At 39.4% G+C, this 144,179-nt stretch overlaps 6 protein-coding genes across 7 annotated transcripts in view; 3 read left to right on the forward strand and 3 right to left on the reverse strand.

The window, feature by feature from the left end:
* The window catches only part of LOC145766236 (uncharacterized), an 8,059-nt gene extending 3,325 nt beyond the window's left edge, over nt 1-4,734 (forward strand). The window contains exons 7-11 of the mRNA XM_082577905.1: nt 229-373; nt 882-981; nt 2,205-2,286; nt 2,856-3,042; nt 3,411-4,734. Coding sequence (XP_082434031.1) covers nt 229-373; nt 882-981; nt 2,205-2,286; nt 2,856-3,042; nt 3,411-3,539 — 643 coding nt within the window. The 3' untranslated portion in view covers nt 3,540-4,734. The remainder of the gene's footprint in view (nt 1-228; nt 374-881; nt 982-2,204; nt 2,287-2,855; nt 3,043-3,410) is intronic.
* Nucleotides 4,735-4,741: 7 nt separating this feature from the next.
* Nucleotides 4,742-14,616, reverse strand: LOC145766235 (dnaJ homolog subfamily C member 2-like). Its single transcript, XM_082577904.1, has 12 exons — nt 14,378-14,616; nt 13,625-13,758; nt 12,913-13,012; nt 12,003-12,192; nt 10,864-11,058; nt 9,923-10,075; nt 9,007-9,217; nt 8,358-8,513; nt 7,429-7,610; nt 6,577-6,782; nt 6,168-6,313; nt 4,742-5,813 (listed from the first exon to the last, which is right to left on the reverse strand). Exons 1-12 carry the CDS (start codon nt 14,430-14,432, stop codon nt 5,754-5,756), a joined length of 1,788 nt encoding a protein of 595 aa, XP_082434030.1. The 5' UTR covers nt 14,433-14,616; the 3' UTR covers nt 4,742-5,753.
* Nucleotides 14,617-41,285: 26,669 nt separating this feature from the next.
* LOC145767445 (ephrin type-A receptor 4-A-like) lies at nt 41,286-76,320 on the forward strand. The gene is made up of 20 exons (XM_082579264.1): nt 41,286-41,476; nt 48,029-48,093; nt 51,937-52,094; nt 52,407-52,530; nt 54,368-54,478; nt 55,283-55,441; nt 55,718-55,835; nt 65,952-66,107; nt 66,501-66,609; nt 67,215-67,359; nt 67,672-67,762; nt 67,942-68,156; nt 68,412-68,605; nt 69,184-69,398; nt 70,512-70,762; nt 72,430-72,639; nt 73,085-73,234; nt 73,619-73,806; nt 74,286-74,549; nt 75,118-76,320. The coding sequence occupies exons 1-20, from the start codon at nt 41,395-41,397 to the stop codon at nt 75,269-75,271; spliced, it is 3,159 nt and encodes a 1,052-aa protein (XP_082435390.1). The 5' UTR covers nt 41,286-41,394; the 3' UTR covers nt 75,272-76,320.
* A 2,487-nt stretch (nt 76,321-78,807) lies between these two features.
* LOC145767087 (PDZ and LIM domain protein 7-like) lies at nt 78,808-92,351 on the forward strand. 2 transcript variants are annotated; one of them, XM_082578835.1, is made up of 9 exons: nt 78,808-78,925; nt 81,124-81,278; nt 86,544-86,647; nt 87,853-88,009; nt 88,450-88,633; nt 90,075-90,195; nt 90,618-90,733; nt 91,498-91,586; nt 92,223-92,351. In XM_082578835.1, exons 1-8 carry the CDS (start codon nt 78,833-78,835, stop codon nt 91,570-91,572), a joined length of 1,005 nt encoding a protein of 334 aa, XP_082434961.1. In that variant the 5' UTR covers nt 78,808-78,832; the 3' UTR covers nt 91,573-91,586; nt 92,223-92,351. The 2 variants fall into 2 exon arrangements, with proteins under 2 accessions (XP_082434961.1, XP_082434962.1); XM_082578836.1 differs by lacking the exons at nt 90,618-90,733; nt 91,498-91,586; nt 92,223-92,351 and adding an exon at nt 90,424-90,553.
* On the reverse strand, nt 91,698-105,201 carry LOC145766017 (uncharacterized). Its single transcript, XM_082577669.1, has 11 exons — nt 105,079-105,201; nt 102,133-102,650; nt 101,456-101,602; nt 99,569-100,504; nt 98,704-98,795; nt 96,872-96,974; nt 95,960-96,119; nt 95,336-95,446; nt 94,456-94,566; nt 93,130-93,324; nt 91,698-92,581 (listed from the first exon to the last, which is right to left on the reverse strand). Exons 1-11 carry the CDS (start codon nt 105,199-105,201, stop codon nt 92,345-92,347), a joined length of 2,733 nt encoding a protein of 910 aa, XP_082433795.1. The 3' UTR covers nt 91,698-92,344.
* Nucleotides 105,202-117,478: 12,277 nt separating this feature from the next.
* LOC145766257 (receptor expression-enhancing protein 2-like) lies at nt 117,479-129,353 on the reverse strand. The gene is made up of 10 exons (XM_082577932.1): nt 129,171-129,353; nt 128,909-128,945; nt 128,497-128,569; nt 128,083-128,159; nt 125,564-125,684; nt 124,018-124,225; nt 123,351-123,521; nt 122,619-122,723; nt 121,999-122,087; nt 117,479-121,464 (listed from the first exon to the last, which is right to left on the reverse strand). Exons 2-10 carry the CDS (start codon nt 128,938-128,940, stop codon nt 121,378-121,380), a joined length of 963 nt encoding a protein of 320 aa, XP_082434058.1. The 5' UTR covers nt 128,941-128,945; nt 129,171-129,353; the 3' UTR covers nt 117,479-121,377.
* Nucleotides 129,354-144,179: the final 14,826 nt, after the last annotated feature.

The following is a 144,179-nucleotide window of genomic DNA, read 5'->3' on the forward strand; positions in this document are numbered from 1 at the left end:
TGGAATTGCCAATCAGTCACGCCCACTTCTCAGCAAAACCACGAGTGTTTTGATGATGGTGGGCATGTTAGAGTCTGTCTCGATAACTTTTGATCTCAAATCTTTTCAAATCTCGCGGTTAAATATTTATATTCGATTTCAAGAAAAAGTCGACTAATTCAATCTCAAATTATTATTCAAGATTTTGCAAATTGTTTTGAGATTAACTGATGTTTTGTCCTCTGGCAGGTATAAAGACTACAACAAAATAAACTACAGTTTGTTGACCGACATCAAACGTCAGAACGCGGAGCTTCAAACTTTCCTGAAGGAACAAAGCAGGGTCCATTCATTCACACAAGGCGCTACTACGCCTACCAAGCTCTTTACTGAGGTGTGTTCAACTGTTCATAGGTCCTTGGTTCGACTTCTACTGTCACCTTATAACAAGGAGACTGAACGAGGATTGAACAATACTCTGTAATGAGTATGGCCTGGTTTCATTATAATCGGAATTCCCCTGTTTCCAGGACGACTGAAATAGATATACACCTTTCCAGTGGCTATTAGGCCAATTTCGTCCACACCCCGCCCTGTACAAACATGATAGCAAGCCACTGTAGTGTACCCTCGCTGTGAGATTGTGCTGGCAGACTGCAGTGCCACAAGTTCACTCAGTGACATAGGTTTAATTTATATTGGTTTTTAATGTACCGTAATAGGCTTGTGGCATGACGTCAAAGTGAGGATCCGTAGGACACAAATTTGAATCCCCCTCACTGAGTCACTTTGTTTAAAACTTAAAGTCAAAACATTTGACATTATGGCCAAACAAAACTGTAATGGAATTTAGGTTGTGCAGTTATCACAACTGTTTTGACTTCACTTTTTGTTTCATGCAGAGCACGGCTGTGTGCGAGATGAACGGGAACGCTCTCCTCGGTCGTGATTCTCACGATGACACCAATACATCTGCCATCGTTGTGACGTCATATAATCCTGGTAAGCAACTGAGCGATAAAGTGTTGCAGATGCGCTTGCAAGAAGGACTGAGATAGTTTTCACTTCATAGATGTCCTTCTTTTGATTCAACGTTTACGGGCGTCGATCGATGAAAAAAAGAACTAATTTGCCCGCTGAGATGCACTCCAGCCGAGTCAAATGTGCTTCAGCTGTTTTTCGCGGGTTTCTTTGTTTCAAATAAACTAACAGATGCTGCAATTCACACAGTTTGGACAATAACTAATTAACTAATCTAATTCAATACCGTAATCAAGTGATGAATCAATTGTTTATTTATCAAAAAACAAAACACAAAAGTGACACAAAATACACAATACAATAAGAGCTATGTCCTTCTTGTTCATTCATTTCTGATTGATCACAATCTAGGGCAATTTTCTTTTGCATCGAGTTTTGCAATATTGTTCAGCGGAGTAACGAAGTGTTACATCTTTGCGCTTGCAAGATGCACGGCTGGACGGACTTATATTGTTTACACTTCACAAAGATAATGAGATTGTCAAGCACTGCTTGTCCTATCCTAACCAGCACAGACCTACTTCGTGATTTCGGCTCAACGTCTGCAGCTGTCGATTCGATGTAGAAAAGAACTAATTTGCTCGCTGAGATGCCTTTCAATAAAATCAACGTGCTAAGTTTGGCAACGTTTCCAGTTGTTCACCCGCGGGTTTCTTTGTTTCAAATACACTCACTGGCAGATGTTCTGATCCATCCAGTTTGTACTACTCCTATACCGTACTCAACTAAGAGCGTTGTCCTCCACATAATTGTTTGTTTCCTTGTTGATCACAAACTGGGGTAGTTTTCTTTTGCATAAAGTTTAAATCTAAAACTCCCCCAAGCTGCAAAACCTTTGGGTTAGGGATGATGTTGTCAATATTGTTACTGTGTGTATCTCGAATTACCGTCACCGACGCGATCACTTTGTGTGACCAACAATGGATGACATGAATCAAAAGACTTGATTTAGATAATGCTGACAATCGATGACACGAACCGCTAGACTCCACAGAATTGGTCATTATTACGTTCAATATAGTATGAGTAACAGTGTAAGAGACTGTTCACCAGTCTAAATATAAATTTATTGCGTTCTTGTGACTACACGAGCAATTTAGCACAAATGACAGCTTAGTCTACTCCTTAGCCACAAGAGGAAAGTTATAAGCATTTAACTTGAAGTGTTACAACTTTTTTTACAGCCTTGCCCACAGTGAATGATACGTCATCGGTTCAACCCTACGATTCTGATGATGACAAGACATTTGTTGCTGATGACGGCAGGTTGGTACGATGGGTCTCTTGGCCGGCTCAACACAAACGTTGTTTTTGCCCTCCGGAGTTACGGAAGCATTTGAAAGAACCGCAGTTGTATTTCCAATCAATTTCTTGATTTGAAAATGACTTTGCAGCCATGAGGCTCCCTTCGTAGTAGTCCAGTTTTGATCCGGTGACGTCCCCATTACTAAGGAAGACGGGAACCACCTCGACGTGTCGCAATCGTTTTCATACCCTGCCTCAACAACAGAAATAATAATAATTGTTGGGTCTTCATTGTTTCCCACGACCATCCACTCGCAACTCCAGCTCTTAAAACATCTTCATCCTGTATGATGTTAAAAGGCTCCAGGCTCATTCCGGAATGAATGGCAGAAAGTTTTCTTTCAGTTGCAGATGCCATGTTGTTGTAAAGCAACGTTTTGCTGAGCTAGTTTTTTTTATACAAACGTTCTTGTTGGTACGTTCTTTTTATGTTTTGTGACAGAAAATCGACATAACAGTGTGACCTCCAAGAATTGAATTTGATTGTAGTGTACAGTATATCCCTTGATATGTGGTCTACTGGTTTGTAGTTCAGAGTCGTCCTTCTCTAGCTACACGACCGGGGGAAGTGGACGTTCATCTGTTTCGAAAAGCTTTTCTACAAGGATTACGTCATTCAGAAGATCTTCCACGCCATCTAACGGTTCTCGACGATCAAGTATTTCTTCAACCTACTCCATTCTCGAAAAGCTGAACGAAAGCGTAATTGAAACTGAGGTAGTTATATCAGTCAATATTAGCTTTTGAATTGTTACGTAATTTATTATATATACGATATACTCACATTAAGTTTGGCTTAAACTTTAAAGTAGATTTAATCTATTGCGATGCAAATTTTATTTAATGGTTCATCCAAGGGCGAGCCGTCGATTGGGGGGTGACATCCCTTCGACTATATAGCCCTTAATTTCTCTCACGATTATATACAGTACGCTGCTTTAGACAGCAATGCCTACCGCCCTTCTTACGGCTATAGCTTGCTAAACTGAGTGCACAGGTTCCGCTTTAGTACTCCTCAATGCTCAGTAAAAAGAACTCAAGAGTAAACACTCAAATTTAAATTGACTTATTCCCGCCATTTTTAGGGCGTTGTGATTGGAGGGCATAATCTACGTCGACGTAAAAGCGTAAGTTACAAGATGACGTCGGTTGGAACGGAAAGTGTCGAAGAATTCATCGGGTCCGTTGGTAGAAGGAGCCGAGACAATCACTGACTTCAACAGCTTAAGGAATGTGTTTGTTCGCTGTCTTGATATCTCACCATCCCTTCTGATGAGTACCGTGTCTTTGGAGCAATCAGACTCCAAGAGGGTTTGTGTGCGCTGACGGAACATTCAAATTTGTTGTGTGATTTTTGAAATATTTTGATTTGACTTAACGATTTACTGCAACTTGAAATAGTCAAAGAAGCTTTTGTGCGTTGATATCAAGGATTCCCAGTGGCGTCGACAGGAGGTGCCTTTTCAGGGGGTGGATACTTGAAGACACCACAGCGTATTCTTTGGATATATAGTGCATTATTGGGCCCAAATTATCTTTCCAACGGTCTTACCGTACCAACTTTTTTTACCCATGCAGTGAAAGCTCATGATGAATTGAAAATAATCGAGTGTTTCTGCGTCATTTAAATAACTTACAACGTTGCAAAGCTATCTTTTGAAAAAGGATACAAGATATCTTTCGTATAAGCTTCAAACAAAGCTATTTATCACTCACGAATGTGGTCTGCTAATGTATGGCACTTACCTCTCTGAACTTCAAATATAAAATCATTAGAAATAGTTTGCACGGGTCTGTTAATATTTTTTACGCAGTTTGTAGTAATCGTGTAACAATTTTTATCCATGCTTGCATTGCGTGGTCAAGTCAAGCGAGTTGCAGTCGTCGTTTTTATACTTTTCAAATGTCATTTGTTGTTTTGTAACGTGCTAAGTTCATTGTACTCAATGTTGTTTGTAATGTTCATTGTACTTTAATGTGACACTTTGTCAAAGTTTGTTCTACCATGACTACCTAGTTTCAACGTCTGCAAACGTTGAATCAATATAAAAATGACGGATTTGCTATCTGATTTGTTATATCGTGCAGGCCTTTTTCGAACCTTCAGTTTTTTCGCGCATGATAATATAATCGTTTATGTTGCCTGGACAAGCAGTAAAGGTGCGAATAGCAAGAAGTGCCAAACGTCTCGCTGATTTCGTCAATTTTCCATCCTTCACTTCTGTTACGTCTAAATGATGATACGTTACACGTTGGGCCAGCGAAGAGATCTGTCTAACTATTGTATGGCGTAGCATATCTAATTATCTAACCTACTTGTTATGAATGCTGGCTTGTGCATTCTGATGTGATGGAACCATTTTTGTGGGGACAGCGCCTGCTTGTGGCATAACACAGTTTGTAAGATAATCCGTTTGTATTTACCGGTTTCAGCACTCTGTGTATTTCGTATTGTTAGTTTCCACATAACTGATGTTGCTACAATTGTTCTGTGGAGTTGGCTAGTTTCACTATCGTATATGAGCTTCATTTGTTATGTTCAAGAGCAAGGCCGCAGGCAAGGAAACGCATCTACCAACTTCTCCCCATGCAGCAATGCTCTCATCTGGCTCCAGCAACGGCGTAATGAGGTATAAATCATTACGTAGTTGCTGCCACTGCGAAGCCGTATTTCTTACAAAGTTTCCATATCAACATCTGGCAGCTTTTGCTAACTTCCAACCAACTCACTGCCATGCTGTACTGTGATTTTGTTTATGCAATTGCTTTATACCTTTTAGAATATTGACGTTTTAAAAGATCGTGTCTAAAGTTACACATCGCTAATCATACGTCATAGACAGGAAAAGCCAACAGAACGGCCAATAAGCAAAGAATCAGCGATTTGGGGCCCGAGAACCGGGCCTAAATTATCCTTTCAACGGCCCTGAGCCCGCCCACTTCAGAGATTGTTCACCAGCGGTTATAACAGCCTGGCAGCCCAATTTTTACATGGAGTATAGGGTATTTCCCACCAGATCATCAAAGTGGCAAAATTTATCGCATACTAGGCGATCGATGTACGACCGTTGTTAACAACATTTTTGACACGGTCGTTTGAATTCGCCGGGAGCAGGATATAACTTTCAACATACGTGTGCCAAGAAAGGGATAAAATCACACAGTTACTGCTTAGCATGAGATCCAAGGCTATTCTTACCCCAGAATTGAAGCCGCCAGCCAATTTGAGCTATTAATAATTTCCTAACCATCAAAGGGAAGATAAAGCCGCATTGAATGAAGCTTTACCAAATATTCGAACAGTAAACAGCCAGTGGTGAAGTCTCCAGAAATAAAGGTAAAAATTTGGCAACCTCAAACCCTGGCGTCGCCAAATATTAAAAAAAACTTTAATGTTTATTTCCTAATAATGTAATTTCTCAGTGGCGTCAAGACTTCTTGGCAGTTTGATTGACAGCTTTCTTTGCTTTCACCATTTCGACCAATTCCTGAAACATAAAAATTAAGAATGATAGCGGAATGAAGTTAAAATCGAAAAGCAAAACGACAAAGTCCATCTGAAGTGTTTGTTCCACTTAACGGCCCTGTCAACTTTACTTTCTTGACCACTTTCAAGGGTTTAAAACGCACATATCCTTTTTTTCGTCCATTAACGTGGTATACGCTTATTGTAACAAATGTTATCTTTTAGGTCCGAACACGTTTATTTCGAAACATAAAGTTGACGCTGAGGTCACAACTTCATTGCCTGAGTACAATATCAAACTCCTGAAGGTGGACGCAAAGATTGGATTCCTGCTCTTTCCACCTATTAAATATTCAATCTCTCGCTCCATCCCTACCTTGTAGCGGATCATGCATTCCTTCTTGGTCCGTCCAGAGACAGCAGAGGCGATCTTATCCCATCTTTGCTCGGTTGTGTTCGGAAAAGTTTTCAAGGCTTGTTCTAATTTCTTCTGTTCATCGCTAGACCAAGGTCGTGCGCCATCTAACGGAAACAAATAAAATCACTTCAATCTTTTGCTAAATAAGATTTTTTCAACAACCGCAGGCGCTGTATGACACATGCACGTTTCAATTCATCAGCATCGCTAAGAAATAACGTGGTGAAAGTATGAACTGTAAGTTAATATTTAAGTTGCTGATATATTACCGAGAACTCGAATTTATAGTCGCGAACCCCGCTAAAAGTAGGATATTCCGATTAAAAGTCGGTTTTGCTATAAATGTACAAAATTTTGAGCAGTTTACCGAATCGTGTTGAAATGTTTCCGTCGCTAGGTGTCGCCGTCTTGGTCTCTGCCACGTGCTTTTCCTTGAACTTTGCAAAGGCTTTTTGATTCGCCTCAGCTTTTAGGTCGGATTCCTTGAAGTTCTTCGCGCGGCTCAGGCAATCTTTGCTGGTCCTGGTCTTCACGCTTGAGTGCGTATTGATGTACGTAGCCACCACCTGCCATCTGTGCAAGTCAACAACGTGACGTCAACCTCTCTCCGTGACGTCACAGAGGCCAAATGAAGCCATAGGTCGTTCAATGGTCACTCTGAACGGGATGTACAGTGAGCTGCAGCCATAAGCTTAGGCACAATATACAGTATTTAACATTTATATTGAACGATCAAGCTAGAATCATAAAGATGTTTTCCAACGGTGCCACTGTATGACGTCACAACCAGGGGGCATCGATTTGATGACAGTGAAAGTTGTGAGGTGTGTAGTTTCGTGGACGGACGAGCGACCAAACCTTTTAGCTCTCGTGTGTCAATCAGTTGAGTGGCCGAAAGCGTCAATCAAGCGATCACAAGGTCATCGGTTCGACACCCATTGCTAGCACCAGCTGTGTCTTGACAAGACATGACATGTTTGTAGGTGGACACTGAGACAGTTATCCAGTTCCCTTGATCGGGCTTTTCACCGACCAGCCACAATAAACTTGACCGCGATAGCAAACGCAACAACCAGAGCTTCACCCCAGATAACAAATCAGTCGTTTTTTTTTTACATTGATTCAACGTCCGAACGTTTACCGACGTTGTAAATGTAAAATCAATGTAAAGAGGATCGATTTTCGGAGTAGAACAATTGTTGCGTCATAAACACGTCACCTGTCAGCCGTGCCAGCCGGGAATAAGTTGACCGCCTTAATCAACAGTTGCAGGTCATCGTAGGGCCAGTTCTTGCTGTCCTTCGAAGCCCCGTTGGTCATTGAGCCACCCTGCCCTTTTCGACTTCCTTTTCCCAAATGCTTCTGCTTCTCCTCGTGAACTTTATCTTGTAAATTCTTCAACTAGAAACATAAAAAAGAAATACTATCGCCAAATACTATCTACCGGGTGAACAAGAATATTACAGTGAGTTAAAATGAAATTTCAACTTAAAAAAGAATTTGTTTCAGAAAACATGTCGTCTACAAAATGTGATTGAAAAGTACATACAAACACAGAAGAACTTAAACTTCGCATACACATTACACAGTGGAACCAGCAGATAGCGGATCCACGTACAACAGATAACCGTACATATCGAATACAAATGCTAGTGTCCATAGTTTCCTATTCGTCTGTGTACTGAAGGTAAATTTTGCTGATAACAGACGAAGTGTATATCGAATGAAAATCACTGGTCCGGGTTTGTCCGTTGTACGAGAATTCTGCTGATAATATAATACAAGGTTGACGTTTTAACTTTCTGGTGACGTCTGACCTCCAACTTTCTTGTTAGTCACTCACTTAGTTTTAAAATAATTTCAATCAACATCAGTTGATGACTTGATCATTGCCAGTAGACAAGCCACAACACAAACAATACGACCACTAACACAACACCATAGTAATTACTCGAACAGCTCATACACCTTGTGTCAGTAGAGAAGATTGTGACTAGACCTAGTTACCCTCTGTACATCACTAGAATGGACCATGAACCCTCCATCAGCAAAGGAGGCGGTTTTACTGGGAGGCTAGACATGGTCGCTCTCTGTGACCAAGCCAGCAGCAACAACAATGATATGAAGAGGCTTTTGACAACATCTCACCTCTTCCCTGACTAACTTCTCTCCATCCTCTCTCGAGGTTTCGATTTTTTTGTTTAATTCCTGAAGCTGCAATGAGTCCAGGGCGACGTACAGATGACTGAGTTCCGCCATCAACTTTACTCGTTCGGAGTCGTCAGTGCAAAAGTAATTATTATCCTGAAGAGGGAATAAACAGGGTCAGAGGGGTCTTGACACCTAGGATTCCAAGCTAATGCGTTTAAAGAATAATTATTGAACTGAAAACAATTGAATTTACTTCTGGAGAACTCCATTTAATTTTTACACTAAGTTTACATACTGCTTGATAAAATGTTAATTTGTTTCTCATATCAAAGCTTTTCATGACAAAAAAACAACCGAATAAAAACATTTGAAAAACCTTTTTAGGTAAATATAACACCCAAGTACATGTTAATCTGCAATCGACTCCAGACTTCTGTTCTGAAGCCTTGTGCATGGTGTCTAGGCCGCTTATTTTCTTAAGCCATGCAATAATATGCTTCATAAGAGCAATAGAGCTTAGTTTGCTGTTTCAGCAGATCCTCATGACACCTTCTATCAGAGGCCAACAATATGTCACATTGTCACAACATACAATCACCAAACTTCCTGCTACTTTGTGGAAAGGTAATAACTTTCTGCATCTCACTTCGCAAAATGTCTTTAGCTTGGTGCGCTCTTTTTTTAATAACTTTTTCTCTCGTTCTTTCTCTCTCTTCGCTTCAGCTTGTTTCTTTTGTTTATCCGCCGCCTCCTTTTCCCTCTCCTTCTCTCTTTTTAATTCCTCTTCACGTTCCGCTGCAAGTCGTTCCTCGTTTGCCTTCCTCAGGGCTTCTGCTTTGGCGGCCTTTTCTTCCTCCCTGTCAACAGAAATGAGTATTCGATAACGCCAAGAAATCAATGTAAGTAGTTTTATGCAGTTAATAGAGTTTCGTGTTTAGCAGCATCATTGTTAATTATAGACAGATACAACGTAGCAACCACATAGCATTGAACATAATGTACAATAAAGTGAACATGAACTAGTTAAATGCCGTGTGGTTGCTAGGGTTGTATCTGCCTATGGTTCAAGAAAATCTTGAACGTTCTTTCTTAGCCTGATACTGTGGGCCCCTTGTGGTAGTAGCGGTGTTTCAAGAGCCTTCGAAACACAGTTCCTTGTTCAGGGGTTTCTCACACTGTGTGCCGCGAAAGTTTATTGATTTGAATGTTGCTGCCGTAGCGCAAAGTTAGGAAATATCAAATTTGTTTAGAAGGTAGAATGTGCTTGCTTGCTAAAGTAGACCGAAATTAACTGCCTCAATCACTTGATCATAAGACTGTTCCTACCTGACGTAAAGTCCGATCAAGACTGCTTGTGAGCAAAAGTAGGCACACTTTTACATTGCAGTAAAAGGAAATGATGTTAAGCCAATGTGCCGCGATAGATTCCGAAAGTCTTTGGCGTGCCGTGGTCCCAAAAAGTTTGAAATCCACTGCCCTAGTCATTCTTAAAGTAAATTGATGCTTAAAGAAAATAAATTAAAGACATAAAACTAACTGTACCACAGTCATGATATATTTACTTTTTCCTCTTCTGTTCATCTTTAAACCTCTTGACCCTAGGATCAGCAGCATAAGCGTTATCAACAAGTTGTCGGATCCTTTGGTTCTCCTCCTTCTTCCTGGTTGCTCTGGCAGCCCTGTTTTGCTTTTCCATCCATCGACGCTCGTATGCGCTGAACAAGGCAATTAACATTCACGCATCAAATAATGTTTCACAAATATATTATTACTTAAATACAATAAAGTATTCATTACATTATTAATAATTATGGTAATTATTTTTATACCAATATTTTAATTTATATTTTGATCAGAAATGGTCCAAATCCTATTTAAAAAATTGAGCCTCCAACAGTGCCGCATAGTGGCAAGAATGACCAAGTGATGTATACGTGGCGGGTTGTAATGTCGTCACAAAGGTTCATATCGGGACGGAATTGTTTGTAAAGATATAAATTTTAAAACATCATCCAACACATTTAAAATGAACACCATCAATCAATCTGCGCTTAAAATTAACTTTGACAAATAAGAAAACATTATTGTGGATTAAGAATCTTCGTTTACCATCCACAACATTGATTTCGATATTTTTCATTAAAAAACAAAAGTTAAAAAATAATCAAAAACTTGAATAAAACAAAAATCTGGATAAAAGAGAGAGATATGAAAATTGCAGATGAAAAGCAGTTCTTGCCGGTTTCATAATTCCATTGCTATTTCAAAATATTATTTCTTATTTTGTCCACGTGCTTAGAGCAGTAACATTTTTTGAACACCCAAAGGTCGACAAAACTATATCTCAAGTTGTTGGTATCTTTTGGCAAAGAAAAGTTGTTTTTAAAAATTTGAGCCCAAAATCGAAGTTTTAAGTTCGAAGTATCAAGTTGAGAAAGACATAAAGAAAAGAAAATGAACACATAACGTGATGATGACGTAACAAAACGTTTTCGCGACTCACTCTTCAGCTTTCTCTTTGTTTTCCTCATCAAGATAGGAATATTCCCTCCAGGAATTGAGATTGTACCAAAAGTCATAAAACTTGTCCACCTCTTCGATCGGGGACCAAATGTCGCCTAGCAACGGCACGTCAAGGTCCACTGACCACCGTGCGTTCCGTTCGAATACTTTTGCGTAGACTTGGAAAAAATCGCCTCTGGAAAAAACATCATAAATGAGAATAAACGAGAAAACTATCGGTCTGCTGTTGTTTCGTAATACGTTATAACTTCAAGCAGTTTTCATTTAGCCAGTCCATGAGGACGTTGTTGCATTGGTAGGTTATGAGGTAGTCCATGAGGACGTTGTTGCATTGGTAGGTTATGAGGTATCCTCCTTGTAATAATGATGTTGTTCCGTTCGTACACCGTTACACGCATTCATGGCCGAGTGGTTATCGCTTTTTGGGTTTTGGTGCATGTCTGTTTGGGTTTGATTGATTGAATGAATCTTTATCCTCGGACTGAGAAAGCTTCGATTGTTGAAGTGTTTGTGAATTAATCCATCCACTAGTAGCCGCTGAATGGAGTGCAGTTCTGAAATGCGTTGTTCAAGCGCACACCCCGAGAGTCGAACCAGCGCCGCTTGATCTCGCTGTTTTTTCAAGCAGAAAGTCAGACGCTTACCAACTGAGCTATCGATTGCAGGTCGGGTCATACCAAAGACTTTAAAAACGGCACAGATTGTGTTCTTCTGGCATAACGCAGTGAGGATAAGTTGGATAATAACGTGGCCGTTGTCGTTCGTATGAAGCAGAAAGTTTATATGGTCAGCCGAATGGAAGAACTTGGAGCCAACTTTTCGTCAAATCGTCAAGTGTGCGGAGGCCTGTTATTCCATTGGGAGAATAAATGGGACACCCAAAGATGATGCAGTTGGCTGTTTGCTCCGTCGCACTGCACCGACACGCAGCAGAGTCACTCATGCCCCAGCCTGTCAAGCAAGCATTTACGATATCACCAATAACGCGGTGATATTGTAAATCTCATACACAGATTAAACGGCCTTGTCATGAGCTGATTGGTTACAAAATTAAAACAAGTAAGGAAGAACAAACTAACTAACAAACTGCATATAACTGAACATCAAAGGCTTCCTTACTTCAGGTTCTTTGGTGGGATGTCGTCATCAAAGTGGGGGTCAATGCTGTCATACGAACGTCTTGAATCTACATTTCCCAGGATCTCATATGCTTTAGTGATGCAAGTAAAGTAATCATCGCTGTCATTTTCACATTTTTCGCCTTTTCTTCGCCGTTTATCTGGATGATGCTTCAAGACTGCTTTTCGATCTGATGATACATGGAAACAAAATGATCATATAGTTGAACCGGAATGGCCCGTTTCGGTGAGTCCGATCCCTTAACGGGGGATTTTTTCAAATTTTTTTTTTAAATTATCGGGTACCGTAACCTAATTATCATTGCCGTTTTAGGGTTAGAGGTTAGGAACTCACCGAATCGGACTCACCGAATAGTAGCAGACCCAGTTGAACAGATTTTTCTAATAAAAGTGCTTGGATATTAAATGAACAATTGAACATATATGAAAAACCACACACAACTCGGCAAATTGTATTCAACCTATCTGATACCAAAACAATTATTTCAGCAGCATCATGACATGCCTTCTCATAAAACAACCAGAAAAGCAAAAAAACTAAATATCCTATTTTTAGTAAGACTTAAACAAAGAAAAATCACCTAGTTTTAATTTTCAGTATCATCAATAAACTTTTTTTTCATTACGGTACTACAACTTTCAATAATCAATGATATCACTACAAAGAAAACACATTCACAAACGTTTTTCACAACTTATATGACCATTGTATATCAACCAGTGAATTGAGTAACTAATCCCAACAAGTTTTTCTTACTTTTTTCAAATGTAAGCACTATGTTTAGAATTATCACAAAGGTCAAATCAACCTCATCGTTTGTTAATCATCTGTTTACGATATAACAAACGTTTACTGAAATCTGTTACCGGTCTGTTCTATAGCTACATACATGCAAATTTGATTTGGTCTTGCGTTGCACGATGTCGCAACTTAGGCAGGCTAAGAACAGCGTAATGGTCTTGATCTTTCCAATGCTTTGGATCAAGACTCTGGAATTTAAATAGAGGCCAAGTCAACATCCGTCAACAAAGCTCTCAATTGTTTCACAATAACTTGTTAAGGGTGACTTTCTGGAAACCAATTCAACATCAGCATGGGGAGCAAGTGGTCCGGATACAACATGAACACAATAGAGGAAGATTGAAGATGTTAGAAGATTCATCAACATGAAATCCGTGCAGTAATATCTACCAAAGACCTTTTCATTGCAGACAGATTTACTGCATAAATTATTGTTTCCATGTATCAATCAGGATAACAGGATAAAGTTGAAAATTGCATTTTAAACTGAACACTTCAGGGAACAAAATGGGGTACAACATCATCTTTAACAAACATGAAAAATTTCACAAGGGCCAAAAACTAGGTTGGTGAATACAGACCTTACAAAATAGTTAAGCAAAGTTTATGTTGCTTTTAAAAAAAATATTGCAAGACAAAACATAACTTAACCAAAATAACATTAACAAACCAATGTCACACAGAAGATATATATACGGTATATATATTGCAACAAATGACATTTGAATAAATCTTGGCATATTAGCCAGCACAAACAAATTGTCTTTTCAAAACTGATTGATAACAAACTATGAAAGTACTTTTAATGCAGGATATTCTTCAAGAACTAATTCATCATCAGGTATTTCACCCAGTTGTCGCCGCTTTTCAATTGTTCTCACAACTCTTTTGAATATTCGTTGCTGATACTCCGATATAAACTGTCCCACAAAACCTAAAAGTATACCTCAATTATAATAAAGTGTTTTTAAAGCATCAATACCAGCGCACATTGCATACAAAACACAAAGTGAAAAAAATTCTTTCAATCTTGGGCAGTTTGCACATTTTTTAAAAAACTACTGACTTAAGTCTGGCCGCAAAGGTTGAGGAAATCAATGTATTTATTTCGGTGCCATTGAATGAAGATTGAAGAACCATCCTTTTATGTGTGGCTCAACTGCATCATACTCATAAAGTTATTTTAATGATGATGCTGGATCTTGTCATTTTTTAATTAATGTTAGTGATATTTCAAGGTAATGTAAACCTAGCAAAGATTAGCCTAGGGTTTAAGTTCAAATAATCTACAAGTAGTCATAGCACATGACTGGAGAAGTGCCTTCCGAAAGCTAGTGCAAACCAATATTATCACAGCAAACTTGCGGAATCAGGTTAAAACCGGTCGTTTGTATGTACATTTGTGAAGTAAAGCAACGATCATGCTGCTAAAAGTGAAACTCAATCTATTGCACTGTAATAAAAATCGGTAGCTTGGTGCGATTATACATGAAGTTTTAAAAATTAAAAATAAATCAACACATTTAACATTACAAGCAAAATGATATTTATACCTGGAAATGCATATGGAACTGCAACAACCCATCCTTTATTTCGATATCGAGACATTGTAAACCTACTTAGTTTTTGTATTGACAAGTAAAAGATGAATAAACTAGTTTCACTTCTTCATTTAAACAGCAACAAAAACCAGCTGTGCAGCATGCAGAACTTTTTCCCAATGCACTTACAAGCTTTTTGTCGTAACACATCAATATATTTTAAGACAGTTTTTTAGTCAGTCCTGTCCTTGTTATCTAGAAAATATACATATGGGAGCATATTGTTATAATATATAAAGAATAGTTTTCACATTTTGTTCTCCCTTGCATATGATGTGCCATTGTGCCTGTTTACACAAATACCATCAATACTCTCAATTTTATCTTCCAAAATTCTTTACACTCTCCACAAAATTTTTCAGATTTCCTTAAACTAGCCAATCTATCTTTGACATACACGCACAAAAAAGGCACACACTGAAAATTTTTTTAATGCAGCTGATAATTAGGGTAGCACGACAATTTAAAGCAGACAATTCCAAGCCGAAAATTCAAAGTCGTTTATTTAAAGCTGATGATTCAAAGACGAAAATTCAAAGCGGTTGATTCAAAAACGACGATTCAAAGACGAAAATTGAAAGCCGTCAATTGAAAGCCGATAATTCAAAGCTGAGATTAACGACAAAAAACAAAACAGAGAAAAGCCGACAATTCAAACCTAAAATAGTTTATAAGAAAACAGTTTCAATTTAATTACATACCAAAAGCCGACAATTCTAACAGAAAATAGTTCGCAAGAAAACTACATGCCAAAGTTGTGAGCAATTCCACGCAGATACTGAGCCGTTGTTCGAGCATCATACTGTTGCACAATGCGAAGGATCCATTCATTTAGTTGTTCATATTTCCTTTTTCGAGATGGAGGATTGTGGCCTGCCACAAGACGTTCCATTAGGACTTCGTTATGTTTTTGCTCTTAAGAGCGTTGATGCAGCGAAAGATGGACGTACGAAAGCAACCGACAGTTGATTGAAAACGTCTATGCCACCCTTCAATGCTATTGTTGGTACGATGCTCTCCACGCAAAGTGCGCTGATAAACATTCCAAAGTTCATTTGGGAACACAGCAGGTCTTCGATGCCCGTGGCGAGTTGGTCGACCAATCCAAGTGTCCTCAAAGTAATCAGCTACAGGTTGAATTCGGTGATCAAATTCTTCATCTATCACTAGGGCTTGTAATGCGTTCTCAACGTCTTGTTCTGGTACAAAAGCTAGTGCTGCCAGGCTCCGCGCACTCATTGCAAACTTTCCATCATCTTCTTTATAAGCTGCTACCAATCCAAATTGCTGTATTTTACGCCAAACACATTGCTGTAAATGGAAAAAGCAGCCCGTCAGTGAAGTTGCGGGAAAATTGTCTTGAATGGCATTGTTTGCAGCCTTCTCAAAGTCTGTCATCCAGGACATTGGATTTATTTGAGGTCGAAGGTTTTTTATAGCCTGCAAAAGTCGACAATAGGTTTGAGCAGCTTTGTTCGGAAGAAGAGCATAGACAAGAGGTACAATTGTGCCTAATTCAATAGCATGGATGGTATATAGCTGTTGAAAGAGATGGCTTGGAGCTGTGCTAAACGTTCCATCAAAGAAATAGCTTTGACTCTGAGAAGTTCAAGGTTACGCTGGGTACTGAAGATGCATATGCGATCATTTCCAGGCCCAGAATCATAAAGCAGAAACACAGTACCATCATCCAATTTCTTGAATTCTAATGGAATTACCAGTTCTTCAGCATTTGATGGCTCCACAGGAATATTTTGTACTTGCCTTCTGGCTCGCTGAATGCTGCGTTTCAAAACACGTTCCTCAGGAATTTGAGCTGCTGCATTTGGATGCAAATCTGCTGTTGCCGCCGTAATGATTTGCTGAGTTGTAGCGTAAGACGTTGCTGCTTGCAACTTAACCTGGGCACAAACGTCCAAAACCTGCTTACGCTGACCATTTGGAGCGTGGTTATGTTCTTCAACAAATTTCACTGCCTTTTTATTGCAGACATGCATTCTTGCTTTGCACTTATTTTCCTTCCAATACTCTTCACACAACCAGAAGCTTAACCCCTCACCAAGCTTACTATCCCTGTCGTGATTATAGCAGTAGCCGCCATGGCATGCTTTATTCCTTCCTCTTTCCGTTTTCGTGAAAGAAACATCCAAACTACTCCTTGTTCGACTTCTGACTAACTTCAGCATTGCAAAACGATGGACTTTTGAGTACAGTACGAGCTCGCACTCTTATCACATCACAATAAGATTAATTAATTTCAATTATTGACTTTTCCAATCAAGCGGATTAATTATCGTCAACTTTGAACTGCCGGCTTTCAATTGACCGCTTGGAATTGTCGTCTTTGAATTATCGGCTATCAATCGACCGCTTTGAATAATTGTTATCTTTGAATTATCGGCTTTGAACTTACCACTTTGAATTATCGGCTTTGAACTTACCACTTTGAATTATCGGCTTTGAATAGACGCATAACCGATAATTAGAACATATTTTACATTACAACATAATGTCTTGAGAGATTGGACTCATGGGCGCCGATCGTTCTCTAAAATTGGTGGGGACATTTAGCCTACTAGGCAGTGCCGGATTTAGCTGATGGGGGCCCCGTACAAAAAATTTTTTTGGCCTACGGCGCGAAAAGCCACCTCTACGTCTACAGTAGCATTAATCCAGCACTGCACAGAATTTTTCAGAAACTTCAATAGCTAAAAGAAAAAAAAATTACACTTTTTCCACGTCGGGGGCCCTTAAGGGGGGCACCTGCACTCTCTATGCCTCCTAAATCCGGGCCTGCTACTAGGAAAGGTAGGAAGGAGCAACGAGCGAAGCGAGCTAGAAAGATCGGGGGTCTGTTCTGACAAACAAACAGATACAGTAGGTAGGCTACAGTCTAATGTGATGTATGTTTTAATTGTCAGTGTCAGTATTGAACAGCAGACATCCAAACACTCGGCAACGAGTCTCCGGCGAATTAAAAACAAAGTCCTTGGAGAGGTCATGGAGGTTGTTCGAATTCAAAACTTTGTTGTGAACATGGCAGACCATTGCATGATTTAGCCGTTTCTGTTTCATGGTAGATCATAACCAAGTTTTGACACGTCGCAAAGTTGAAAATGACCGTTCAGCTGAACACGAGCTGGCTGGTGAAATGAGAAAAAGTTTAACAAAAAGTTCCACTTGCGGAAACATTTGTCAAACAGCAGATGGCATCTTCTTGAATATTATTCGAAAATCTTGAACCGACTTTCCATTGTAGGCTACTGCTTTCGAAAGAAACATAGTTCTTGTGCAAGGGACTCTGGGTCAGAGAACTCAGGATAATCGTCTACCACAGGTGATTGTAGCTTTCCACTAAAGAGTGATTCTTGTAGAATTTTGTAGTGCTCAAGATCGGTCGACTTGAAATAATCAGTAAGATTTTGTTGGGCGCTGTCAATGACTGCAAAATACTCCGACCGATATTTCGTCTCTGGTGTTTGAAGTTGAGGAGATTGAAAATGGCTATGTCCAATGTCCATGCTGAAGACGATTTGGGGTCTTTTTGGGACGGGACAGTTTCAATGACTCAAGGTTGCAATCCTCCATTAGCCTCTCAGCATTTACAAAGACACGATGAAATTCTTCTTCACTGCGTAGATGGCGGAGTTCAGCACTACAAAGTTCAGCACCTTCAAGCATGCCAGCCACATGCAGTCACCGTGCAACCTTGCAAGGTTTTGTTAAAACGTTGCAGACACTGAATGACAAACAATGCCGCTAATAACCCAAGCACACTTAACCCACGACAAAAATATTTCCTAACCTCAATGTAATAATAACTCAAAAAACACCTTTTTTCTTACACAAAAGTAACACAAGCTAAGCCTACTGCACTATATGCTTGTAGCCTACGACTCTTTCTAAGCAATTCTAACACTCCGCACTGTCTGGCCCGGGTACCTCTAAATACCCATTGTCAGGCATTGTCGGGCATTGTCAGGCATTGTCGGGCATTGTCGGGTATTGTCAGGCATTGTCAGGCATTGTCGGACATTGTCGGGCATTGTCAGGCATTGTCGGCTTTTCGGGGGGTTGTGGAGCATTTCTAGGGGTTGTCGAGCATGTTCAGGGGTTGTCAGGCATTGTAGAGTAGCTACCTTCAGGCATTGTTGGGAATTTCCAGGCATTGTCGAAGATTGCCAGGCATTGTCGATCATTATCAGTGGTTGACAGATTTTTTAGTCATTATCGAACATTTTCAGGCATTGTCGAACATTTTCAGGGGTTGTCAAGCATTTTCAGGGCCTGAAAGTAGCTACTCTACAATGCCTGACAACCCCTGCAAATGCTCGACAGCTCCTGAAAATGTACGACAATGCCTGAAAATGTCCTATAATGACTAAAAAATCTATCAACCACTGATATAATGATCGACAATGCATGAAAGTAGCTACTCTACAATGGCCGACAACCCCTGAAAATGCTCGACAACCCCTGAATATGTTCGAAAATCCCTGAAAATGTTCGACAATGCCTAACAAGCCTGTCAATCACTGATAATGATGGACAAGGCCTGGAAATTATCGACAATGCCTGAAAGTAGCTACTCTACAATGGCTGACAACACCTGAAAATGCTCGACAACCCCTGAAAATGTTATACAATGACTAACAAACCTGTCAACCACTGATAATGATCGACAATGCCTGGAAATCCTAGACAATGCCTTTAAATTATAGACAATGCCTGAAAGTAGCTACTCTACAATGCCTGACAACCCCTGAAAATGCTCGACAACCCCTGAAAATGTTCGACAATGCCTGAAAATGTTCTATAATGCCCAACAAACCCGTCAACCACTGATAATGATCGACAATGCCTGGTAATTCTAGACAATGCCTGGAAATCCCCAACAATGCCTGAAGGTAGCTACTCTACAATGCCTGAAAACCCCTGAAAATGCATGACAACCCCTAGAAATGCTCCACAACCCCACAAAATGCTCCACAACCCCCGAAAAAGCCGACAATGCCTGACAATGCCCGACAATGCCGACAATGCCTGACAATGGGTATTTAGAGGTACCGTCTGGCCCTGGCGTAGGCTAACCAAAACAAATAGAATTTGCTAGTTGCAACAGGGCTTCCCCGCATAATAAAATATTTCTACTACGGTGGGGGTTTTCTCGCATAAAACAAAAATGTTGTCCCTTCCTTTCAACAGATTTTAAACGTCGGACTAATGAAATTGTGAGGTTCGGTTAATATTTTCCCTAATAAAAATATTGTAAAAAGATGGTGGGGACATGTAAAAAGATAATGGGGACATGTCCCCGCTGTCCTATATAGCGATCGGCGCCCATGAGAGGACTGATATTGAGGATATAGAAAAGTACTTGTGTAGTCTTCGTCTGAGTAGACATCTTCACCAAATGGATGAGCACAATTTTACAAAGCAAGTTTGGAATAAGGTAGTAACAGGAAAAATGAAAAAAGGAAGGCCAAAAAAATGTGGAATAACATTGTGAAAGAACAAAAAATAAACTGAAAAATGAAGATGCCAACAATAGAGATGAAGGAGTTGCTGCAGACTGCAGACAACTGGTCAACCTTGATGTTTCGAGATAAAGACCAGGTTTCTTTGAAGCAAGATATATGATGATGATTACATTACAATCTGTGTTTGATTTTAGGTCCTATGTGTCCACATAGAGTCCATGTGCATATTTGAGACCAGCGAGGTAATTACGTCCACTTCACAAATTTGTAAATATTTTGCAATTGAAAATAGTTTGACAGAAAACAACTTAACACTTAGCAGTTCATTTATAAATTATATATGTTATTACAACATGTGTAAGTTATATGTTTTTAAGCTAACTTAGTTACTTGTTTTCAATATATATTTTCAGAAATACTCCTTTTTATAAAAAAAAATGACATCCTGCCTTTCAAGCGGCATAAAAATAAATATGTCAACAAAAAGTGCTTTCATCAGAGTCTGTGTGTTGTTGCTGTTGGTGTCGTTGCATTGATATTTACAGCGAATATTTTGCGGATTGTTATTACCGTAGTCAAATTGCGTGGAAATATTCTGTCAAAATGACAGTAGTGTTTGGATGCATTTTGGAATCAAAACAGTAATCACAAATTGCGCTATTGTAATTTTAATATACACAGCAATACTACCAAATTATTTCACGCTGAAGAGCATGAAAATATCTTTCTAATAAAAAAAGAGTGACCTAAGCTGGTAGACTCCCCTTCCGGGTGCATCGCCACCCCATAATCACGCCGCTCCCCACCTCCACGGGGCGTGGCAGGCCGGTTCTTTAAAGTCTCTGACTTGACTATGTTTATTGTGTTCTTCTCGCCGTGTCAATTACCTATTTTGTACTCGTGCGTTGTTGATCAAAATAAAACAGTTCATCACCGTTTAAGTTAATAAATACGATTTTTGTCGGCCTGACTTCCACAAAAAAAATATACACGCATAAGCTTAGTAGGTTCAAAAAACTTTCTCAGTTCGAGGATTCAGATTACTTTGATCAAATCATTTGGAGAAAACGAGATGTTTGTAGGAAGTAGACGATTTTCTCTGTTTTCCATGCTGGATTTACACCAGCGTTGCCAGACACCACCGATGAATTTCCACTACATTCATACTGATAAACTGCTTCAAAGTTTCTCAAGCGCCACATACGGCATATACCCGGTATTTTTCTGCGTTTATCTCACTTCAATGCGTTTTTGACAAAATCAAGTGATTTTTACGGTTTCAAAAGGATTTTTTCATAAAAGTAAGACAATCTCTTAAAAAAAGGTCTCCAACTTCTTTGCAGCCGGTCTTTTTTACCTTTCTAAGCGTAGTTTGTTTTATGTTTTTGCTTGAAAAGAATTTCCAATTTACTCAGATGGTAATTTTTTGTATCGGCCTTGAAAGTTATTGGAACTGGAAATGAAACTTCTCATCTGGCAATACAGTTTACAACTAAAAATAAAAAAATTTGCTTAAAAACTAGTGTTGCCAGCTAACAGTTGGTCAATTTAGCCAAAATGCCTGATGCTAGCAAATTTCTCCATTCTGATGAGAAAACTCCTTAGCTCGCAAACGAACTGGGTAATGCGGTAAAAAGCTTGCAAAATTATTTATGCTGTAATCCATCACTAATTGATATCTCAAAATAGTTGACTGCGGTTTTCAATTTAAACGGCAACTGAAGAACTTGCAGCCAGCGATACTTGAAAATTCAAAAGGAAGCCAATCTCACTTCACAAGCAATTTTGCAAATTTCGAAAAAATCAATGTTGAAAAATTGTCTAAAACGGTGATGAACTGTTTTATTTTGATCAGCAACGCACAAGTACAAAATGATTGACACGGTGAGAAGAACACAATAAACATAGCCAGGTCAGAGACTTTAAAGAACCGGCCTGCCACGCCCCGTGGAGGCGGGGAGCGGCGTGATTATGGGGTGGCAATGCACCCGGAAGGGGAGTCTACCAGCTTAGGTCGCGGAGGCCAGGCTGGAGAGTCTAGGTACCTGTGGAAGGAAAGTGTGGATCGAAAATTTTGTGCGACTTGTCTGCAAAATTTAGAATGGCGGAACGGGCCAGGGAGACGGGCTTAGCTTTCCGCAAACGCAAAAAGGTCAGCTCACGACAAGCCGGGCGGCCTGTCGTGTGGGGCGACTGGTACCGGAAGAAGTTTTAAAGCCGGGCAGCGCCCACGTCTCCATCACGTGACCGTAACACAAGTACGTTTGACTCCTGGTCACAGCGGTAAACCATAATTCTTCGTGGGAAAATTGTAACATAAAGTTCCCGGATCCGTTTGTCTGTACGTAATGACCGAAAAATAAACACACCTTCGAAACGTCTATTCAATGTGTATTCCAGTAAAATTAGCCGCGGCTATCGAAATGGGGTTGCAACTCCTTGCACCTCTAAAACTGTCACTACGATACAGATTACTTGGATAAAAGACGGAGAATTTGTCCAGCTAGCAAGCACCAAATAAACCAGTTAAATGTGCGACCGACTTCCAACAAACAACTTCGAGAATGAATCAGAAAAATTTGTGATAACTCAAAGGCACGCCAGCAGTAGCGCGACGCAGCATTTCATGTCTCTCAAACTGAAACAGGTTTAAACCGGTCTGAAACGAGTCTTACGGACGATGGTGCAATTTTGGCTCATGTTTTAGGAATTTCCATGACGTAATATTCAGTAGACTTGAACGGTTTCTACATGACGTTTGACCAGGCGAACAACCGTCTGTAACATAGCGGCCCCTAGTTATGACAGTCTGACATGGCATAACTAAAAAAGAATTGACGACAATTGTGAGCCAATGAATAAAAACACATGATACACAAATTGTTTGAATCACTCACGTTTAAGTTAATACGCAAATACAAAGGGCATGCAAAGAATGAACCGCAATAAGAATAAACACGACGATACATGAAATTGGTACCATAGGTAGTAGGTACACGCAAAAAATGACGCTATATACCATGGTTGCGATAATAACCGACTGTTCTGGGCTCAGACAAGTGTCGGCCACCGCAGACAAAACCAGGCTCAAACCCTAACACTTAGGTGTTCTTTACGGGGGCGAGGCACGAAATATCCCTCAACACATAGTCTACTTTCACTTTCCCCGTACTCTCATCATAGTTGCAGACGGCAACTTTAGCTCTACGAACTACAGGCTTCCCTTTCCTAATTTGTGGAACTACCTCATGCACCCTCCCAAGTTGATACTTCCCACGTTTACCAATGTCCTGGAGAGAACCTACCACTACAAGTTGACCAGGCTCCAAATTCTCGGCCATTTTTAGCCATTTTTTCCGGCCCTGAAGACCTGGCAAGTAAAAATCGATCCATTTACTCCAAAACTGCTGAGAAAGTGACAAATTGAACCGATAATCCCTTCTTAATTGGTCACGATCATGTGGTTGCCCAACAGCACAGTATGGGTCTAAGTATGGGGTCAAAAGTGAGGCAGGGGTGATGACAGTAAAATCCCTAAGGTCGTCACTCAAAGGTACCAAAGGGCGTTCGTTCACGATCCGAACGGCACTACCTGTGTACGTAAGCAGTTCAATAAAATTGGGCTTACGAATTGAAGAGTCCAAAATGTGAAAGAAGTATTTGGTCATATCGGCCACGAAACCAAATCTGCCAAGCCGAAATCTAGCCAAGACATCTGCCAGAGGGTTTAACAAGTCAGACAAGTCAGGGCAAGAAGACATTACATCATTTACACAAGTTCCTCGAAATTCAGATTGTTTTAAAGCCTTCTTCCTTAAAGCAGCAGCTCTATCTGACGCCAACACAAAATTGTTAGGTAGATCAATATCTTCCTGCAACGGAACAGGTATCTCAAATCGACCATCTTTCAACTCAATATTCGGTTCGACAAGTTCTCTAGCCAAAATATCATTGCGAGACAATTCACAGGTTTCATTTTGCAAAGTCAAATCCTGAATGACTTTATTCAGGTCTGCTATTTCCATATCACGAGACTCAATTTTACGCTGAAAGCCAGAGATGACATCCGACTCTGAAGACGTCTGCACTCTGCACACTTTAGCAACGCTTTCAACTAAGGGTGACTTACCACCACAAGCCAACCAACCGAGAGGAGTGAGTAAAGCATGCGGTTCACTGCGATTTTCACCAACACGTTCTTCTTTTGCCCACATCAAATAAGCGTTGTCGTTTCCAATCAGTACATCTACAGTACTACAATCATTCAAATGAAACATATTCACGTCATGAAAATGACGGAAACTACTTAAATCCTGCTTATGTGGTAAAGTCTTAACATCGTCAGCCCAAGCTGGGTTAACCACCGAAGTTATATCACAAAACAGTTCATTCGTCTCTAACGACTGAATGTTGAGTTTAACAAGTTCAGCACAAGTAGGTTTCTGACCAGCCAGAGTATCCATTTTAAACGACGCTTTATCATACGGTTTAAGACCAAGTTCGCACACCAAGTCACTCGAAACAAAGGTCAACTGCGAACCAGGATCATGCTGACAATACACCAACTTCGATTTGCCAGTCATTGGATTCAAAACACGAGCAGCAGTAACGCGGTTAAAGGCTGCTTTAACATTTCCAATCTTAACATTACGCACAGGAACTCTGGCACCAGCCTCATCTTTACCGACCGAATCCAGAGAATCACGGGACGTCACATAAAAATCATGCAGAAGAAAATAGTGTTTCCTATCGTTGGTAGGTCCACACTTACGACAGTTATTTGCATGATTACAGTCTCTAACCATATGCTGGCGCAAACAATTCAAGCATTTGCCAGCTTTCACAATGACATCTCTCCGATCTTTAGGTGTCAAGCGCAAAAATTCTTTACAATTAGACAAAAAATGATATTCAACTTGACCACGTGACGAACAACAAAAACACGCCGGTATGTCACTACGTCTGGCCACACCGCCGCGCGGTGTGCCAACAGCAGTCGAGTACTGCGAACTCCCTGAAATCACATTATCATGGGGTTTTACCGACGTCTGCCTAACCGGACATGAAGGCAATTTTCCTTTGCCAAACTTTTTAAAATGCTGCGACTCATCAGAATCTCCCATTAGCATAATGCTAAAATCAGTCGACTTGCGCGTTTCCTCCCGTACTACAAAATCAAACAAACTCTGAAAAGTAGGTTTCTCAGTGCTACCATACTGATCACCTAAAAAGTCAAGATAACGCTGCTTAGCGTCAAACGGGAGTCGTTTAGCCAAATCCAAAACAAAACGTCCTTCTAATTTATCACGCTGACCATAAGCTTTCGCGTAAAGCAAACACTGCGACAATTCATCTTTAAACTCTTTCAAATCACTGGAAGAGATAGAAGTCAATTTGCTACCATAGCGATACTTTCTAATTTCTGGTTCTGCGAAAAGACCTCCACGAACTCTAAAACGTTGGGACAAGCGAGATAACGACATTTCTATCCTGTCTTTCTCTGACAAGCCAGGAGTGTCGGAAACCAAATTAGCAATCGTTTGTGCAGCTGTTCTAACACAAGCTGCTTGCAACAAAGTCAAACGAGTTCCCTTAAAGGGCGAAGCTGCCATCAAGGCCATAACACGATTTTTAAAGAAGACAAATGGCATATTATTACCATCGTAACCAATCAAGGCCGCCTTATCGAAGAACGTCCTACTATTTTGGTATTCAAAAAAGCAATCCTGCTGTTGAGAACTCGATTTAGCGGGAGAAGACAAGCTATATCCCTTAAGGGGCTGAGTGGGCTCAGTCACATGCACAGCCTGATCACGATCCTCAAACACGTTAAAATCAGGAGACACGATACGCCTCTCACAACCACCTAAATTACGTGTAGCTGGGCGATCAAAAACTAGCGGCGCAGAAAACTTTGAAGGGGGCAAAGCATTACTGCTAATGGCGGCCCCGTGACCTGTACGCTCTGGGGGAGGAGTTCGGTTGTAATTCGCAGACCTTGGCTCTACAGCATTCGGAAGACCCTTAGCCGCGGCCCCGAGACCTCCTGAAACAGCTGGAAAACGTGTGGATTGCCCTGGTCCACTCACAGGTTGAACGGGCGTTTGGAAAAGGTTATGTAAATTAAACTGCGATTGATGTTCATTTCTGGAATGCCTAGAAGAGCCCTTCTTAGAGCTACGCTGAGAGCCCACCTCTGATCGATATTCAGCTAAAACTACCTCTTTACGTTGTTCAGCCCTCAACTGAGCGTCTTTGAGTGCGAACTCAGCAGCTCTCGCGGCGGCCTCAGCTGCTCTCGCTTCGGCCTCAGCTCTCGCGGCAGCCTCAGCTCGAATGGCCTCAGCTCTCGCGGCAGCCTCAGCAGCTCTCGCTTCGGCCTCAGCTTGTATCTGAAGCTCCTCTCGTCTTAGCTGCAAGTTAATTTGTGCCACTATCCGAGACGAAGTCCTAGACATCCTAGTGCTTACATTTGAGGCGCTATCCTCAGGATGTATGTCAGCATCCAACATATCTGAGAACTCACTTTCTTTTTGTTCAAAGTTATTTTTTAACGAGTTAAATTCGGGATCTACCCTATCACGAAGTTCTGCCAAGATTGCAGAGTTAAAGATTTTAGTCAAAAGAGCATGGAAATGCAGCAATTCCTCTTCTAAAATAGATAACTTAGATCGAAAAATTAACAGTTCCTGCTTATCACTCAAAGAACCTAGGGCTACAGAAAGTTCCCCAATTTGAGTCAAAATATCCCGTCTAAGATGCCGGGCCTCTCGAACTGACTTAGCCTCATCGTTATTGGGTCCCTCCCCAGAATGGCCTGCCCGACCGCAAAGAACATCATCAGGCTTAAACTCAGTCGAGTCTACGACGGTCGAGTCCTTGTCGCCACCGAGTGTAGACATATTAAATGTTGGGGCTAAATTTAACAATTAAAAAAAAATTAAGTTACACAAACACACAAATTATTAGGCTACAGTAGTTATAAAAAACTTAACTGCAAAGACCGTAAAAATACAAAAAAGAATTTAAATGCACGATACCGTAGCTGTACGAGTATGAAGTCCTAAAGTTCACAAAACTTGCTTGGATTCTTCCACTTGAATCTACAAGCACAGATGGATTGTCTTTTAATCTTCTTTCTTGCCAATGAATGTCAAAGTTATTTTTCTTCTGTACCAAACTGAGAAGAATTGTCTTTACTTTTCTTTGCTTCTGTAAGAGTGTAGACTACCAACCAACAAATCTTCTTTTATTATTTCTTGTACTTCTAAGTAGTTCTTCTGCACTAGCTGACAACAAACACGTCGTTTATTTTTATGCCTTCAAGTGCTTCTTGGCCTACCAGCTAACAAAAATCGTCGTTTATTTTTCTTGCTTTAATTTCTTCTTGACCTACCAACTGACAAGAACTCGTCTTTTATTTTTCTTGTTTTAATTTCTTCTTGACCTACCAACTGACAAGAACTCGTCTTTTATTTTTTATGGTCACAGCGGTAAACCATAATTCTTCGTGGGAAAATTGTAACATAAAGTTCCCGGATCCGTTTGTCTGTACGTAATGACCGAAAAATAAACACACCTTCGAAACGTCTATTCAATGTGTATTCCAGTAAAATTAGCCGCGGCTATCGAAATGGGGTTGCAACTCCTTGCACCTCTAAAACTGTCACTACGATACAGATTACTTGGATAAAAGACGGAGAATTTGTCCAGCTAGCAAGCACCAAATAAACCAGTTAAATGTGCGACCGACTTCCAACAAACAACTTCGAGAATGAATCAGAAAAATTTGTGATAACTCAAAGGCACGCCAGCAGTAGCGCGACGCAGCATTTTATGTCTCTCAAACTGAAACAGGTTTAAACCGGTCTGAAACGAGTCTTACGGACGATGGTGCAATTTTGGCTCATGTTTTAGGAATTTCCATGACGTAATATTCAGTAGACTTGAACGGTTTCTACATGACGTTTGACCAGGCGAACAACCGTCTGTAACAACTCCTATCCCTATACCCGGTCTGCCCGTAGGCAGAGCGGATAAACTTTGGGGTCTCCCACGAACAAGAGAGACTTAGTTACAAGGACAATTTAAATACTCGTGGGAGATGAAAATTATATAAAAATCTGGAGCAAAGGCTCAATTAATTGCAGAAGCAAATTAAATAAAAAACAGAGAGAGATACCAAAAGTTTCTGTACCGACAATCTAAATTTGGCACACAAAATAAACTACTTGTCCTGCTTTAGACGATTTATATTCACACTAAAAATAAAACAATGAAAACTATTAATAGCCCAGCTAGAAATTTCACGTGTATTACACGTAGATTCTACGTACCTTGGGTCGTGTATTATACGTTAATTTTCACGTATAATACACGCATATGTGTAGACACTATTTCACGTGCATTACACGTATATTTGGTGGTGGATTTTACGTGTTTTACGCCCGCGTTACACCTAAATTCCTCGTATCTGACACGTAGATTCTACGTACCTTGGGTCGTGTATTATACGTTAATTTTCACGTATAATACACGCATATGTGTAGACACTATTTCACGTGCATTACACGTATATTTGGTGGTGGATTTTACGTGTTTTACGCCCGCGTTACACCTAATTTCCTCGTATCTGACAACACTAATACACGTGTTTTCCACGTATATTTGGTGGTGGATTTTACGTGTTTTACACCCGCATTACACCTAATTTCCTCGTATCTGACACGTAGATTCTACGTACCTTGGGTCGTGTATTATACGTTAATTTTCACGTATAATACACGCATATGTGTAGACACTATTTCACGTGCATTACACGTATATTTGGTGGTGGATTTTACGTGTTTTACGCCCGCGTTACACCTAATTTCCTCGTATCTGACAACACTAATACACGTGTTTTCCACGTATATTTGGTGGTGGATTTTACGTGTTTTACACCCGCATTACACCTAATTTCCTCGTATCTGACACGTAGATTCTACGTACCTTGGGTCGTGTATTATACGTTAATTTTCACGTATAATACACGCATATGTGTAGACACTATTTCACGTGCATTACACGTATATTTGGTGGTGGATTTTACGTGTTTTACGCCCGCATTACACCTAATTTCCTCGTATCTGACACGTAGATTCTAAGTTCCTTGGGTCGTGTATTATACGTTAATTTTCACGTATAAGTGTCGACACTATTTCACGTGTATTACACGTATATTTGGTGGTGGATTTTACGTGTTTTTACACCCACATTCTACCTAATTTCCGCGTACCGTATCTGAAATCAACAATTTAACACATTTGTATTTATTTAACACATTTGTATAACACATATTGTTATAAGAGGCTACTGTCCAATTGTGACCCTTCTAGCACTCATTCGGAGAGTTAACGCTTGTTTTGAACTTTATTTGGAATTAGAGAAGAAAAAGAGCAATAGCAGTGGTGGGAATCGAACCCGCGTCAATGAAAGCCAACCAGCTGACAAAACCCCTAAGCCAACCAGCTGACAAAAAACCCATCACTTAATTTGCTTTCTATCAACTTCTTTTCGCCATTTTTACGTCACTTAAACCGGAGCTTATGATTGGTTGGCGGTTTCATTCTAGTCATTTTTAGTGGCAGAATTTCGACTTGTTAAAGTGGCTACCGTACCAAACCTTAGTAAGTAATTGTTTAATATCAGTAAGCGAGACCACTTAAATTTACACTAAGAACTATCGTTAAAAGATCACATTAATTTGCGACTAAAAAATGTCATGAAGTTTCCTTTTTACATAACGTAATAAAAACGTGTAAAGACACCTACAAAAACACATAATCTAACTTATATCCTAAAAAATGCGGAGGAGTGTGGTTGACACCAATCCACTTGAGTGGAGAATTCTTTCTGTTTATACCGTCCTTGGGAGGTAGTTTTACCTAACACAGATTAAAAATTGCCCAAATGAACGAAAGAACTTCAACACGTTTAATATACGTGGAAAACACGTGTTACTTTTCAACAGATGGAAACGTGCAATACACGTGGAAACAACATATAATCAAAATATAAAAAATTCCGATAAAACATCCTTCTGCTCGGGTAAACATTTTTTCTCTTTTGTATGCCCTCTTCTGGGTGTGATTTTACCTTATATACCTTAAAAATTAGTCAAATAATCATAGGATTTTGAACACGTGTAATATACGTGGAAAACACGTGCTATTTTTGCAAGAGTTATATTCAAAAAATAATCCCTGATAAAACTTCTAGAATCATATTTACACACTAGTCATACTAAATGATAGCTAAAATATGTCTCTAAAAAAATGTTTTTTAAACTAGTGAATTTGTGTTGGTGTACACAAACTCCTTAATAACACCTGAATTCTACCTAAGATACCATACTACCTAAAATCAACCAAAAATCAACGTGTAATATACGTAGCTTTCTAGCTGGGAGGCTACTACAAAATGTGCTCAATACTAAGCAAAAAAGCAGAGCAGAGCGAATTAAATCAAATACAGTTATTACTGTCTGAATCCCTAACAGCCTGTTTCACCTACACGGATCATCAGAAGGTTCTTATTCAAATAGAAAAAAAATTTTTTTTTCAAAAACTGCTTTCAACTCTTTTTGCAAAAAAATACTCAGACCAGTGAAAACAATTTAAAATTTCTTAGATGATGAACTGTTTTATTTTGATCAACGACGCACGAGTACAAAATAATTAACACGGCGAGAAGAACACAATAAACATAGCCAGGTCAGAGACTTTAAAGAACCGGCCTGCCACGCCCCGTGGAGGCGGGGAGCGGCGTGATTATGGGGTGGCGATGCACCCGGAAGGGGAGTCTACCAGCTTAGGTCGCGGAGGCCAGGCTGGAGAGTCTATAGGTACCTGTGGAAGGAAAGTGTGGATCGAAAATTTTGTGCGACTTGTCTGCAAAATTTAGAATGGCGGAACGGGCCAGGGAGACGGGCTTAGCTTTCCGCAAACGCAAAAAGGTCAGCTCACGACGGGCCGGGCGGCCTGTCGTGTGGGGCGACTGGTACCGGAAGAAGTTTTAAAGCCGGGCAGCGCCCACGTCTCCATCACGTGACCGTAACACAAGTACGTTTGACTCCTATCCCTATACCCGGTCTGCCCGTAGGCAGAGCGGATAAACTTTGGGGTCTCCCACGAACAAGAGAGACTTAGTTACAAGGACAATTTAAATACTCGTGGGAGATGAAAATTATATAAAAATCTGGAGCAAAGGCTCAATTAATTGCAGAAGCAAATTAAATAAAAAACAGAGAGAGATACCAAAAGTTTCTGTACCGACAATCTAAATTTGGCACACAAAATAAACTGCTTGTCCTGCTTTAGACGATTTATATTCACACTAAAAATAAAACAATGAAAACTATTAATAGGCTAGTAAGGCTACTACAAAAAGTGCTCAATACTAATCAAAAAAGCAAAGCAGAGCGAATTAAATCAAATACAGTTATTACTGTCTGAATCCCTAACAGCCTGTTTCACCTACACGGATCATCAGAAGGTTCTTATTCAAATAGAAAAAAAAAATTTTTTTCAAAAACTGTTTTCAACTCTTTTTGCAAAAAAATACTCAGACCAGTGAAAACAATTTAAAATTTCTTAGATGATGAACTGTTTTATTTTGATCAACGACGCACGAGTACAAAATAATTGACACGGTGAGAAGAATACAATAAACATAGCCAGGTCAGAGACTTTAAAGAACCGGCCTGCCACGCCCCGTGGAGGCGGGGAGCGGCGTGATTATGGGGTGGCGATGCACCCGGAAGGAAGTCCACCAGCTTAGGTCGCGTGGGCCAGGCTGGGGAGTCTAGGTACCTGTGGAAGGAAAGTGTGGATCGAGAATTTTGTGCGACTCATCCGCAAAAGTTAGAATGGCGGAACGGGCCAGGGAGACGGGCTTAGCTTTCCGCAAACGCAAAAAGGTCAGCTCACGACGGGCCGGGCGACAGAAATTTTATAAAGCCAGGCAGCGCCCACGTCTCCATCACGTGACCGTAACACAGGTACGTTTGACTCCTATACCCAGTCTGCCCGTAGGCAGAGCGGATAAACTTTGGGATCTCCCACGAGGAATAGAAGCATAGCTACAAGGACGATTTGAATACTCGTGGGAGACGAAAATTATATAAAATCTGGAGCAAAGGCTCAATTAATTGGTGTAAAAAAAAAGAAGGTATGTGGGAATATATTGTATGCTTTACTTACTGGAAAAGTGTTGACGTTGAACCAACGAGCACTGATGTGCACTGGCCAGACGTTGAGGCAGGTTCGCCCAGATGGGTCGGGGGGACTAGCGATCGAAGCGTAGATATGACTAGGCTACATTACCAGGAAAAATATAGAATAGTGGGATGAAACTTTGGAGGTTGCATCGAGTTGATCGGGAAATCATGTTTATCGATGTGTTAAAAGCAACGCGAGGTTGATCCGAGCGGGAAAGAGCAGCATATCGGGAGAAGGTAGTGTGTGATATTCTAAAATATTGAAAATATGAAAATACAGATCCAGTGTTGTTAATGATATTACGTCATTGATAGATGATATGACTCATATGAGTCCATTCACAATATGCAATATATACTTAATTCATATATTGCTATTTTATTTTATTGATGATGATTGTATTCTTCATTGAGCTGCAGCATGCTGATGAAATGACAATTGTTTACAGGTAAATTGATAATGAAACAATGGATTTAACATAGCCTACTATGACGTCACACAACTACTGGCGGGTTTTGAGGTGTCCTGTCTTGCGCGCTCGGATGCTTACTGCAGAGCTTCTGCTGTTGGGGAATTGAGCTTCTGATCGCTGGAATCGTCTTTTCTATGACGTAGCCCCTCCACGAGTGAGCCCGGCGTTCCAAGCTTTCCAGACACGGAGGGAACCTTCGATTGAGAGGGAGGCCACTTTTCTAGCCACCTCTGCTACCCCACGAGCAGGAACACCCAAGGCCGCCAAAGCCCGAGAGCTCAACGGAGCATAGCTCCCGAGGGAGCCTACGACGAACGGAAGTGACAGGACGTCCCTGCAAGGGCGCTTCCTGTCTTCCAATATGTTTACACATAACTCGCCGTACTTGTCGTGTTTCCTGTCGGCGGCTTTTCGAAGGGAATCCGCGCCGTAGTCGAACGGGCAAGTGACGTCACATACAACCGTGATACCGTCAGGGCATTGCAGGACAATGTCAGGGCGCAGATCAGCACCGCCCGCTTCCACGTGTTGTGGAACCGTACTATCTATGGTAAGCAAGGGTGCCATTCGGCAGGTACATGCTTCACGATCTCCCACAATACTGAATTGTGTCGTTCCGTGACAACAGGCATCACGGTAGGGCAGTGGTTCAATATATGAGGAAGATTCTCTTCCGCTTTCCCGCACGCGCGACATATGGCAGGTTTATATGGGCGGCCATGGCTTGGTTTTGATTTCAAGGGAAGTAGGTTTAGGCGGGCTTTATAAGCAAATGCACGGTTCGCGTGATCCAGGAGTTCCGGTCGCCGAGTCCAAGAATTCGAAAATCCGGACAGACAGTGGGCACTGACCGTCTTGCCTTGGTCAGGTTTGGATTCCCACTGTCTCCTCCACCACAAGTCATTGTGTTGGTGGAGGGTCGGAACCACTTTTTTTCTTAGGGGAGGGGTGATTTTGGAGATCTCCGCGGCCAACTCGAGACCGCCATCTGGGCGTGCGGACCAACGTACATTTAGACGACGGGTAGCCGCCGGGACGCGGCCCCACAAACTTTCGCCTGTTGGGCACGGTCGAGAACGGGCACTTTCAGAGGGGGTCCTTATTCAAGTAACTGGCTAGCTGGCACGGGGTAGGATCTGGAGTGGCGAACCTCAGACTGGCACAACGCCTAAGCTGCCCAAAAGCGATGGCAGAGACATGGTCGTCAGGAGACGTCAGCATCTTGAAGGCATGGGCTATCGAAAGCGTGTCGCTTTCGCGACACAGATTCAACACACCAAAGCCCCCCAATGCAGGCTTACAGTAAAAGAAAGCGCTGCACGCCCACCTGGGAAGACGCCACGCCACCTTCAAACACTACAATACCAGTCGATCGAGCTTCAAAAGCTCATACTGTCTGAAGCGCCGCACTCGCAGATGGTATGACGCGGACGGAAGAATGATAGAAGTAAGTGCCAGAGGTTTCTGGCTTGGAGTGAAGAAAGATTTCATTAAAGAGGAAATGTGTTTCTCCAGGGTGGAGATGAAAGGTTGGGTAAGGGATGCATCCGAGGCGTAACCGGTTCGAGCGCCAAGATATTTATACGTTTCGCCTTTGGGGATGACTCGGATTTCCTCCCCGGCTAGGGAGAAAGGTTCCGGGTCGACCCGCAGACGGGACGCCGACGCTTTCCTATAGGATAAGGTGCCACACTTGCGTGAGTTGAACCGTAGCCCGGACCAGGAAGAGAAGGGATCAGTAGTAGATAAGAGGGAGATCATCTGCTCGCGATCGGAAGAAACGAGACAGATGTCGTCCGCATTTGCCATACAACGTACTTTGATGTCTTCTTTAGCAGGAAGGTTGTAGCCGCAATCCGTTTTGTCACGGACGCCCCTGAGGAGCACCTCGATGACCAAATTGAATAGCAGCCCAGACAACGGGCAGCCCTGACGGACTTCCCGCCCCACAGGGATACGGTCGGTTTCACCATTGCCACAGCGGACGGTGCAGGTGTTGGCGATGTATATGTCGGAGATGCACTCAATAAGGTCTGTGGGGGCGTCGAAATGACGCAGGACCTCGGCTATGCATTCGTGCCGGACACTGCCAAAGGCGTTTCGAATGTCCAGAAACGCAACCGACACAGGCCTTTTGCGTGACTGTGCATCCGAGAGGATGGTGTCGAGCATGAACACATGCTCGTAGACGCCCTCCGTGGGCATGAATCCCTTTTGCTCTCGGCTGATAACATTCCCTTCCACCGCCCATCGCTGCAGGCGTCGGGCCAATACGGCGGCGTAAATCTTATATATGTTTTGGCAGATGGAGATGGGCCACCAGTTGCTGACGTCGTGCAGATTACCCTCAGGGTCTTTGCATACGAGTGTGATCCTGCTGGTTCTCCACTGGTCCGGTACACGACAGTTGATCCGGCAGGTCTCGAAAAGGCTGGCCAAGAGTCCCCCTTTTGGGTCCAGGATCTTCCAGAAACCGTAGGATAATCAGTCAGAACCAGGGGCGGAACCGACATCAAGCGACTGGAGGACTGCCTCCACCTCCCGGGCCGTAATGGGACCTTCACCGTCATCGATGAGGGAGAGGTTTACATTGCCATACTCGTAACGGTGAGCGTTCATCCACTCAGGCATCCGCGAGCAACTCCCAGCTTGAGGAGCGGTCATGTCACGTCGAAATCTCTCCTCAATTTCTTGAGGGGGAATTTCGCAGTAAAAGTCACAGTTTTTTTCCTTCAACGATCCGACGGACCGTTCCCTTCGCGTCCCGCGAGAAGGCGGCTCGCAACTCCACTCCCCTACGATATCGGGCTCCGTTCCCACGCGAACCCCTGCCGTCCGACCGAGGAGAACCCCCGTTCGAACGACGGCGAGCCGCGCGAGCCCGGGCGCCACGATTGAAGCGTGGTTTGCGAGGACGTGTCCTCTTGGGCGGCGAAGTGCCAGCGGTCCACTCTTCCAATTCAATGCAGAACTGGTCGAAATTTATGCCACCTGCTAAAGTAAGGTTCACTAAACTGCAAAGAGCCCGCCTGGAGCTCTTCGTCTTACTTTCCCTGACCGGTTCAACAGGGTCTTGGATGGATCGTTGAATGTTGGGTGTGATGGACATCCCTGGGGTAGTCTGTGGGAGTCCGGGGTCATGCGTGGCTTGGTTGTATGCCATGGTGTCGCTTCGGGGTCGAGTCAAGGTTTGGGAAGAGATAGTTGAATGGAATTCATTGTGGGTGGTTTGGGTAGGTGGGGCAAAGGATTGGGCTTCGGCAGACAGCGTCGAGGTACAAGATTGTATAGGAAAGATGGAAACAGGATTAAAAGATAAGGAGGAGTGAGATGGGTAGTGTTGAAGAGACTTGGAAGAAGAGGTCTGCATGGGCGGCTTGGAAGAGCTGATTGAGTCCCCAGCTTCAGCTTCGGTGGTAGCCGTCCGAGGCAGAGAAGATGGGCGCGAAGCCGGCTTGGATGAACCGAGCGAGTCCACTGCCACGGCTCCGGTGAAGGTCGGCTTGCGCAGAGGTGCATAAAGAAAGGGATTCGCACTGACAGTAGGGCCGTAACAGTCCGTGGTTGGGCTATCAGGCGAGGAAGTGGAGTAAGAGGAAAAAGATTTGCTGTTCGACGAGTCGGACGAGTCCCCACTTTCAGACCCAGGTCCGGCCGAAGACAGGCGAGGAAGAAACAGCACATCAAGATCAGGCAAGCTGTCAGCATCAGCTGGGCAGAGCGAAGTCTTGCCTGGATGAGATAGAACAGTACGGAAAAGTTCAGGCATAAAGTCAGGTGGGGGGGGGGGGCAAAATGGCTGTTGTTTTAAACATTTTATGTTCATCATGGCCACAAAGAGATTTTAATGATTGATTTGTTGAAGGTTTGTATAGTGCTGTGTTGGCTTTCAATATAATTATGAAAGTTTGCTAGTGTGGTCCAAACTTTCCTTAGTGTAGGCACATTTCACCTCATACATTGAAATAGGCCAAATTAATTGTCAACTAGTTGAGTGAGCAATGTGTTTGTAGATTACTACTATACCGTTCCTATTATACAACCTAGTTTACATTAGTTTGTTTTAAGATGGACCCTCGGCCCCAGAACCTCATACGAGGATGATCTTATTCCTTTAATGCATATCTTGATCATATATACTGCATAAAAACAAAGTGTGCCTGATGCAATTGCCATCACCGAACACTGTTTTGGCTTGTCCATTGTACTTTGTAGACAAAATAAAGTAATATTCCTTTTCAGAGGTTTATAGGCTATGTCTCTCAGTCACATTTTGCTATGAGCATAAAAAATGCATTTATGTGTGTCGTCGTTGATTGCAATTTGATTTGTTTTGCAGATATGTTTGTGGTCTTATCGGACTCGTGATGATTCTTCTGCTATTGAAATTTGAAGTCTTGCACTTTCTACTTCATCAATTCAAAGTCTATGATAAAGAATTTGAACTACATAGTCATTGTACTATCCTGGGCATACACTATATCAGAATTAATGCACTATAAACTATATACACATATACTCTAGTATGATACAATACGATATTCCAAAAGTATACATGTAAACTTTTGCTTATAGCCTATTTCATTGGTATATTAAAAGATATTATATAATACCCTTCAATTGTTCTGAAGTTATGGGTTTTTATGGTTACTTTGACTATGCATTTTATTATAATCACTCTTAAAATGAATTATTCTGAAGTCAGGAGTTTTTATGATTACTTTGGCTGTGCAGTTCATTACAATCACCCTTAAAGGAATTTGGTGGTAAGAACACACATGTAGCATATCATGTTATAAGATGTGTTCTTAGGCATTAAGAATTGTTTTGACAAAAGTGTAATATTAACTGACACTATTCCATACGTGTGTCACACAAACATGTTAATATAGAAAATTGTAATTTCCATCATTAGACAGATTAATGGAAGAGCATTTGTTGGTTGCAAATGATTTGTTGTTGTGAATAACTTAACTACCAATTACCATTGCACTTGCAGGCCTATAGATTTGTTGATAACAGCCATAGATCGTCAACTATAATGGTAGTTTATCCTTGTCAACATTGTCATTACAAAAAATTAATTGTCCATGTTTTTCATTGTTATGACTTTGCAACCTTTTTAATTCTGTTAGTGCTATTTTATTTGCTTCTACCAAATTTGTAGCATCTGTTTTTTTCATTATCTGTGCATAACCTATAAGCAATTATACAGAAAACTGCCAACATGCAAAAATTCTATCTTTTTGATTCGCTGGTAACAAATAAGATTGAATTGCATTCAGTTTTTTTGTATTAGCCTAATAATATTTTATAAAAGCAGAAAATAAACAGCTATTAAACTATAGCCTATCAATCAGAGAATTTAGTCCATCACAAGTGATAGTGATCTTTGAGGTCTCATACCTACTGTATATTTATCACAAATATGCATTGCTCAGTGGTTTACAATGCAGGCATTTTCAGTGCTCTTTATGCTGAGTGCAAAGTAGGAAAGCACTTTTTCTAAGGTTTTTGATGACCCCAAGGGGTAGGCTATTTGCTATTTTCACTGACTTAGATGTAGGCTCTACAGTATATGAACAAGGCCACATTTATAGTAGTGGACTTGTGGTCTAGTTTTAACGTATAAAAAAAACAATCTATTAAAAAGCGAACAAAGAATTCAAAGTTACTTTACAAAGGTCATGAAACAAGGAAGGTTGTTGAACAAAGATACCAAGGTCAGGAGCAAAATGGCTGAAATGCGAGGTTAATCTAATCAAAAAATATATAGCCCAGAAATAGACAGTTTGGTGTTCGAAATGTTTGCTAAACATGAGTTTAGAATCCAAAGTTATTAAAAAATCACATCTAAAAGCATAGCCTGTCCAAAAATTACAATGGTGCAGTCTTGGTCCACAGGCAACAAAGTTTATATTACCGTAACATAACAACCCACTCGGTGCAATTAAAGGTTTCTGGCATTGCTTTAAAAGTCTGGATGCCACTCTGCACTTCATAGTGTTAAGTAATTTTTTTTGGTTTCTCCATTTGCAATATACTATGACCCTCAAAAGTGTTCTACTTTGATATCATAGTGTGCTGATAGATAGTGTAGGCTAGAGTTTCATTACTGTACTTGTGTTATAAGTTTGTTTCTTTCTGTGAAAGTCATTTGTGCAGAGGAAGTAAAACTCAAAATGTATTGCAATGATCGCATTGACAGAAGATGTCAACTAGATCAGCTGATTGACATCAATGTAGGGGAATACCCTATATTTTCCAAATGACGTAACACAATACGCAAGAAAACCGCAAGTAGTGTAAAAGCGAGCTGTTTGAGACAAGACGCACGAAAATCGCAACGCAACAAAGACGTACGGAAAACGCACGTAGTCTAAACCCACTTTTAATCGGCAAAATCAGTGGTGCCGAAGTTAGTTTAGTATTGGGGGGGATAATTCAACAATTTATCAAATTTTAGACGATTTTTGAACATTGGGGAGGATGCAAATTTTTGTACACAATTTTAGTGGTACAGGTATTAAGTTTATTAAACAATCACCGGACCTGGGTAAATTAGCTGCTAACACCATAATATACGGTACAGATAAGAAATCATGGAGATAAAAGTGCTACCAGTGCGCTTGTGAATGCTTGTTTCTTATTCTTGCAGCAGTCAAAGAAAAATTGGTAACTCCAGCAGGATTCGAACTTATGACCTTCCAATGAATACTTAGTTTTAAAAAAAAACCACAGAAGTTATAACTTACTTTTCTTCTTGTCCTCTCCTTCACTAGAATCACTACACTTAGTGCATTATAAGACAAAGTCACTAGTCAGGATACTGAAAACAATCGAAACTACAGAAGAACATCTGCAAATTTATGACAAAAATAATAACTTTCAAACACTTAACAAGAACTTGTTACAACCGAACATGTTGTGTCTTACGGTAGTGCACATTGAAAACTCATTAGCAATGTCATTTATGCTGATGTCATTAAAAATATTTTGGTGAATGTTGCAAATAATACTAGCATTCAACCTCTTCTGTCTCAAAGTATTTCTCAGAAAGGTTTTCAATCTATGAAGATTGGAAAATGACCTCTTACAAGCAGCAGAGCTTACCGGGCAAACTAAGAGGATCTTAATCAGCTGAAGTATTTGAGAATAGAGAGGTTTTTCCAACTCGGACAATACCTGCTAAGCTCTTTTAGATTAGAACAGCAGACACTATAATTAGGAACTGCGATTAAACGCAGGAGATTAATCCATTGCATACCAGAGACACAAGGCCTGCACAGGATATTAAAACAATGAGTCTCCTCATAAGCATTACTGCAGTGCCGTGGCCGGTGGCCTGGTCCAACTCGTCCTTAATACCTTCAATAAAGGTCCTTCATTGGCTAGCGTCAAATCCAAGACAATTTAGAACTGTGATCAAACATCAATAAAAGAAAAACAACAGCAATGCAAGATGCTTGCACACAACTAAATCGAAGTAGGATACAACTTCATAGCAAATATTTTTTTCTAAATTATTGGGGGGGATGCTGCCAAAATATTGGGGGGGATATATCCCCCCCATCCCCCCCTACTTCGGCACCACTGGGCAAAATAGTTGACGGCGCTATCACTTCCGTCAATTAAAAACAAAAATGACGGCGCTCAGCGTCAACGTACAACACTACGTAACGAAGTAAAGCAAATCCCGAAAACGGATTTAGCTGCTTCGTGCCACATAACACCCCACCAGTGTCTGAGGGCTGGGTTTGTCCGAGACACGCAGGTAGAGTGCCCTGCGTTGTTCTGAACGTAGGAGGTCACCAGTGCGGCAGAAGGTCGCTAATCCTCACACCCGTCGGTCGACGTTGCCTTACATGCGAGAGTGGGAGCTCCCGATGTTGGGTTCCTCAGCGAAGGCAAGCCGACCTTGTGTTCTATCAGAAACAACTTAGGTTTGTGTTACGTAACGAAGTGAAAAGTGTTTTTTTTTTAAAACCCTGGCCTCTCATTGGTACCTGCCTCAAATTATCCTCTCAACGAACTTTGTTTTAATACCATAGGCTACGAACTGGACTTCTGCTGTTCAGGCGAGATTTTTTGGGAACAACTTACAATTAGGCTACTTTTATGTTAAATCATCATCCATTCGGAAATATCCGGACACCATCATCATAGTTTTTCCAAACATCTCTGCACACTCTGCCAACTATCAAATTCGACAGTTCATGCTTCTGCACTCCAGTCTATTCTCGCAACAGACGAAATAAAAGCTTTTTCATTCTCCTGTTCGTGGTTCAAGTAGTCGTGGTTCAAATTATTCAGCTTAACAGTCCAAATCTTCCCCTACCTCACTTTCGATTTTGTAAAATACAACTGCTTTTAAAACATTGAAAAATTTAAGTTACAAATTTGTAGGTCAAACTGTAAGTCAATTTGTAAGCTTAAAGTCAAACTCTGTTGGATCACCATAATTCAGTAATAAATGGCACTTTCCTTTGCCGTGTGGTGTCGCTGTGGTGTTAGAGTTGCGTAATCGAAGTGGGAGGTCTTCGCTTTTCTGCGTCGCCAGAAAAAAAAGAAAAAGTGCGGCGTGAAAGCGAAGCAAATTTAGTTCAGTTTCCCATCACTCCTCAAACCGAGATAAGATAGGAAGTGGTGATACGCATGGGTGTTGAAGTTACTTTGAAGTTATCAGTGACAAGATCGTCAAAGTAGCTTTTTTGTTTGCTGAAAAGCTGTTTTCAGAAGTCGTGATTAGTCGACGACATGGAGATTAAGCAAATCGAAAGCATTTTTCTAACTTGGATATTTACACTTGGAAGTTTTTGGAATGCTCAAGCACTCGAAGGTAAGTGTTTTAAATGTGCGTGTTTAAAGTATAATTGTTTTTTTGGAGACTTTTAATTGATGCTTTTTTGCACCCAGCTGGTGTGAAATAAATTGTTATTAGCCTAATTACCACCCAAAAAAAAAAAAAACAATTCGCCTTCAGAGATGCTTCCGATCTGATCAGCAGGTGAAACTTTACAAAACTTTTCTATATAACCTAATTTTACTAGAAAACTTTCGCAGGTTTTACATAAGAAACTCCGTGCTCTTGCTTGTGGTAGGCCTATAAAATGACAAGGTAGCATCAACAAACATCTTCCGTTTTTTTGCATACATTAATGCTGACTGACTTGGTCATTTGATGCGCATTTCATGCCAAATTGCACGGTGTCATTTTTTGTTTGTTTTTTTACCACACCCCAGTTTCATTTTGTGTTTATGGTGGTCCAAATCTAAAGCAGGCCAAGAAGTAGTTTACGCTGCGTCTGTGTGCCATATTTTCTGCGTTGAAACAGCAACTTTTGGTATCGCAACTTATTCATAGCGGTTAGAACGAAAGTTTGTTATTATTCCAAATACAACGATCAGTCTTAAGCTTCGAAGCTGAGCTTCGTCGCGAAGAAGCCATCCTGTCTCTCTCTCGTCGCGCTACGAACCCCAACCACTTGCTCTACTCAAGTCTCTACGAGTTTGTGAACGAGAAACCTCTGCGACTGAAATCGAGACACCCATTTGTACGTGCCGCACAACTCCTGATGAAAAGTGCTGAAGACCAATCCATCAGTGCGGCTACGTGGGCGGACCACCAATGGAGCTCGGAGTGGAAGAAGAACTCCTCAAGACTCCAAAGTTTCATCTCCGATACCAGCCACCATCCAACCGGAATGCATTTGCCAAGGAAGGCCTGGGTGCGGCTCAACCGCCTGCGTACTGGCGTCGGACTATTTCGCTTCAATATGCACAAATGGGGGATGGCTCCATCCGCGATCTGTGAGTGTGGCATGGAGGAACAAACCGTAGACCACACCATCTGTAACTGCGCCATCTACCATGCGCCAAATGGTGTGCGTGGTCTGCGTGAATTGGATGACGAATCAATTCAATGGCTGCTCGACACCTGCCCAAACATCTAGACCGCGTCGCCGCCACTGCCCAAGGGTGGTAAAAGGCAGAGCCCCTCGACCCTTGAAGTGGCGAAGAACAAGGTTCAAACGAAGAAGAAGAAGTCTTGATAAGACTAAGGAGTTCGTTTCGATAAGTTCCGCTTTTCAGAATTGTAGATAGCCTACATTGACATTTGACAACGTTCTGGTTTATATTTGATTTGCAATATGGAGATTTCAGATAATCTTTCAACGTTAATTTGTTCAAAATTTGCAAAATTGCTGATAAAGTGAGGTTGGCTTGCTAATTATAGTTTTGTGGCTCTGGCACCACTGCAGTTTTATATTCCTTTTAAATTTTCAAACCATCGTTTGCTGCAAGTTCTTCAGTCGCCGTTTAGATTAAAAACCGCTGTCAACTATTTTGAGATGTCAATTAGTAATGGATTACAACAGTCAACAGAAATGATTTTGCAAGCTTTTCACCACATTACCCAGTTCGCTTTCTTCAACTTTGCCCAACATTGTTTAACTACCATGCTCCATTATGCCGTCACAACGGATTGCGTAGCAATTTCAATGACGTTTCAATCGATTTTGTCTTCGTAAGTTATCTTCTGTTTCCGAAAAGCCAGGTCAAGTAGCTTCCATGCCGCCAGTGCCAGGTTGTCCGGCTGCGAGCTAAACGTAGCCAAAGCACTTTGTATGAAGTCATATAGGTTCATGAATAAGAAACCTCTTTTATTTTGCTCTAAATGCATTTCTAAATTAAGTTATTTGAACCCCCTTCTGCCAAATTCTACCCTAGCACATGCGTCCAGTTACGTTGTTGTAGCTCCAAAACTAACTTTAAAACGTTAAAACATTTCTTGATGAGCAGTTGTAAGAAAAAAATTATAACGTATTGTGTTTTCTGTTTTTCTAAAGACAGTTTTGGCTAGCTTCTTAAAAGCTCGTGTGATATTTGTTTGGAGACAATGCCCTCTTGTCATTTCTGCTGCCTGTAATAGCTGTGTGGTGTGGCTGTGAATAGAGATGTAGATGTGTGGGAAGACGGCTTTTCAAATAAACGTGCGGCGTTTGATTTTCGTGGTGGATGACTTTGAAAAGGAATTCTTTTTTCAACAGACATTCACATAACTTCCACACAGTTTTGCTTTGCATCACAAATGTTGCACTTTTCGAAATGAGAATTTTTTTGGTTTTTGCCTGTTTTAAACTAAATAAATTTGTTTTGGATAGATCTAATTCCTAATCATCTAGTTGTTTTATGTATAAAGCACAATTACTGACAAAACGTTTGCAACTAAAATAAAATCTCAGTCCTCTGATGTTTTTTGGTTAAAACCTGATTTTCGAAATAAAGCTATTATTCAATGAGAAAAGCTTTTGTATAATCATCCTGTCATAAACCTACACATTAAATGCAACAACTGACATGATGGATAACATAATTAGAAACTCATGTACTAACGTATTAATGCAGACAGATGAACAAGAAACGATTGATTTAAAGGAAACACATTTACATTTGGGACTTTGCAATCGTCGGGTGTATCTTGCCCTGTTGGCGACACAAACGCTGCGAGACTTGCTTCTGTCGTGTCTGTCGCGATTATGTATCAACTGATGACGACATAATTACTGTGCTGTTGTGGTGGCTCGTTAGAACGCCAGCCGTGGTTTGAGAAATATGAAAAATATCGCAGCCATGTCGATTTAGATTTTGAGCTGTAATAAATGATGCCAAATGGGCGCTGCGTTGTCGCTATGACGTATCTGGCAGCTCTGCTCCTCAAAAAGCGTCACAGGAAATATCCCTTGTCCATTGTCGTTACCAAGGACCCATCGCATAGGAATGCTAAGTGCACTCGTGTTGTAATATCACGCATCTTCTACTTGCCTTGAAAAGATCAGAGGTTCTTGCTTTGTTGACAATGGGAAACATATAAAGCTTCTGAAGCTTTGGTAACCAGACATTAAAATCCGTCATTTTTACATTGATTCGACGTCTGCAGACGTTAAATCAATGTAAACATGATGGATTTTGTTGTCTAGGTTTGGGTTGGCTTGTATGACTATGTGATGTAAAGCATTTGATGGACTTGTGAATCCTTCGCTTTGAGTGCCTCTTATATTCGTCTTCATGACAAGAATGTTGAGGTGTTGTTTGAAAATGTACAACTGCTGAGCAATGAAAACTTCTTTCGAAAAACATCGAATCTTATGTTTTGGCACTAAACGCATGTTTGTTTTAAACAGGTAGATTGTAACATTCGCTCTTGTGCCTGACTAGCCAGCAAGGCTCTGACGCGCATTTGGGTTTTATTTCGATTTCACAACGAAACAAAATTGCTTTTCTTTAGCAACACAAGAACGAAAACGAATTACTTCAAAATTTTGAAATGTTTTTATTTCAAGCAGTCCCGATCTATAGCTTTGAAAAATGATTAGGCAGAAAACATATACCACACTGTGTTAACAATTTTTGTACAGGTAGCAATATTTTAGCAGCAATTAGCAACTATTTTGTAACGCTACAAAGCAAAACTTCCTATCAATGGGGAAAGTACCGCAAGATTTTTCACCCATATGATTTCTGTGTTGTAGTGTGTTGGTTTTGCACTTCAACAGGAGCCAAAATGAGAAACCAAGTATCAGCTCCTTGCTAATTTCAGCAAATATTAGTATTGCGCCATATCCAAGCAAGCTCAGCACATGAGCAAGAAGTCTGTGTGATGAAATGAAAGTTGGGGTTTTAAATGCTTTATATCAGGCCATTTATCACCTCCCAGGCAACAAAATTCGTCATTTTCTATGTAAAAATAACGGATTTTGCTACCTGGGCTGGGACCTATTCGCTTTTTTATCAAATCTTGGTTGATGTAGAAAATCTAAAATTCTGAAATTGCTGCAATTTAGACCCTGAGTGCTTTTAGTTCTTGCGTGAGTAGTTTTAACTTTACTGTGCGATTTATAACAACTATGTGTTACTGTTGTATCTTATAAAGCCAAGAAATTAGTATTTTTTACTTTGATTCAACGTCTGCAGACGTATAATCAACATCAAAAGGATTAATTTGCTGGCTATGTAGACACGTTATCAGCTAATTATTCTGCAAAGACATATTCATTTCAGCGAAGAATTGAACCATATTATCAACACTTCGTTCCTACAAACATACCAGATTGGTGCTGGTTACAAAATCCGAATAAATATTTTTTAGCGACTCACACAAGATATGCCATGTCTTTGTAATCTGTAAAAGTACAGAGCCATAGTATCTCAAAGTAATATCAGGGTCGCTGAGAGGATATTTTGTGTGTCCAACATTAATCAGATCCAAAAATAACATAAAAAGACACTTTTGAAAAAACAAGGCACGTGTCCGGGTGTCAGGCAGAGCAAACACTTCATCATATCATTTCAGAATGGGTAATTTTTCACCAAAAAAGAGAATGCGTAGCAACGTACAATAACAAAGCAATAGGCTACTCATTGTTTTCTTTAAGTTCCCAGCCCCAAAATTACCCAGGATAAGGTCGAAAAGTAGCCCCTTGACTTCCCTACCAACACGGCTGAATAACATTGTTTATAACTTGAAAATTGAGTGAGAGATTCAGTGAGCAGATGCTTTGAGAAGAAAATGTTTTCCAGACAGCCAATCAACCGTTTTTACATTGATTCAACGTCTGTAAACGTAAAACCAAGGTAAAGAACGGTTGAATTGCTGTCTGGGTTAATGTCACATTGCGTCATGCCAGAAAAAGATAAAATTTATGTGGCAAAATAAACTTCAGATTTGTGGTAACCGAAAGTGTTTACGGACGTCTCTTCATTGATGGCGCAATTTATGTTGTGTTGCTATGAACACATTATTTACATTGCTTCTTGTGATTGCTTGTATGTTCTTTTTATGTTTATACAACATCTTCAAATGTTTTAATTATCCAACGATTTTTGCGTGCTGCTCAACCACTCGTGATATTTATTCAACACTTGTGGGAAAACGAAAAAGAATTACTCAAGCCCACCTGCAGTCTGCAATAATAAGTTCTCGCTTCTAGGTAACACTTCATAGTAACGTAGTGTGTTTATTTATGTAACGGCTTTACGTTTGCCTCCCCCAACATAAATAACGTTTGAAGAAAACGTACCTTTCGAACCGGGCAACCCTTAATTTGGAAATTAGCCGTTTCCTTTCATAACATTTCGCAGGTGGGTTTCCTTGTGAATGAAAAGAGCTTAAAGTTAAGTAGAGTTTAGGTGTTTATGATGCTGGATTGCTGCTCACAAAACGACAGGTTCATTGGGCTTAATGGAGCTATAAGCTGACACACATGAAACTGAAGAATGCTGATGAAATAAACTATTTGAAATAGTTTTTACCGAATCGTAAAGTAGAACTAAATGTTTTGAAGTTTGACGCTTGAGGTTAAAAGGTCACGTATTATAGTTTTTTTATTATTCTTTTTTTTGTTTACTTTTTGTGAGTTTATTTGGTTTTTAAACAAAAACTGCTTTTTTGACCCAGTTGTGAATTTTGTTAATTTTACTTAGAACTTCTGCAAAATTATTAAACTTTCTGTTGGATTCTCGCACAAGAAAATGCATCACTAGAAAGTTTTTTCTGAAAAACGGCTGCTAATTCTACTCGTCCCTTGCAGACTACTGCTAGTTTTTACTCCGCATGTTGTGCGGCGTTTCATGGATCATTTGCTAAGCAATGTGGGTTAATGAGTCGGTGACGGGCCAGATAGACAATTTCAGGAATATGGAAAGTTGTGGGTGGGTAAACATGACCGAAGAAAAGGGGGTTGCGTCCCTGTTTATTTTTAAGTTCAAATCGTCGGTTTTGTAATAAACACACAGCAAACTGTCTACTGTCACCGAGTGGCTCTTCTCTACCAAACCAAAAAATATAATCAAGACAAGAGTTTCAGATGCTGCTTTTCTGTTGAAAATTTCGTTTTGAATACATCGAGTTTTATATTTTGTTAGTAAACGCATGTTTGACCTGTTAATACCAGTCATAATAATGGTATTTATTGTCTCTCTACAATAGCTAAGACCTTTTAGCGCCAGTAACCTTTTTCAATTTTGCTCCATATTCACAAATTCTCCGTTTGTCGTCATGAGCGACCCGAGTAGTGGAAGCACCTTCTCGTCACTAGACCGCGGTTCGACACTAACCGATGGCACATAGTTGCGTTGTGACATCACAACTGAGCCTTCCAATTTCTTGATTTTGTGTCCACAAATTAGATCTTTAGTCGTTTTGTCGCTTTCACCCTTTTGCATACCTCTGTTATGTTATGGCAAGTGATTTTTTTTCCTTAGATGGTCGGAATTAAACATGAAACGAAAAACTTAGTCTGCAGACGTTTGAATGTAAAAATGATAAATTTTGTGTATGACTGGCCACCGTGAAAATCTTCTATATCAAATAAATTCTTTTTCTTTCCAGCAATTCTCATGGACACCAGAACCGCAACTTCTGACGTAGGCTGGACGATGCCACAAGGTTCTGAGGTAAGTGACATCACAAACCGCGAAAATGTTTTGTGATGTAAAACTTTATATTTCTAGCCACTTGACGCTAGACATTTGTCATTGTGAAAAATGCTTTGCTGCTTCGCAGATCTTTTTGTTTGCGAAAACTTGAGCGTTTGGATTTTGTTGCACGTGCTGTATGATACACGTTTGGGTGTCTGCTCCGTAGTTTTGTGCCAGCCTCATACCTTAACTATAGGAACACCGAACTGCGTACATGGCGTATTTGCTTAGATCTTCCTAGCTTCTATTTGAATAAGCTAACGATGTTATCACTATAGTAAAATCAATTCCTAATCAATAAATTTGTTTACGATTAACTTGTTGCGCAAACGTAAACTATTGTGATGAATGCAAAATTAGCTGCTGATGATTAGATAATTGACTTTATTCAAACATTAACCTTTCACGCTTCAATAAAGTTTCCCCATTGGGGCCTAAAATATCGGACCTCACATCTCTGCTATGTACTTTCTATCATATTTGTTTGTTGACCCCTGCTGTGAAAGCCAAATTTGTTTTGTGTCTCATTTGAAAGCACAGTACGTAATCGCTTACGTGCTTTTATAAGACCCACAGAAAATGCTTTTGCACATTGTACAACGAAAAGGCTGGAAGTTTATTTCAAAAATTTGGATATAAGTTAAATTTTCATTTTTTGGATCGAAACTCATCATATTGCGCAAGTGTCATTATTCCTAAAATAAAATAAAAACTTTTGTACTTTGGCAGACATCTATGACCTAGAGGGGCAGATTAATTTTAGGAGGAGATATAATTTAAAAATTCAAACGTTTTTATGGCCGAAAACAAAGTTTTAAAAGTTTGTTTTTAATGTTTAAAACTTCGGTTTACAGAGAAATAACATCGTAACTACGTCCTTGTCAGATACAGCTATTTTCGGACGGTAACTTTTTGAGAAGATAGACAAGGCTGTTCAGGTTATCTGATTGCAGTCAAGTCTACTTCGAATCACGTTCGTCCTTGTTTATTGCAAACTTTTCCATAATTAATGAGAATTGGAGTTTTCCAACTTCATCAAGAATAGGGCGTCACCATTGTAGAATAGAATGCCATTTTCATAGAGCTATTCGTTCAATTTCTTTGGCCAGCCAGGTATAAAATACAAAGTCGTTTTCGTTTATTTAAAAACGTGACACATAAAAAATTTAATGCTTGGTTCGTGATCTGCAATGGTTTGAATTTGGAAAATTTACTGCAAATTATATTTTACGACTGAAGCGAATCTTTCTGTCATGAGAACCAGATTTTTGTCCAGTGTGATCACTAAATGAGAGGACATCTAGAGAAGAAACAGACTTTTACTATTTCAATGTGCGACCCAGGTTACAATTTGATAACATTTATTTGTTTACAATGGTTGAAAGTGCGAAAACACCACTTGAATGTTGTTGCAGTAGTAAGTAATTTGCAGCCACACCGCAAGCAAAGTTCACAAGGGAAACCAACCTTTGACGGCGTAGTTTCCGTGATTATACGAATTGTTTACGTCAATGCCCTAGAATTCTTCATACATAGAGTTGGCTCCCAGTGTTTCCATTTTCAAACCACAAAAACCGCCTTAATTATTACGTATGAGATTACATAAGTCATGTTAGCCCATTCCCCATCCAGTAGAGTTTGTTTTACGTTGTTTTAACGCTGTTAGGCATTGAAACGATGTAAAAAGGGTTAATCTTGTTAGTTGGGTCAGGCTCTGTAAGCATCGGGCTGTGTTGGCATCACCACTGTGACTCAACTGCAACTGCAGCCAGGAAGCCAACTCAAAGAAAATGCAACATAGACGAATCTCCATACTGCTGAGGGTTCAGTCTAAAATGTGTTGCCTACACCAGTGCAATATTTTAGCAGCAATTAGCAACTACTTTGTAACGCCACAAAGCAAAACTTTCCTATCAATGGGGAAAGTACCGCAAGATTTTTCACCCATATGATTTCTGTGTTGTAGTGTGTTGGTTTTGCACTTCAACAGGAGCCAAAATGAGAAACCAAGTATCAGCTCCTTGCTGATTTCAGCAAATATTAGTATTACGCCATATCCAAGCAAGCTCAGCCTCAGCACATGAGCAATAAGTCTGTGTGATGAAATGAAAATTGGGGTTTTAAATGCTTTATATCAGGCCATTTATCACCTTCCAGGCAACAAAATCCGTCATTTTCGATGTAAAAATAACGGATTTTGCTATCTGGGCTGGGACCTATGCGCTTTTTTTTATCAAATCTTGGTTGGTGTAGAAAATATATAATTCTGAAATTGCTGCAATTTGGATCCTGACTGCTTTTCGTTCTTGTCTGAGTAGTTTTAACTTTAGTATGCGATTTATAGCAACTATGTGTTGCTGGTGTATTTTATGAAGCCAGGAAATTGGTATTTTTATTTATTATTTTACAGCAACAAATGAACTGATTTGCCTCGAAAGGTTGCTTGACATTATTGTCCTTTTCATCATTATATTCTATGTTTGATGATAACTCGATACAACTTCGATTCAAAACGGATAAAGATAATTTCAGCTTATTGTTAAACTCGAGTTTTAAAATAACAGGTTAGCTGCGTTTCAAAAGTAACTTCATGGATTTTGAAAAGATCTTTTTTTGCGCAAAGTATTGTTTGAGAATTGTGCGTACATCTATGGATGACGCAAACCGCACGCAACAGATGTCTTTCATTGTTCCTAAGTTATCTTATCCATTGTGACGGCACACACGAGCATGGATGTTTCACGCACGCTACGTTATTTGTTGTATGATGTTTGGTTCCAATTTGTTGTCTTTATGTGGAGTGTACGTTTCAAAATCAACTTTTTGTGCCACCTTGGCTACCAACCAACGTCTGCAGACGTTAAAGCAATGTAGAAAAACGGTTGATTTGTTGTGTTGGTTATTGTCCATAGCGAAAAAAAACATTCTGTTCATTGACATATTGTAGGTTGTGTGGGTGCATTGTGTTTGTGGTTCACTGCTTTGGTTCTTTCAGGGTTTTTCTTTGCCTACCTTGCTTTTCGTGATGAGCTAACGTATCAAGAGTGTTCCCCTCAGCCTCAGGACCATCAACACTTTTGATAACCCACCAAGGTCGATCAGCGTAGCAACTGTCTTTTTGTGTTTTTTTTTTACTTCTTATCTAAATTACTAAAACAAAAACAAAAAACAGTACTAGCCTTTTTTCTCTCTTTTTCTTTTAATTTTTTTTGCCACATTTTAAACTGATTGTTCTGCTTTGGTATCATGCACGTGATAACGTCCGCGTTTTGTCGCTTCTACCTTTTTCTAGACCTCTGGTATGTTTGGCATATATTGTTTTTTTCGTTGTGATGATCAGAAATAAAAACAAACTGAACTGAACTGTTTGTTGGTCTAAACTGCGCGCTTTGAGCGACAAACGTAAAGCGTTCAATCTGTTCCAATTGATAAATTATGTTTTGAACGAAAAGTTTGGGATTTCCATTAGAATTTTTTTCTAGTATAAGTTGAACGTTTATTTGATGAATACGAAACCAGAAACATACATATTCACTGAGGTAAAGCAATAAAATCACTTGACTGCTTCTGCTTTAACTTTCGCATTTAGCGTATGAACGTTGCAATTATTGCTAGAAAATAAATTGTGTTCTGTCATAAAAAATGCAAAATTGAATTAATCAGCTGTAAACCCACCAAAAAAGGAAAGAATAATTTCACATATTTAACAAATTGCATTAATCTATCGAGTTACGCGATGACTCCAGTTTCATTTAAGCTTTTAACTGCAAGTTAACAAATTGAACAACAAACCGATATTAAATGATTTGTTTTGATCAGTGGCAGGAAGCCAGCAGCAACCACGCTGACGGGAGTGAAAGGCGCATGCTCATGGTGTGTAAGATCCACAAAGCCAAGCAGAACAACTGGGTTCGAAGCCCGTACATTCCAGTCGAAAGCGCAGAACGGGTTTACGTAGAATTTGAATTCACAATCAGGTGGTTTATCTTTCATCCTTTGGTTTGAGTAAAAAATTCAGAATCAAAAGTAAAATGATTTGAATGCTCGGTCACTCCAATTGTGTTCTTTCTTGTATGCAGTGATAACGATAAGTCGTAGAAATAATGTAGTTACGACGTAAATATGATGCAAAGCTTTAACAAATATTATCACTAAAAAACTGCACTTGTTGTAAAGAGTCACTTACCAACAGTGGGAAGATCTAGCTTTAGCAACGACTCCTTAAGTTCTAGGATAGATATTGAAATAATCAATAATCCTCCAAGTTACCCTTTCCGAACTGCTTCTAGGTCTTGTGAAGATGTGGAACACGTGGCCACGTGCAAGGAGACATTCAATTTGTATTATTACGAAACAGACAGAGACGAGGCGACGTCTACGTTCCCGCCATGGAGAGAAGGCGCTTATGTCAAGGTAAGAATGCTGTACAATACAACAATAAGCTACAATTTTGAAAGTACCTAACTACCCAAATGTGGTTCCTTATGTACCACAAATGGAAAAATCACCACGCTGCGTTACTTATATAGCCTAGTAATAAAGCGCTCAGTTCAGCGTTCGATTTACTGCACTGAGAAGACATTGAGGTCGAAACAGCGGCCTCCTGTCTCATGAGATTAATAATTTTTCTTTTGTCCCCTGCATTTCAATTACAATACGCTGTATAAAATTATTTTATTTTCCTATTTCAATTTTGATGTGTCAATGTTTCCAGCCTCTGAGTTGTAATCTCAGATGGGTCGCATCTTTTCGCGTAATTCCTGTAGGTCGTCTTGTTTTTGTTAACTTTTGTTAGAATTTGCAAATCCTTGATGACCGCTATGCCTATATCGCTTAATTTCGTTTCGTGAAATCTCCCTATTCAGTTGCTGGAATGGCAACTGTCATTGTGTCACAATGTTACATGTGGTAGTTTGAGGCTGGAAGGTCGGTGTAATAACAATTTTGCTCTCTGATTTATGACAATCAACTCTTCTTACCCTGTAAAAAATATTCATCTATCTGACTTTAACTTTCCACAAAATTTTTCTCATTATTTAACAACGTTATTCTTCATCTACAAAGACTCGTTCGCTTTACCAGTTATTTCATTTTTGTCCCAGACTTCTGATTTGTTGTCCCACAATTCACTGTTTCAGTGTTATGTGACGTAATAGCGGCGCTTTTGTGGCGGGATGCATTGTTGTTGTGGTGTTGATGCCACATCTGAGGAATATGTTGAGTTGGCTGAAAACAGACATTGTTTTGAGATAACTTCTGCAGACCATAATCTCTTGGCCGACATCCAGGCAAATAAAGATAAAACAAAGCTCGAATAACGCAACTAAGACATGGATAATAATGGGTTTAGACCCACCCGACCAACGCACTGTTTAGTCATTTGTATACAGACTACAGCAGTTACTTTTAGTGATATTAATGCGGTGGCATGGCTTGTCAGCATGATCATTGAGCATATGTTGAGTTATATGCGCTCGATCAGTATTTCGTTGTGATATGGGATATTTAAGTGTAACGTTTCAAATTTTATGCAAAACCATCGAAAGCTCATATCCCCGATCTTGATTCCACTCGTATAAGGTTCATTAAATATTTATGCAAACGAACTTGCACCGGGCTGCAGTCTGAAGCTCATTTTCACCGTAAACTTAGTTGGGAGGCACGCCACACCTAAGTGCCATATTCCTCACATATACGCAACATAAATGACAGATGGGTGTTCAATTATTAAGACGTTTTTTATCAAACCTTTGCTAATGGTGTTTTATATGTCTGCGTTTATTTGAAACTTTTTGGTTTGTATCTAAGTCTAAAGTAGTTTTTCAAATATCATTTGATGCAATGTAAATGTAAATTTATTTAGAAGTAAATTTAAATGTCGAAATTGTCTTTTAATGTCTAACTTTAGAATTAAATTAAATTAGGCCGTGTTCTACCAACCAGCTCTGACCAGTAATTTTGCATTGTTTGGTAAAAATCTTAAAAATATAGTTTCAATTAGTCAATTCGTATTGATACACTCACGGCAGTGTAATAATAATAATGATAATACCTCAGCGTTGGCGAAGCGAGAACTACTGTTGTTTGAAGGAAAGTCGCTGTAGTGATGTTATCATGGGAGATCAAAACATGATGTTTCAAACAATTACATTTTCTTGGGAGGGTGCTAAATCACTTGTGAGGGGGATTTACCTTTCGTGTTCAGCTTTTCGTCGCCCTCTTGATGAAAGCTCAATATTTTAATTTCCAGGTCGACACTATTGCCGCTGACAAAAGATTTAAACCTGGATCAGTCGAAACAAACTTTGAAACAAGGGACATTGGTCCTCTTACAAAGCGAGGAATATATGTAGCACTTCAGGTATTTCACATTTTTTGACATTTCATTTCATCTGTTTTCGATCGACAGTATTTCTATACAAATTGAATTAATTGGTCAGATTTTTCTAGTGGGTCTTCAGAGACTTATGCTTTTACCATAGTTATCAATCATGACTAATTGAGTTACATTACTGGATCAACCAAAGGAAACCACTACTTTTGCAAAACACTATTTCTGACACCGTCTGCTTTGCTTCACATTATAACTATTCCCCGGAGAGATATTGAATTTGCATTTGCTTTCGCAAGAGAAAGATCAAACACATCTTGTAACAACTGGGTGTAATTACTTAATGTAATCAATGCCTCCATTTGTTGCGAAACGAATCCAGCAACTTGTTTGTCTGCCGCAATTCTCTACAATTATTTTGTATCATTAAACGTTTAGTTTGTTTATCTTTGGGCTCCTGGAAACATTTTCCAAATGATGCTTATCAAGAAAATCTCAACAAATAGGAGAAGTGGGGGCATTACACAGCGTATTTGATTTTGTTGTCGAATAACAACTCATACTCGTGGAAGTATCTGTGACTATTGTTATCCGGTTACGCAAGATTGTAGATTGATCAAATGCATTTTAGTACAAAATAACGAAAAGGAAAGTCTGGCAATCTTATGTACGACCTTACTGCTGCTAATGCTTAGCTAAAATTTTAACCACATTGGAAAGCAACCGCTTCATCTTCGCAGTAGCTCTCATGGAAACTCGAGGAAAAATTACAAATTAATGGTGTTTCTTGCTCGTCTAAGTCAGCATTTATTTTAAATTGTGTATACTTTCCAGGATACTGGGGCCTGTATGGCCCTGCTGCATGTCAGAGTCTACTACAAATACTGCAGTCCTACGGCCCAAAACCTGGCCCAGTTTAGAAGAACAAACTCTGGACCGGAAAGAACATCCCTCGTAGAGGCCCAGGGGATATGTGTGGCGCATGCTTTCATAGTAAGTGAACTTGAATAATACCTGAATGATTGGCCTATAGAGCTCGAGTAAAAAATAACAATTAGTTCTTGCAAAATTGTTGTACAACCAACACAGAACATTTACAAGCACAAAACGTGATGGTAAATGCTGATTTGCAACATTAGCTATAAAGAGTTAGCTATGAAGCTTTTTTGCATTATTTAGTTCATTAATATTCGTCCCATTTCGTCGCTGTAGGTTAAGCCGAAAACGTCCGACTGTTAAAATTATTTGTAATACATTTGGGGATTGCAGGAACATGACACTGTGACAACTCTCCATTGCAACAGTGAGGGAGAATGGGATGTGCCGAAGGGCCAGTGTGTCTGTGGAGCCGGGTTCAGTCCCAATACCAAGCGGACGTCTTGTGGAGGTTTGTATCACTCCAACGTACGTTTACATTTTTCCAAAAGATCTTCTAAAAGAAGTCTCGACAGCAACCAACAAAATAGTGGCAACTTTCTTCTGTATGCCATTATGACGTAGCAGAACCAACCAGAACAACCGAGCAGCAAAAGAAAGAAAGTTACAAGCAGCCAAACTTCGCAAGAAGGTGGCAAGTTAGGGGATGATCATTTGGGGCGTTTCAAAATAAAAGGAAATTCTTCACTAAACATTATTTTAAAGAAAGGAAGTTTGTGTTAAAATAAAGCCAAATGCTTCAACAATGCAAAATGTTTTCGAAATACTGTTGTAAACAGCTCCAGCATAAATTCTATTGAATCTAAACCTCATGTTGAGGTAAACCCAGCTCAGCATGGTCGCTTGCTAAGTGGTTTGCCTGCTTAGCATTGCTTTGGTACGGTAGCAGCACAACAGCTAAGTAAACTTTTTATTTGCTGTGTGCATCAAAAATTGGTTTAGAAGCTAAATAATTGGAGCGCTGAAGTAACAGATTTGTATCGTATCCGATAACTTATCTGTCCTTATATCGACCAAACCCAGTTATTCGATGGGCCGTGTTGCGATAACCCACTACGCCGTGACATTACTTTTAAAAACAACGTACTTGAGTTGTTGAGTAAATGGTTTGAATTCCAACCTAAACGGTGTTGACAGTTTTGTTTAAATTTTTTTTCTCTTTGTCACCGAAATCGCCATTTGCGAAGTAATTGGCCGCCCGCGTGCGTAGTTGCGGAAAGCTCCAGAAGCCGAAGATTACAGCTTCGAGCCAACAACAAATGTCCTTACTTGGTAGCAAAGATAACTTGGTGTACAAGATAACAACCTGAACCATCCAATTTTTGATAAAGTTGCCATGCATAATGGTGTGCAGGACTTTGCTTGGTCATGAATGCCTAATACACCACAGCACTTCAACCTTCCTTGTGGTTCCGTTATGTCTAAACCCATGCACAAGTCGCATCATACTAAAGTCACAGGAATTAATTTTAGACCTATCCCTAACCCTAATTAAACTTTGGGGGACCAAAAAGGCTCATGAACCAAATAGGCTGGAGAGTCAAAAAAACGTCATTAAAATTTTATTTAAGTTGATGCACTATGCGCCTAAATGTTAAGTTTTGGAGTTCTATAAAAGCATCTGCTTTTACTTTCACATTCACCAGATGAACGTTGCAACTATTGCTACAGAGGTAAATATTCCTGATTAGCATCCAAACTTTTCAGTGCTTAACAAGTTAACATTGGGAAGATTTAAGAGTACCCTACGTAATATTTTTCTGACAACATCTTTTAATCAGCGAAAAATATTTTGTTTTACGCTTAACTGTATCGAGTACGTTTGCTTAGGGCGGATTTTGTTGACTTTTCACTGAGCTGTTACCTCACAAGATACAGTTTCGCATTGGAGAGATGGTGCTATGTTTATCCGAGCTGCTTCAAACATCCCAACTCAACACATCAGTGATATTACGTTACTAATCCGCTTTGTCGGCTCTCCATACGACAGATGATTGGCCGAGATGTACAATTATCCAAACCCTTAGAGCGACCACATTGTGTACACGCTGAAGCCGAGAACCTTTTTCGCTTGTAAATTTTACTTAAAAATGCTTGCAGCACTTTCATGGCCTTAGGTTTTTATGTCTATGGTTAGGGTTATTCAATTAGGTATAGGTGCCTTGATTGGCGAGCTGGCTTTTAAGAAGGGAAAGCATTTGTTTACTTTTGTGTTATTCCCGGATGAGCGTTGCAACTAGGGCTAAAACGATATCTATCCTGATGGACACCCAAACTTCTCAGTATTCATCCGGAACATATTTTTTGTGATATTATTTTATCAATTTATTCATTTTAGTTGTGCGTGTTTTTGAACTGGTGATAGTTTCTACCGTAGCATAAAGAGGAAAATTTTCCATTCCATTTCTGGCTTTGGGTGAACAAATTCACAACCGTCTTGCAATATTTATGTGAAATTTCAGCAAGCAATTATTTGTGTTTATACGAGGGAGACAGTTCATTAAACACGGACACGTTAGAAGCCGCATATACAGTGAAGCCAAATTGCTTCAAACCGCATTCTTCTGCTAACAATTGAATGGCAAACGTGTTTCTTCATCGGGACAACTCCGGTCAGTTAGTCAGTCCTTTTTCATTGATTCTACGTCTGCAGATGTTGCGCGAATGTAAAAACGATGCTTTCCTCGTTAGCATTTTGGTTATTTTGGCTTCTTGCAAGTTATAAAATACTTTTCTGGTTCATTTGCTTCGTTTCCTAATAAGGTACTTGGCAAACAGAACATTTCTATTTTTTGGAAGCGCCATTACCTTCGGATTACATGAACTCAAACAATCAAGATGCAAACTGGTCTTCAGTCACAATAGTGATGTCACAATCAGTCAATTGTGACAAATTCATAACTAGATCACGTGATCGAGCTATGACGGCTCCGGTCCAGTCGTGTTGCTTGAAGATACAAACGATTAGTCAGAACTCCGACACTGCATTAAAAAGTACGACGTGTTATTTTCAGGTTCTCGAACCTCTTGGAAAGGTATCGGACCCCTAAAATCATACCCGGTCCAAAATTACCCCCTGGACCCCCCTTGTTAACGTTGCTGTGTGTGTTGTTAGTATGATTTTGAATTGCCCCCTGCTTGTATTTCACATCACATACAGGCAGAACTTCCTCAAACAACTCCAGCTTAGTGAAATTGTCCCACAGAGAAGGGAAATAGACTTATCCACCATCACGCTTATCATGCCGTAAAAATTCATACATCGTATCAAGGTATTGAACCCAGCCTGCTGCACTATGTATCGCCACCACAGGAGTCAGGGAAGCTCGAGTTCGTTTCTCAATCGAGGTGTTGTTTATGATCATGGATCAATAAAATGGCTTTCGGAATGTTAAAAATTGTTTCCAATAAAGCTGAAAATTTTGGCTAGTGCAATAGTGATTCGCAATGATGTTGATAGCTGTGATGCTACCTGGTTGTGCAGGCTGCAGCACAGCTACCGCACAATGTTATACATCCAGACGCTAACTATTCATATCGCTGTGTGTGTTAAACACCATGATTCGTAGCAGTTTCTGTTTCAACCCATAACACTGAAACACCACCTGCACGATTTGGTGGTATTGCCAAAACACCATTCTATTGAACGGTTGAGTACGAAAAGTTTAATGTATGGGAAAACAAGACGAAATTCAACGGGTAAAAGTAAACACGGTTTTTGACCCCGCCCAGATTTCCCAGTCAATGTCGCGCCACGGAAAAGAGTCCATAAAGGCTTTTATCTATTTTATTTGTGACTAAAATATGGACGCATCGAGTCCTATTTGCTTTGTATTGTTGTTTACCTAAGCTTCAACTCTAAAACGGATAAAAGAAAAAAACGCCATCTTTCTTTAGTAAAATGGATCGAATCTAATTTCTATTCTTTTTAAATGTTTTTTAATGTTATTTCAACGCAAACACTTCGTGACTGATGTGGTGAAATCGTACAAGGTTTCAGTGGCTGAAAGTTAAATTGATAAAGAAGGAAACTCGATTCTTGGGGAGGGGCAAAACAACATTCAAACCTGGTTGCCTCAAAGAAAATGGATTGAACACTGAAAAGTTTTATTGTTGATCAAAATTATTCACTTTTCAAGCAGCGGCTCTGGTGTTTCTTCAGTGAATTAGAAATGTGCGCAAAACGCCCGTTCAAGCAAAAACAATTCACCGTATATATTTTTGCCGTTTTCAATTCACTGAATGAACTTTGCTTGAAATCAAGATAAAACCCAGTTAGAAAAAAATCACCCTTTTACATTGAATTAACATATGCAAACGTCAATTCTATTCAAAGACGGGTCAATTTCACTGGCTGAAAATGTTTTAACCCTTTGCTTTTCAACGTTTTTTTGGAAGTTAACTGCTCAAGGGGGGGCCGTTTTTGGATCAAATTCAATCAGCTGTTACGAGTTATCCGCTGATGCTATTTCAACAGAAGTTGCACTGGTGTGAAAACAAATCATTTGTCTATAAGTTTGAAAACTCATTATTTTAAAATTTTATATGTTAAACTTGATATTTCAATTTTTGCAAAGGTACCCAAAAACGACAATTTTGATTTAACTCGCCGCTATTTAATTACCGTGCTAATCCGATTTCATGCAAACTTCTAAATAACAAAGAGCTCGATCGAACGCACGAAGTGTGTGTGCGGTGTGCCGAATCATTGCATTGATTAGAATTTACGACTTGCGAGCAAATCTTATTGTAAGCTACTCACTGATTCTAAAATAGTTACAATCAGAGTAATATTGTTACACGAATTTGAAAAAACAAAACTGCGTTTGTTGTCTTACATTTTTATCCTAAACTAATGCATTCCGAAACTCATGGCTAGCTTCTAGTTTTATGGAACCAAATTTCTCATAAGTAACACCTTAGCCTGCTTGAATAGCTGTTTACATCTTCGTTTGTGTATTTTAGGTCTACAATTGAGTTTGTAGAATGAATATTTTTAGTAGAAAGAAGACAATTGAACAAGTTGTTGAAATAATCTGAAATTTCTAAGTTCAAATTAGGTGCTTTTGAAATTGTGGATTTGTGTCAAGTCGCAACACAAATATCATGCAGGCCACATCATAAGTCATTTCGCTTACGGGTGTTTATAAACATGACTCATAAATTACATCCACAAAAAATACAGCATTTACATCAACAAAGCTAAGTTCGAAGCTCACTTTTTATTGAAGATTGTGTCAATCAATTTGAAAATACATTTTTAGTCAGCCAGCGTCGAAATAATGCAACAGCGAATTGAGGAACATGCGTAAACAAAGGAAATGTGAAATAACCCACAGTCAGCAAATCTACATAAATTTAACGTTTACAAATGTTGAATCAATGTAAAAGAACTGGATTGCTGACTGGGTCCTTATTGTTTGAAGCACTAAAAATACGCGTAAAAGTGACAACGTCAGCAAGGCAGTGATTATGTTTCTGGCCAAAAAAAAACATTTTACTGAGATACAATAAACATAATCATTTTGTGCCAGATTGTGAGAAGACTTCCTAGATTCTTTCCAACCATTTGCATGATTGCAAATTATTTTCTATAACTTTACATTGCTAAAAAATGTCTTCTTTGTTGAAACAACGTGGCTACAATTCTATAAAAAATTCTTAGGCCTACTACATTGAAGTAATGAAATTTTTTTTGTGATTTTGCTGATGACGTTTTACAATATCCGAGAAGTAAAAAATAATAATGATGAATTATTTTACAAAACCGTGGTTTGCAAGTGCTTCACAAAAAATTGTTGGGGGAAAATTTACTATTAGACGTAAAACGTTTGTAAAAGAAAATTGTCGGTTTACGTATTTATAATGTTTATTGCGCTGTTATCGAATTATAAACTGCCTGTAGGCTATTGTCTACCTTTGTGGTTGCCGGCCAGCTTAGAGCAGCATGCAAACTAAGCGTTTATGGTATTTGCATCGTGTTATGATTCTCGAAAATTTCCCACAAGGTCTTTATTTTTATCGTGATATTTTGTGCCTCTTCTGTCCTAAACTTGAAGTTATTGTGCAGCACTATCCACATCGGTTTTTAGACTCAGTCTTCATTGAAAATCTTTTGTGTGGTGCATCATTTCAAGTAGTGTCTTCCCCTAAACTGTTACACAAATCGCCTTGAACCAGGTTGATTATTATGTATCATGTGTGGAATTATTACTGTAGATGTCTGACTAAATTCATGCCAAAGTCGAGCAAATTCTGCTTTCGGGATCCTTGCCGTTATTTACTGTATTTTTTGTTGATAAGTTTAGGCAGCATTTTTCCAAGATAAATGAAGACATCGGTATTGTTCGTCACTTAGATTTAGTTTTCTCAGCATTATTTATTCATTCTTTGATCCACTAGTTTGTCCCACTTTTGGTATAATCGGATCGTTTATAAATGGCGGGTCTTCACAATAGCCGGCCTCTTATACATTGGCGCAACGTATTCAGATGTTGAATCAATGATGAAGAAAGCTGATTTGTTGTTTGTCTTATGTGACGCCTAAATTTATGCCTCGTCTACAGTACAAAATATTTTGTAATGTACATTGTGTACATTGTACATTTTGTTTGTAGGCCTACATTACAAAATATTTTGTAATGTAGATGAGGCATTATCATCTTTATTTTGCGCTCTTTGGAACAAAACACAGTGCACTGTGAAACAAAAATACAGGACATAACAACAAGTAGGCGACATAAAGCAGTGAAGGGACGCCATCGAGTTAGCTGCTACGTGTAAAGGGAGCCTATCTCATAATTTTGAGTGTATCTCACAATTACTGTTTGCAAAAACGCTATTTCTCCGGCTTCTCCCAAAAGCATTTGCAGTGATACATTTCCTCAATTGCAAGTTTTGTCAATGAGAGCATTTCCATAGAACGTTTATTTCGAAACCAGGTTTTCGTGTCTTTATCCAAGAGAAGATTTCTTATTGTAACGTTTTTTATTCGTCAATGAATATTATCTGCTTGAAACAACTGTTTTGAATAGTTTGTGGCCTCCATAGCCTACTATTTTGATCGTGGATTGCTATTCTTCTTTGTAGAGCTGATAACGCAAAAAAGCTTGCTATTATTGTTTCTAATTAACAGCTTTGCGATCACTGGCTTTTCTTTGTAGCATAAGAAATAACGCGCTTTGTATTATTGAGGTCAAACCAAACAAAAGAAAGCAAGAGGATGCTTCTCTCTGCTCGCGCATATCGATACACGAAGCAATTATGAGCTTATGGCTTGTCATCGCAATGTAATCCATTTCACGCTTTGCTGGAAGTTAGCTAGAAATAGTAAAAATTCACCAAAATCTTGAATTTACAAGAAAACTACACAACTTTTAGCATCAAATTTAATATCATCAGATCCGCCTGGCAATTTTAGGAAAAGTCAAGAAAAACCAAGTGCATGGCGTTACTGTGCTTCAAATAATTAAAGGAAATATGAGGGGGGGGCCAAATCTGGCCTCCCTTTGAGGAGCAAAGTGTTAAATCGTGTGGTTGGTATATGACCTGCTGATATATCTCGATGTATCGTTTTACTGAGGAACCCTATGAGCTCACATCTGAAACGAGATGAAATATCTCAGCAAGCAAATCAGTTTTTTTACATTGATTCAACATTTGCAGACGTTTGAATCAATGTAAAAAGGACTGTTTTGCTGGCAGAGATTTCCTTGATGATATCTTTTCTAAACACAATATTTGTAAAAGATCTTCTTGCAGTCATAGCTTACACGCAGAAAGTGCCCCGTTTTTTGTCTGTTCTATGCTGGTTTATCTTTTCTTTTTTAACTGTAAAAATTTATCTTTTTACCTCCTTCCAACATTGTTGCGCAGAAAACTGCTGCTTTTGCTCACCGGAATTTACCTCTTTCACTCCTTGGCAGTTTTCGTTTCGTTTATTTAACCTTTGGCAACTTTTGTCAACGTAAACATGTTCGTAGTCGAATTATTCCAAACTTTTGTCTTGTGCAGACAATAAAATGATAATTTTCAATGTTAAAATAACGTATTTGTGTTGACTTGTTTCATTCTTTGGGTGATGGCTTCAAAACCGTTGACCCGTGACCGTATAGGTTCATCATACTTTACGCTTGAGTGATCTCTGTTGCAAACTTGTTGAAGATCATTAAAGTCCAGATATGCCAGATATCAAATCATTCGTTTTTTACAATTGATTTAACGTTTGCAGACGTTAAATCAATGTAAAAACGACTTACTGTCTTGAGAAGGGATCCAGCGTTGAGTCAACCGAGTAATGAGAAAGGAATGTTTTGCTCAATTATTGATCCAAACATGTTGGTCTAACCTCAACACCCGCATCAGTTGCTCTCGATTATTATTGCATTGATGAGTTAACATGTTGATGATGACGCCATTAGTGTTGCCAAAAACTAAACCGAACGTAAAATGTTATTTCACGTACGTTATTATTAAGTAATAAAAGAAATATGAATTAGTAAATTATTTTTTATTATTTCCTGGTTACGTTGCCGCGCAAGGGCAGCAATTCATCTGTGACAATGCCAAAGTCATCCAAAGTGAGAAAAATATTAAATCAAAATATTTTACTCGCGGTTGTTAAAACAATTAAAGTTTTCCACATCTTTTTAATAAAATGCACAGCTAAGCTTAACTCAAGCAAACTTTTATAGAAAAACTGCACCTTTTTGAAGCATTGATAATTGAGAAGCTAATGATTAGGGAAACGTAGCCTACTTGTGTCTTGTTACAGCGAAACATCTTTCAAGTAGCCCGGGAAGTGTTTTTTTTTCTATTTGAACTAAGGTTTGTTGTTTAGAGACGAGTCAACATAAAAAATATGACAAGACGTTATGACGCAACAAACCACAAAAGAAACTTTCCACATCACGTGCTTGAAAGCTCTTGTCGGAGGCAGAGCCCAATTTTTTCTCGACTTTTATGATATCTTTGTTACCAACTGCATGATTTTATGCTACGAAACAGCAATATGCACTGTAAAAATAAATACACACTTTGGAAGCACCAATATTTGATCATTAATCTAAGTCTTCGTTTAATCCAAAACGTCAGGATATGACTGCACTGAGGAAAAGTTGCTGAATTACTTAATTGGCATTCTTGATTTAATTTATAGATTTTTACCCAGCACTTGATATATATTCATTTAAATACGTCATAAGTTGGAGCGTACGATAAAATCGATTTTTGTTTTTGACTGAAAGCACTTAGTGCATAATTGAATGGCTGACTACTCGATTATTCATATCGCATTTGTCGCGTCCCTAGCTAATCCCAAAATCTCGCTGTTTATCACGAAAGGATTTTTCCAACCAACCTTGAGCTCACAGGATTCCTGGGACAAAAGGGGTGAATCAAAGCTCCAGATACATTGCCTCTCTCATTTGTCTGCTATGCGATTGAACATTTAATTTGTGGACTTGACGTACTTCACTCATCGACTACGTAATGTTAGAACTTGTTTACCACTCAGGGATTATAGAGCTTTTGTAGAGAGCTCACATTGTTGTGTGACAGACATATAAAATATTTTTCGCGTAAAAAAAAAAAGGGCAAGCTAGTTGAGAGATTACAAATCATCACTTTTCTTTCAGAGAAGAAGAAAAATTTGTTTGTCTCGAGTGTTTTTAAACTTGTAGCGGTACGTAGCTACGTAGCAAAAGAAAGATCTGTAGAAAAATCTTGGCTACTAAAAACAATTCCTCCTCTCTTTACTGTTTATTATCCCTATATTGTCCCCCTGTCTATATTACTGGATTGAGTTAGGGTCCTGTTGCACTGCTTGTTATTCCTGGTTCGTTGAATTTGCTGCTAACATGAATCGATGAATTTTACAGACGTTGAATCAATGTAATAAGACCCACTTTTGCCAGAAGAGACAGTATTGTTAGATTGGTTATTAGATAGTTATAGGATAGGACCTATTTACACTCTTCAAAATGGACCCTGAGAGCGCATGCCGCCTACTCCTAATCCTTGTTGAGCAAACACCACTTATAATTTTTATTACATCACCATATATGTATAGATGACCTCATGTTTTAATGCTGACTCGTCATTTGATTCATGAATGAAATCATAACCTCAAATTCATGTAATTTCACGGTGCAATGAATCTCTTGGCTTTTTATTGTGTTTGATGTCATACAGTTTAATGTTGTGGTATTATATCAATAAGTGTTTTGCATATTAGGAGTTAATGATCAAGATTTTCACTTTGACTTTGAAACTTCGCTTAAATAATTGCATTGGCAAAGACAGTTACAATAATAATTGGCAAAGCTTCCAATAAAGTCTTGAAATTTTGCAATACGGCAGCAAACTACTATAACTTGGGCTCCCTACCACGCAACTTATGTTGTGATTGGTGTTGACAGGGCTGTTGATGTGATAATTTGGTCCCGATACCAATGAGATTCTCTGGCCCCAAATGAATACACTTTCAAGAAATACCCATTGAATCCAAAGAATACGCGATAATTTCATCAAACTCTCGGCCCTTGTTAAGTCGTTTAACATTTTTCAGGCTGTGGACGTGGCTTCTACAAAGCTTCGGCAGGAAACAGAGGATGCCAAAGATGTCCCGCCTACAGCCACTCACGTGATTATGGGGCGACAGTGTGCGACTGCATGTTCGGATATTTTCGGTCACCTTCGGACGACCCGAGCTCTCCATGCACAAGTACGTCATTTCTCCCTTTAAAGGGAATTGCCTTTTTAAATATTGTTTTTCGGACAAAGTATTTGTAAAATCTCTCCCTGAAATTTTTCTGCTTTTCAAACATTTTATTATGAATTTTGCTTCAAAAGAATTGGTCTAGCTTGAAAATTATTTGTTTGTAAGATGAGCACCTCAAGGGAATCTTTTCTATAACCCTGTGGTTGTTTGCTTTCTTATGAAATATATTAGTTAAAAACTTGGTATTTTTCACAGAAAATTTATGTTTAGAAGGAATGCACATTCTCGAGGAAAAAGAGAAACCGATTTAAAGTCATCAATGCGCAAAAATTATATTCACATATTTTGAATTTTGTCAATTTTTGTCTTGGTGACGTAATTCTTAAATTTTTATAGAACCACCAAGCGCACCAACCCGCCTTCAAGCAGGTGTCAACGCATCCATGGTAACATTAACCTGGAATCGACCATTGAACGATGGGGGTAGAGATGATTTGATGTACAGGTGAAAGAAAAAACTTTTTGTTTCTTGTAACTTTATTACGGTTCTAGTTTTGCTAACTTACCATTGGGAAAATTGCACGCTTTTTACCTGGTAATCCCAATCAAAACCTAAACTATATAACTTCACTGTTTTACAGTTTTACAATGCTAATAATTGTATCCGCACTGTCAGTAGAACATTGACGCTTTCTGTACTTGCACAAAACAGACAGTTTCAGTGCAGCAAATAAAGAAGCCAAATGCACAACAGTATCATAAAAAATTTTCGATTTCTTTACCCAGTGCAGTGCGAAGTGAAAACATCATTTTTCATAACATTTGAGGAAGTCATACATCTCTGAGAGAAGACTTGAGTGTCTCGAACGACGACACTTACAATCATTTACGCTTAGACTTTCACATAGGACTGGAAAGCCTCAAAAACATGAAGTTGCAAAAGTAGTCCATGGTAAAAGTTTTTCGGCCCCACACCCAAAGCAAAAAAATAGGACTACCTAGGTTTTGAACTCGCACCCTCTGGTACACTGCCCATCTGAATAAACGCATATAATAATCAATAGTGATAACAATGATACAGTAATATTCAATTTAACGTCTTTTGTTTAGAGTGGAGTGTTCAAGGTGCCAGTCGAGGTTTAGTGCTTGTGCGTCATGCTCCAGTAACCTTGAGTACCTCCCATCGCAAACCAACCTTCACCAGAGAGAGGTCAAAGTTCACCACATCAGCTCATTTGCATACTACAAGTTCAAGGTATATGCCGGTTATGATGTCATGTAGAATCATTGTCTTACTACGTATTTACTTTGTTTTGTCTCGCAACAAAGTTGTGGACTTGGCCTTCGTCTGTAAAACCAGCTTCTTTTTTCCCAGACAGTAAAATTCGTCATTTTACATTGATTCAACATCTGCAGACATTAAATCAATGTAAAAAGGAATTTGCTGTCTGGGTTAGTTAGCCTACCTTTAGAAACTAGCCTACTTGCTTATTATGAAACAATCCCGTTAGCCATAGGGGCATTTCAATTTTGGTTCGTGGAAAGAAAGCTAGCCATTGTTTTGCAGGTGTTTGCTGAGAATGCTGTCAGCGACGTGGCATCAAAGGACAAGGTCGGTCGCAACTTTGCCGTGGTTACCATGGAAACCGACAGAGCTGGTGAGAATAATATTTTAATTTTTTCTATTTTTGGTTTAATGAAACAAACGATTTACCTTCTCTCAACTTTGAAAGTTGAACATCATCGTTTGTTACTTCATAATCTGCTTTGTTCTAGATAGTATTTCTGATGCGAGTCTCTACGTCTTAGTTTGATGAAAAAAATTTCTCTTCTTTAGCTCCATCGAGAGTGGAAGAGGTTGAAGTATCCCAAATCACAGAAACTTCATTCCATGTGTCTTGGAAAGCTCCCATAGGAGGTTGGAGGAAAGAGAAGTTTTACGAAGTGAAAATTTGTAATTTCCCTAGTCATGAGGTGGTGAGAGTGAACAGAACAAAGGAAAGAAGCATGATCGCGCGTGGGATGCAACAGGGAAGCACTTACACAGTGCAGGTATGTGGATGCGACTGTTAAAGGAAGTCGTAGCCTGTTCCAGTTATGCCGTCACAGTTACGACAGTATTGAGGCACAATTGATGATTCTCTTTTTTGTTTAACAATATGAAGAAATACATGTCACATGTTTAATGTTTGAAACATAACTTAGCTTTTGTTGGGTACTAGCGTGACGTGACAACCCGTTTGTATTTTCCGAGCGCTGTAAACAAGTCACAAAGATATAAAGACGATGCCAACTGTTACGTCATAGGTGAGAGCCCGTACAGAAGCCGCGTTTGGGCCTTTCAGCTTGCCAGTAAGGGTGGAAACAATAGAAATACGAACCACTCCTCCCTCTAGCCTGATGGACGAAGAATCTGCCTTCCCCTATCAAGTCGTGATTGCGATCATTGTCGGGATCATATTTGTAATCATCCTCATCACTGGGATTGCATTTTGGAAAAGGTGAGCTGTGGTAGACAAAGCGTCGGGAGTTATCCATCATCAGTAACATTGACAGGGAAGTCCAGGAGGTACTTTTGGAACCGAGCCCGGGTTGGGTTCCGGAATCTTCCAAGGTACCCAGAAACTTAAAAACCACCGCGTTTTAATTGTGTATCGCGTGTATTTTTTTAGAATTGTTTTCATTTGTGGTGTAAAATTGTCTTTGGTACCGGGCCCAACTTATCCTGTCAATGGCCCTGCCCATTAGTGTGGATTTATGTTTCTTCTTAAAGTCCACTTTGCACTCAGTTGATTTACGCTGAAGTAGCTGCTCAACCGGTAAATACCTGACATATGATCAAAAGAGACATCAAACGATGGTGATCAATTCTCTATGTGGGAAGTTGAGTGGCGAGTTCCAACGGGTTGTTATTATGTTATGTTGAGCTGCAGGATGGTAAAGCGTCTAAACTTGATCTGATTCGTATTGTTATCAGAATAAGTTTGAATTTTATTGAAATAAAAATTTATTTAATTGTTTTTAATTTTTAATATTCGTTTTCAACTTTGAGTTTTTAATTTATTTTGGTGTTTTCTAGGCGAAGCAGAAAGCAGAGACACAAAGTGAAGTATACCTACGACAAGCCCTATCCTGTCTTTACAACAAGCTCTCTTCTCACAACTGGGGATTACCCGCTCCTCCAAAAGACCTACATAGACCCTACAACTTATGAGGATCCTCAAAGGGCAGTACTTGATTTCACCAAGGAGATTGAAGCCAGCTGCATCACCATCGAACAAGTTATTGGAGGAGGTGAGGGAAAAATTATTCATTTCTGAACAGAAAAAATCCGCCCTTTTCTTTTTTTTTCTGAATACTTTCATTTCAGAAATAAGCCATGTGAATCTCCTTTGAGTTTTTATAACGTCCGCAAACTGGTTGTCAAAAGAGCACACTATGCCTATCTGTCCTGTCACTGTGTCTATTCTGGCCAATATGACATGCTGCTAAAGAACCTGCTGTTGGTGTATTTAAATCCCACCATGACGTCATCGGTCCACGATAAGATGATGCTTTGTGACGTGAGCGTGTCATATGACGTCATTATTAAATGGTGATGTTCATATCGCTTCAATTTGCCATGAAGGTTTTGAATGGCCAACACTATTTTGTTTTTGTAACGTTTTGTGGCATATTCTACACTACGCTATAACGACATGCATCTTCATATGAAATCATACATACCATCGACGAACATTTATTTTTACCCAGTTACATTCTTGGAAGGCAAAGCTGTCACTATATTTCTAACACTTAAGCACCTTTCCTAATTGAGAAAATGATTGATTTATTCATTTGTGGAATTTCTGAAAAACCCATTTATTGATTTTCATGACAAACTAATCTTTTTCATCACAGGGTTTGCATTGATAATAATTCGGCGCTGCCTAAGATATGGAACCATATTATTTAGGATAGTATGGGAAAGAAATCAAATTATTCCTACGTTATTTTTGGTTGATTTTCACGTTCCCTCAATGTTGAATGTGCACAGATGGCAAAATATCATTTTTACTTCGTGTCCATCGGTTGATCACGTGATATGAGTTTTAGTTTTTAAAAGACATTTTTATTCAAGCAGTAGATCAATAGAAAGGATAATTGAAAGATAATTTTGTGTAATACATTATGCTAAACCCGTTAAAGTTACTTTGTTTGTCTGTCTATGGTTCAATAATTGAAAGATATTTCATAAATATCATAACTGTCACAGATCACTCATTATTTCACCCTGTTCTTGTTCCTTTATTCTATATATCGTTTCAAAAATATCATTTATATTATTTCTCCTTCACAGTCCCCCGGGATTTTATGACAATTTTTTTAAATCTTGATAAAAATCATTTGAACACATTCCCTTTAAAGGTGAATTCGGTGAAGTGTGTCGAGGTCGTGTTGCGTCACAATGCGGCAAAGAAGAACAAGACGTGGCCATCAAGACACTGAAGATCGGATTCAGCACCCAGCAGAAGTTGGACTTTCTTGGTGAAGCCTCCATCATGGGCCAGTTTGATCATCCGAACGTGATTCGGCTGGAAGGGGTGGTCACCAGAAGTCGTCCTCTCATGATAATCACCGAGTACATGGAGAATGGATCGCTTGACACTTTCCTGAGGGTAAGCTGATTATTGGAAACTCTACTTTCTTAACCCTATCACACACCAGTCTTTTCTTCATTTTAGTTTTTGAATTTCATTAAAATTCTAACTGAGTGGAGTGCACAGAAAAAAAAGGAAAGAAACTTTGCATGCTGCAAAGTTCGCGTTATGCAGAAATGGTTTGTGTCATATGAATACATTGTGACTAAATGAGTGCGAAAATGACAAAATCGAAAAAGAGCTGCAGAGTTTTAATGATACAAGGCCACGGTTAAAAGAAGCAAAACGTATCATGTGTTAGCTTATTGGGTTTATGCAGGACCGTTGATAGGATAATTGTGATAACAATGAAATCCTTAGGCGCTAAATTAAGACACTTCTAAGAAAAACGCACTGTATCCAACGAATACGTACGTCTGTATCCACTGTATCCAACGGTTACTTCAAGTTCCAGAGCCCCTTGGAAACGTTACAGGCCACAAATCTACCCCATGGACCATCAACGCTACTGGGCTTGCGAATAGCTGTATTCAACATGAACTTTTGCTGCATGAGCTATTTCCGATAGATCAGGACATGAGAAAGTATTGGGATCAGGGGTAAATGCAGCCCTTTTGTCTGTATGATTAGACTCTTGTCCCGTCATACAAAAGATGGCGACCAGTCAAGTGAATTCGTTTGAACCAATTTGAAGACATTCAAGAAGGCGATGAACCATTAGCTTGAAAGATAATATTATTTGTGGTCGAACAATCGCAATTTTTGACGCAAATTGTTATTTAATAATGGGATTTCCTTTCTTTGTTGTCCCTTACGTCATGTTTTAGACCAGAAATAGCCCGATGGGTTCTTCCACAAATTTAGACATTTCACAACTGCTCTATTTTGTGATGAAAACACTTTTAAACGATTATAAAATCACGCTGTTTCGTGTATCATTAATGTGATGCCGCGTTATCCTAACATCAAACGATGTAAAAATATCGATGTTTGTGCCAGTTGATAAGTGAGGTTTGCCAAAATAAACAAAGTAGAAAATTGCGACGCTGTTTTTCGTATCGATACTGCAGTGTATTTCCATCTCAGACAGCAAAATCCGTCATTTTTACATGGATTCAACGTCTGCAGACGTAGGATCCATGTAAAAATGACGGATTTTGCTGTCTGAGATATTGATATAATGGCGATATGCTCCAGGCCTTTGATCTTCCAGACAGAAAAACGTGAAAATTGCTGTAATTTTCCAACAAAACGTACAATTTAGAAAGAATTTTCTCGCGACATCTTTATTCCTGGTTGTCGCATTGGTGAAGAAAATCAGTTAGCAGCAAAACCATAATGAGTTTGCCTACGGGAGTACAAACACCTGCCCAGACTATAATTCCGTCATTTCACATTGATTTAATGTCTACAGACGTTGAATCAGTGTAAAAATGACGGATTTTTGTTGTCCGGGTGTTATTATTATTCAACCGGTTCTGTACAGCAACATAGTTTTATGTTTCAAGTATTGTACATGCAGGAACGTTGAGAGATTAACTTAGGCCCCGGTACCAGTGAGGTCCTCAGGCCCTAAACCAAGACAACCTGCTTCTAAGAAAAACGCACTATATCGAAAGAATGCCCGGTAGTTTTTTCAAGTTCCCAAATTTTTGTGTTCAAAACGCCTTTTATCCTTGTTCCAGAAACACGATGGGGAATTCACAGTTATCCAGCTGGTGGGTATGCTGCGCCATATAGCGGCAGGGATGAAGTACCTCTCTGACATGGGATACGTCCACAGGGACTTGGCGGCAAGAAACATATTGGTTAACGCTCAGCTTGTTTGCAAAGTGTCCGACTTTGGGATGAGCAGGGTGTTGGAAGGCGATGAGAATGCTACATACGTCACAAGGGTTAGCTTTATTTCCATAGACATGCTTGGATCTAATGTGCAGTATGGTGATTGCAAACCTAGAATTTTCAATTTATCTGTTGATAACATTATTAAAATGTATTCGAAGAAATTGCTGTATTATTAATCTATCAAACCAACAAGCTTTTCAACCATTCAAAATTCTAACGTTTGTATGATATTATATTTATGCTTCAAACAGTACAATCAAACCTACAAAAGAGGTACTCAAGGCCAAGTAGAGTGAATTATAGCAGAGATTTTACTCTATTTGAATAAGAATCTTTTCGGGATCCCAAACAGGGTGGCACAGGCTGTTTGGCTTTTAGGTGAATAGTAACTGTATTTGATGTACTTTAGTGCAGATGATATAGAGTTACGGAGCCTGCAACATGTTAACAGCGTTTCGTATGCAACTGTTCCTCAAGTCACCACTGGTTGTTTAGGGAGGAAAAATTCCTATCCGTTGGACGGCGCCAGAAGCGATTACGTTCCGAAAGTTCACGTCGGCAAGTGACGTATGGAGCTACGGCATTGTGATGTGGGAAGTGATGTCATACGGGGAAAGACCCTACTGGGGATTGTCAAACCAAGATGTGAGATGATGATGATGTCATACTTTTAGTTATTTGATAAAAGAAAAGCGATGCGAACCCTCTTACAGTGATAAGCACACGCTCTCTTAAAATTGAACAAGACCATTTTTTTGAACAATGTTTTGTTTGTTTTTGACACAAACCCGGCGTTTTGAAGCTTTTGAAGAGCATTATAAAGCAAGGAATCCAATCTTGTCCACCTTCTAGTATGTCTTTAAGTGTCTTGCCTTAGATACAACTGCGTGCTCATAAGCGGTGTCGAACCGGCACCGTTTCGAGTGCCGTACCACCACTCGGCTATGAAGCCGACAATTTGTTTGTTGAAGACACAAGGTATCTGATTGACGCTATAAAGCAAGCCAATGACATCTTTTTCACCGGCAGGTTATCCAAGCTGTCGGCACAGGATACCGCCTCCCTGCTCCTATGGACTGCCCCCAGGTCCAACACCAACTGATGATCGAGTGCTGGAAGAGGAACCGCAATGAACGCCCCAAGTTCGCAGCTATTCTTACGTCAGTGGACAGAATGCTGAGGGATCCATCCCGACTTGAAGTGATAGCCGGCCAACAGTGAGTCATAATGGAAGTGAACTCTTATTAATTTGTTCTATCTTTCGATTCTATTCTGTCTTCGAATTCGCTTTTTCGTCGAGCATGGGCTTTCGGTTTTCGCCCCACCCCGATAGCTCAGTCAGTTAAGCGCTCGACTTTGTGCACGAAGTAATGGTAAGATCGATAAACGCTGGTTCAACGCCAGGGGAGTGCGCTTCAGCAGCGCACTTCAAGGACAGCTCTCCAATCAGCGGCACTTAGTGCATGCAATATAATTTACAGACAACAACATTCCAACAATCGGAAACTTCACTCTGTCAAACTCAGTGACCGAGCTTGCGTCAGTGGTTCAAAGCCTTGGCAAGTATGCGAACCTGCCAGGATCGAGCTTCCAAAGAGGCTTTCTCAGTCCAAGGATAAAGGTTACTTTAATCAATCACTCACTGGTCTAGTAGAAACGCAATAAATGCTAACAATTTGTTGCGTTGCTGTTGAAGGGAAGCCAGCAATGGTCGTCTGATCACTGGAGGAAGTTTAGCTCGGCTCTTCCGTCAAGATGAATCGGACGACAGAATGCAGGAAGCATCTCTTCTCACATCCCGCTCTTCCGTTACTCTTCCTGTCAACATCTTCTCTAGAAACACTTCTGACTTATCCGCTTTGGAGGATTGGTTGGAAAGTATTGGATTAGGCGGATACAAGGACAATTTTCTCCGCAACGGATGCAACAGTTTAAAGCAAATACTTGAGCTCCAACAAAGGTGAGAAGACGTTTAAAAGCGTTGCTATAACGTTGCAGGCTACTTGATATTTTGTTGGTCATACCAACATTTGTCTTCCAACTGCGTCAGACTTCTTGTAGCCGGTTCCTAATAACGATTTTCCAAATAATTTGTTGCTTAACGTAGTTTTAACGTGTCGAAACTTCAAGTATTGCTGAACCTTTAATTTGTTAGTTTCTGTCATCTGCTGAGGTTACAGTTACGGTGTTTGAAGTATGCTTGCACTAGTTCATATCAGCTTTCTTGGCTTAACATCACCGTCTGTAGATGTTGAATCAATGTAAAAAAATGACTGATTTGCTGGCTGAATTACTTCTTCTGTACAATATTTACCAGTATAATAATAGATTGTCTCAATGACACGTTCAATATGTTTTTGTTTATACGACAATAATGTGGTGTTGTTTGGCTTTCATGTGTATGGTGTTTTTGTTCAATTCAACAGTCCGGAAATGTGAATTGTAAATTTCTGAAAATGTCAATTGCGGATGGCAATGTTAATGGTTTACTTGCAATATTTAAACTTTGTTTCTTTTTGTATTTTTAGTGATTTTCCAAAACTTGCCATTGTCGACCCGAATCATCAGAACGCCCTATTGAACGCCTTGTATTTGTTACGCTGCAAAACCATGTCATGCAATGACGACAGAACGGCTTTACCTCAGTACGACGACCCACGAGTGACCGGAATCCCCGTTTGAAACCGAAATGTTAATCAGAAAAGGATTTCTATGTGAAGATGGTCACGTGGTATATTTCTGAGGCGAACTTGCCGAGAGGCTGGAAAAGATTTACAAATTTTGAAAAAGCCTTGATACTCTCTTTCGTCGTAGTCATATATCTATGAAGAGCTTGTGTCTCTATGAAAAGCCATAAAGACGTTTCTTCAAGACAGGATGTTGTTAAAAGATGGCATTAACTCAGAAAAGAAACTTTTTCCTCGTTGAAAATTACTTTATGTGTTTAAAGGTTACCTTCGTAGTTTACTGCATAAAACAACTTATGTTTATTTATTTGTACTTTTTTAAGTTTACACTCTTTCACCATGACGTTTTTGCAGTATGTGCATGTAGTAGCGGATCTAAGCGGGCACTTGATCATGCAGGGACGAATCCAGCAAGTATCCTTAGAGGGGGGGGGGGGCGATTGTAGGTCTACAATACATTAATTCGACATTGCAAATACACCGTGAATACTGTAAAGTTACGTTTCTGTGTTTTAAGGGCCGATTACCCCCCATCCCCCCAGATCCATTACTCACTTGGCCATGTGTCTCTCTAAACATTGAAATGTGAAAATATTGTCAAGACCCGCCTCCCAAACCCACAAGCTAAGACTCAGTCTCATTTGGAATAAATTTGTGCCTCTAGAAACCCAAAACATATTTTCTTGGCCTGTTTATCATGCTCGCCTGCGGTCTCTTCCAAATATCGTTTCAACGAGGTTGGAAACGTCAACAGTTGTTACTTTATGTACGCAAAAGAATTTTCCTTGCATCACAATTATTATCAATCGCGCTGTTTCTTCATTGTCTCATTTTGAATGATTTCATAGAATCAATTTACAATTCTCCTGTCCAAAGTACGACTGACTTCCCAGCGTTTCTGCTCGGAAAGTTCCAGTAATCTGCTGCTTCTTTTTTGCCTTATGTCGTTTTTGTTCCGAACTATTCATCGCGTTTCTTTATTTTACTCGACTCTTATATAAATATTTTTCCACTGTGTTTTTTCATTGACAAAATAAAACGTAAAAGTAATGTTTTTGTGAATTGTTTCAAAAGATTTACCAAGATCTTCTACAGTTTAAGTTTTATTATTTTAATTTCCAGATTCTTTTATAAATTTCAGACGCGTTGTGTTTCTAGGGTTCTGCGCTGTAACGAAACAACAACTTAGAAGTTAATTATCTACTGGGAAATGTTAATCCAAACAACGAAACTTTGAAGTGATTAACAAACAAAATATTGATTTCAACCATTCAGAAAATCACGTTGCAGGTTTTTGTGTCGCAACATCATCATCTGGAGCGGTGCTTGTTGAAAACGATGAAGTTCAAAGTTTAATACTTGAATTTGCTTTTCAACCTCCAATCAATCTTTTGTACTCATGAACAGGTTTTCTCACCAGAAATTCGGAAACGCAAATTAATCAATGGTTTATTTGCCAGAAACAGTCTATGGTCGAAAAATGCAAGTTGTATAATTATAACTTACACTGCAAAAGTGGCACAAGTTCCTATACTGACAGGGAGACAACGAAACGACCATACGGTCAACTAGTCGATTGCCACCCTACAGAATCTTTCGATGGGCCGCCAGACTGTGGTCCAGTCAAGCGGCATCTGTCCTTTTTCAGTTGCAGAGTGTTTATATCAACGATTGCTGTATAAAGATGTGAAAAAGGTTTGATTTGCTTACTGGGTGATGAAATGCAGAGACAGGGACCTTCACTCCCCTGACATTGTTCTATCTGCAATAAAAATCCGCCACTTTTACATTGGTTCAACGTTCGCTCACATTCCACATTTTAAGCTGAAATCAGCATCCGACAGAGCTCATCATCAGGAATGCCTCTGGTAGTTCCCGCAATGTTTTCCTCTAGGCACAATGGCGACTTCCCAGACGCAGAAGTTGATTTCTTTGGCATTCATTTAACACCTACAGACGTTGAACCAACATAAAAAATCCCTATCTAGGTTTCAGTTGATACAAGAATCCCAATAAACCAAACAGTTGTAGAAGCAACCAGTGTGAAATCAGGAACGAGCTCTGCGGCAAGAACTTCACTGTCGTTAAGTTACGACATGTTGTGATAATGTTTAGTTCTGCTTCCTGAAACACAGAAAAGGGCTAATGAAGAACTAAACTGATGAAGTCACTCAATTTATAACGTGTATTTTAATTTGTTTCCGACTATCAAAACGAAAGTACTCTCTTCGATGGGAAAGAGTAAAAGTGACCTACAATTCATAAGTTTAGTTAATGAGCTCGTAAACAAGTATAGCTTCTTCCGTTATTTTATCACCAATCAAACCTCAACAATTCAGTAATCTATCTAGGCCTACCCACCCCCCAGAAACAGATCTCGTATCCCTTAGTGGTGTGTGCACTGTGCATTCCTGTTTGATAATTACTAGGATTAGAAAACAGCAAACCGACATCATTTTACTGCGAGCACCGCTATTTCATAGAATTCAAACTGGGCTAATATTGCTAGATTTGATGTAAAATTGATGTTGTATTTTTTGTGACCAAAGAGTGGAGCAGTGCGTAGAAACCATTGGATTTCATACAGTCGAAGTAGATACGGCATTTCTTTCAAAACATCAGCCAATAGCTGTGAACTAAAAACTTGCAATGCAAGAAATTCGCAGCCAACAACAAAAGCAGATTTAAAAAACAGTTTTTTAGGAGCACCACAATTGGTGTCTTCCAAATAGCACTCGGAGGAGCAATACAGTAGTGATAATAAAAACAGTTTCAAAGGGACTTCCAGTAATTGGAGTCTGAGACCTGCTTCCGCTTAATATTTTATTCTCGTTTGTCGCAAAAAGGCAGCAATTTAATTGCTTAGGTGTAAGCGCGTCGTCAAGTGGGCTACTCCTGACTGTAACGATCAATCGATCATAGTCTTGTCTGATAAATATGTCAGGAATTTGTTTAATGTTTTGTCAAAATAAAAATATTCTTTACTGGCGAGTTTAATTCAAAACAAAACTATGAAATGAAGTTTGTGTCAGAGTAAAACTTAACTTCGAAATGCTTTTGTTTTAAAAAGCCTTGTAGTCTACAACAACACTACTCACCTGAAACAATTTAACGACAAGACAGAAACAATCATCCCTGCAACATATAATAGGAATATTTGGTCTAATTATTTATCTGAGGCCGTCGATGCCTGGTTCAGGCAAGGCAATTGAAGAAGAAGCAGTCTAGATTCTAGAACAATCCAAAGCGAAATTCTAAAGTGTAACAACTTGCCCTTTCACAATCATATGAATACAGTCACATATTGTATTCATAAACAGTTGCAACGTTTGACAACGTACAAGTAATGTAAAATATGCGAAGTCTAAATCGTATCGGCTGCTCCCCTGAGAAGATGATCTTAACCACACACAAGCCTATCAGCAAGTAGAAGACGTAGTTTTTACGTTGCTCAACTGTGAAGCAATGAAAAGATCAACCTTTGTCGTGTGCGCAATCAACCTCGCAGATAGAAACATTGACAGTTGGTATTTGTAAGCAAACGAAGAGTTGAGCGATGTCTAAGAAAGTGATTCTAGTAGATGGGCCACCTTGGGGCTTCCGGATTACCGGTGGGGCAGACTTGGATCAAAACATCGTCGTCTCGAGGGTAAGAAAGTTATTTTAATGAACAAAAAAAGATTTGCTATAAGCATCATGATCAAGTAGAGTTTTGAAAGACTTGAGCGTGGCCTGAGGTTAGGAATTGGTTAAATTACTTTTGAGATTAAGTTAAGTTAAAATTGGGTAGTTGGTCAAAAAACCTTTCTGTGTAACTGTTTATTTGATAAACGAATACCAACTCGAAGGCTACAATACGATGTTTGTATAAGTTCAACTTTCATTTTTTAAATACTCTTTTCTGTGATGCGAGCTGAATAACCAATTTAGTAAGTCACAATCAAAAGTTTTGGGGAAAAATTGAAGGTTAGAAAATTATTATTTAGGCCTAAAATGAAGACTTGAGTTTAAGAATTGTATAAAACATTGTTTTCTGTGCCAGTTATACTCGTTGGAGTTTACAGTCAAAAGTAGCAAATTGTTTCTCAAGACCATGTCTCACAGGGATGGGCAGTGGCGTTAACAGGGAAGTAGCCTATAACGTCTAGGACAGCGTTTCTCAAAGTGGGAAAAATCGCCCCCCTGGGGGCGATTTCGAGCGCCAGGGGGCGAAAAAATTAAAGGGGGCGATCGGGGGGCGAAAACACTCGAAGGGGGCGAATTTATCAAACCACCAATAACAGTCCAACGCGCAAACCATTTACTGCAAATAGATGAATCCAACTTGACCGACAATTTATCGCTGCTGCTGCTTGGATATGTGCGTTTTGTTCATAATATGAGAACAAAAAGAAATGATTTTTGCGCTCAGTCTTCCTACAGATATTCGGGCATCAAGCATCTTTAATGCAGTGAAAAACTTCTACGAAGAGAAGGGGATTCCACTGAAGAATATTCTACAATGCGCAACTGACGTTGCTCCGGCAATGGTTGGAAAACATCGAGGGTTCATTGCACTGAAGAAAAGAGCAATTCCTGGACTTACTGCAATACATTGCGTAATTCACCATGAGCATTTGGTTGCCCGTAATCTCGGTCCTGAACTGCATGAATCACTGAATATTGTGATCAAATGCGTCAACAAGATAAAAGCGCAGGTCAAAATGTCTTAACTCAGTTTCCCAATTTGAGCGAGAATGTTATTACAGAAGAACAACGGCAAAAATACTGGTCACATTTAGGCATGCTTCATAAAGACATAAAACTTCGTTTTGCAGATCTCGTGGACCTCCATGTTCCAAACTGGGTGGTACAACCATTTTCTACCGAACCTACAGACATACCATAGAAGTGGAACTTCAAGAGCAGTTCTTTGATATGCAAACAGATGATGAGTCAAGAGTGAAATCCAGAAGTGATCGATACGATTTGTTTTGGTGCCAGGTTGCTGGCAAATATGAGCTTTTCTGGAAAGAAGCTAGAATGGGAATTTTGTCGTTTCCTACTTCATATATGGTTGAAAAGGGGTTTTCGGCTGCGACATTGTTGCTTTCAAAGCAAAGAAATCGCTTGGTAGTTCATAAACGGGTGATCTGCGACTCTATCTGACGAAGATGTCGCCAAACATTTCAAAACTTTGTAAAAGTCGCCAAGCTCATCCATCCCATTGAACATTATCATGTTGCTGTCAATTTTGTTGATTAAATTCCCAAAACTACACTTGTGACTTGTCTATCACTTTATTATCAATGTTTATTTTACTTGACAGAATTAGGGGGCGAAATTTTATTTCAATAACGAAAAAGGGGAGATGGACTAAAAAAGTTTGAGAAACACTGGTCTAGGAGATACTTTTGGACCCGGGCTCCGGATGATTTTAGGGGCGTGTAACTTTTCCAAGTGGTTAAAAAACTTGAAGAAAACCCACGTATTCTTCAGATACAGATTTGGGACCCGAAGATCTTATTCGTACCTGGCTCAAATTATCCCTCTCAATGGCCTTGGAGACAGGCATCTTCTTTTAGTAAAATAGATGTCAAAATTGTCTCAGAAGTACATGGTAGTTATTTGTGCTACCAAACGACGGGGTAGTTGTTTTTCTGTAGTTCGCTTGAAGCAATGTAGATATTTATAATTTGCAGCAATTTTAGGTTTAGTTGTAGTACTTGGTTACATCAAGCAGCCACTTAACCAGAGATAAGACTTTGCCATTTTAATGTGGGATGTGGCACTTGATACATTCACAACGCATTGTGCTGCACTTGATAAGATAAGAGATAAGACTTTTCCATTTTTTTTATTGGACAGGTGACAGATGGGTCGCCAGCTGCCAAGTCGGGCATCAGGAGCAGAGACATCCTTCTGGCGATCAACGGAGAGATGCTGATCAACTCCACAAGAGAGGAGACTGAAGCAATGATCCGGACAACTCCAGGGAGGAGACTGGAACTGTTTGTAAAATTGTAAAAAGATGTTTTAAAACTTAATTTTAACGTCTGCAAATGTTGAATCAACATAAAAATGAAGGTTTCGCTGTCTGAGTGTTGAACTTGTGGAAACAAACAGTTTGAATTGACAAATATTCAATTCGCTACAACACTTCAAGCCACCTAATGGAGTGGAAGGTCTGCGTGTGTTACATGATGAAACCAAAGACTGGCTGCTCTGTAGCAGTCTTCGATTGTAGTCGGGAGCATCGTGAATCTGGGGTGGTAAAAGGATAAACTCTCGGCCCCAGAGGCTCACGCGACGAATAAGAGTAAGATTTTCGGATTTCTTCCATGAGCTTATACAGGGATAAGTTTGTTTGCATTGATTCATCGTCTACAAACAGTAAAATAGTTAATTTTTTAAAACTGATTGTGCTTTGGTTGGTTTCTGATTGCTATCTAGAGACAATGCGGCATCATCTTTGATAGAGTTTCACTCAAGAAGTTCAAATGGAATGATAAACTCTATCATCTTCTCTTTGAGGCTTGTGTGACAACACGTGCATGGAACAATAACAATTATTAAGTTATAAATGTTGTTGATAAAACATTTCCTGCACGGCTAAATCACAGCGATGTATAAATATCGCCATGGGTTAAACTTTAGCACGTTTCAATATGTTCAGAACTGTATTCTTACTTGCCTCTTTACGTCTGATTCTAAAGTGGCCCAAGTCAAAAAAAGTGGTTTTGAGATAATCGAGTTTAAAGATTCATACTGTGATAAAAATTGTCACTGAAGGTTTGCAATCTTCATCTTGCATGTGAGAAAACTTGAGTGAGCAAGAAACTGTTTGTGATGCTTGGTTTAACTGAGTGATGACGTCATCATCGTTTATTACGTAGGTTTTAACTTGGGCCACTTTTCTATGATTAGATAAGTCAAAACTAGCGACCCAAGTTAACTTGGTACAGATAATTAAAGCTTTTCTTACAACAGAAAAGTGGCCCAAGTCAAAAATTTTGCGTTTTAAAAAAATATTTTTTGCCTGTTTTTATGTTACACGAAAAGCAAAGCTTTTAATACCTTTTTATTAAAATAAGGAAAAACACCAAACAACAAAATACTGAAAGAACAAACGGTTAACAACAATACAGGCTATAAAAGAAACGTAACTTTAAAACCAAGGCTGTAGAAGTGGGCAAAAATATGCGATTTCCACTCGATTTATAGCTGGCTGACTCCGATTTCAGTGTTGCCAGATTTTTTTTCATTTAATTTAACTTAAATTGCGATTGAAATGGCAACTTTCACAAAACTAACAAGAACAAACACTTCTATTTGTCAGTAAAGTTAATACAGAAAACAAGAAACAATATTTTGAAAAAAAATGCAAACAAAAATTTTATTGTTTATCGTCTTGCATCAAGCTTCTTGTGGTTAGTGGTTTAGCGTCTTGTGGTGTATGAAGGGACCATAAAAAACAGTAAATCTGGGAAATCCAAACTTTTGCTGCTGTTAACAGAAGACGCATGAAGCCGGTTCGAATTGCATACATTTTGTCTGTCAGATGAGCTTATAAGAGAAAGATTGAATACCCTACTCGCATCTATCCCTGACAGTCAAACGGCGTTTGGAATGGAAATTCGTTATCATCGTGGATGTTGGCGCAATTATGTCAGCAACCCTCTGAAGAAATCTTTGTCTGATGAAAGTACAGAGCATCTGCAACAGGTTAATCTTCGAGAGGCTCAAGCAATCTTCTTTCATCATGTCCGTCAAGTTATCATTGAAAATCATGAAATCCGTACACTGCAAGGTCTACTAATGGATTACAAACGCATTACTTCAAATTGTGGTTACTATTCCACAGCAAAGTCCAGTTTCTTGAAGGAAATTCTGATCAAGGAATTCGGAAATGACATAGCATTTCATGAAGGAGGTCAGAAGAATGTGAGTGAACTGGTATATGATACGAGAGCTGCAGGCTCATATCTTGAGGCTGCAATATCCTCTCTAGGTGTACAGTAAGTGACGATAATCTGGTGAAGAATGTAGCTGGGAGACTCAGAGATCAGATCAAAACATAAACTATTCCTTGGCCTCCATACATACATGAGTTAGAAAATGGAGACTTACATGATCTCCTCTTGAAGCTCATCACTTGGTTAAAGCACCCCACTAAGTCTGAAGTCGATGACATCCCCCAGTCAGATCAATTGCATCTATTTTGACCAGCTATATCACTGGAAGACGTACTGCATTTGAGACAAACCTAGCTGTACTGGTACATGGTATGGCAAAGAACAGAGAAATGGTAGACATATTACATAAGGATGGCCTGGGAATCAGTTACAACGATGTACTTATGCTTAGAGATTTCTGGTCAGTTACTGACCTGAAGCGTTCAACTGAGTGTCCATTTGAACTTTCTGAAAGAACACCCGCAATATGTATCGTCAAGTCGACAACGATGATTTCAAAAGTGATACTTTGACTGGAAGTGGCCAATCACATCGTACAAATGTCATATTTGTTTAGCCAGACCTGCCTGAGTTAAATCTACCTACCCTAATTGAGGATAGACCAGTTGTAAATACCACCTTGACTTCCCACTTCTCTGCTAGTCTCAAAGAACTTGGGAGCCAGATGCAAAGAGTTGAACCATACAAAAGTCAAGCGTGGTGAACCACCCATCAGACCAAGGGTAACGGATGAACATCTGGACACAGCTCCTCAAAGAATGAGAGGTGTCATCCATGCATTGGCCCGAGCTAAGGCAGACGGAACAAGACCAAAGCCAGAAGACCAGACCATACCAGCCTTTTCTGGCTTCCAGGCCTAGCTATCACCAGAAACCCAAAAAAATCAAGCAATTTATCACATGACTTATTCTGATCCAACAAGCAAGATCATTCTGTATGAAGTCCTGCGCAAGCTTGCAAAGGCAAGTGATGACAAGAAGATGCCATTTGCAGATATTGTCGGTGATCATCTTGTCTACGCATTATTGCTAGAATTGAAAAGTGAGAATCCAGACATGACTGCTGACATATTGCCATTCATGTGACACTTTCATATCCAGATGCCTTTCATCAATGCGGTCTACAAGAGGTTCAAAGGCTCAAGCATTTCAGATGTAGTGGTGGCTGCAGGTGTCATTGCAAATGGGTCCGTAGATCCAGCTCTGCGTGGAAAACACTTCAAACGCGGTGTGCGTTGCCTTCGACTCTTCTACGAAGCTTTAGTCCACCATGCACTAGACAAACCTTTGGAAGGTTCCACTCTGTTTGAAGATATCCAGGAATCTCGCAGTAAGTAACGCTGTTCAGTAGACCAACAAGAACTTAATGATGCAAATGCTGAGTTAGACAACAATGCCTATCTCAAGGTGCTTGTTGACTCCCTATTCGAGAACTTAGATGGTGCTCCACAAACAGATTTCTGGATTTCATTCTTGGAGATAGTAGAGATACTTTCTCAAAACATCCATGCTATAAGGACAAGAAACTGGATGGAGTTCAAGTCCTCACTGAAGTTGATGCTTCCTTGGATGCGTATCTATGATGATAGATATGGACGTCATCTTCCAGATTTCATTGCAGTCCTGGAAAGTCTTCCCCATATCCAAGCACAATTCATGGAGAGTGGCATGTTTGCACAGATCGGCAAATATGTCTTCCAGATTTCATTGCAGTCCTGGAAAGTCTTCTCCATATCCAAGCACAATTCATGGAGAGTGGCATGTTTGCAAGGCTCGGCAAATATCAGGACTCTTGTGCTTGAAACGCAAATCTCAGCTGATGTCGGTGCTCGGTATTTGTGTGATGAGGCAATAGCGGAGTCTTTAATCCCACTTCATGTTCTTAGCGGATGCGATCATAACTCCAGCTTTTATGGAATAGTCAAGAAAACTATTGCTGACCGTGTAGTAGAACAATCATGAGAAGCTCACAACCTCTTTAAGAGTTGTGGCACAATCCTCCCGGTCACACAAGAAATCATCTTTGACTTGCAGAAATTTGTTATCCGGTACATCTATCGTGACACCAAACACAAGACACTGAGAGAGGTGAGAGCAGGCTTACCTGACTCTGACAGTCTACGACCACACTTATAGCGCACCAATTACCTCACATATCTGCAGAAGAACTTCCAGCTTCAGAATCATCTGTCACCAATTGGCCATGGATGGCACCTTGCAAATGGCATATGCCTCCCAGTACGCTATACCCAACCTGCACTTCCACGATCCCTGGAACTTCCAACAACTCCAAGTCATCTATATATAGGGAACAGTGATGCTGACAGCAGAAGTGATTCTGACAGCTGTGCATCATATTTGTCCTGCAGTGATAGTGAATCTTATACAGTAGGGGACCACATACGTCTGCCATCTTGGATCTTGAGGTTAAGGGGACTCTGAATCAAGAAATATGTCATCCCATTGTGTTTCTGACACCAAAATTAGTGGGAATTGACACCTAAATTGTCATTTTTGGCCATCCACGTCAAAAAATAGAACTTTATTAGTTTTCAAAGATGGCGGTGGCAGCCATTTTGAAAAACATCTAAAATAACAACTTTCCCCCCATTTTCGTGAGGTATATGGGAGCTTATTTTTTTAGTATCAGTTGCCCTTGTTAAATCCACTGAGAAACTTTGGTATTCTAAACACGGCCAAGGATCCTCTAAATATGACCCCACTATAAAGCAGGCTACAGCTGCAAAAGCAAATTAAAAGACAATTCTAGGTAACAATGAAACTATTCTTCAGCATTGTTTAAGTTCAATGTTAGCTAATTCGTTAACAAAGGAGTAGAGACTAAAAAAATACGCAGTACAGTATTACCAACCAATCAATTTATTATTACAAGCTATAACTTGGTTCTATTGATTTGGTGAAAATTGCAGTATCGTAAATGCAAGAATGGCCCAAGTGAGCTTGGGCCTTTCTTGCAATAATATTTTTTTTTATCCAAGAAACCAAGTTAACTTGGTTTACTTTTGGACGCTTAATAAAAAAATTTTTTTTTGGTCTAAAGACTTCAAATTTTGTCAGCAACAACCTTATATCGTTTTGTGCAAGATTCCATCAAAACCTCATTTTTGGCCCAAATTAACTTGGGCCACTTTAGAATCAGATGTCCCATATTATTACCACAAGTAGTCAATAGTTCATCATTCATTGTGATTTTGAGACGAAAATTGTTGTCGTTGTCAAATAAAACGGGAGTTCATTTTTTCAGATTGCCAAGCAGCAAATTGGTATTTGTCTTTATTATTTGTTTTTTCAGAGCAACAGCATGGGATGCCAAGCCAGGCAAAATGAAGCCCACTGACCCCACCTGGGCCCAGTTAGCCCAAGAACTGGAAAAACCTAGACCCGCTGGAAGAGAAGGTAGGTTTTTCATGAAACTGTAGTAATATAGGTGGCCTACTGTCAAGGCGTTGCGAGAAAAGTTTGGTCCCGATACAGATGAGGAGCCCACCCTCCCCCTAAAAAAGAGACTTCTAAAGAAAACAATATAACCCTAAAACTAACATGGTGTTTTTTTCGCTCTAAAGCCTCCTAAAATAACTCGGCTCCTAAAATGATCTGAGTCCAAAAGTAACCCCTGTATCACACCTGTCAACTCTACTGGGTACTGTGCCTTGGATGTTAAATCGTAGTCGGAAGTTGTTTTTTTTAGTAATGAAGCTTCAAATCTGTATTTGTAATGTTAAACCAAAGTTTAAATGAAGAGTGCCCAAATTACAGCTGGTACATCGCTCATATCAAAAATATTACTTTCTGTAAATATGCTGCGCAGACACCGTTAACATGATCCTTTCGATCACTCCTGTTTTCATTAAAATCAAGAATTCGTGTTTCTGCACTTCAATGACTTGCTTTAATTGATAGAAAAGAATTTTTGCTTGCCAAACCCTTTTCCAAATGTCACAGTTTAGTTTCCGAGAAAAAACATTAGAGTTTTTTTTTAAGGCAGTGTGTGTGAGACATGGGTCACGGGTGTGAGACAAAGTGCGTGGTCTCACCTGATCTTTTCTCACTCTACGGCGAAATGATCTTGCGACCTTCAGATGGCAACGAAGGCGTTTCCGTAGGCGGACAACATTTAAACAACATAAGATATGTAAACGACACGGTACTAATCGCCACATCAAACTCCAGTTTACAAAACCTGCTTGACATAGTCATTAAGCAAAGTGAAAACCTTGGATTTAATTTGAATGCAACGAAAACCTTCTGCATGACTATCTCATCAAAGGAAATGACTCCGGTATGCACAATCAAAATAGAGAATACACCCGTCTCACAAGTAAATAGTGTCAACTATTTGGATTCTATAGTCACTTCGAATGGTCGATGCTGGAGCGATGTAAAATCAAGAATTGCACAATCCAAACAAACTTTCATCAAAAAGGCCAAAATACTGAAATCTAACTCAATCTCTTTGAACACTAAAATAAGAATTTTACAAGGGGTACGTTTGGTTAGTTCTGCTATAGTGCAGAAGATGAACAGTGCTGAAATTTAGTTAGGGGCAATACACAAGATGTTTACAGTCTGGGATTATTTTTCAACACAACGTTCACTTTCAGCCGAGTTTGGAGGATTAGTCACACAAGGAACACAGTTTCAATCCACTGTGGCGGCACCTAACGTGGCTCCACCGGAGCGTGACGTTTTGGAGCCTCGTAGATTTGTTCCGAAAACTGCAGACACCATTTGCAACACGTGCGCTCAACCAATTCTTGGGTAAGAAGTTGTTATTTTTTTCAACGTAAGTAGATTTTCCTTGAAACTGAAACTTGTTAACCCTTTGAAAGAAAGGGTTAACAAGGCAAAAGTGCGAAACAAATTTAACTGTTATACAGGTAGCTAACGGCAACAACTGTTTCAAAACTGAAATTTGTAGAATTTACCCACGAAAGAACCGGTATGTAAAAAATATAAAACACTTAGTAATGCAGTGGCAGCTGGAATCGAACTCAAACCTGAGGTGAGTTTTGGGGGCGGACCGGACACTGTAGTTACGTATCTATTAGCTTGATGCCAATTGCGAAGCAGTGTGGGCTCTTTCCTTCATGTGAAGCGCTGAGGATCACATCTGGGATGGAAATAGAATCACATTGAAACAGACGCGAACAATCGTTTTCATCACAAATCACAATGTTTTAATCTCCAATGCCTTCCAGAGGAGAATACTCGTCTGTTGAAGGTTTGGATTTCCATAAGGAATGCTTCACCTGCGCTGCCTCCAATTGCCAAGGAAACCTCGACGTGGGGTTTATAGTTGACGGCGGAAAAGCGTATTGTGTCGCCTGTCACAACAAGTATTTCTCTCAGCCGTGTTTAAAGTGCAAGAAGCCAATTTTTGAGGTGAGCGCTGTTTTCTTTGATTTAAATAAACATAAGCTTACGAAGTTGCTCTTCTGGGCGAAAATGAAATGCAGAAGATGGAAGATTATTTCTAAAACTTATACAACACAAGCGCTAACTGCAGATGCCATTGTCGTCCCTATTGTCGTCCACGCTATTGTCATAGCAAAATCGATTTTTTAATAAACTATAAAAAATGAAATTGTTGCGCAAATGCCAGCATTCGATCATTATCGGCGTATGAGAAGATGTTTTTCAGGCTAGATTGGAGGGCAGGAAATCATCAGCCACTCAGCAGTCTCGTCGTCCGGGACCCTCAGACCATGCGCACCGTGCGGAGGCCGGTGGGTTAGGAACTAAGGCAGTGGTGGATTATAAAAGAACATGACGTCATTTCAATGCGAATTACGTCAATCTTGCAGCACAAATGGTTTTTGTTCTTCTTGGTGTAACTGCTGTCCACCATGACGCATAGTCCAAAGAAAACTACCGGGGTGATAGTGTGTGGTGCTTGACGATGGTTATATCAAGCATAGTTGACAGTGGGGTCCAGGGGTAAGCTCCAGTGGGGTCCAGGGGTTAGGCTACTTTTGGACAAGGGTCCGGAATAATTTCAGGGCCCTGGAACTTGAAAAAATCACTTCGTATTGTTTGGATACAGTGCGTTTTTCTTAAAAGTGTGTTGATTTGGGGCACAAGGATCTCTTTTGTACCGGGCCTAAATTATCCTCTTAACGGTCATGCCTGTAACTTTTCCACAGGTTTCTGGATTTTATAAAAGCCACCGAGCATTGTTTGGCTTTTAATGTCATGAGCTTTTGCTTTTGATACCGCGAGATTTTCTTAGAAATGTCTTAACTTGGGCACGAATATCTCATTGGAACTGGGCCACATTATATCACCATTAAGTTCAAAGCTTAAATATGAAGAAGTCGACTAACTTTCACTGAGACTTTTCCGACCTCGAATCTTATACTTTAGACTACGAGACATATCATTTAATTTTGTAACTCCTCTTTGTATTGGCTGAATTGTAATATTTCTCTACTTCTATGGGTGTGTAGTAGTTTTATAGCCAATTTGAAACTTGAATGAGACTGTTCACCAGCCATTTGGTTAAATAACATGATGCTTTCTACTGGTGCAAATAAAGCTGGACTATCACAAGGTTTATAAAGTGACAATCTGCTTTTATTGCAACGTTTCGTCAATCAGACGCGACTGACTTCTTCAGAGAGCTAGACCAGACAGGTAATCACTACCTGGTTTAGCTCTCTGAAGAAGTCAGTCGTGTATGATTGACGAAACGTCGGAATAAAAGCAGATTGTCACTTTATAAACCTTGTGATAGTCCAGCTTTATGTGCACCAGTAGAACGCATCATGTTGTTTAGTTTTATATTTGTAAGTATTAGATTTATGTTTTACCGACGTTTTCATAGGAAGCATTCAGAGCGCTGAATTGCCAGTGGCATGTGGAATGCTTCGTCTGCGTCGAATGCAAGAATCCAATCTATGACGGCATCTTCCAAATGGAGAATGGGAATGTGTATTGTGATGCAGGTTTGGTGGTTCAAGTTGGTGTTTTGATAATTTGAAAGCCCAGACGGTAATTCTATCTATTTACATTGATTTATCATTTGTAAACATTCAATCAATGTAAAAGAACTGATTTGGTTTTCCATGTCTGAGCAGTGTTGCCATTTTGTTAAACGACTTGATTGTCATTGGCATGTTATCAATCGAAAAAGTTTTATAAAATTTAATCCTGGAATTTTTGCTTCCTTGCAGAGGTTATGATTTTGAACCACTGACTCCGGCTCGGTCACCGAGATTGACAGAGTTAAGTTTTCATTTGAAATGTTTTTCATTCATTTTTCGACGCTGTATCTACGCGACTGACGGTTGGATAATGATTATTGGCGTCATCAAACAGCGCGCACCGTTTCAGAAAATGGATTTCTTTAATTTTTGATGTTTCTCAGATCACAAAAAGTTATTTGCTGTCACGTGTTGTGGATGTGGAAAACTGATTGGTGCAGGAGATAAGGAATTGAAAGCTATCGACCAGTTATGGCACGACAGATGTTTTAAGTGCCAGGTGAGTTAAACTCACTTCATAGAATCTGTTTTTAAAAGTACTCGGGTTAGCGTTCTATATGATTGTACTTCATTGGTTAGCACAAGAGAACTAAATTGGATATGTTTCAAACGAGGTTATACTTCGATACAGTTATTTCTGTTTCGAACAGACCTGGTATTATTTGAAGATTTCTATTTACACCAGTGCCTCAAGTTTGCGGCCCAAAAATCTTCTGGTTAAGCTCTAAGTTACACGAGTAAGCTACAACAGCTATGTGGTTTGCGGGCTATAATTATTGTTTAAAGAGTCCGTTTCAAAAAGATCGGGAAGCAAAGCTTTGAAATTTTAGTCCGCCCCGTTAGCTCAGTGGTTACGCGCCCGGCTCAAGATCACGGGCCGCAAATTTGATTCTCGGTGTGTGCGCTTGAGCAACGCATTTCAGGACTGCTCTCCATTCAGCGGCACCTAGTGAATGGAATAATTCTCCGGTAACACTTCAACAATCGGAAACTTCACTCTGCCAATCTCGGTAAACCGCCCTGTGTCAAGAGCCTCTACAAGTATGCGAAACTACCAGGAATAACCTATCAAGGCTTTATCAGTCTGAGGATAAAGATTCAAAACCAACCAACCAAAATGTAATTCTCAATATACTTTTGAAGTGCCTTGCTCAACTGCACAGTTCGAGCTTTGAACCTCCGTTTATCTTATTACTTAACCTCGAAGTAGCTTTGTTAGCTACAGAGCAAACCTTCCATCACTGATATCAGGTTTGTATGCAGAAATGCCAAAGAAACTTGACTGGGAAAAGATTCGTTCGCAGAGGCAACCGTCCATTCTGTCCAGCCTGCAAGTGACCGAACAAGTGCAGGTTTGTCACGTCACAATGTGTCAGTGTAGTGCCTAGATAGGAGGTGAACACAACCCTTCCCCCTCTGTTTGAGACGTCTCGATAAGTCAATAAAGTAAACTGAGTACGAATTTCATTGAGAATTCACGATAACTAGATTCAAAGCAGTGTTGGAGTTCAACTCCTTCCTGCTACGCAACTATGTTACAGCAACTGTGATGGCCAAATCTCAACCTAAATCTTTTGTTGAGATACGTTTAGATTTTATTGTGAGACACGTGGCCACAATTGTCACAATTTCCGACGGAGCCATGGATAGGCCACAGGAAAAGTAAAATATCATATGATAACACAAAAACAATGTTGCCATTTCATCACTTTAATTGTCCGCTCTCGCAATATCCCTATCGTGGCTATATCGCACTCAAAACGCAGATTACTTGCCAGTATCGCTAGTTATATACGATCATACATTCTCATGATTAGAATTTCCAAGAATAAAAACGCCCCAGCCAACAAAAGCCGTTCTTTTCACTTGGAATCAAAGGCCACAGTCGTTGTAAGAACGGATCCTGTTAGCTGGGTTACCACAATGCATTGATATAATAAATAAAATTGCACAAGCGTCAATTATTACAACGTCTATTTCTTTTGCAGGACAACTGCCATGAAGATTAAAATAATTCAAATCGTCGACCAGCAGCTGCAAGTTACATCAATTGTTATGTCACAATGAGTCGCATAAATATAATAAAAGATTTGGATGTCTTTGATGCATGTCATGAAACCCCAGAACGGGGATATTTATTAATTTCATTTCGTTGTCCGTTATGATAAGTAGACCTTTTCGAGGGTGAAGTATTTTGTTCGATGTTACTTGGTGTGAAAAATCCTCTTGATCCCGAGGGGAGTGACATGAATGCAATCCTTTCCGTAGGATCAGAAATTGATCCATCTTGAGATCTTCTTGCATTCGGATTATGATGTGGAGCAGTCTCCAAGCTTGAAAATGTTGCCTGAATGAAAAAATAAAGATTACCTTAGGAGGTGGTGACTGGGCCGAAGAAACAGCTGAAAATAAGATATCTCTAAACGCGTGTGACGTTACAATTTAACTGCAGGCGTTCCAGGGAAGGGAGGAGAAATCAAAATTCCTCCTTTAAGTAGAGTAGACTGGTCAAGCAAAGTCGTCTCGGAGCCTTGATTTCAAAATGACACTGTTTTCTTCACAAGGTCGTATGTTGGCCTCGTGTGAGAAGTTTACTAAACACGGTTTGATACCTTCACCTACAAAAAAAAGAAAATACTGATGTGGTACTAACATGTTAAAAAGACCTTGATCAGCTTTAATATCAAGGCATTTCGGAAAACTTGAGGCTAAACTTCTAAAGGAAAAAGAGTATAATTTCGACGTCTCGGTTGAAATTTGTCTGGTTATGATCAGAGACCATTTTCCAGGACAGCAAAATCTGTCATTTTCACGTCGATTGAACATCTTCACACGTTAAAAATAAAAAAATGACGGATTTTGTTGTCTGGGTTGTAATCAAATATTGTTCAGGACCTTTTCCAGGCTGTTCCATGTCTTTTCCATAGTGTCCAACTGGGAAAGCAATTCATCGTTGCTGTCTTGCAATATCTGGTTTCCTTCTTTGTACTCTTGGAGCAGGGTTTCCATTTTACTTTGTTGCTTTGCGTGAACGTGGCTAAACTGTGCCATCTGGCGGCAAATTGATTTGAAGTCTGAATGTAACCTTGCCTGATCAGAAAATAAAACAAACAAGATTTAAAGCGGTGTTTGCACCAGAAACGTAGAATCAGCGGCAGGTCCATTGGGGAGATGAGGGTAATTGCTCAACACAGAAAAGTAACTTTTGTTTAAAGTGTATTTGCAAAGCAGGGCTAATGTAGGTCTACACATCATCAGGCCCGGATTTAGGGGGGGCAGAGGGTGCAGTTGCTCCGGGCCCCTTTTTGAAGGTACTGTCATACATACTGAGATGAGGTACTGTCATGCTCACGCTACACAAAAAAACGTCGTAAATATGAGTCAAAATATCCGTTTATTAGAGCAAATTTTAAACTGTTGCGTTTTTAAAAGTATATTCGGAAATACAAATTTGGGAAAATTTTGTTTGCTTTCCGAAATCTTTCGTTCTCCTACGGCTATGGAGATACCAACGTACGGCAACGAAAAAGACTGGGTGGAGAAAGAAGTGAGAAATTTTAAAAGAAATGTTTCTTATCGACAAATTCACCCATTTGCGAACGGTATTCAAAATATAGTTTGAACAATAAATCCCATTAATACGAAAAGTGCTCAATGCCAAGCAGAGCAAATTGCATCAAATTCAAATATTACTCTATAAAATCTCTACAGCCTGTTTCACCATTACTGGGGATTATCAGAAGGCCCTGAAAAATAATGCAAAAATAATACATCGGTAATTTAAAATAGCATAAATTTATTTGATTTCCACAGGTTTTGTTGGCGGTTTATTGCATTTCGCTTCTCGATAACGCCATAAATGTTGTTATTTAGATTAGTTTATTTTTTGACTTTGTGGTTGAGGCTTTTGCTGTATGGTATAGTTCTTTTTTGTAACTCTGAGGGTTTTTTTTGCAGACAAAATTAAAGTTATAATGTTTAATATCTTTTTAGGTATTACCGATTTATTATATTTGCATATTTTTTAGGATCTTCTGATGATCCCCAGTGAAGGGCGAAACAGTTTGTAAAGGTTATTAGGAAATAGTAACTGAATGTGATGTAAAAATCAGTTTGTATCGGAAAGATGAAACGTTTGTTACAAAACAATAGGAAGAAAACAATCTGGAAATTTGTGAAGTTAAAATGTCACGCAAATCTCCTGAAACAGGCGACACTCACCAGCTTTTTTTCGGAGCTGTGCAGTTCTAGCTCAATCTGTTGATTGCGGGATAGCAACAGTTTGTTGTCGTCCATAGCGTCGCGTAGTTCATCGAGAAGTTTCGCTTCCATCTAGATAAAACTTGTGTAGGTGATTACTGCCACAATACGTAGAAAGACAAAGCCCTTCCGGCTATCAGCACCACGCTGGGTGGACCTACTCACTAGGACAAAGAGCGTTGCGTTTCTCCAACCAAAACGCTGTGACCTCCACTCTAGCCAATCACATTATGCGAAATACTATCGCAATCAATTCTTGGAAAATAATAATGTGACGATTCCAATAACAAAATATGCATTAACCTTCATCAAACATAAACGGGATAGTTGAGAAAAAATTAAAATAACAAAACACCTGACAAACTTGTTCAAAGCTAACTTTTGTCTCACGAAGATTTATAACATTTTGACGAATACTAAACATTGGTTTGTTGCAAGCCACAAGGATATAAGACGGAACAGGCACTTTTTAACAGATTATATTTAAGACAACTAAAATTTCCAGAGAAATTCTAGGTTGCTCCAGCTCAGTGGTTCTCAACCTGTGGTACACGTAGCACCAGTGGTACGCGAGCAGCTGTTTGCTATACTCAATATTTTTAAAGTCAGACCAAGAATTACAATAAATTACTGTTGAGTTGGCTAAAATAGATCTGCAACAATTTCTCTTCCTCCCTAGTGCATGAACGGCGTTCATGATATTACTGAATGACGTGCAATCACATCACTGGTACTGCTGGAGAAGAACTACCAGATCACCTGAGATTGCTCAGAACGGTTGTTGCATATATACGTTTATTATTATATTAATTAATACGTTTTTTTTTACAAAATGACTCACTTTTTCTAATTCTTCTATTTTTGAATTTAATTTTTCAGTTTCCTCCTCGTTTCTCTTGTGATTTGTGGAGTGCAATGTGTCCAACTGCTGACTAAACCTAACCAACTCCTCCTGAAAATACAAATTTCAAGACATTTTTAAGAAATTTTAAAACATGTAACTGTCAGAAGCAAGCAATAACAAGGTTTACAAAATAGACGATATTCATTGAGCTTTGCATCCAACCCCAAGGCTGTGGAATGCAAAGAGTGCATTATGGAATAGGTTTCCTGTAAACACATGGTGCGAAACCTCGGAAAGTAATTTCCTTGATGCTGACTCCGAATCAGCAACAGAACCAGCAACAAAACTAATCAGAAAATAGTTTCAAGTAAATTTGTGGTACATCATGACCAATCTCAAAAAACGCTCAACATCTTTAATTAAAGTTGTTCAAATGTTTGGCACAGTTTGGCAAGGGCTAACATGTTCACAATCCACAACGTTTTAATTTATTTATTTATTTTTTTAATTATTTAAAAGCTGTGACGTTGCTTGTTTTTTCTGCTTATAAAAAATGTCAAAGTCGTTGTCGAGTGAGTCAATTGCCTACAAAGGTTGAGAGGGCAATCTCCGGTGTTTTACCTTAAACTTTCGTTCAGCCTTCGCCAAGCTCTCATGGTGATCATCTTCCATCTTTTCAATCCTTTCCTCCTGCTCATGGAGTTGAGTGTTCAAATGCTCCAACATTGATTCAGTTTTTCTTCTTTTGGAAGATTCCTTCTCCTGCTCAGCCCGGTGATACCTGAGTCAATGGAAGCAACTTACATTGCAAGCAGCAGAACACTAACACTAGATTCTTCTGGGTTAGCATTGTTCAGTTCAGCAGGCCATGGCCTTAAGGGCCGTAAGCATTTCTCTCGAGCAGTGTACTGTTCACTCTGCAATCGACGGCATGTCTTTAAGTGTCATGCCAAAAACACAGTAGCATGTTCTTAAGCGGTATCGAACCGGTGCCCTATCGACCTCGAAATTGCCAACTGTTGGCATTGTAGTTCCACAGGTTATTGTCAAGAGCTTCTGTTCATATGGAACTTCACCCACGTCTGGCTAGCAAACTACATCTTATTTTTACCTTGAATCGTAAAATGGGCTTATTTGCTAAATAAGGAAAGAGTTCAATAATGTAGAAATCTATTTATTGTTTGAGCATCACTGTTAAGCAAGCTAAACGTATTAAAATTCAGCGGCACCTAGTGAATGGAATGATTCCCCGGCAAAAATACTTTAACAATCGGAAAACTTCACTCTGCCAATCTCGGTATAACCGGCCCTGCGTCAAGAACCTCTACAAGTGTGCGAAACTACCAGGAATAACCTACCAAGGCTTGGTCAGTCCGAGGATAAACATTCAAAAAAAAAAACCGACCAAACCAAAATTTGCAACAAACAACATTCAGAGAAAATATTTTAATTTAGTTTCGATATTTACTCTCTTCATTTAGTAAGACTGTTGTTTTATTAGGACAAAATGATAAAAAAAAAAATTTGGCTTACTTTATGCCATGCTTGTAGACAGCGTAGACCGCGTGGTGTACCACACTTTCCCTCATCACTGTTTCGAAGGCGTCGGAAATTACTTCAATGCTAAACGAATCGTCTGTGATAGGTGGAAATAGACCAAATCAGCTCCAAGTTGAAAGGAATAGTTTATGATCGTGTTCATGCGTATTGAAAATAATATGTTTAAAATAAAACTATGCAAATATTAGTGCTAAACTATGCAAAACAAAAACCACGAAGCCCAGCAAACATATATCATGTAATTAGAATGCAATCAGCAGCCTAAGGAAAATTCAGTGATCGGTCCTGCTTAGATTACTATTCTTTGATTGTTTTAATCACTTGTAGGATAGTATTTGTTAGTAAGGTAACCCAAGGCAGTTGGGAGTAGAAAAATCTTTTGTGGAGGTGCACTATGTGACGAAATTGGGTTTATATTATAAGTAGGGCAAGTTTTTGCAACTTTTTTTTACAGCTTTTGGCAGCTTCCTAAATACTCAGAATTTATGTAGTATGATGTTTTAAGCTGTTTGTAGGAATTTTATTTTGCAACTTTTTGCAACTTTTTTCTATTTTTCATGCAACTTTTATCAAGTATTGCGCAAAATGTAAAGGAGTGATTTAAAAAAACATACTATAAAACTATTTCTAGTATGGTTCTATTCTCTTTGATTTGCGCAACAAAGAGCTATGTGACGGTTTATCTGCATCTCAGTGTTATCTATGACGCAACAGCTGGCTTGCAAGCGAGAAGTTCAACAACCCCAGCCAAGCACGATAGTGCCCGAACTAAATTAGAAGTGGAAATATGCAGTGCTGTATTCGTAAAAAAAGCACAGGGTATACTGTCAGATTTGCCAAAATGATAAATAATACACAACTTGTAAAACACTAATCTTTATTCTATTTCTACCATAACATGAATTATTAACATCAAAATTGGACGAGAGGTACAAAATTGTTTATTTTTTTATAAATACATTCCAAACAGTCTACATCTTTAACCTCTTTACAAATTTGGGATCTAGTATTCTTAGCTTGTTGTTGTCGCATCTAGGCTTAGACCTGGTGGTTGAAGGTTTAGATTAAGTGGACGGGAAGACAAGGAAGCCAATTTTCGTGTCCACCTTCAGGCATGCCTTTAAGTGTCCTGCCACAGACACAGTCGCATGCTCTTGAGCGGTGTCGAACCGGCGCCTTTCGAGTACCGTTCCAGGGCTCTCACCACTCGGCAATGCAGCCGGCTATGCAGTTCAGGATCTTACATATTTTTTAGCGGTAAATTGATAGCCACAGGTAGTTCATTGCAATTAATAAACATCAAACAGCTCACATTATTAATGGTCCTCAAAGGGTTAAGTAGGCTAGTTAGTTAGTAGTTGTCAAGAATTAAGGATAGGCCTGGCATACGCACTCTCTTTGGAAAACCAGAGGGTATACTAATAGTTGCTCAAAAAAGCAGAGAGTATACTGCGTATACCGCCGTATACCCTCGAATACAGCACTGGAAATATGACTTGGCTTTTGGTCAAGCCCGCACAAACGGAAACAGGTTGTGTCTCGTCTTTCGCGGTAAATAAATGGTAAAAAGGTAAATAAAATAAATGCAACTTTTCGATGCAACATTTGTTAAAATTAAGTGCAACTTTCTCACAATTTTAGTGCAACAAAAACTCGCCCTAATTATAAGTATAGATTGAATTGCGGTGGCGTCATACATGTTTCGGTGACGTCATATATACATTGTCGTGACGTCACACAAGTTTGTGTGTGACGTCACAACCAAAACAGTTGTTCAATCGTATACAATCGGTTCTCGAACTTACTCAAGTCAACTCCAAGATCTTTGATCACTTGCTCATCATCTTCGATTCCTTCCTCCTTCCATATTGACCGGATTTCATCCATGTTAACATATCTGCAAGTCCAAAACGTCACATGATGATAAACGAAATGTCCACAGCTTACCCAGGTAATAGCTCAAACACTGCATGTATATTATTATTATACAACAAACATAGTTTGTCATGAACTACACCGCTAACCTGGCAGTGTTATGCGAGCTGATTTACAGTGCTTTACAAAACAAGGCATTTGGTTAAATGAACTTCGTTTTTAAGCTAGGTGTATTTTTTCGTTTCAAAACAAAAAAGAAAATTAAACATCAACTTTCAAAATTGATTCTTTTTATTCAGAAATCAGATAGCTGAAATGTGGTTTTACAGAAGAATGCTCAGGATTTCATATACGGATCACATCACAAATGCAGAAGTTTTGAACCAAGTACATCAAGATAAGGAACTATTGAACAACATAACTCAAAGGCAACTCAAATTTCTCGGTCACATTATCAGAAAGGAAGATTTCGAAAATCTCTGTCTTAGCGGCCGCCTTCTCGGGAAACGTGCTCGTGGCAGACAAAGAACAACATTTATATCCAATTTCAATACATCAATCAGCCAACCAAGAACACTTTGGGACACTGCGCGACAAAGGGAACACTGGAGAAATTTACGAACTGAGCATCTAGTTCATCAAAGGCCGCATCGGCTATGATACTGTTGATGATGATTCAGATATCATTAATGAGAAGTGAACCCATTCACCAGATTTTATCACTCTAAGATTTTACATTGGAAAGATAAATGCGATCAAACTTCAGTTTTGTGTCATCGAGCAGTTTAAACTTACCTTCCATTTTCCTCGGTTAAAAAATAGAGCAGACAATCTTCTAGGTGCCGGATGCTGATTGGATGGTGATGTGGGAGTGACATTATTCGATTGTTGCGTTTTCTGTGGTTATGACGTCGTGGTGGGTGATGACTGAATCTTCTCTTTCTTCTATAGGAGGGAACGCCATGATATCGCTGCATCCCGTCGTCAGAATTGGAATTGTTGACGTAATTTGAAACTGGTGATGACGACATGTTTGCATTTAGTGATGTCGCCGAACTTGCAATCGGTGATGACGTCATGCTTCCAATTGATGACGATGATGCTACGTTTTCAGTTGGTGATGGCGTCACGCTTTTAATTGGAGACAGAGTCAAGTTTTCTATTGGCGATGAGATATCGAAGTTTCGATCGCTTTCACGATGAGATTGTACCCTCATACCGCTAATTGTCTCTGGATAAGCAGACATGGTCACAACCGGGGTAGGTTGCAACACTCCACCCGACATATTCTGAGGAATAGGTTGGGAAAATATAACATCCGCGGTTGAGTGAATTGACGCATGCGCAGTATAAGTTTCGCAGGACTCGGTTGCACTTTTGACTTCATCACAATTGAAATCAGGCAAAGTGTAAGTGACGTCATGAACTTCTACGTCATCTGACGTGGAAGTGGGCATCTGACGCGTAAAATCACTGAAGCATATCAAGCCGTCACCATCGGTGTCGAGCACGTCGAACAATTGTTTAACGTCACCCCCAGAGCTGGTGAGAGATTGTGAGCGATAAAGATGCTGGAGCTGTTCTACATCGATCTTCTCTTCTGGATCACCAATAATGTCTCTCCAAATTGCCTCCAGAGCTGCTTGAGGATCAACAGGAGATCTTTCTTGCTCCACAAACTGGTCCTCAACCTCTTCAGGAAAATTTTCATCCACAAATTCGGGAGTTATCCTAAAATTACATTGTTAGCAAACAGTTTAAGACGAGAATTATTTTGTCACAAACGCAAATCAACTTCAAGAGGAAACAACTGGCCTAATTCCGGTTTCAGCACGCGTGAATACAAGTTTAACAGAAATTGTGACTTTACGGGGTGTAGTGTATATTCTATGACGTCAACCACCACGTCATAGAATACACAGTAAGCTGCTATCGTTTTAAAAACTGCAACGTTTGTACGTATTAAATGCGATTAAAGTAACTCGTCATGAGCCTCATGCATGACGTTTTATTACGTCATACTATATACATGGTGGTTCAAATGTCAAAGGGAGTTTATCTTTTGTCGTGTTTTTATTGTGACAAAATAAAAACATGGATCAATGGTTTATAAAGTTAAGCCGCAAAAGATTAAGGTGAATTATGTAAAAGGCTAAAATTCGATCTACACAAATGATCTGGCATCATTTTCAGTAACTTAAGGTTACTTTGTCCATCCACTTTGCACTGTACATGCGGCAAATATATACCAAGCTGTGTTAGATGAACTAAAAAGCTCTTTGATGGCAAGCAACCGCGCATCATTCAATAACCAGAATCAAATATAGGCGTTGGATTATTGCTAATATTTTGGATGTCCAGAAATTTGTTTATGTATACAGTCATGAACATGAAATTTAATAAGGCTGAAACCGAATTGTTTGCAGGTTTCGTAAACTGCAATGAGTCGCCTTAGCTCACTGATGCAATTCAATATTTTGTAAACTGGTTTCAAGTCTGCAAACGTTAAACTTACTGTAAATCAATGTAAAAACATCTTACTCGCTAGCTTGGTTATTACTGAATGACTGTAAACCCAATTCAGCCAGCAAAACCTTGTTTTTACGTTGATTCAATATCTGAAAACAAATGTAAAAAAAACTGAACTGCTGGCTGTGCATCTAAGAACTTTATGCAACTAACCATTGCCCTCCATCGCCCTCTGCTGTCAATTCCTCAGCGATCGTTCTGGGACGGACAGTTTGTTGTTCGGGAGTAATTGTGACGTCACACTGGACCGGATCAGCTGGCATAGGTGATGACGTGTACAAGTTCACGTTCCTGTGTGACCTGGACATGAATACAATTGTTTTGCAAAGAACAGTTGCATGGGTTGAATTATTTGGTTAATTACGCTTTGAAAGACTGATATCAAAAACTTCACCGCCAGTTGAAAGTGAATTTCATGAAATCGCCAACAATTTATAGAGGTCTAGAGTTTGTACAACAGCCTCTAACAACTACACAACAAACTTACGTTCTTTGTAGTGATGTGAATAAGCCAGTCATTAGCTTGCAAGTAGCGGCAGCGACTAGCATGAATTATCTTGCAACTGTTTTATTAAATGACTTACGACTGAATGAACTGCGGATTATATTCACCGATAAAGCTAATTTGAAAATTAACAAAGTGATTTTCCGGACTAATTTTGTCGTATGCGTCATCTGAGAAACTTCGCACAAACTGACTCTCAATTAACTAATTAGACAATTAGCCTAACGGGTCGCTCAAAAGATCCACTGTACATGCGCTCAACCTGTAAAATAATATGACTTGCTTGACATAAAACAACATAAAGTAAAATCAATTCTATTCTTACCAAGAACTGCCGCTCTTTAACAAATCTGGATCTGGAATGGACTTTCTTCCATACCGTCTGTACTTGTTCATCGTTTGAGAAGGAGAAGGATGATTTAAGGTGAAAGATTCCTGCTCTGTTCTATCTTGAATGTTGTTTTCGTAGTCTATGAGCAACCACTCACTATCCTCTACGTCGTTTTCAAAATGTGAAGCTGTCTCGTGTCTCTTTGCAGAAGTAGTCAGGCCGGGTAAGTCACGCGCGTTCGTGCTCGTCTGGAATGCTACTGCGTCGTTGGTGTTCATTTGTCTGTCGTGGTGGTTTGAGCATTCTTCTTCGGAAGCAGACAGCCCAGCTGAGCCGCTTCGATTGTGCTGCACAATGGAGTCGCGATCCGCAAAGCTTGATACTCTTCTTCCATTTGAGTCTTCTGTCAATGTTCCTTCCAGCAAACAAAGCAGGCATTCTTTGAAACGATCGTAAGACAATGGGGTGCAATGGTCCGCAAATAAAACCCGCTCTAGCAAACTGTGTTGTTCCTAAAATAACAAAGCACGGTTAAAACGCCTACGATCTCCAACGCAGATCTAACATGTCATTTTATACAAGACCCAAAACACAGCAAGTTGGATTACATTCAACGCAAACCATAGCAGTGTAAAAACGCTTAAAACAAACAAGTCATTGTTACCATATAACCTACTGTAAAGACTAATGAAAATAGACATTAGAATTTACGAGAAAAGCAAAAGATATCAAGATCAATGGTGGGGTTTTGACCCCCAAACCCTCACCCTTGCGGATACCACTAGATCTAGATGCGTACTCTGTAAAGACTAAAGGAATTCTACAAACTGTTCATCATATCGAAGGAGAATGAGCACTCCTAGTCAATCGTAATAGCATCGATAAGTCTAGGAAAGTTTCATTAAGGACCACAATCAAACAAAAATGAAAGCAACAGTAGTTCAAAGCCTCCATAAGTTTGCGAAACTGTCAGGAATAACCTATCAAAAAAGGCAAAGAAATTTATTTTCACACATGTCAGTTCGATCATATATGGCTAAAAATCGATTTCGATCAGCTAGAAGCTAGATCATCTATCAAAAAAGCTTTCCCAGACCGAGGATCAAGATTCATACGAACAATGAAACAAAGCACTTCCCAGTGGTACAGTATAAACTAAAGGGTTGCACAATGCACAGTTAGGTTAACCGTAAATAAAGGTGCTGAAACAAATTTTTCAAAAAATAAAAACTCTACTAAAAGCTTCCCTAGCTGTGGGTAAACATTCAGAAAATGATGAAGTAAAACCATGTCTTCCTTCAGGCAAGCTGTTGTTTTTTTGTTTTAAAAACATGGCTACATTTTTTTGAGCGGTGTCGATTCTGCATTTTTTAGAGAGTTGTGCCAAAATTTTCACCACTCGACTATGCAGCTGACTGCTTTGACGTAAAAGAAATCTTTCAAACACATTTGCTATGAGAATTTATCGCAGACTTATTCAAAGGAAGAGGGTGATGAGATTTTTCGTGCTCTCTCTTTTATCTTCTATCCTCCTTATCACGCTATTTGTCTGGTTCATATTTGCTTTAATAAACCGTCTTAGTTTTTGTAAATAAAATCATTACAAAGCACTTATTGAGCCTACGCACATTGTCATTGGATGTACTACTCTGCATGTACTGTCATGAATAATAATAATTTGTTTCGATCAATGGCAAACCAATTTAAATGTAAACTGTTTTAAACCTACAGCAACCATGTATAATCGCTTCAAATTAGAAGTTTGGTTCTAATTACGCGCTAAATTAAAAGCTGATCTCCAGTGTAATTTAAAACTGGTTGATGAAATTAAAATATTGGAAACTAAGATAGGTAAGAAACTGAAAGAAACTTGGAAATTCGTTTCATTTTTACGTCATCAGCGCGTTCGAAACAAAAGGAACGAGCTCAGTGGCCGAGTAGTCATTGAGTTCGGCAGTGTGGCTGGTAGGTCTGGGTTCGATTCCAGGTCGGGTCAAACCGAAAACTTTATAAACGGTACCGATTGTGTTCTCTCCTGCATAACGCAGTGAGAATAAGTCGGATAATAATGCGGTGACATTATAAATCTTATATAGAATTTAACATGAGCTCTGTCGCTAAAAGACCTTAGCTATTGTAGAGCAACAATAAATAAATCATAACGTTATTATTACGAAAAGAAAGTGCTCATTACCCACAATAGGCCAAGTACGTCGACATATATGTTTCTGTAGAAAAGACAGACACGCTGGCTAGGATGCTATATATTAAAATTAAACGGTTGATGGGATGAAGTCTTTGGTATCTCAATGCAAGTCAATAGACACTGGTTCGAATCCCGGTCTTGTCATGCGCTAAGAGTTTCACCAAAACCCAGTAATTGCTATTCTTATTAAACACACGTAAAGGAAATATATTTCGCGCTATAAAATCTTCTTTCGCGTTGTCGCTATATGTCAGGGCATCCGTTGGTTAGCCACTGCCTGGTGTCGTCGTCGATAAAAACTAGGCCTTCCATACCATAAGGTGGTCTGTATAGCCGGCAATCCTTGATAATGTAGGCTGCCGTCTGCATTTCACCACACTCACAAGCAGCACTCTCTGCCAAGCCCCAGCGGTGCAGACATGTTGAGCTGGGGCTTGGCAGAGAGTGCTGCTTGTGAGTGTGGTGAAATGCAAACGGCAGCCCACATTATCAAGGATTGCCGGCTATACAGACCACTTCATGGTATGGAAGGCATAATTTCCATGGACGGCAATACCAGGCAGTGGCTAACCAACAGCGCTATAAAATGGTTACCAGTGATGAGAACTTCTTTCGTTGCAGAATATTATTTTGTGTGTATCTCCTTGATAGAAATTACGGTGGAAAAACGTGTGAAATCCAGACAGCAACGAGATATCGGTTTTGCTAAAGCTACATTGTTATGTCACACTCACCTCTAAACACAACTGTGTGCATAGTTCTTGGAATTCTGTGGTGGACAATAACCCGGATCGGGAACTGTCGCACGAATCAAACATCGATCTCAACAATAGATCGTATTCGGCATTGTCGTTCATTGTTGTCACACAATGACTATGGAACTACAATTCACAGCCTACGCATTGACATGCTGTCTAGTTTGGCCTGCGGGAAATGGTTTAAAATTAAATGTCTTTGTTTAGAATCACATGGTATTGTTGTAAACGTTTGCAAAGCACACAGCACTGTATACTAAACCAAGTTGAACTTGTTTAGTTTACGTCGTTAGAAGGTCTGAATACGTTGTACAAACGTTAGCAAGACTCAGTTTCTCAGTAATGCTCAGCAAAGAAGTGCAACCCAGGAAACAAAACTAGATCGCTTGTTATTGTCTTCTTGTCCAACTACAGCAGCTATTTCGAAAACTTTATGCTGTTATGCTTTTCTAAAACCATTTGTTGCTGTTTATTGGCATTGTTACATTTTGTAACACCTGGCCATGTGCTAAAGAGAAAATAACTTTATCATAAGTCTTAATTGTTAACGGTCCGTAAACAACTCTACACTAGGGCTACCATATGTCCTCTTTTTCAAGGATTTGTCCTCTTTTTTCAAGAAAAGTAAATAGTTCTCCGAGGACACTCAGAAATGCTCAAATGTCCTCTTTTTTGGTATTTTGCGTTTTCTTGCTTAAATTTTCAACACGATTTTATTGTTGTGCGAATTTTCGGCGATGGCTTGTATGTGCTTTCCAAAACAATTTTCTGCGCCAATGTAATATTCAAAGATAATTCAAAAAAATGGTGCAGCCTATCTTGTTGATCCGTTGTTGTGCCGTAAACAATCAGGCGTATTGTAACATGTCAAACACCATGATTTCGCGGTTATCGGAAATTTGTGACTTTGAATTTGGAATTTTATAAGGAAATTTGTGACGAAATAAGAAATTTGATAAATCAAAAAAATGAGTGGGCTATGTAGGCTAAATCACGAGGAAATACATTAAAAATGTGACCAAAAAGCAGAAAAATGCAAAAGAGTTTATCGTATTTATAATTTACGTCCCTCTGCATACTTTTCAACGCTTGTAGACGTTATGATTACCAACTTAAGAGTTTGGCTCGTTGGTCAAGTGAAGAAAGTAGGAAAGAATGTCCAAAAGTGCACCATGAATAACATAGCTTACGGTGGGCTACTGCAAAAAGAAATCGTGGCATAGATACTTTCAGTTTATGCAGGTGCAAATAGAACGCATTTTATATACAATTCTCGTTTCAGCCTCAATGGTGCATGGAAACAAACAGCCTTTTAGTTATCTCAGTTCGTTTTCAGAATCTTAACTATTGAGTAGCATACAATTTCAATCATAGCCGATTTCATGCCAAAAATTTTGTAATTTCAAAGCTGATCCTTTCTCACTGAAAAAGTTAAAACAGTGCTACCTGGATGTGGTGCCTGATTTGTCACATTTTGCGATCGTTGCTGTCTGACTTGAATTTTCTAAAAATCAGATATTTTCACGTTTTGCTGACTCGTAATAATATGAAAGCTTTTTGTAGCCTTGAGGAAGCAGTCAAAAATGAGAAAAACTATATCAAAAAACGTTTAAGCAGACTGTTAAAAAGTCCTTGTAACCAAGTCCTGTTACCAGTCTGACTGAAATTTTATAGGTTAAATTGTCTTCGTTTTTCCAACCCTTGTGATGTTGAAACTCATTGTGTCACTTGTGAAAGAGAGCAAAAGATGTTGAAATATGATTTTGAAAATTTCACTCAGACAGTAACCAAGACCTGGAAAAATCTGGAAACATGTTGCAGAATGTAGGCTAACAAATCAGGCCGTATAAGGGGGCTGCAAAATATTCATAGGCCAAATCTGGCATATAAATTTATCTTGTTTTTTTTTGCTGTAGCTTTTGCTGCATAAGCTTAAAATTATTCAAAAGATGTAAAAGATTGTTCAAACGTAAAATTCTATTAGTAGTTTACTTGCTGGCGAAACGTGTCCTCTTGTTGAGCTATAAAAATATGGTAGGCCTACTCTACCGACTACACGTATCTTCAGTAAAATGAACAAAATTCTTTTTCAAAGGCGTTTATTGTTCTTTACATAACAATCTGTTTTCAGCAAATCGATCGTGTAATGTGGGTTTGAAAATATCCTGATGGCACGCCAAAACATGAAGGTAACTGCGCCTTTTGCTAAACCAACCAAAACATCAGCAAATGACAACTCAATTGGAATGATACAAAACTGTGCTAGTCGATTGATATTGACCAATCATTTTATTACAAGGTTGGTCCAGGGAGTACTTTTAGACTCGGCCCAGATGATTCTAAGAGCCTGTCACGTTTCTAAAAGGCCCAGAACTTGAACAACTACCTCGCATTCTTTGGATATAGTGCAATTTTCTTATAAATGCTTTAACTTGGGGCCCAAGATTCTCAATGGATCGAGGACCAAACTACTCTCTCAGCAGCTCTGATTACAACTACCACAGATGTCTTATGTTCAACTACAACGCTCAAATGACTTGAGACCATGTTGTGCGACTTGTTAATTGAATTAAATGAACCATTTGCATCCAGTCGCTAATTCCAATCTCTATATTGAAAAGCGGGTAGGCACACTTGACTCAACTCCATGTCACTTTAGCCGAAGTCTCTAGATTCCGATTCTACTGCATGAAAAAAGAATTATGTTGTATTAGTTACAACGAAAAGTCAGCCCAGATAGCAAAAAATACCTTCTTCGTCGACGTTGAAACGATGTAAAAACTACCATTTTGCTACCTGCGGCTGAACAGTGTTTAGTCAGTTGGCTAATCTATTCATGTCATGTCTTTATTTAGCCTGAAACAACTTAAGACAATTCAAAGCAACCTCCAAGTTAAAGTCTATGTTTCCATCACACTCGGATAACGTATGTTCAAAGTCGTTTATTTACTTATACACAAGACTCAATGCCTGAGACTTTACAAAGTGAAAAAAAGAAACGTAGCACCGTCTTCACTGCCCAACCCTTTCATTTGTTTGGAAGATCATAGAACTGGGCCAGAACCCATAATTTCAATTAATCTCGTTTTAAATAGGCAGTTTTGGAATATGAAGCTTGACTTTGAGCACAGAGCTATAATTTTGGGAGATAGGTTACACTTTGTTGCTTATAGTGGCAACATTTACTTATATATAGAACACATAATCTCGCTCTTTTAAATCAGGGCTTCTCAAACTATAGTTCATGACCTCTAGGGAGATCGCAAAACAAATAGAAAGTAGGCCTACAGAGAGAATTCTACTCCAGGAGTCCACTGAGTCTACAACAGTGAGCAGTCTTCTCCTTTTCTAGACCTCTGCTATGTTTGACATATATTGTTTTTCGTTGTGATGGTCAGAAAAAAAAATCAAACTGAACACTGTCTATCAAATGGCCTAGGTCACACAGAAATTATTTTCTGAAATCAAGTAGTACAATAAGCATTTTTAAAAAGCTTTGTTCCAAACTACACAAAAACGGACTTTTTCTCAAGGTTTGACCTGAACTTAACAACTACAACGCTTTTCTTTAACCATCATACAACGTCACCTAAACTGTCTGGTCACATTTGTCCTTAGTGAACGAACAGTCAGAAGAATAATTAGATACTAGCTTCCAAGCAGAAGGCAAACCCTTCAAGATTTTGTCAAGCCAAGTGGACGATATTGCAATCATTGGTTTTATGTTAGAATACGTTGAATACATGCTACAGTAAGACGGTCTTTAGCCCCGAGCAGTTTCATTATTATTTTGCCTGTGATTTCAACGTGAATAAAAATAGGAATCATCGCAAGAAACAGTTCAGCTGGAATGCCATAAGGAAGTTGCGCAGGTGGGATTAGAAAGCGATCGTACCAATAAACTTGAGATATTAAGGTCACCACTTCCCGTTCTGGTCGGCCTGGGTTCGATTCTTGGTGGAGTCACACCAAACCTCGTGAGTTTTTGAGGGAAGTTTTATTTGGACGAAGCGAAATTCTTCATTAAAACAATAATTCGAAACGAAACGACTAAGAAGTTTTGAAAACAATTTCCCAATAACTAGAGCGCTTTTGATTTCAACAAATGTATCAAACAGGTCAATAGGAGCTAGCTTTCTAAATAGGATTACAATACAGTAGACGTAGTAATATAATAATGCAATCAATTTTCCCTGAGCACGCTTTATTTCGGTTAAGATTTTCTTAAAGTTCTTAAAGTTTTGTCGATTGTATTTTTTTGACCTCCGCCATGCTATGGAAAGTATGGTTCTTGCTTGGAAAGTTCGAAATGAAAATAAACTGAAATGTACAGTACGGTAGTACAAAAATCAAATGATGATCGAGTAATTATGAATTCAAAATAATATTTTACTACCATCATTACTGCTGATTTACTCACAATAATTCCCATGGACTCAACTGTTTCTATGAACAACACACAATTGTTGATAAATAGAAAAAAGTCCTTTAATTGTGTTGAGCTCCTGCTATTGTGAAGTAATAGTAACTTACACGTGGAGTAAGTCATGGTTGCTGGCTTTGCTAAACAACTCACTAAAGACTTTCTTCTGTGCTTTTACATAAAAATTATGTCTGTAAATGCGTCTATATGGAAACATGTAAGTTACTGTCTGACTGGTCACAGCTTTCCATGATTTTTCTAACTGCGTGAAAATATAAACAAGCACTGAAAAGTATTAACACTATTACGGATTTTGGTATTCAACATTATAAAATAACATGCTCCTATTGTTTTCTCACTGAAATTCTATCTCTCAAGGCACAAGAGTAACTGAGCTGTGTTGTAAACTTACAAGTCCACTCTTTGACTTACCAATCGGTGATGAGGACACTTCAACTGGCCATGTTTGTTTAGCTCATAATTCATTTGTTCCAACACAATGGTCAACTATTGGTCAACAATGCCTATCTGGCGAATGGTTTATTAATATCCCAATGGACTAATTGACTTAACTACGCGGTTTGTTTATATAACCTATTGTTTTCACTATAGTTTAAGCTGTAGCCAAACAAATTCTGAATTTAAATCTATCTTACCAAATATTTTACAAACTTTTATTCATCACCGATGACAGCACAATTAATTGAAAACCTAAGGAATAACCTGTTTTATAAAAACAGCCGCCTAAACTTCTATTGAACTAAAAAGTAGCTTACTTTTGATCAATTATGCTGAGATTTTTATTTTAATACATTTGATTAAAATTTCGTACCAATAAAAAACCTCAACCATACTTTAACGAACAATCGTCATTTTCAACTGATCACAAACCCAATTGACTTCGTCAGGGTTAGGTTATTACCCTATCACATCCAGAACCCCTACAGGGACCCCGCGTATATCATCATCGACCATTCCTTGTGAGGCCAAGCAATAGAATATTTTTGTCAATTTATCTTGTAGCTTTAGTCATGAACAATGGGTCGGAAGTATAGCTCCGAACATAACCACACAGTAAATATTTACATCATATTTACGTCGCAAAACGTTGTAATTTGGCTTAACTGGTTGCCAAGCCTCTTCATATTTCAAGTGTTGACTTGATGTGCTAAGCAGTAATAAAACATTTTGATGAAAAACGACCATCTCCGTTTGTTAAATCGATGTAACAGGCTGGTATTAATCTATGTCAACAACGATTCGGTAACAATGGCGGCTATCCTTGGCTACGTCATACACAAGAAGCGGCTATTGAGTTTATCCGAATTAACAAAAGATTATCATTATTGCGTCACTTTGATAGCCCTCGCGTTAAAGCGATAGTCACAGTTCGCATCTGTCGCTAACATCGCCTGCCACGCTGCCTCCCAATTGTCAACGCTCAGTTCAGTGGCGTTGACAGGGGAGTCCAGGAGTACTTCTGAACTCGGGGCCTGGAATGATTTTAGGGGCCTGGAATGATTTTAGGGGCCTGAAATCTTTCCAAGGGGGTCGGAAAGTTGAAGACATCGCGTATTCATGAAATGTGGCGCAATTTTTCTTCAAAGTATCTTGATTTGGACCCCAAGGATCTCATTGGTACAGGGCCCGAATTATCCTCTCATCTCAACGGCCCTGCTCAGTACAAAAGAGAGCTACTTTCATTTCTCACTTTTTTCTTATAAAAGTTAAGTTTAAACAGGTGAAGAATTGAAGTCGGATTAGCTAGTCTTGAACAAAACTCAGCTGACAATTTATTTTAGTTTTTTGTCAGCTCGCTTTCAACATACCGTAGCTCGATATAAACGACTTAGCTGTGTTTAATCCATAGACACCTTAAGTGTCTATGGTTTAATTTGAATTGATCAATTTTTAAAAGTTGTGACATCACAAACACTTGTTGTTTCTAAACGAAACTGCTGACGTCCGTCTTTAAAATAAGATTCTTCACTGACAAGGTGCTGATAAAAAAGCACCACAAACTTGTGAATTGTCTCTTGGGCTGCTCAAAGCGATTCCATCTCTTGGATCAAACAAAATTATTCACAAAGAAATTTGGTTTGAAATAAAATGAAACCAAGAAAATTGATTTCGAAGCGAAACGAACCATTCTCAGAATTCTTCTCTACGAAAACTCGAAAGCTTAAATATACGTCAGAGCTTTGATGTGTATTTTATTTTCATTTTGAATTTACAGCGAAACGAAATATTCCGAAATTGCAATCAAGCTTAGGAAAATAACAATCTCAAATAATGTTTTAAGAGTTTAATTCAATTTGGACAATTGACTTTTTATTTGACGTGCAGCTACGTTGACATTAAGTTAATAATTACCATTGTGACATCACAGCCAGCATGCTGCAATGCAGCGTATCTAACGAATGCTGAATTGCATAATTGTGCCAACACTTGCAGTCTTTAAACAAAACCATCTATGGATGGAAAACTTGGTGTAAATTTATCAACATTTTACATATTTTACACGAAGATGCATGTTGGTCTGACGCAGGAACGCTGGTGTCATGATAGAATCTACCTACAGTCACTGACAACCCAATATAAGCTCTTCATAAAAACCAAGACTCAGTAACAATTTGTAATTAACATAATTTGTTTAATTAATTCAAGGAGAATAAATCCAACTGCGAAACAAATCCAATTTACTTTAGAAATAGAGTATGAATTGCATACACTTTAATATTACTGAATTCATTTTGCTTGGGATGACTATTAAATCCAATTGCGCTTAGGCCTACTGGTGGGGTGGATTTATTAAGCGAGTTTTAGTGGATGGTTTTACATGTTTCATATAAATTCACACCACAGCTCACAATCTTTTACACTGCAGTCGTATTCCTGTATGGTCATTTTCAAGATTTTAGAAATTTAAAGTTTTCACCTTCACCGCAGTGGTGATAAAATCTTTATCTTACAAGTTTACTTTCTGCTTTTAAGAGTAGTGGCAGCATAAGCATTGAAGGTTGGCCTAATTGCCATAGCAGTCAGTAACGGCCTTGGTAGCACAGAGGACGAAAACCTTCCGTTTCAGAAATATCGCTTTCATTGCGTTATCAGTAGCGTACGTCCAAAGGGGCATTGAGCTATGGATTTAGTATTTCCTTAGTCAATTCTCAATTGCAACATCGTTATTTGCTTTGACAGCGTTATCCAAAACATATCAAATATGCGTACTGTATTAAATGTAAACAAACGTACTATACTTCGTCAAATTACTGAAATATTTTTTTAAAACGGAGGCATAGCCCTATACCCCCCTGCGTACTCCACTGGCGGTGGTCTATTGTGTTGCATTTGACAAATTTCCTGTCATGCGTTTGCTGTCTGTCATAAATTTTACTGCTGGAAATAATCTAAAAATAATTAAGAAATACCTCCACTGTACTTTAAACCTCCATTTTGTTGAGCAGTTTGTAATCACAACCTTGCTCTTCTTTTGTCTGCTTTCAGCCTTCGTTAGTTTCAGCACTCAACAAGTCAAGTTGTAAGTTCATGTTATATCTCAGCAGAGATGCTGATCTGGAAATCTCATTATCAACATTTCAGCAGATTCACCGAAACCAATCAGCAGACCAGACTAATTTCCACCACAGCAATATGCCTGCGCTGGTGGTAGACAGCTGCAAGATTATGTCTGTGGTAACTGGCTACTCAACGCCGATGTGGTAACTGAATCTGATAGGTCTGAGTTCGATAACAGGTTGGGTCAGGCCTAAGGTCCGCTCCGTTAAGCTCAGTGGTTAAGTACCCGACTCAAAATCACACGGCGCTGGTTCGGCTCTCGGGGCGTGCGCTTGAGCAACGCATTTCAGGACTGCTTTCCATTCCTCAACGTTTAGTACTTACCCGGGCAACAACATGCGGAAACTTCATTCTGCCAATCTCGGTAACCGGCCCCGCGTCAAAAGTCTTTACAGGTATGCGAAACTACCAGAAATAACCAATCAAAGCTTTGTCAGTCCGAGGATAAAGATTCAAAACCAACCAGAAGCTGCTGATTGTGTTTTTTACAGCTCATAGCAGTGAGAGAAGTAATTGCACGTTGTAAAATAGCGCAATTATGAGCTCATAAACAAATAAAAATGCGCAATCTCTGCACAGCCAACGTTACTCGTTTCAAACCAACAAGGTAAAGATGGCAGCCACTTGAACATGACAATTCCCTGTAAAACCCGATGTCACAGCCAATCAATCAGAACATGTTTAAGTGACTATTGTCCAATTGTGACCCCTTTAGCATTCAGCCAGAGAGTTGGTTTATGCTTTGAACTTTGTTTGATAATTACAGAAGAAAAAGAGTTAGGGTTTAGGTGGGAATCGAACACAGGTCATCGAAATGACTACCACTGTCTAAACTCTCCATGCCAAGCTGTGGACGACAAAACATTGACGAAATTTACCTTATATCGGAAACTTTTGCATTTTTTCTCTTCTTTTCCTGCAACTCCTGATCGGTTGAAACGCTGTTCCTGTAACTTCTGAGTGGTCCAATTATTCATTTGTCTTACAAAACTTTTATGTTTAAGTGCCTTCCGCAAAGATCATAGCGTTTCTTCATATTTAGGCTTCTTAGCCAGAGGTGCTCTTATCTCTAAGGAGAGCGTGAGACCTGTTTTTGTAGCAGTGCGTTGACCAGTCCTTTGTGAGTGGTGCAAAGCCTCTACATTTCTACAAGGATTAAACTCTTAAAGAATCTTTCTCAGTCCGTGGATAAAGATTCTAACAATCAAGTAATCAAATTGTTTAGTGTTGTGGAAGTTACTGAAAATTTTTTTTGTCATGCTGATAAAGTCAAGGTTCAGGAAAAGTAGGTTGCAAACATGCCTTTGGGAAGGAAGTCATAAGCTCCACTTCACATCAAAGGGAGCCTAAGACAAAGACAGTGGGCCATTTTTGCTTTCTTGACAAGAACATACAGTTATGTTACTGAGTAGAGCAGGTTTTTCATTGGCTGCAATTCTGATGACAGTAATTGATGGATGGAATAATTCAAAGATCTCTACGACTGTTTGAAAAAACGATATTTTCCTTGCCGCAGAAATTGGTTTAATTTTTCATTGAACTATTTTTTATGAAAAATTTCATTTTGACCAAAAGCAAATCGTTTTAGGCAACCCTTTAATTTGTTTCTTTAATTGAAATTTATTAATTTTGTAAAAATGAATGACAATAACCTATTTTGAAGATTTTAGTTAACATTAGGCAGTAACCTACTTGTCAAGGCGTGCATCTATAAAATAAATAATATTCTAGAATTGAACATATAGTTTCAACTAGTAATTATGACGCAATAAAACTCTGACTTGAGCTTGTGGTTGAAACAGCATTGTGCTTTTTTTTTTCAGCAAAAACTTATCCTACCACTACGATGTCTGTTGTAGCCTTCCCACACTTATTGCTGTTAGCCTGCTTTCGTATCATGCACGTTGTAACGTCCGCGCTTTGTCGCTTCTACCTTTTTCTAGACTTCTGCTATGTTTGGCATATACGTTGTTTTCGTTGTGATGGTCAGAAATGAAACAAACTGAACTACATTATTGTGTGAAATTTGGTAGATCAAACATGAAAAATTGGGATTTAAAAATACGATGCGAGAACGTTTGCTGAATTGCCAACAACACAAATCACAAAATCTTTCTTCAAGTCCGTATCCTTTAAGTAAAACCTAAGTTAAAAAATAAAGCAGAAAAGTTGCACTAAATTTTATAAAACACAGAAAAATATAAAACCTAACCTCACCTAGTAAGACCTTCAAACGCACTGAACAACGACAAACCAGTTGAAGACATCTTGACTAGGTCTAGTATCCCTGCCTAAGTGCTCGTTGAAAAGCGTTAATGAGGTAATAAGGATAGTAGTTCGGGAATGGGAGAAAAAAGAGTGGTCATTGTCTCAATTAATTGGCTCGTCTTAAAACAAGCTCTATCAAAATAAATTGGGCACTCAATGCCAGGACTAGCTATTATACGCAAAAGAAACGTCAGCAACTGTTGTTTTCAAGTCAAGAAAATTAACTAATCATCACGAGTGGTGAATTCCCTTGCTAACACCCTTCAAACTTCTTCTTAGAAGCTTTTTACAAATAGAACATGAACCATGAGAACGCGCCAATTCAAATCAACGTTTTTTAGTGTTAATCGTGTTATCAATATATTTTGCAATTTCATTCAGAAAATGGCTGTCCAAATATCACTGGACGCCTTGGGGGTTACCAGAGTCACTACACTGGGTTAAATCGGTCAACAAAAAACGTCATTACGGAAAAGGGTTAAATCCCAAGAAAATGGCTTAGGATGGGATACTGTGCGATAAATTATTCTATCCACTAGGTGCCATTGAAGGAGCAGCTGGTGTCACTCAAGCGCATCGCATTGTTCGCTCACAGCTATTGCAATAACAGACGCTATTATAGCGACGTCAACGCTCACCAGAGTTGTATAGGAGCCGGAATTTGGTTGGTTTTGAATCTTTATCCTCGGACTGACAAAGCCTTGATAGGCTATTCCTGGAAGTTTTGCATACTGTACTTGTAGAGATTCTTGACACAGGGCCGGTTACCGAGATTGACGTTTCCGATTGTTGAAGTCTTGTTGCCGGGAAATTATTCCTTTCACTAGGTGTCGCTGAATGGAGAGCAGTCCTGAAATGCGTTGCTCAAGCGCACACCCCGAGAGTCGAACCAGCGCCACGTGATCTTGAGCGAGTACGTAACCACTGAGCTAACGGGGCGGACATTTTTGAATTTTTATCCTCGGACTGACAAAGCTTTTGATAGAGTTAGCGTTATTCCTGGTAGTTTCGGATACTTGTAAAGGCTTTTGACACGGGGCCGGTTACCGAGATTGACAGAGTGAAGTTTTCCGATTGTTTAAGGGCTGTTGCCGAGTAATTACTGATCCATCCATTAGGTGCCGCTAAATGGAGAGCAGTCCTAAGACTGTGTTGCTCAAGCGCACACACCGAGAGTCGAACCATCGCTGCGTGATCTTGAAGTTTCTGCGTTCACGAAGTCACGCGCTAACCAACTGAGCTATTGGGGCGACCGTCTGAAATTCTTGGCATAAAAACAGAAGCCAGAGATGAAGTATAATTTAACTTGCCCTTGCAAGTCTTAATTCGAGGTCTAATGTTACAATCGACGAAATAACAATTTTCTTTTTTCTCTAATTTCTAGGTTTGGTGGGTGCACATTTTTTAAATAGCATTTTCCAAACACTGTTTTATCGATGCATATTTTAAACCTTTTGATTTTGTCATCTCTTCCTTTTGTTGGTGCCAAACTCGTGTGTTTACTTTGTCGTACTCTTCATGTTCGCGCCAGCAACGAAAAATAAAATGGAATTGATACTTAACATGCAAACGTTTATACCTTGCCATAGTTGTTATTTTTGCGAAGGTTTCAATGATTTTATTTTCCAAGCAGTAATTTTTTTTATTTAAAAATATCGTTTCGTTTCATGACAATTGACAGAGGATAAGGAAAATATGAGCGTTATACGTAGGCTATAAAAAAAAATTGGAAGGTGGTTATGTTTTGCGTTTGGAGTCAGGTTGGAGTTTGGAGTTAATATTCCCAAAATATTTGGAGCAGGAGTGGCTGACTTCGGAGTCAAAGTGGAGCAGTCCAGAAAACCTGATTCCGTAGATCTCTGACGCTCGCAGAGACGGATGCCAATCCAACTGCGCAATCGGGTGTAGAATCCAACTTCGCAATCGGGTGTAGAATCCAACTGCGCAATCGGGTGTAGAAGGATGCATCGAATGAACGAAGGAAACTAATAGGATGGAGCGATAACTTTTGATGGATGGTTCTGGTCTAACCAGGGCAAGAATCGAACCGGGGTCTTCCAAATGCTGCGTCTTTTACCACCGAGTGGCTTGACAACCAACCTTGTGTCCAATCCAAAGCGTTTAATGATCAAACTACACAAGAGTTGCGGAAATAAAATGACGTCAAATAAAACAAACATGGCGACATCATAAGTGACGTCACAAACATGCGCGCGCGACATCATCAAATCGCTAAGCGACAGACATTGCATTGCAACGATAAGTAACCGAAGTACGAAATCTAGCGACATACATTCTATGCACAATGATTCACTTCATTACAACGTACAGTTTGAAGGCTGAGTGGTACAGAAGCTGGGAAGTGCTGGAGGGGGGTCGGTCTTCGGCTAACCCCTCGAGAAATCTTATTCGAAAGCATCAATAACAGTTATTGCTGAACCATCCAACATATTCCTGGACTTGCAGCCCAGCCGCGCATAAGCCTGCACCTCATGAGAGGTCACAATACTGAAGGTCTTTCCATAGTTGTACGTTAGATCCGTAGTCTTCTGGCCGATGTGCCTGAGCACAGGGCAGCCCTGCGGGATCAGTGCTTGATCTTGCTAGATGGCAGAGTATTCTGACGTACATTAACGTTGAAACAACAATACAATAACTCATTTGCTACGAAGTGCTGGGGCTGAAGTGAACGAACCATAAAATGACGAAGTCAAACGGCGCAGTCGGCAATGAACCTCGGGAAGTAAATTTCTTTCGAAGACAATATGTTAATAAAAAGATCATCACGTTGTGTAGAACGATGTTAATATTGTCACAGTAACGTGAAACAGTAATGTTGTGCGAATTGTTTTATTAAAATCCACTATAAAGCCATCACCATGAAGCACATATGTGGCAGCCAGAGAGGCAGGATGTGAGACGCAAAAAAAGTCACTGTGTTATGTAGTTTAAACTTCACTGTTTATAGTTGATGCTATTCATTATCCGACAAAATCCCGGAAAAACGATTCGTTTTAAATAATTTACAAGGACTGAACAAAAATGAGAGGCTGACAGGGGGGTGGGTACTTATGGCCACCCCTGCCACCTTTTGCCATTTGGTTAGTATTATAAATTCTATGGAATTAGGTGTTGATATGTTAAAAGCTGATAATTGAAAATGTGCTCACCTCTGCAAAGAACATTCCAAACAATAAGACGGTAAGCGAGATATGTGGGGCGCAACAGACGATGTTCAACGTGATGACGTGAAACTCACTTTCCAAACTGTCCCAGACAGCAAAATCCGTCATTTCTATGTATACGTAACAATGCCGGATTTTGCTGTGTGAGGCATTGCTTCAACGTGCGTCATCTGCAATCAACGTCATCTTGGGGAAGAAGCAGCTTCAAAGAATCAAGCCACGACCCGTCAAGACTCAAGATCGTGCCCACACACAGTGCTTCTTTCAAGGTCTTGTAAAACCAATATTCAAACTTGGACAGTGGCTTACGCGTAAATTAACTATAAAAAGTACTAGTGGTGCTCTTAAACTTTCTTTTCCCTCATAAAAGTGAACCCTTAAAAAAACTGTTTCATGAAATATGTAAATCAACAGCATGTGTGATTGAAAGAGGAACAGGTGCTTCTGCCATGCCCGGTGCAGAGCACTGAAAATTTGGCACAAAATAATTATATTCCAAGGACGATTGAGCACTAAAGTGCATAGAAACGTCATCATTTCATCATAATCGTTTTCTGCCATTCAAAAGATTGATTGGACCAAAGCAATTGCTCGAACATTTTTGATTAAGACCCCGATCGAACGAAAATGAAAGAGACGCCATATTTGAGTTTCATCCTTGTTCGGGATCATCAGTGGTGCATATTCAATTAAGGGTGGAACTCGAATATTGCGTCTTCCATTTTCTTTCGATCGGGACCTCAATGACTTTACAAATCTTTACATTTCTAAAATTCTTAAACATTTTCCCCTTCAACTTCAATTTGCAAACCAGTATCCAAGTATCTACTGCTTCAGCATTAAACCATCCACAAACACCAACAAGCAGACAGTCACAGTTCCTTCAATGAAAGCAAAATCATTCCCTCAGTTGTGCACGTATCACATAAACCACTGAGCCAAGCAACACCTGCTTGCGCTGCAATATATACAAATCATACGTCATTCGATACGGATGACCGCGCATGGTCACGTGATACACTCTTAAAACTTTTACAACAAAACTGGCCTAATTAGCTTTTTTAACATGGATTCAACGTCTACAGACGCTGATTCGACTCAAAAAAGATCAATTTTTCAGCTGGAAATGCGAAATAAACAAAAAAACACATTTTGCAACAAGTCAATGGCGGGCAATGATGGATGTAGGGTGGTGATGATGCAGGATGGAGATGATGTAGGATGGAGATGCTGTAGGGTGGAGATGATGCAGGATGGAGATGATGTACATGTAGGATGGAGATGCAACTGTTGGCAGGACGTAGGGTACAAGGGAGGTTCGTCGAAGCAAACAAACATTATTTCAACATCTTGTGACAATTTAACATTGTAAGAATGCAGGAAAGGGGTTTTCAACATGTTTCTCACTGTGCAAGAAAACCATGTGGCCCACGAATTGGGAGAAATCGGAATCCCGAAACGGTTATTCATTATGGGGGATTCCAACATGTTTCTTTCATGTTCGTCCCTGTGCAGGCAAACCACGTGACCTATGGACCCATCCATCCAGTACCAAAATAGAACCAGAATTTTTATCTCTCCTAATTAGCCAGGAATGCGACCAGCTTTCCGCTAACCAGCAAAGTTTTACACCCTCCGACCCCGTTGTTGCACAGTCCAGTTGAAAACCCCTGTTGCAAAGCTGCAAGTTCAATCATGTGCAAATGAGTCTGGAAATCTGAGAAATACAAAATTTAGCACCGTGAGGCCAGCAGTGATGAACAGACCAATGTTGTAATCATTGCATCGGATGGAGGAAGGCCTTGAACACACAACCCAGACAGCAAAATCTGTCATTTTAACATTGATTCAACGTCTGTGGTACTTAAATCAATAAAAAATAACGGATTTTATTGTCTAGAGATTCCATAATAAGTTGAACAAGACAATTTCGGATTGATTAGTTGAGATTGCATCTGTCCATTGCCTATCCCAGGAATACTACAATTCAAATCACGTGTAGTATCAAATCCAGGCTTCTTTTTTAGCAGTAGTTGCAACGTTCATCTGATGCATGTGAAAGTAAAAGCAACAACAAACATCCGAGTTATTTTATTGCTTCACTGACGTTTCGCGCACCATGACAATGCGCATTCTAGAAGAAAACTGAAGATTTTGAACGAAAAGAATTCGCTCTGAGGATGCGCATTGTCATGATGCGCGAAACGTCAGTGAAGCAATGAAATAACTCGGATGTTTGCTGTTGCTTTTACTTTCACTTTCATCAGATGAACGTTGCAACTATTACTATAAAAAATAACAACTAGGATGAACATCCAATATTCTAACTATGGTTCAAATCGAATGCTTGGGGTAGAGATTGAGCGAACGGAAAGCCATTACGTAGCCAAGTTTGTCATTGATTCATGCCAAGAAACCACAGTGCTCATGAGGGGTGTCGAACCGGCATCCTTCTGGCCGTTGTTTCGATGCTTCAGCCACACGACTGTGTCCGCGTCAGTGGGAACAATCCATTGTGTATTGGCAGTTGGCATTATATGGCAAGGAGACATTGTGCGTGTGGAATATTGTGTGCATGCCTTTTCAAATTTCAACTTGGACAAGCGCCCAGACAGCAAAATACGCCATTTTCACATTGATTCAAAGTCTGCAGACGTTGAATTAATGTAAAAATGACGAATTTTTCTGTCTGGGTACAGACTTATACGCAACATCATCTGCTCAACAAACAACTTTCAGACAAATACATTGTTCGAGGTAAGAAGCAAACAGAAGCCTCGTATCTGGCAACCCTGCGACAGAGACCAGGCGACAATTGTCTGTTCACGCAGCCTTCTCGTGCTTCGAGCGGTGGCTGGAGTTTGATTTCCGTTTGGATCTTCTAACATCGGTTTGAGGTAAAGGCGGCATCTGGAAGGCACAGACGACTTAAACAAAGATCATTGACGACGTCACAGTTATTATTTGCATGCTGGTGAAAGATCATGGGTTCGGCGTGTGAGATAATTGTTGTGGTTTTGAGATGTGACCATGAGATAGAAACTCAGCTTTTATTCACACAATGGAAGGGGTCAGTTCTTAATCTGAATGAATTGTTGACTTTGCCCCAAACTTGCCTTTAACCAGCTAGAAATACATATACTCAATAAAAAGCACAACACTTCACCAAGAACTCAACTCTGCGTTGACAGCCAAGAGAACGTCACATGGCGCGTCATGCTACCAACTGAAGATGAACGACCATGTTAATCTTCGCGGTCACCTTAAAGCGTGTCATCAATAATCTCGGGAGGACACAGCTGTCTGGTACCGATGAGCGTCGAATCAACATTCTTTCAACTGTCGGAAGAAGAATTGTTCCAAAAAGTTGTGCTTGGTTGGATCACTTGGACAGGCCGGAGCAACAAGAGTTAAGCCAATCTACTAGCAGTAACCGGTACAAACCTGTTTAGTCTTGCTCTTCCCGCCTTTTCTCGGCCTCGGCAGGGTTGGGTAGAAAGTGTTGGTGAATTCCTCAGGGTTAGCAACCGCCTCTGTGAAATCAAATAATCAACTTTGTAGCGTCATAAACATTAGAAACAACACAGATCTTAATTTTCGTTGGAACTACGGCAAACTATACACAGGTAACATACAAAAACTACACAAAAGGTCTTACTCAAATAGAATCATTTCAATTCTATTTGAATAAGACCTTTTGATGATCATCATTTGATGATGGTAATCCTCGTAACAGGGAAACTATCTGGGTTGCAATTCTTGCAAATGGGCCATTCCGTTATTTACACTTTATAAAAAAAAATTCAAGATTCCATATAACATTACAAATTTCACTTCTTTAAATACAAGTAAAAGCAACCAATTGATAAAATTGTAAAACTTTTATGAATTGCTTGGTGGTTACTGAAGCATAACCTCAAAAGAAATTCCAAGTTGCGTGTATAGAGGTGGAGCGAAGGGACACAGGTTCAAGTCCGGCCGGATACAAGATTCTGACTGCATTGATCAGTTGTAAAAAATAAATCATAGAAGGAACTGGTAAAGTGAATACGTGGTCGACGAACCTTCTGCATAGTTGCTCCTCCTTGTGATTTCCATATCATCGGTTGTGTACGATGGAGGCTCAGTAGAGAATCCTTCAACGACCCCCACAGTTCGGTTGCTTCCTTCTGCGTGGAAGTATAAAGGCAACAATGATAGGATACTTTCTATAAACCTGAGCAGGGTCGTTTACTAAAGTAATGATGAATTCGCCAACGTGATGTCCGCCCCCTATACATTAGTATACAATACCCTGTGTGTAGATTCCAGGATTATCCGCATTCATCAGGAAAGTAGAATACGGCATTGAAAACAACCCTTCACTATTTAAGATTTGTACTACTGTATCGTGCCCTCTAGCGGCCACACCCAACGGTAAACCACCAGTTTTCCATCATACAAGCAGCCATCTCTAAGCCGACGGTTGTATGCGCTGTAGGATAAACCGTCATGAGTGTACAAGTGTTCAGCATTGCGTAACTTGCCAAGTGGAATTTGATTTTCTGATCATTAAAAGTTGTACGCAGGTATACAGAACCGTGTAACGCTCATCGGGGGTAGCCATTATGTTATGGTCGTATATTGTTTCGCGTGGAGATAAAATGAAAAACATGTCAAACCCACTGACGTCACACAGTTTTACATGCCCATTGTACAACAAAGTGAACTCTCTACCAAAGCTTTAAAATTAAAAGTTACCGGTTGTAGATAAAATGAACAAACAACAAAAAAAGTTTTAGTTTCTTGTCAGCTACCTTCCATTTCCTGGGAGCATTCCCGACTTAAGTTCATCATGGAGTACGCTTTGTATTGTGACGTCAGCTGAGCGGGAACGCCATCCGTCTCTGTGGCGGGGTCGAAGGTTATGTACGGGTTAGAGGTCATTGTGTGGCGTTCACGGACAATGGCAGGGTTCATAGAGGGCACTGTAGAACAAGCAACTTTGCCATTAACGAAATGACAGAAGACATGTTAAGCATCTAGAATCGGGTTAATCGACCAAAGGTTGTTCTGCTGTTGCGGCAGACAAAGAAACATTGACAGGATGCTGAACTTGTCGTCAACTAATCCCAGGCTCAAGCTGAGCCGAAACCACTCATCATGTAAAAATACCAACAAAACAATATAACAAGAGCTGACGCTTGCTCTTATAGCACCTTGCTTCACACAGCCTAGATGAGTGCTTTTATACGAACCAAATCTAGACTGCAATTACGATAAAACAAATGAAAAAAAAAGGCTGCGGAAAATGCTAGGCTATTAAATTTGAATTACGTTTGTTGAAGAATTTTGAAACAAAGGAAGCTTGTAACGCAAAGGTGACAGTCGACAAGAGAGAAATGGTTGTAATAACCACATATTATTACGTGAGCTATAATGACAATGTAAGCTCGAGAAATGAATAGGGTATACAACACTTACAATTCCGTTGTTGATGGATTTCCGCGTCTTCGGGGATGCTGGTTAGGTCCATGACGCTGTAGCTCTTCAACTTACCGCTGACGACTGACTGTCCCTTTACAGCGGCGTGCACCACCGCGTTGGCCGCTAAGTTGATCCCTTTTGTGCCAACGCTAACCACAGTCTGGTAACCTTTGTCTCGGGCGTTCTCCAAGAACAGATCAATTTCCTGAGATACAATTGATGTGTGTTTTTATACGGTGCTGCATCCATCGCAGATATGCGTTACTTTCAATGCTGTGCCAGGCAGATAGTGCCAGCGCAACCAAACAGGAAGGCGCAATCAAGTACATTGATGGAACAGTGGTTGGAAAGTCACTCCACAAAGTTAGCTACCGCGAACATAACACTAATGGAAGTCCGAGCTTCCTAATAGGACGAAGTCTCGTTACTGAGAGTGAATTAAACTGATTGTTATGGATTCACACTTTAAACAACCGGCATAGTGAATACAGAACAAGACTCTGACACAACCCGCCATTGCACATGACTAGGGAACTGTGTTCCGAAAGCTAGTGCAAACCGCTACTACCACAGCGAACTCGCAGCATCAGGCTAAAACAGGTCGTCAATATCTACATTGTGAAGTAAGCAACGATCATGCTGCTAAAAGCGAAACTCAATCTATTACAGTATGAGACTGTTCACCAGGCATTTCATAAGAAAATAATTTCTTGCGTTCTTAACTACGTTCGTAACTTAACTAGAATAGAAACAGGCGACAAACAAAAGTATGTGACGACAATAATTACCAATCGCTTCATTGAACTGGCTGTAGCAAAGCAGACAATTACCGAACCAACGATTGGAATCAATTACACGGCACATGCTCACGACATAGAACACGCCGATATAGCGATTATGACGCGGGGTGCAAGATCATGGGTACACTGGCTCACGTTTGGCAAAGCGGGAACGTGGTTTGTATTAGGGATTTTAGATCATGGGGATGCGAAACCACATCCGCTTTTGGCTTAGCCGTCACACTAGATGGGTTACGTTCTATTCTGATTTACAAAATAGTGTACTTTTTATAGGTCATAAAGAAGAAGTGAGGTTAGTTTAGAAGTAATTTAAATATTTTGTTGAAAAACAATCTTGTAGTGACACATAACAAAATGTTGAATTAACCACTTTGATGTCTTCAGTTTGTACGCAGCGTGGTACAAAGATTTTAGAAAGAGGACACAAGCTTTACCCACTTTTTGACTTGTCCGCCGCACTAGAAGGATCTATTTTTATGGTTTACAACATGTCACCCTTTTTACAAGCGATATAGGAGTGGTGAAGTTAATTCGGAAGCAAATCAAGGTTGTTTAATTAAAGCAAGTTGCCAACAAGCCAAAAAATGTCGAATTAATTAACCTTCTAACGTGGTAGGAAAAGCAGAGTTTCTGGTATTTCAGTGTGGGTATACTTGCGCTTCTACGAGCTCTTAAAGGTAATATTTGAAACCTCAGATTGATAATGAAACAGTGCTTGGGATAACTTGAAAATAAGGTTGTACCTCTTCGCGCTTAGATAGATTAGGGTGGATGAATTTGCGGTAAAGAGCAGAAGAGCCTTTGGTGTAGGGAAGAGCCAACCAAAGCACAAACAGCACCTTGATCTCATAATACAACGGCATCCTGTAAAAGAAATAAAGAGTTACGGCTGTTGCTGTCAAGGCTTGATAAAGGCTATATGCATAGCCGAAAACGTTAGCTATTTTGTTTTTATGATGTTAAATGTTGTGGTGTTGTTTAGTTATGTGTGCTTATGGTTACAAATAAGTAACCTCTTCACCTAAATTGTAGAATAGCCTAAAGAGTTAATGCACAATGAGTTATGGAGATATTTTCAAAACTTGTTTGGTTGCTTTGACACAGAAAAAAGTTACTACACAGGTTTATGACAAGCCTTTGTTTAACATTTACTTTGTTTCTATGCACGCCTGTAGTGTCGGATTACTCGATAACATATGTAGTAGGTACCGGTACAGTGGTACAGTCTTCAAGTGAAACCTTAATAAGCAGTTTACAAGTGGAAGCTGCCACACCGCACTGGTCTACAATCTTTATGCGGTGCATCCAGTGTGCGCTTACTGCAATAAGTGTACAAGTCTGTTGTTTTGTAACGCTTAATATACGGTACAGGCTACAATACTATTAATACTACAAAAAAATGCTTAATGCCAAGCAGAGCGATTTACAAAGTTTTTAGTAAATACGTAGTGACTGCGTTAATATATATCAGTTATCAAGTTTTCGATTTAAATCAGTTATCAACTTATCGTCAACACACAAACGTTCCTAAAACCTTCTTAAAGATACGCTCACGACACTTTGTCAACTTAGTAGGGCACTGAAGTTATATTGCGAACTGCAAGGGATATGACAGATTGATCGTAATGTTGTCATGGCATCGCTATAAAGTGTGATTGCACCATCCCATGTAGGCTTGTTTGTGACGCGATACAACGTCATATGATGAAATGATAAAAAAATTCCTCGAAACAAAAAGAAGTCAATCTCTGGCTGCAAGGAGGCCAATGAAAGATACATATCCATCACTAGGTCTGTTTTAATTAAAACGTTAAAGGGGAATTCACAAACCAACTGTGCAATAAACATTTTTGAGTTATTTAACAGTCTTTCGTTTCACAGCCGCAAACGTGAGATTTCCGCCTACAACCTCGGTGACATTTTAATAGAACAAATTGTACAATGTATCAATGTTCAAATTGTACAATGTATAAATGTACAATGTACTATGTACAATGTATAAATGTACAAATTGTACATTGATTCAACATCTGCAGACGTTGATTCAATGTATAAAACGACGGTTTTGCTGGCTGGGTAATGCTCAGCGCGTTAAAAGCAGCTGTCAATTGCTTAGAACTGCAGCCAGCAAACATCACACCGTCTAGTCAAGTCGTAATTGTGCCACTCAGGATACTAAATAGCTGTGGCCATAAACAGATAGTCGACATAGAAGTTATAGGGACGGGTAACCCTGTTTAAATAATTGCAAAATAGAACAAATTCGAGTGCATTCCTCTAAGTACTGTGCTCTCGTCAGTAAAAAAAACAACCCACTATACCTTGAAGAAAACAACTATATATATATATCTGGAAAATATTAAAAAATACGAGAGCTATTATGTTTAAATCAAACCTCAACAAGTTTAATAAACTATCAGACCCTGTACGGAGGCTGGCAGAATGATTCTGTGTCAAAAATATAAAAGCAAGATAAGGAGTTCATTAGAACAGTTTCTCTGCTGGTTCTAGTGTTTGCTCAACTTGTTGGGATTTGATGCAACTGTAATACAGTATCTCTAAGATTCTTCAAAATAACATTTACAATTAGTACTGTTTTCTTCATGACTTACCGGTAATTGGTCTGTTACCTGGCAGGGCACAAGTAAAAGGCACCGCAAGGCACTGCTGCGCTGGAAACCACTGGGTTTGTTTGTTACTTGATGATGATACCAAAACTTTTTTGAAAAACCAGACAGCAAAATTCGTTATTTTTACATTGATTCAACGTTGAATCAATGTAAAAATGACGAATTTTGCTGTTTTGGAATTTCTTGCAACCACATGTCCCATAAAAACCAAGGCACCTCACGTTATAAAGACCAACAAAGTCATGTGAGGGCCATAAAGATGAACACATTCGGCTAGATTCAAACTAAATAAACGAGTCCCAATGTACCGCACAACAACGTTAATTGAACGTTCTTGGCCATGTTAGCGCACCACAGTCCCTTATTAAGAGCATAACTTTCAGCTGCTTTGGTTTTAAAACTGTGATTGAGCGTTGTCAGTAGCTGCTCGGATTCGAACTCTGCCCACACCTCTTGCGAGTTCAATGGTAAATCCTCATAATCACAATTAGCATTTCATGTCAAAGACATTCTGTGAAGCCCACAAATCGATAATTAATTTGCTTTTATGCTGTCATAAGAACGTACTATATTTGATGACAGTTGCAATTATATAACATACAAATAGACTTGAAATTGTCAACAGTGCCTACCATGATAGCAACATATCTGTGAAAGTTTCAACGGCAGTGAAGAGGGCAAAAACAACCCAGTACATGATCCACCGGACCTGAAAAAAAGTAACTTATTCAGCATGTTTGCTGCATTTATAACTCTTGTATGGCATGCTTGAGTTTCAGAGGAAAAATTTCGCCTTTTAAGCGACATATGCAAAACAAGGCAAAGAGTTTAAAAATTTAAGAAATAGCAAATGCGATGGTATCAAAAAGTTATAACAAACTATGTGAGGTTTTCAAAATATAAATATAAATTTTAAAGCTATTGGTTTGAAATATCTTTCTTTAAAGTGATTGGCTTCACCACTTTTGTATATTAAAAATAACTAAAAAAACAAAATTTAAAATTATAAATAAAAGTTACATTGAATCGGGTGAGGCCAAACTTACATATTGGCGCACATTGGCTCCCTTTACAGCCTTGTATGATGAATACGCCGGGTACAATAATCCTGAACCAACACTGCAAAAAGTAGCAAAACTTTGGCATTAATGCACCACAAAATAAAAATTGTAAACAAAGCAACACTATAAGATGGTGCTCTAATACAGTGATCTCATGGAGTTTTGAAGTGGCTTGTGTTAAATGTGTTAAGATACTACAAATAATATCCATACTGTGAAGAAAGTTAACATCAATTCTAAACAAATTTTGTAAAATCTCCAAAAATGTGTTGGTGAATAACTTGTAGGTTTTGCTGGTGCACAGTTATAAAAGCAATCAAAGAAACACAAGATTCTACCATGTGGTCAGTATCATATGATACTCATTATGCTGCACAAAATCAATGTGTGTACTCACATGATCATCCTTGACATCACTGAGCCCCCCATTGTGTCTGTTCATAAGATAATCACAATCAACATTGTGTGCAAACAAAATAAAGCTTTGTTGGCAACAGCAAACACTCCGTTAATTCAATGTTACCAAGCACATATAGTTTATAAAATGTGAAAACTAGCTTGATATAAATGTGGAGAACTGTAGATATCCTTTAGTTAATTATTGATAAAAAACTTTTAAAAAAACATCTCTTGTACAAAAGAAGTATGAGTGGACTTACCTTTTAATTTTATTTTACTATCTTAACCCAAGCGAGTGGACAACGTAATCAGAAACAATGTGCTTGGTCATACAGCTTTGGTACAATCTCTTTAGTGCCAAACCATGGTTAAAGACAAGCAAAACTATGTGAAAGAAACATTGTACCTACACAGTTTTAACACTGGCTAATAAAAGTTACTTATAAAAGATCCTGAAACAAAGAAAATTCATTTAACCTGCACATTTATAACCTGCACATTTATAGTGACAAAATGTTATTCACCAGCGCTGTTAAAAGTTCTAAGTATGATAACTTTATATGAGGAGTAGATTTTCATCACATGGAAATAAATGGCAAATTTGCTTGGACTTAAACACAAAAAAATCAATGTTCACTGAGTTGTGTAGAAAGAAGTTCTTTAATGTTATGACAAGTAGGTACTTAAGTACAGATGGTCAATAAAAGTGTCCTTGAAACGAGAGGCTTTGTGCATTCAATTTATAATGCAGTGAGTGTGTGACTGTAATAGGTACGAAACCTAAAGCTGTGTGTCCTATCACCACAGTAAAAGAATCAGTATAAATATATGCATTAAAATGTTGGTTGATACAACGAAACCTGGCCATGGTTTCGCTACACAAAGTGACCTAATTGCTCATTAAATGAAATCTCACTGGAACAAAGTATATTATATTTTTAAAATGATGAAATATCAAACTATGTGACGGCTGTGAGGCGCAATTTCTCCACAAGCAACTTCTTGTCACTAACCTTTTTTGCTTCCCGATTTTACCAGACTGAAAACAATCTCTAAAAAGTGGTCTTTGTTTGGCTTCGAAGCCTGTGTGTGCTAGTAAATGGACAAGAGCTTATATAATAACCATCATTTCATTTGAAAAATCCCAGACAAAGGGTTGGGCAGGTGTTGTTGAGTTGTATAGCCTAGTTACTGTTGCCATAGGCCAGCAGTAAAATGTCGTTATAGAAGTCTAGACAGTAATTACAAGATATCATTTGTAAAGCGAAAAGACAACATACCGGTGGTGGTACATGCTTGGTGGTGAATATTCTGATGAAATTGCTTGCCTCAGTATAAGTGCTCAAGCAAGGGGCCTTGTTGATTAGGCGTTGTTAAACATGTCAAAAGTGTTGTCAGAAAGGATTGGGTTGGCAGTGAAGTTGCTTTTTTTGCAAAGTTAGAGCAAAATCATTGACAAACTGGTTAAACTTTTAAGTGGACGCAGGTCACACATATTCTACCAGCTTTTTTGCTAAAAGTAGTCAAATTTTTTTAAATTTGTCTGATGACTCCACCATAAACTCCTTGAAACCACTAATCTCTTCATTAAAGGCAGGCATGGCCAATTGGCCAGCCATACTTTCTTGACATAACCTACTTTCTTCCAACAACTTCTGACGCAAAATCCAGCAGTGGAATTAATCCCTCTTCAATTTCACGCTGATTAGTGTTTTACTAGTTTTGCAGACAATTTTGGGAGTAGGGTGTCAAAAACTGCTGATAACTAAAAAACTATGCTACACAAAAATGCAATTTTATTACTATACCTAAGATGAATAATTTTTAGGAAAAGTCATAAAACCAGTTAGTTTGAGCCAATAGCTTTTATGTAATCGATGAAAGTTTTAGGTATGAACGAAACCCGTCCACCAGTCAGTCCGAATAGGGTTAACTGAGAATACTTAACTTTTAACTTAACTGAAATTAATATAAATTTTATTTGTTTGCTTCGTATTTGTTAACTTAAACAGTTACTCTATTTTTATTAAGATATTTTCATACTCTTAAACATGTAATAAGTTGGTGGTATTGTTGTGTGCATTAAAGTTACATTAGCACATTTTGTGATAGCTGTTTAGATACCAAACTGGGTCCAAACATTCTTCGCAATCCGCCTAATAAAACCATCCATAAAAACATGCAGGAAATAATGCAATGACAGCAACAACACTCGGACCTTGATAAAAGCACTTCTCATTAGCAATTAGCATATTTCACTTTTATGCGACTTGAAAGTCAGGAAGCCATTTTTTATTTTAGTTTTCATAAAAAAATTGTGTTTTTCTAAAAACGTTATTTCAAAACCAAAAAACAAGTCATGTAGTTGACATAAAAAATTAAAACTTATATTCACAAGTTATGATAACATTAATAATAAATAAACTCTTAAATTTTTTGTCTGTCAAATTGTTTTCAATTGCAAAATATTTGCAAATTTTTAAAGTGGACGCAGTTACGTCGATGGCCGCAAATTAGTACATGGACCCTATTTAATAAATCATTTCTCTTTTGAGCATGCTTAATGAACGTTTGCATTTTGTTGCTTTTACTTTTTTCATACTGCTGCTATGTTCTGACAAGTCCCTAATATTTTTCGCTCTGATGATCAGAAATAAAACATGACAAATTCACCAAAACATCTCAAATTTTAACAGAACAAAAAAAATCTAAATCCAGTGAACATTATTTACAATCGAATAAGCATAAAACAAACTTTCATTCAGATGATGGTAAATTTAGTTGGTGTTTATTGTACATGGTAACTAAAGTACGGTTGAAAATGTGACATAAAAGACAGATCTGCAAGCAGCAAAAAACAATCATCAAATGAGACGCTTCCAATTTAAATCCAAGTGTAACAAAAAGCTCTTCCGAGCTAACGTCCTGTGGCATGTCAAACACAACACATGAGCTACGATAGACAAGTTGACACAGGAAATAACTGAAATGGGAATAAGGCAGCTTCTCTTTACAGCTAAATAATCGGTGAAAAACAAAAGCAACTTCACCCAAGGGACCAAGAGACAGAGGCTATGGCTACCATATATTATAAAAATAACCATTGCGTTAAATAAACCAAAAAGCCTGGGCTTGGATTACTGTACAACAGGGGTTCATAACCTGGGGGCCATGAGCCTTTTTCAAGGGGGCATGAAAAAATTTGAAAAATAATGATTTTTCTAATTTTTCATCTCTAAGTCCACTTCAACACTATACATACAACCGAGATTACCAACCTTTTTTACACTGTGGCCCCCTTTGAAAATTTTGAAAAATCAATGGCCCCTTATTTTGTTCAACCTTTTGAAAAAATTGGGAAACGTCATTTTAATTAAAAAACTTGTTTATACAGTAACCGGTAGTTAGAATGATAAAATGATATAAATACAACACACAACTGTTTACAACTTTACATAGAAATCTTATATTATTATTTTTGAAGCAACCGGGAATTAAAGAACATTTCATGAAGGTTTGGGCAAAATATAGGCCTACTAGTATTTTTATTAAATTTTAATATATTTCTTTTGTTATATGGTGTTGAAGTGGGCTTATAGATGAAAACTCAGAAAAATTATTATTTTTCAAATTTTTCCATGGCCCCCTTGAAAAAGGCTCATGGCCAACTAGGGGGCCATGGCTCCCAGGTTGGGAACTTCTGTTATATAACAAAAGAAATAAATTAAAATTTAATAAAAATACTAGTAGGCCTACATTTTGCCCAAATCTTCATGGAATGTTCTTTAATTCCCGGTTGCTTCAAAAATAATAATATAAGATTTCTATGTATAAAGTTGTAAACAGTTGTGTGTTGTATTTATTTTATATTTTATCATTCAACTACTGGTTACTGTATCAACAAGTTTTTTAATTAAAGTGATGTTTCCTAATTTCTTCGAAAGGTTGAACAAATAGGGGGGCCATCAATTTTTTAAAGGGGGCCACACCGCCACAGTGTAAAAAAGGTTGGGAACCCCTGCTGTACAAGGTAATATTTAACATCTAAAAATATTTTTAATTCAGTGATGGAGTCTGTCATTACAGCATGTCTGAAGGTGGACAAGAAGTTTCCTTCCGTCCATTTAATCTACATCTTTAACCGCCAGGCTTAAACCTTGGTATGCAAAGAAAAAAGCAGTGATGGGTCTGGTGACTATAATAGACAGCAGCATGTGGGACAGTTGTGCTTGATTACTGTGCGATATGTTCATTTAAGTAGGGATTTTTAGACGTTTTCACTATCCATACAAAATAAAAATTAGGCTAGTTGAAAACACAAACTCTCCACAATAACTGATTACAGTTAACATCAGTCTTGCAACCTCTATCTCTAACAATACTTTCATTAAATATACTTGAACAAAAAGAATCTACCTTGCTAAGAACGTCAACACTTGAAACTGGCATGTCACTTGGCACATGGTCATGATGATACAACATGCCTGGGCAGCGGGCTTGACAATAAAACAAATTCTGTTTGCTGTTTTCGTCGGTGACCAAAACTTGAGAATCCAAAATATACGAGCAGATCAGTTTAAACCAAAGTTGAGAGTTGCCAAACCGTGACAAATGAATATCCCAACAGCAACAGCTGCTTCACAATTGCAAGTTCTGTTGATTGATTTGATCTTTATCCTCGGACAAGAAAAGCTTCTTTGAAAGTTTAATTTTGACAGTTTTGCATACATGTAGAGGCCTACCGCCCACCCCGAGAACCCGAACCAGACCGCTTGAACGTGAATCGGGCGCGTAACCACTGAACTAACGAGGCGGACAGTTGCATATCTTCCTTTTGTAGGTGCCAAGTTCGTGTGTTTACTTTGTTATTCCCTGCATGTTTGCAACAACAATGAAAAACAAAACTGAATACCTGACTTCCTTCTCCCAATTTTTTTTCGAAGATTTCTTTTGACTCAGTGGTTGCGTGCCCGACTCAAGATCAAGTGGTACTGCTTTGGCTCTCGGGGTGTGCGCTTGAGCAACGCATTTCAGGACTGCTCTCCATACCACCCAGTAAATGGAACAATTCCCCGGCAACAACACTTCAGCAGCAACCATTTGGAAACTTCAGTTTGCCAATGTCGATGACCGAGCCTGAGTCAGTGGTTCAAAGCCTCTACAGGCCCGTAACTAGCTTGGAGCACCAGGGGGGGGGCAATAAGTATTCTAGAGGGGGCCCAACTTTTACCCTCTGTATCATGTACGAAAACGACGTTTATACACAATGTGGGTATATTTAAGCAAAAACATTAATCGTATTACAGCCAGGGCCTCTGAGAGAAATTTTCACTAGGGGTACAAAGAGTCATTTCGGGCCTCCTTTGTCCTTGGCAAAACGCGTGATGTTTGCTTAGGCGTATTGCACACCATACAACACTTTACTGCAGAATTGGACATCTGTGCGCAGTAATAGCACAGTGGTAATAGCATCAGGCTGCAGTAAAACTAACTTATTATTTAGTGTTGTGCAATGTGCATATCATGTGATCTGTCTCTTGCCAATTTTTGTAGGTTATCCTGCATTGAATTCGTGTGTCAGTTGTTGATGGTGCTGTTGAGAGGTGTCGTTTGTAGGCCCTACAGAGATGGTTTGTACAGCTTTAAAATGTAAAATTTTCAAATGCATTAATTTATTTCTCTTAGATGTAGCCTATAATTATTCCTGATGAGGACACTATGTGGTGTCGAAAACGTTGGATTTAGTAGTTTTTTCTTATTTTTTTTTGTGTGTTTAATAAAAAATGTTTAAATCCGCTAACGTTACTGAGTGTTATATAATCTGGTAGGCTACAACAAGTCAAGCTCTCTACCAAGGCTCAAATATAACGTCTTGTTAAGACATAGCCTAATCAAGCTCGTCCGCCCCGTTAGCTCAGGTCCGCCCCGTTAGCTCAGTGGTTACGCGCCGGGTTCAAGATCACGCGGCGCTGGTTCGACTCTCGGGGTGTGCGTTTGAGCAACGCATTTCAGGACTGCTCTCCATTCAGCGGCACCTAGTGAATGGAATAATTTCTCGGCAACAACACTTCAACAATCGGAAAAACTTCACTCTGCCAATCTCGGTAACCGGCCCTGCGTCAAGAGCCTCTACAAGTATGCAAACAAGTACCAGGAATAACCTATCAAGGCTTTGTCAGTCCGAGGATAAAGATTCAAAACCAAACCAAACCAATCAAATTAATCATCTGACAAATCACCTTTCTTCGTTAACTTTTGCATTCACCACATGCCTAGCAGAGGTGAACGAAGTCACTCTTTTTTTACTCCGGCTCCGCTCCTGCTCCGAAAGTATTGACTCCTGCTCCAACTCCGAAATTCATTTTGAAGAGAAATAAGAGTGAAACTACCTTTTTCAAATAATTAATAAAAAACACAAAAATCCCAAAAACACTCTCAAGGGTTTTTCTCAACTTTACTTTTGCTACCCTATGCCTCTCCCTCCCGAACAGGAGAATAATCAACTTTTATGATTCAATTTAGGGTGCTTTCAACAAAACATTTTTGCACGAAAAGCATTAAATCACCACTTTGGGCCCCTAATTTGTGCGCAATGCACTCAATTACTTTTCTGGGCCCTTTTGCTACATTACGGGCCCCCCAGGACTAAAGAATAACAACTTTTATGCTTGAATTTAGTCGTTTAGGATGGTTTTAACCAACATTTTTGCACGTAAAGTATAAAATCACAATTTCGGGCCCCCCAACAATCACAGGACTGGGCCCTCAAGGGTACGCCGTACCCTCCGTACCCCCCTCTCATAGGCCCTGATTACAGCGTTCATATTAGCGTAGATGATCGTAGGAACAGCAGTGTCAACTGGCATTATAGCATGGGCTCTATCCAAGGGGGGTGAGGGGGGTGATCAATGCAAAATCACCCCCCCCCCCCCACTCATTTGGCTTTGAAAAGGTTTTGTGATATTTTATTGATCAAATTTTGAAAAATATATTTTCGCTGTTAGCACATTTTGAATTTTTTATCAATATGAATAAATATTTTATTTCAATATGATTTTTTCGTTTGGCAACCCTGAACTACAAGCCAGGCGTTTACACTGTGTTTTAACTTAGTTCGGTATCCACTTTAACAAGAACAAATTCTGCCACTGCAAATGACTATAGGGACGGTATATTACGGGACGCGCAACTCCGTTGTTCCTTCAACTTTAGAAGGGTCAATTGCCAATTTGACATTTTTTTACGCTTTACTGCAGGCTTGCTTTCAACTAAAAACCTTAAATTACTTTAAAACCAACTTAACTTTTCTTATATAACACATAAAAAGTAAAATATTTTGTAAATTAGAAAAAAACGTAACCCTTCTAGTGTTGCGGATACGCCAAAAGCGGATGAAGTTTCGCATCCCTATGTTCTACTATCCCTAAAATGACTAGAATGACACCGCCAACCAATCAGAACATGTTATAAAAGGCTACCGTCCAATGGGGTTGTGCGACAGGATACCACGAAACCACTAGCGGCGGTACAACTGGGTCCTTCTAGACGAGAACTAGCCTTGCGCAGCATATAGACGATGCGTTGTACAGCGCTTGGTTATGCGTGGGTGAAAGAATAACTTAAAATATGATTCGGATATGCATTGTAGTTATCAAAACATGTTTGTTTTTAGAAGGTTGGAACGCAGAATGATACAAAAATAAGAAAAACATCTCATAAAGTTACAGAATTGTCATAAAGTTGCAAAAGTGCTTGTAATTAACTAAGTGTACAGTAGGGAGGGCCGTCGGAAACAGATCGCTTAGCAACTCGAGTTTCTTAGAAGGTTTGTCGAGTAAATGGCGAAATCGAAAACCATTTTTTAATTGAACGCCAGGAAGACGGTGCACAACACGGACCTAATCGGTAAATCACCCCATTCCAAGGATATTACCAAGGTTGCCATACCGTTCTTATTTCTAAGATTTAACCTTATTTTGAAGAACTCTATCTTAGAAAATATTTCTGTCTTTATTGCTAGGAAATGTCCTTCTTTTTGATTTGAGTCCTTATTTTGTCTTATTTTCAACAATTAGTGAATAAACTTAGTAGAATGACAGCCAAATCCCTACTACAGTAAAAGTAAACCTAGACCTGAGTTGTCGTGAGATGCACAAAGTATTTTTTTACGAACAATGAGTTGCTGGAACACATTGTTTCTGGCAAACAATATGGCATGTGATATATAATGGCTCGTATAAATGCTGAGATTTGTTCAAAACCGTTTGTTTTATTTTGTATGAAAATTTAATTTTTCTGTTGTCCTTATTTTGGGGTCCATGTCGATGGCAACTCTGGATATTGCAGTGGCGTATATTCAGAGTGTGTGCTCCGCGCACCCATCAAACATGGTTGATTCATCAATCATCATACAGTTAAACATGCAAGTAGGCTACTTGGTAGCCTATATAAATGGTTAAGGCATGGTATGCAAGTAGCCTATAAGTACTTGGTAGCCTATATAAAAGGTGATGGCAGGGTATGCAAGTTTCACTACCCAACAAAAGTGCAGAGACAAATTTTTGAAATGGCAGAAAATGTTAAGGAGACTGTTGTGAAGAAAATTAAAGAATCTGGCTTGTTCAGCATTGCAGTGGATAAGTCCACTGGAGTTCGATCTTGTGCACAGATGCTAGTTTACGTCCATTACAAAATAAAAGATGACATTAAAGAAGAGTTTTTATTTAATGTCATCAAAAGGCAAATGCTTTGAATCAAAAGGCAATGCTTTGAATCGATTATTTCAGCTAAGAAGAGAAGTAAAGGCATTTATGCAGAATAAAATTGATAGTGAAACGCAAAAAAAGCAAACTGCCAAACAAATCCAAAAACTAAATGGAATGATTGAAAAAAAATTGATTGATGTGATGAATGCTGATAATTTTGAAGAAAATCTTGCTTATTTAACTGACATGTTTACGGAGTTAAATCATCTCAATTTATTATTACAAGGAAGAGACAGCACAATCATAGACTTCAAGGACATTATTAAAGGATTATAGCTACAAAAACTGCTCTGTCTCCCTCTCTGCCTGTCACCACAAGTCGATACCTTGTCATGCAATGTGTTCGAAAAGCCTGTTTACTTATTTGCTTTTATAGCCACAGCAACGTTAAATCAAGCCTAAAATGTATCAAACTTGGTGTTCCCGACAATTTTGTTCACCAAATCAAACGTCCTATAAAAACCGTTATGGTCTACTTAACCTAGCTGGCATCTTACGTCATGGAAATTGCTAGAAAATGTCCAAATATTGCACCATCGGTCGTAAGACCTGATGAAATATTGCATCACTACCTTTGAACACCGGTTTGAATTGCGTGACAATGTCTTTCACTATTGCGTCACAGTACTGCGTACGTGCATTTGAGATATTGCTATCTATTCTGGTCATTCGTAAAATTGTTTGTTGGAAGTCAGTCGCAAGTTTAACTGTTTGCTTGGTGCTTGCTAGCTGGACAAATTTTCCGTCTTTTATCCAAGTAATCTGTTCTGTAGTGACAGTTTTAGAGGCGTACGGTGTTGCGTCCCATTTTCGATAGCCGCGGGCTAATTTTACAGGAATACACTTTTGAATAGACGTTTCAAAAGAGTGTTTATTTTTCGGTCATTACATGCAGACGAACGGATTTGGGAATCTTATGTTACAATTTTCCCACGAAGAGATTATGGTTTACCGCTGTGACCATAAAAAATAAAAGACGTCGCTTGTTAGCTGGTAGGCCAAGAAGAACTTGAAGCAAGAAATAATAAAAGACGAAGTTTGTTAGTTGGTAGGCCAAGAAGCACTTAGAAGCCAAAAAATAAAAGACGTGGCTCTGTCTAGTGTTTGGTACTGAAGCAAAGAAATAATAAAAGAAGATCTTGTTGGTTGGTAGTCTACAGAAGCAAAGAAAATTAAAGACATTTCTTTTCAGTTGGTACTGAAGAACTTCAAGTTAAAAAATTAAAGACATTTCTTCTCAGTTAGTACTGAAGAAAAAACAACATTGACATTCATTTGAAGAAAAAAGATTAAAGACGATTGATCTGTGCTTGAAGATTCAAGTGAACGAATCCAAGCAAGTTTTGTGGACTTTAGGACTTCATATACCCTTACATCTACGGTATCGTGCATTTAAATTCTTTTTGTATTTTACGGTCTTTGCATTTAAGTTTTTTATAACTTAACTTTGTGTGTTTGTGTAACTTAATTTTTTAATTGTTAAATTTAGCCCCAACATTTAATATGTCTACACTCGGTGGCGACAGGGACTCGACCGCCGTCGACTCGACTGAGTTTAAGCCTGATGATGTTCTTTGCGGTCGGACAGGCCATTCTGGGGAGGGACCCAGTAACGATGAGGCTAAGTCAGTTCGAGAGGCCCGGCATCTTAGACGGGATATTTTGACTCAAATTGGGGAACTTTCTGTAGCCCTAGGTTCTTTGAGTGATAAGCAGGAACTGTTAATTTTTAGATCTAAGTTATCTATTTTAGAAGAGGAATTACGGCATTTCCATGCTCTTTTGAGTAAAATTTTTAACTCTGCAATCTTGGCAGAACTTCGTGATAGGGTAGATCCCGAATTTAACTCGTTAAAAAATAACTTCGAACAAAAAGAAAGTGAGTTCTCAGATATGTTGGATGCTGACATACATCCTGAGGATAGCGCCTCAAATGTAAGCACTAGGATGTCTTAAGAGTTCGTCTCGGATAGTTGCACAAATTAACCTACAGCTGAGACGAGAGGAGCTCCAGATCCAAGCTGAGGCCGAAGCAAGAGCTGCTGAGGCCATCGCGAGAACTGCTGAGGCCGTACGAGCAGAGGCCGCCGCGAGAGCTGAGGCCGAAGCGAGAGCTGCTGAGGCCGCCGCGAAAGCCGAAGCGAGAGCTGCTGAATTCGCACTCAAAGACGCACAGTTGAGGGCTGAACAACGTAAAGAGGTAGTTTTAGCTGAAAATAGATCGGAGTTGGGCTCCCGGCGTAGTTCTAAGAAAGGCTCTTCTAGCCATTCCAGAAGTGGACATAAATCGCAATTTAATTTACATAGGCTAACCTTTTCCAGGCGCCTGTTCAGTCCGTGAGTGGACCAGGGCAATCCACACGTTTTCAAGCTGTTTCAGGAGGTCTCGGGGCCGCGGCTAAGGTTCTTCCGAAGGCTGTAGAGCCAAGGCCTGTGAATTATAACCTAACTCCTCCCCCAGGGTGTACAGGTCACGGGGCCGCTATCAGAAGTAATGTCTTGCCCCCTTCACAGTTTTCTGCGCCGCTAGTTTTTGATCGCCCAGCTACACGTAATTTGGGTGATTGTGAGAGGCGTAACGCGTCTCCTGATTTTAACGTTTGTGAGGATCGTGATCGGGCTGTGCATGTGACTGAGCCCCACCAGCCCCTTAAGGGATATAGCTTGTCTTCTCCCGCTAAATCGAGTTCTCAACAACAGGATTGCTTTTTTGAATACCAAAATAGTAGGACGTTTTTCGATAAGGCGGCCTTGATTGGTTACGATGGTAATAATATGCCATTTATCTTCTTTAAAAATCGTATTACGGCCTTAATGGCAGCTTCTCCCTTTAAGGGAACTCGTTTGACTTTGTTACAAGCAGCTTGTGTTAGAACAGCTGCGCAAACGATTGCTAATTTGGTTTCCGACACTCCTGGCTTGTCAGAGGAAGACAGGATAGAAATGTCGTTAGCTCGCTTGTCCCAGCGTTTTGGGGTTCGTGGAGGTCTTTTCGCCGAACCGGAAATTAGAAAGTATCGCTATGGTAGCAAATTGACTTCGATTTTTTCCAGTGATTTGAAAGAGTTGAAAGATGAATTGTCGCAGTGTTTGCTTTACGCGAAAGCTTATGGTCAGCGTGATAAATTGGAAGGACGTTTTGTTTTGGATTTGGCTAAGCGACTCCCGTTTGACGCTAAGCAGCGTTATCTTGACTTTTTAGGTGATCAGTATGGTGGTACTGATGAGCCTACTTTTCAGAGTTTGTTTGAATTTGTAGTACGGGAGGAAACGCGCAAGTCGACTGATTTTAGCATTATGCTAATGGGCGATTCTGGTGAGTCGCAGCATTTTAAAAAGTCTGGCAAAGGAAAATTGCCTTCATGTCCGGTTAGGCAGACGTCGGTAAAACCCCATGATAATGTGATTTCAGGGAGTTCGCAGTACTCGACTGCTGTTGGCGCACCGCGCGGTGGTGTGGCCAGACGTAGAGACATACCGGCATGTTTTTGTTGTTCGTCACGTGGTCAAGTTGAATATCATTTTTTGTCTAATTGTAAAGAATTTTTGCGCTTGACACCTAAAGATCGGAGAGATGTCATTGTGAAATCTGGTAAATGCTTGAATTGTTTGCGCCAGCATATGGTTAGGGATTGCGTTCATGCAAACAACTGTCGTCAATGTGGCCCTAACAACGATAGGAAACACTATTTTCTTCTGCATGATTTTTATGTGACGTCACGTGATTCTCTGGATTCGGTTGGCAAAGATGATGCTGGTGCCAGAGTTCCGGTGCGTAATGTTAAGATTGGAAATGTTAAAGCAGCTTTTAACCGCGTTATTGCTGCTCGTGTTTTGAATCCAATGACTGGCAAATCGAAGTTGGTGTATTGTCAGCATGATCCTGGTTCGCAGTTGACGTTTGTTTCGAGTGATTTGGTGTGCGAACTTGGTCTTAAACCGTATGACAAAGCGTCGTTTAAAATGGATACCCTGGCTGGTCAGAAACCTACTTGTGCTAATCTTGTTAAACTCAACATCCAGTCGTTAGAGACGAATGAACTGTTTTGTGATATAACTTCGGTGGTTAACCCAGCTTGGGCTGACGATGTTAAAACTTTACCACATAAGCAGGATTTAAGTAGTTTCCGTCATTTTCATGACGTGAATATGTTTCATTTGAATGATTGTAGTACTGTAGATGTACTTCATTCATAGCTTGTCACGCCAGTGTCGGAGCCAGGTAAGAGCATTGTTTGTGATGTTTTTGAGGTCGTTGTCATCACATGAAGGGCTAAGGGGGCAGTTGGTGAGGATGTGCTTCATCGTCTGATTGTCTAGGCCGCAATCACACATTGGGTCAGGAGTCATGTTCCATCGGAAAAGATTGCTTTTATTTCTCCCGACTCCGCAGCGGGCTCTGTTTAGGCAGCACCACTCTCTTCTCTCAAGGGTGGGAGTTTGTTGTAGACTTTCGGAAGGACTTGGGATGGCAGGATGTTGTGTCCTATCGGGCTCAGAGGTCCACATTTCTAGTCGTGCAGCTGTCGCGCTTGTGTGTTCCAATGGGCCGACTTTGATGAAGCTTTTGCGTGACTTGAGTCTTGCTGAAATAAGTTTGTGTTCATAGAGAGTTTGTTTGTTTGTTTTGTTTGTTTATCTTTATCCTGCATTGCGGGAAAGCGGACTTGAGCGCTATGCATCGGTGTACGCCTTCCGACGTACACCTGACCCACGCTGCAGCCGACTGCAATGTCTGTTTCCGATTGTCTACTATACTTATGACTTAAATTTGGTACTACCCATTACTCGAAATCGATCACTAGGTAGAGGCAATTATCGTTAAGTTTCTTGCCCAGAGAAACAACAGCAAGTGTGGGTGGCTGGAGTCGAACATGCAGGCTCTCGACTGCGAGCCCAACGCGCTAACCACTCGGCCACAGCTTTTAACCGCGTTATTGCTGCTCGTGTTTTGAATCCAATGACTGGCAAATCGAAGTTGGTGTATTGTCAGCATGATCCTGGTTCGCAGTTGACGTTTGTTTCGAGTGATTTGGTGTGCGAACTTGGTCTTAAACCGTATGACAAAGCGTCGTTTAAAATGGATACCCTGGCTGGTCAGAAACCTACTTGTGCTAATCTTGTTAAACTCAACATCCAGTCGTTAGAGACGAATGAACTGTTTTGTGATATAACTTCGGTGGTTAACCCAGCTTGGGCTGACGATGTTAAAACTTTACCACATAAGCAGGATTTAAGTAGTTTCCGTCATTTTCATGACGTGAATATGTTTCATTTGAATGATTGTAGTACTGTAGATGTACTTCATTCATAGCTTGTCACGCCAGTGTCGGAGCCAGGTAAGAGCATTGTTTGTGATGTTTTTGAGGTCGTTGTCATCACATGAAGGGCTAAGGGGGCAGTTGGTGAGGATGTGCTTCATCGTCTGATTGTCTAGGCCGCAATCACACATTGGGTCAGGAGTCATGTTCCATCGGAAAAGATTGCTTTTATTTCTCCCGACTCCGCAGCGGGCTCTGTTTAGGCAGCACCACTCTCTTCTCTCAAGGGTGGGAGTTTGTTGTAGACTTTCGGAAGGACTTGGGATGGCAGGATGTTGGTCGGATATTTGTTTTACTCTTTCCTTTTTTGTAGCGACTTCTCTTCGGATATGAGGTGGAGCTATAGTTGCTAAGTTATAGAGGTCGGCGATTGGTGTTGGACGGAGTGTGCCAGTTATGATTCTACATGCTTGGTTTAATTCGGAGTCAATTACTTTGGTGTGGCTTGACCTAGCCCATACTGGAGCGCAGTATTCAGCGGTCGAATAACAGAGAGCCAGTGCTGTTTGCTTCAGTGTGTGCTCATCTGCTCCCCAGTTTGAGTTTCCCAGCTTTTCCAAAAGGTTATTGCGAGCAGATAATTTTTTCTTAAGCTTCAGTAAGTGTGTCTTATAGGATAGGGTCCTGTCTAGTGTTATGCCAAGGTATACAGGAAAGGGGGTATATTGTAAAGCAGTGTTTTCCCAATTGATGATAAGTTTTTGGCTAGCCTTATGATTGTTCAAGTGAAAGCATGTCACTTGGGTTTTGGAAGGATTTGCATTTAGGCTCCAGTACTTGTAATATGTGGAATACTCGGAGAGTGCTCCTGTTAAGGTCTTTTCTATCACCGAGAAGTTTTTTGATTGGGTAGCTAGGCAGAGGTCGTCGGCATAAATGAAACGACGTACGTTGGGGGGTTTTGGTTGATCATTGGTGTATATGTTAAATAAGATAGGTGCAAGGACAGAGCCTTGCGGCAGGCCATTACGTTGGGTTCTCCATCGGCTTTTTCGACCATTCATCTCAACAAAAAATCGTCTATTTGTAAGAAGTGATTAAATAGCTTGGTTGATTGTGGGGTTCTTGATGACTTGATCTAGTTTAAGAAGCAAGGCTCTATGGTTGATGGTATCATAAGCGGCAGATAGGTCTACGAAGACGGTTCCAGTGGCGAGTTTCTGTTCGAATCCATCCTCTATAT

The sequence above is a fragment of the Aplidium turbinatum genome, chromosome 3, assembly GCF_918807975.1.
Source record: "Aplidium turbinatum chromosome 3, kaAplTurb1.1, whole genome shotgun sequence".
NCBI lineage: Eukaryota > Metazoa > Chordata > Ascidiacea > Aplousobranchia > Polyclinidae > Aplidium > Aplidium turbinatum.

Bases quoted from the DNA above. Each gene is read 5' to 3' on its own strand.
- LOC145766235 (XM_082577904.1), bottom strand. From the start codon at position 14,432: ATGTCTCGATATCGAAATAAAGGATGGGTTGTTGCAGTTCCATATGCA. The intron at 8,514-9,006 runs GTGAGATGCAGA...TTCCCTCTTCAG, and splicing joins AGCTAAAGACATTTTGCGAA to GATAATAATTACTTTTGCAC. The intron at 6,783-7,428 runs GTGACGTGTTTA...TGACTTGCACAG, and splicing joins CCGGCTGGCACGGCTGACAG to ATGGCAGGTGGTGGCTACGT.
- LOC145767445 (XM_082579264.1), top strand. From the start codon at position 41,395: ATGGAGATTAAGCAAATCGAAAGCATTTTTCTAACTTGGATATTTACA. The intron at 66,610-67,214 runs GTGAAAGAAAAA...TCTTTTGTTTAG, and splicing joins AGAGATGATTTGATGTACAG to AGTGGAGTGTTCAAGGTGCC. The intron at 69,399-70,511 runs GTGAGGGAAAAA...TTCCCTTTAAAG, and splicing joins CGAACAAGTTATTGGAGGAG to GTGAATTCGGTGAAGTGTGT.
- LOC145767087 (XM_082578835.1), top strand. From the start codon at position 78,833: ATGTCTAAGAAAGTGATTCTAGTAGATGGGCCACCTTGGGGCTTCCGG. The intron at 88,010-88,449 runs GTAAGAAGTTGT...AATGCCTTCCAG, and splicing joins TGCGCTCAACCAATTCTTGG to AGGAGAATACTCGTCTGTTG. The intron at 90,734-91,497 runs GTGAGTTAAACT...GTTTGTATGCAG, and splicing joins ACAGATGTTTTAAGTGCCAG to AAATGCCAAAGAAACTTGAC.
- LOC145766017 (XM_082577669.1), bottom strand. From the start codon at position 105,201: ATGAACGACAATGCCGAATACGATCTATTGTTGAGATCGATGTTTGAT. The intron at 98,796-99,568 runs GTAAGTTTAAAC...TTGGACTTGCAG, and splicing joins TTAACCGAGGAAAATGGAAG to ATATGTTAACATGGATGAAA. The intron at 94,567-95,335 runs GTGAGTCATTTT...AGTTTTATCTAG, and splicing joins AAATAGAAGAATTAGAAAAA to ATGGAAGCGAAACTTCTCGA.
- LOC145766257 (XM_082577932.1), bottom strand. From the start codon at position 128,940: ATGGGGGGCTCAGTGATGTCAAGGATGATCAT. The intron at 125,685-128,082 runs GTAGGCACTGTT...TTTCTTTTACAG, and splicing joins ACAGATATGTTGCTATCATG to GATGCCGTTGTATTATGAGA. The intron at 123,522-124,017 runs GTAAGTGTTGTA...CTTGTTCTACAG, and splicing joins AATCCATCAACAACGGAATT to TGCCCTCTATGAACCCTGCC.